We start from the raw sequence: 122967 nt of genomic DNA on the forward strand, positions 1-122967 counted from the left end.
ATAGTGGCTAATATTTAACATGATACAAAATTATAAGGGCATACAATTAAAGTTCTGAATAACGGCACGGCAATTTATAGCCTACTTCATTGTGAAAAGGGGGCTGCAATACATGTTGATAAGATTTACAGTTTGTTTCCATATGACTGGTTTCACATTAGTCTCCAGTGGTCATGTCACGCCCTGGCCATAGAGAGGCTTTTATTCTCTATTTTGGTTAGGCCAGGGTGTGACTAGGGTGGGCATTCTATGTTCTTTTTTCTATGTTTTTGTATTTCTTTGTTTTTGGCCGGGTATGGTTCTCAATCAGGGACAGCTGTCTATCATTGTCTCTGATTGGGAACCATACTTAGGTAGCTCTTTCCCACATGGGTTTTGTGGGTAGTTGTTTTCTGTATTGTTCGTTCCGTCACAGAACTGTTCGGTTTCCTCTTTGTTGTTTTTTCGTTCTAGTGTTCTGATTTGAATCAAATATCATGAACACGTCTCACGCTGCGCCTCGGTCCCAGTCATTCACAGAAAGAGGATCGTTACACGTCATAAGAAAAAAATCATCTAAAACAATTGCTATGTGTATTTACAATCCCCTTCCCCAAAGGGATTACTCATTTCCCTAGCTCTTATCAATAGCTAATATCACTTTCTAATATTACAGTGTATGGAGATGATATGGACAACAACAAATATGCTTTTCCCACTGTGGAATATGTTTTTTCCATGTGGTGCAATTGTTAGGGAATTGAGACGAGGTCAGAATATGGCTCATCTGTAGACACACCTCCGCCACACTTTAATTTCTTAACTCTCCACTTCAAACGAATAGCAGGTGAATCTATTCTCTTATGCTATTCTCATGCTTAAATTCAAGGTCAGAATTCGCATAGAGAGAAAAGGGCATAAAACATTTTTGGGTAAATTCCGTTGATGCTCCCTTTACTCTGGTCGGAATTCCACCCTTATGGACTTGGCTCTAGTGATAGCTACATTGTGCTCTTGGCATCTGAATATATTTCTCTAACATTTAGACCTAAAAAATATGTTAGGAGATGGTTGAGGGGGAGTTACCATTGCTCTAAATCAGATATACGAGTGTTTTCATGACATATGTTATTTACAATGGCAACAGAAGCCGTGCTGTTACTGCCTCAAACATCTTATTTCTCGATCTACATGTCTGCCTCTGACTGGGATCGGGACTGGGGTATGCATGGCTGGAACAGGGCTGACCCAAAACAGGCGAAAATTACACCAAAGCCACCGAGTCTGCCTCGCACCCCAGCTCATGCCCCACTCATTCCCCCTACCCCTTCATTCACTCCTCTGTTCACTACCCTTCCTTACTGCCACTGAAGCAGCCTGCACTGCACATGTGCATGATAAGGATCATCTAGGGCCGTGACCAACCCCTTGTCTGCTTATGTAAATCCTTAATGTGGCCCATTTAGACAAACTAATTGAGGTAAATTCACAAAGCCCATTTTGTATTTATGTGCTATTAGCATAATTCCTTTATAAAAAGGCAAAAAAAAGAAAGAAAGAAAGTAATGAAATTACTATTTGAATCGAGGTACGATTTAACCAGAGTCATGACGATGTGGTTTAGGTACAGTATTAAGTTTTAGAGCGTTTGATCGTCCTACAGTAGAAGGGTCTTCATTTGAATCAATTTGCTACAGCAGGAAAATAATGTGAATTATTGTGTGGATTATAATTATTGGGCGTTTTTGCAGGGGGTTATACATTTTTCATATAGGAAAATCAAGCCTGAAATTACAAAGTTCTCCTGCAACAGGGTGATCAAATTAAGATTCTGCATCTGCATAGAACCAGGTCTCAGCCTGCTCAATCAAACTGGGACAGGCTATCCCAGGTGAGACACATTCCTAGGTGCATGTCATCTCCAGGTGTCAGGTGCACATCAAGGAATACCTTTCTCATTGTCTCTCTTGCTCTTCTTAGATGGACTGGCCCAGAAACAAGTCCAAGTTCTTCTGGTGATGCCCGTTTGTGAAGGTGAGGGAAAGCTCCCTCTCGCTCAGTCAGTTCCCAGAGAAAGATCCGGTACCTCTGGAAAGTCCCCTGTCTACCTGACTGACAAGCCCTGTGTTTTTGATCCCTCCGGGGAAAAGTGAATTCCAAGGAGTTGATCCTGTAATTAGTGCAGATAGAGCAGGAAGTTTATTCAGGTGAGGCGGTGCTCTCCAATTGGGCCTACTTACAAGCAGGGGAGAGTCTGGTTACCATTGGGAGGGCAGGTAAAGTAGTGTAGGTTGGGGCAGAGCATCAGCAGCCAAACACCCTGGGATTGAGAGAGTCAGCGTGTCTGTGAAATCATGACCTCACAACATTAATTGTGCTGCTTATTTCTTCTTCTGTTTGATCCACAACATGTTGAAGTTCATGCTTTTTCCTCATGCTGTCACTACATTCAAAAAAAGCTACAGTACTTTGCCCCTTAGGGCCACTGTAATTACATCACCTAAATGCGGGATTTGTTTTTCTCCTGCTCCTCCGCACTTCTTTCAATACATATTCTTGTTTTGTAAATGGATGCATTGAGAACTGAGCTGTGAAGTAAATTGCTAGGAACAACCATGTGGTTTTAAACTACTTTTGTAATGCTCTATGTTTTCGCAATAGCTACCAGCTGGTGGCTAATAATAACACCACCCCATAACACCCAAGGTCGTCACTGCAGCATCGAAATGGGCCAAGACGCCGAATACCACTCAACCCACCAGCCGCCACCTCACAGTCACCACAAACACCCATGAACTCTGATGGACACACACACACACACACACACACACACACACACACACACACACACACACACACACACACACACACACACACACACACACACTGACACTGACACACTCATATACCTTGTAACCTTTCAAACTTCATTCAACAAACATCTAAAGTCGGTCCAGTTAATGTGACGAAATAAACATCTACTTCTCCCCTACTTCTGCAGGAATCAGTTTTTATTTATTTAAATGTTTGGTTTTAGAGGGTGTAAAACTAAGCAAAGCCCATCTGCCTTTACCCTTCGCACTGTGAGTAAATCGGTCTCTCCTGGCCTGTGTGTCGAGAGGCCTGTTGGGTAGAGAGGAGACTTGAGGCAAGGCAGCTTTATCTTATTAATTGCCCGTATGTCCTCTCTCCCAACCCCCATACACACCCTCTTCATCACACACACATAGATACCTCACTCACAGACACACATATCTCTGAAAGTCATCAATCCCACCTACCACCCTCACCGCAAACACACACTCTCTCTCTCGCTCTCTCTCATCCACAGAGAGTCTGAGTCTAGGCTGTCGCCGTGGACTAGAGCCAGACTAGGTGAAGAGTCAGCCAATCATCCGTCAGCTCCAGACAACACACACACACACACAAATACACACACACACACATGGCAGGTAAGTAGGCTGAGAGAGGACTTTCTCAGTGAGGAGGGAGAAAGTCCAGATTATTATCAAATCTCCACACCTACCGGGCAGAAACATGGTGTACTTTGGCTGGGCTCTTCTCGTGGCCAACAAAAACAACTGTATGACTAACTACAGGGTCTATACAGCCACAGACGGAGGACAAAATAGAGAGCAAGGGAGAAATAATCTGATAGAAAACGGAGCATTAAAAGAGAGACGGCATTCATTCTACCACATCATCAGACAATACAACCTCTGTCTTTACAGCTGTACGGTAGCGGTTGTGTTGTCCCGGTGCATTCTGTTTTGTTGTGTTGTTTTGTGTCTCCTAGTGATTGCTATGCTGTTTAGCCAGGCCGTGGACACCTGTGCTGCTGAGCGCACCTGTGTGGGGCATGGGGAGGAAGGTCCAGGCAATGGGCCGTCAGACAGTTGAGAGGGGGAGGATTTACAGGAGGAGGTGATGACAGGGCCAGAAGCTAATTTAAAGGGTCCAGGAAGAGCAGGGTTGTCAGAGAGAGCTAGGCCGATAGGCCGACGTGATACTGCAGCTGCAAGGGTCAGGGCATACACAGACACACAGGCTTACACACACACACACACACACGCACACACACACGGGTCATGCACACACACACAGGTCCTAATCTACCAGTGCTTCTAACCGGGCTCAGAGCAGACCAAGACAGAGAGAGGGAGGGACAGATGGAGATAAATCCCCCCCCCCCCCCCCCCCCCCCACACACACACACACACACAAAAAAAAAAACACCTGGAAAGCTCTGGGAGCAGTGGAGATGTCAGTCACCTGGCCTTATTAGTATTTAGTATTTTTAGCAGCCACCTGGCCTTATGAAGGGTAAATCATGCTGACAAGACATAACTCTGTAACAGTTATTCATTCTCTCTGGGGATCTCCCTTCACTGGGTCACCTACCTAGTACACTGGGAGAAAACACACAGCAAGGTGCTAGGTAGTACTATAAGCACATCACTTTCTTTTGACGTAACAGAGGTTTGAAACCATCACATGTTGGGATAATCTACCCACTCAGGAACTTGCATGAGGCTTTTCTACTGAGAGAGTGGGAGAAACGATGGGATGTGTGAGCATAGTCTGACCATGGTCTTTACCCTCGAATGGTGGGCCATGTTGTAGAGTGTCTGAGTAGATGTTATAGCAGGTGTAAAAAGCATGCATAATGCCATTACTGCAAAACACCAATATCCATACTGCATTTTGATTTACTGTAAGTTGCCAGGGTATTTAACTGTGTTTGTTGTAGGTAGACGGAAGATCTTAGGCCTTTAAATGTTGACTAAACATAATACCAGGCATAACCACAGTAAAGTTGGAGCTTGTTAGGAGAGGACCATAGTAATTGTACTATTGTTGGTGCCACTGTCCTACCCTCCAAGGTCCTTGCAGAGTGTTATATAGCATGGTCACTGGTCAACGCATTTCTGTTTTTGCATTTTTAACATCACCATGGTTTCCTGTTGGGCCCAGTTAAAGTATTATTTATGGGATAGAGTCTGCCTGAGCTATCTAGTTCTGCTTTCTTCTATTTCTCAGTCTACCCACTCATTGGGACCCTCTAGACCCAGACGCCCAATGAGAAGAGGAGAATACTCAACCCTGGCGATTATTTAGTCTGAACTCTATAAACATGCATAATCTCTATGTATATCTAGCATTTGTGTCTCTCGGACCAAGTGCTTTTAGTATTTAGACTAGATTTTGTTCTGAGCTCCAAGTCTGCCCACCCTACTCTTCCCACCCATACAAACTCTGCCTCCCTGCTCTTCTAAAAGCCAAATCACCATGCAACTCACTGATTGGCTTCCTCCAAAACAGTTTAATCGTGTTTTCTCTGCTGATTCGGAGGAATTACGCAGTATCCCTGTTTATTTAAAGGCTTCGTATCACTGCTCAGCAACCCACTTACTGACCTCACTCTCCCTCAGGGACCCTGGTGACATCATCATCCAGCGCCAACACGTCCTGATAACCCTTAACCCTGTGTCACTGTCAATTACATGCCGGCTGGACCCAGATGTTGTGTGTGTGTGTCAGAGGGTGGAGACGCCAACCGTTTAGACTGATAATCAGAAGACAAAAAATAGGTGGGTTGATATCGTAAACAGGAAATTCGTTTTGAGATACACCTACAAGCCTGCTTTTACTTACACCGCATTCAACTCGCTTAGCAAAGAACCATCCAGCTTTCACATAATATGCTGACCCTTTCAGTTTCCACAAAGTAATTTACACCTGTTTTTTCTGGGACAGAAAGGTTTGCGCTTTGTGGTTCTGGAACAGTTCACAAACTCCCTAAAATGCTCTCGCAATGATAGATGTTTTGGATTGATAGATGAAATATCATGTATCCTCGAGGTCAAAATTTAGTTTTCTCATTCAGACCATTTTGGTAGACTTTATAGCTGCGCTGTCATTTATATGCTCGTATATTTTCATACATTCATTCACAATATTTCTATCCAGATGTCTATTTTTCATATCTCAAAGAATCTTGTTTTTGTAGGCTTTATTGTGCATTAGGAAGTAACTAATTGCAGCAAAATATCTAAAATGTCTTAGGTCATAATGATACCTAAATGCCATTTGTCAATCATATTTTGCTAATATATATATATATATATGTATATATATATGTATATATATATATATATATATATATGTATATGGGTACAGTACCAGTCAAAAGTTTGAACACACCTACTCAAGCCAGGGCTTTTCTTTATTTTACCTATTTTCTACATTGTAGAATAATAGCGAAGACATCGAAACTATGAAATAAGACATATGGAATCATTTACTAACCCAAAAAATTGTTAAACAAATCTAAATATATTTTATATTTCAGATTCTTCAAAGTATACACCTTTTGCCTTGATGACAACTTTGCACACTCTTGACATTCTCTCAACCAGCTTCACGAGGCTGTCACCTGGAATGCATTTCAATTAACAGGCGTGCCTTGTTAAAAGTTAATTTGTGGAATTGAATGTGTTTGAGCCAATCAGTTGTGTTGTGACAAGGTAGTGGTGGTATACAGAAGATAGCCCTATTTGGTCAAAGACCAAGTCCATATTATGGCAAGAACAGCTCAAATAAGCAAAGAGAAACAATGATGGTTGACAAGTTTTCTCAATACTTTAAATAAACAGTTAGGATGAGTTTGATCTCCCCCTTTTAAAAAAGGATGAACTGTGGCTGCCTTCCAAGCAATGGAAACCTCCTCAGAAAGGAGAGACCGGTTAAACAAGTTGGAGATAGGCTTGGTGATGATAGGGGCAGCAACTTTAAAGAAGAAAGGGTCTAAACCATCTGACCCAGATGTTTTTTGGGGGTTAAGTTTAAGGAGCTCCTTTAGCACCTCAGACTCAGTGACTGCCTGCAGGGAGAAACTTTGTAGCGGGGAAGGAGAAAAAGAGGGAGAAGCATCGGAGATAGTCACATTAGAAGGGGTGGGAGATGAGGAAATGTTGGACGAGCAAGGAAGCATGGCTGAGTCAAATAGGAATCCTGACTTAATGAAGTGGTGATTAAAGAGCTCAGCCATGTGCTTCTTGTCAGTAACAACCACATCATCAACATTAAGGGACATGGGCAGCTGTGAGGAGGAGGGTGTATTCTCCAGGTTTTTGACCGTTTTCCAGAACTTATTGGTGTTAGACTCACAGAGAGAGAACTGCTCCTTAAAGTAACTAACTTTGGCCTTCCGATAGCCTGAGTGCACTTATTTCTCATTTGCCTGAACGATAACCAGTCAGCCTGAGTATGTGTGTGCCGAGCCTTTTGCCAAATGCAATTCTTGAGGAGTAACTCTGCAAGATTACGGTCGAACCAGGGGCTGAACCTGTTTTTAATGCATTTTCTTTATTGGGGGGTGTGTTTGTTAACATACCACTGAAAATATCAAAAAAGAAGGTCCAGGTGTCTTTGACAGGGGGGGATCAAGCTGATTCTATACCATTTTACAGCAGGGTGTTTGGGGTCTTACCTTGTGGGATTGGTGATAATCTGAGAAAGATTTAGGGAGTCCCATTGCTTTAGGACTTGGTCAGGTGGTTTAAGCACGTCCAAGTTTAGGTCACCTAGCAGGACAAATTCAGACTTAGTGTAAGGGGCCAGGAGAGAGCTTAGGGCAGGTAGGGTACAGGCCGGTGCTGATGGAGGACGATAGCACCCAGCAACAGTCAATAAAGAGCTATTTGAAAGTTTAATGCTTAAAACCAGCAAATCAAATTGTTTGGGGACAGACTTGGTGGAGGCAACCAAGCACTGAAGGTGGTCCTTCGTAAAGATTGCCACTCCCCCACCATTGGAAGATCTGTCTTGCCGAAAAAGGTTATAACCAGAAAGGTTAACATCAGTATTCAAAAAACTCTTTCTTAACCAAAACTTTCAATTGATCCATTTGAGGTAATAATTGATCCCTTTTAGGCCTCTAGTGTTAACGTGCAGAAAACCCAGGCGTTTACCGAGAGCAGAAATCAGTGAAGCAGATATCAGAGCAAGTCAGAATTGGGGCTAGCAACAGTAGATGGGCCAGGGTGTACATGCACATTTCCAGATATCGTCAACAGTAATACAATCAAGGCACGGCATAGCACAGGGAGAGCTCTGCAGTGCTGATTTATGAATTTATGAATGTGCTTCAGATGGCAACAGGATCATATTGTACAGCAATTTCATCAGGTAACATGAATAGAAAGCATGATACTGCCGTCTTAGCATGCTCTGCACTACATTTTGGGAGTTGAGACATGAAAAGTTTATCGTTATAAAGATTAAGTTCTCCTCCATTACAGTATAATAATGTCTCAATGTGTTTCGGTGTCCATATGACCGAAGATGTTAGACCAAACCTCAAATGCAAATAGCGAGTTGAAACTGCTTGTTGTCGGGGATGAAGTGGCAGAAGGAGGGGCTTGGTAAGTGGCTGGGGGAGGGGCTTGGTAAGTGGCTGGGGGAGGGGCTTGGTGTCTGTGTGCGAGAGGGAAGGTACACAGTGCACAGAAGGAGCGAAGGAGACGAGACCAAAAAGACAAAACACTCATAAAAAACAAAAACAATTCAATAATACTTGACTTTTGCAATACAAGCATTTGGAACATTGCGCTAGAACATGAATTTGAATTAATTCAATATATTTTGCCCAGCCCTAGTTTCCCTCGGGCCTCTTTGGGGTGATGACAATTCAGTTGTGTCAAGGAGGGCGAATCACTGGTTTGAGTCCGTTGTCACTCTGTTTGACATGCACTGAAGTACAGACTTCAACCCCAGAGTCCTGACACCTTGCCGAGGGTGTGACTGCAGCTGCAGACTCCTCTCCTGCTCCTTCACAAAAGTTGACGGTCTGTTTGGGGATTTGAAAAAGTGCACAGAGGGGATGAGAAAGGACTATGTTGATGGAAAGTGACACACATCATGGGAGATGTGCTCCTGTGGGATATCCAAAACAACTCTGCATTCTGGTAGTCCAGGTTTGAGCCAAAGTATGGAGAAAGTCATCCTTACAATGCAATCTTCAGGCATGTCAGTGTGATTCTGTGATAACCACTGTGCTTTCCAATAAACTATATGCGACAAAAGCGCAACTTGTGTGTTTCTTCTGAAACACTTCTCAGCTCGACAAAGCACAACGTGTGTATACCCAAGAAAACTCGGGGCTGTAATCGCTGCCAAAGGTGCTTCAACAAAGTACTGAGTAAAGGGTCTGAATACTCATATCGCTGCCAAAGGTGCTTCAACAAAGTACTGAGTAAAGGGTCTGAATACTCATATCGCTGCCAAAGGTGCTTCAACAAAGTACTGAGTAAAGGGTCTGAATACTCATATCGCTGCCAAAGGTGCTTCAACAAAGTACTGAGTAAAGGGTCTGAATACTCATATCACTGCCAAAGGTGCTTCAACAAAGTACTGAGTAAAGGGTCTGAATACTCATATCACTGCCAAAGGTGCTTCAACAAAGTACTGAGTAAAGGGTCTGAATACTCATGTAAATGTGATATTTCAGTTTTAAAAATGTCATACATTTGTTAAAAAAACTCTTAAAAGCTGTTTTTGCTTTGTAATTATGGGGTATTATGGGTAGAATGATGAGGTAAAAAAAAATTTTTGAATCAATTTTAGAATAAGGCTGTAAAGTAACAAAATGTGGAAATGGCAAGAGGTCTGAATACTTTCCGAATGCACTGTGTATTGTAACAATTGTCTCAACCAATGTTTTGAATAGTACTATGCAGGTGTGGGCAATTGTAATTATCAGGTGACATCTTTAAAAAATATATATAAAAAAATACATTTTGGATTAACTTTTACATTTCCCAATGTTCTTCAATTTGGGATTTCATTTTGTCGTCATTGTCATACATGGCAGAGTACCTAGCTAATAAGGCAAGATAGCGCACCTGTTACCCACTCCAGCAAGGCTTACTACTTCTCTTGAAAGCTAAAATGTTTCAAAATCAGTTGAATGTGTGGGTGCATATGGCAGCAGTGCCCATTCTCTTCAGCAAACTTTCACCAAACTTGGCATGTGTTTCAAAACATGCTTCCTACACACGGTCTTGCTCACGCGTGTGGTTACTCTCTCTTGTGGGCAGAGCAGTCTGCTAATCTTTTGATGATTTATTTTCCAGCCCAGCTGTCCATCGCACGAACGTGCGTGCACATTTGTCATAAAATGCATAGATCTATACCTGAATTAGTAGAGCAGCCATAGCGTATTACGATAAACGATGACCCTCACTGAACGAGTGCGGTAGAGTGAATGTCGATAAATATCTGAATAGGAATCCAGTGAATAAATATACAGAGGTTTGTACAAAAGTTGTGTTGACGCATAAAGAGGAGTAGCAGAGAGATAAAGACTGCGCAGAGGATAGGGAAGGGCTGGAGTACGGGAGGAAAAAGAAGCTACATGCTGAAGGCTGCTGAAGGTAAACATGAACAGAGAAATTGTCCTTGAAATACATTGTGGGCCAATAAAGTGTGTTTTTGCGCATGTCTGTGAGTACGTACGCATGCATGCACGTGTCTTTGCGCGCGCGTGTGTTTGCGGTTGGAGTATAATTAGCCAGGAGGCAGTCTGTCTGTAATTAGGAGTAAAACACCTTCACTCACACTCAGAGAGCAGCAGAGAGGGGTGGAGCACATATGTTGTCAATACGTTTTAATTACTTGTTCTAATTCTCCCTTTCCTGTGCTGGACGTGCTAAGACACACTTCCCTCCCGAAGATTTATTGCTGTGGAGTGGAGGTGGTCCTTAAGTGGAGCTATAGTCCCCCCATCAGGCTAGTTATGGAAATGCGCAAATCTCCAATTCTCCTCCATTAGAGGAAATGGCTGTGAGAAGTTGGTAAGTAACACTCGTCCTTAACAACTGAATGTAACCAACAAAGCTAGAAAGAAACTCTTTCTCGTCTCTCTAATCTGACTTATTCTACTTTAGAAAATATCCCCCAATTGGTTAGAAAATGTTACATCATCAATACTTGAACAGGCCAACAGAGCAATAATCCCAGAGATCGATTGTAGGTGATAATAATGGAATGAACCGGAAAACCCATTACCTTGGTGAATTTCACAACACCCTCATAGTCTGAAACCCTTTGACACTCTCGGGTGGCTGTGTTCTGTACATGGAACTCTATGTGAGTTTATTATGTGCTCTGTCTCTATTAAGCCCTATTCGTTTTACTGGGACAGAGGGGCATCATTAGGCCTAATGTCATCCCCTGCTTCCCTCTCCGAGTCCACAGGTCAGCGTGTAAGACGAGAGGGGAGCCTGTAAAAAAGGGGGGTCGACGTGCATTTTAAGAAAAGCCAAAGGACGGCTTTATGTGATCTGTGATCTGGGACAGCTTATTCTCCCTCTCTTTCATGAAGGTAGCCAAGACAAGAGCCGGCAGACTTGGGTCCTTGAGAATTTACAATGGCCACCGGGCCAAGTAAAAAAAGATGGGGGCTGGGAAGTTAGAGGTAAGATTGGTTGGGAGTCAGAAATATCAAAAGAGGAAGGAGGGAGAGAGATGGAGGGAGAGAGATGGAGAGAGAGAATGTGGGAGATGGAGGGAGAGAGAGAGGGGCCGAGATGGAGAAAGCGAGAGCGATGGGGGCGAAAGAGAGAGATGAGGCGCTGGCCGAAACACAGGATTTATATTTAAATCACATCCCCCAGCGTTAACCTGGTGTCTGGGCAGCTGTAGGTTCTCACAGCGTAAAGTATACTGCTCCGGCAGGGCCTATAACCAGCCTTCCTTCTGGCAGATGCACATCATAACGGCAGACGATCACGAAGAGGAGAGGAGGGAGACTTTTCCATAGGCTGCAAGCTGTAGTAGAGAAGACTGGCAGAGGTCAAAAGATGGTAGAGGATTTCCTGACCACCTCCAACTTTACACAGTTGTACATCACAGTTAGATAGACACAGGTGGCTGGCTTTCCGTAGTGTGTTAGGTGTCATCCAAACAAACCTGTTAAATTTACAGTATGTATTCATTTTTCAGGGGATAGATTTTTACAAGAAAAATAAAGACAGTTTGCTGAGCTGGGTTTATAATTGAGCTGAATGGGCATTCAGCTGGAGGACACACACACACACACTATGTACCCTATCCTCCTCAGTATGAACTGTGCTCTTCCATATTGGGTTACCCACTACTAATAGTCCATTTGATTGGTAAGCCCCATGCTCCAGGCATACAATATGGTCTTGTCTCATTACGGACAAATTGCTGCAGGGTGCTGTCTTGGGCCGGTCTATGGGGTGCTGCTGGACTCTAATACCAGAGTAATGATGGCTGCGGCCACCAGATTCCCCACTAATTGAGGTGAAGCTGGATTTTTGTGAGCTGGAATGTGGGTGAGTTGGAGTATTGCTACCAAACGAACGTGCACATTGGCTTCTGTTCCAAGGTGAAACACAGGTCACCTCACCAGTAAGTCCCTGAGCTCCTTATTGCTGCCATAATTTCATGCAACACCTAAAACACCAGTATTACAGTTGAATTGAATATTCCAGTTGAAGTATGACTTTTTACTGAAATACTACCTTCCAATCAGCATTCAGAAAATAACCGAAGGAATTCCTCTGACCAATGGAATCCATGCAGCCATCTCCTCACATACAGTATATTGACATGGAACAGGCACTCAAATACACACACACACGCAGGCGCACACACAATAGACATAGAATTCATCTCACTTCAGTAAACCTCCCTGTCTTTGCCCCTACTGTATGAGTTAGAGGATGTTCCTCCAGCTCAGCCAGTGTCTCTCGCAGCAGCAGTGTTGCTTTACTGTACTGTGTTGCCCCGACGAAGCAAGGGTCTGAACAAACCTCAGCCTCGCTGTGACAAATTGAGAAATGATTGCCTCAATGTGATTGTTTTAATAGTTTGGCTGCGATTGGAATAACAGACAGGGAAGAACGCCGTGTTTTAGTAACAGCAGGCAGGGGTGGTGCGTTTCTGTAACAACAGATTTTAAGATGTTTAACGAAGGCGGTACTCTTGAGCTTCCATCCAACTAGTTTTTTTTGTCTTCCTACTTTTTTATTTGCCAGACTAAGAATGTTATTGTTAGAATGATATGAAGCAAGTAGAAAGTTTATAATGACTATATTAGTAATTGTCGAAAGATTTGAATCTTTTAATAAAACTCAAATGTGTTTTACTGTGCTGTTTCCTTAAGATGGGGAGGAGGTTAGGTTATTTTACTCAGGCAGCTATTAGCCGGGTAGACAGTGTTTGTAATATATTTATTTTCTCTCTGAAGAGCTGAACAAAGAAAAAACAATGGCGGAATGTCCAGCCAGCTCTCATTTGCCAAGGAAAACTGAAGCAGATGTCCGAGAAAGGAGGAATTTCACTTGCTCTGCCAGTGCTCTTGGGAATTTCACCAAGTGAAGTAGACGGGTGGATCGGAGTAGAGAGAAAACCCACGCTCAGGACCCTGACCACGTGATGAACGCTCAGTCCACAGATGACAGTATGTCCTAGACGATGCCTTCATCTGATTAGCCCGTTTTTTTCTTTGATGCTGTTTTTCAGAAGACAAGCTCTGGAGTAGTCTGGTTAAAACAAACTGAATGTTGCACTCAACAAGTGGAACAATGATGAGCAGAGATTTCAGTCTGGTTTAATAACCAGGCTAGTTCAAATCAAAATCAAATCAAATTTATTTATATAGCCCTTCATACATCAGCTGATATCTCAAAGTGCTGTACAGAAACCCAGCCTAAAACCCCAAACAGCAAGCAATGCAGGTGTAGAAGCACGGTGGCTAGGAAAAACTCCCTAGAAAGGCCAAAACCTAGGAAGAAACCTAGAGAGGAACCAGGCTATGTGGGGTGGCCAGTCCTCTTCTGGCTGTGCCGGGTGGAGATTATAACAGAACATGGCCAAGATGTTCAAATGTTCATAAATGACCAGCATGGTCGTATAATAATAAGGCAGAACAGTTGAAACTGGAGCAGCAGCACGGTCAGATGGACTGGGGACAGCAACAGTAGTTAGTTCTGGTTATGGAGGTGGTAACATATGGAGGTGGTAACATGGAGGAATGTTGGAGGTGGTAACACATGAATTGTCGATGATGTGATGCTAGGCAGTGTGGTGTTGATAGTTTGTGTAGTCTGTTGGTGCTCATCTCGCAATCGGAGCCTCACCCCGTTGCAGGCTAAAAAAATACATTCTTCCAAGATTCTTATAATGCCTCATAAAACAACATCTAAAGTACTGGTATACTGACCCACAGTACTAAATTCACAGGCTCACGTAATACATTCAAATCCTTTCAACTGAGTCTCTACAAGCCACATATGTGATGATAGTGTGTTTAGAGAGAATGTATTGAAAAGATGAATGTATGAAAAATATATCTTGAAACAAAATTATAACACACAACTCTGGCCAAATAGTGTTGCAGCTTTGCCACAATTTTCGAAGCTCTCTCCCTCTTTCCCACCCGTGTGATGTAAATGAAACACTATGAAAAATAGCCTCAAACTGCCAACTTCAACAGCTTTCACAGACTTGTGATACTAATGATAAGTGTGTTGGGTTTTGAATAACATTGGTAATGTCTGTGATCTGCTCGTGAAAGTCTTAGCGTACACAAACAGTCAAACTAAATACTCTCTCACAAGATTGGCAGAGAAGGCTGTGAAACATGGCGCCCACCTAAAAAAGAGACCTATATCACCCAATGGCATGATCTGTCGCTGGTCATTGCCAAACCTCAAAAGGTTGGGATTGGAGGAAAGAGCTCCAATCAAGCATATCTGACCTCAGTGTCCCATGCTGCTATTGAAAACATTCTGTCACTTTCCTATTGGGTTGGGCAACTTGACTACTCTTGAGACAGTGCTGCCAATATGGAAGTGAGGTCACAGGGGGATAATACTGCTACTCCCAACGAAAGCTAACTTCTGGGCCTTGGTTTAGAGTGAGAGATAAGTGAGACGAAAGAGGAGAAATGGGGAGCAAGAGGGGGGGGGAGTGACCGCCCACCTCTTGCTCCAAACCTTCCATCCCTACCAGGAGTTCTCGAGGGCCCATTAAACTCATCCTAAAAGCAACAGCCTCGGTCCCAGATCCCCTGCTGTTCAATGGATTCTCCAATCACTCTAAATCACTCTGTAAACAAAGAGGCGGACAAGGAAAGCACAAAACCATGACCAGAAATTCGGAAAGGTCAACTCAGCGCCGGGGGCCTCATTTTTCTTATTCATTTCTGGATGCATTTTCCTCATCAACTGGCAACATCTCACTGGGCACACACTGTTTGAATCAACATTGTTTCAACAAACGTAATTTGTCAACGTATTGTGATGTGGGATCTACAGGGAAAATACATTGGATGTGCAAAAAGTCAACTGTTGTTTTGAAGGTAACATTTCTTTACCACATGATTATGTCATCATGTTTACCAATTTTCAACACGGACAAACACGCCTTGTATAAAATATGTTGAATTCGTGCCTTTGAAACTATATCAGATCTTTAAATTTATATCCACTATCAGAAGGAAAACAAGCTGAGCAGCATCTCCTACTGGAGAGTATGGTATCCATATGGTCTCCCATTTTAACTAAGGCCAGCCCTGCTTAACTTCAATATTTATCACGGAGTATTACCAATGTGCTATTATGTGAAGGGTTATTAAGACACCTCTTAATAGCTAAATAGATTCACTGCTATCCAAATCATTCCAAAGGGTATGTTTAACAGAGAAAATGAAATGTAACAATACTTTATAAGTCATGTATCATCAATGAGGCGGCAGGGTAGCCTAGTGGTTAGAGTGTTGGACTAGTAACCGAAAGGTTGCAAGTTAAAATCCCTGAGCTGACAAGGTACAAATCTGTTGTTCTGCCCCTGAACAAGGCAGTTAACCCACTGGTCGTCATAGAAAATAAGAAAAATATATAACATTTGCTATATAACAAAATAGACAACACATAGGCCTGGAGTTTCAAGCTTTGGTTGATTTAAAATGGTGTCTTCAAAAATCTATGTTAAAGAATAGGATCAAATCCAGTTTGATTTCGTTCTAACCTTTTACTGCAGTGGCTAAATCAGAGTCGCACAGAGTTCTTGGTAGTCTTAAACAAATCTACTCTGAAACAAAAGTACACACCTCACACACATGGTTATGGGATTACAAAAAAAGAAGACACCTGTACCATGTCAGATATAGAGTTGAAATGTATTCGGTTTTGAGTTTGCATCACATTATTACACTTTTTATACATCACAGAAGACCGAAGTATAACAAAACCCTTTGACATACTGTCATACGGCATTTAATAAATCATATTTATCCATGAAATCCCATGAGGTAACTAGGTAATTTGACTGCAGGAAAGGGCTACCTTATATTTTTAGTTGCGACAGAGATGTGAATCCAACATTTCAATTATTCATTTGTAGACAAAATGGATATTGAATTGTTTTTGGTTGTCAAGGCAACCGAATATCAACATTTGAAGGAGATGCTTGGATAGTGCCAGACAGTGTCTGGCTTTAATTCCAGTTTGTTTACAAATTAATAATTGATATGTTGGATTCACGTCTCCATCTCAATCAAAATTCTAAGTTAAAGAATACAACTAAATGAAATTCAAACTTTAAATGGACTTTAAATAAAGTTTGATTTGATTTAGTCCTATTCTTTAAATGATATTTGGTTGCCTTTCATCATTCCAAGATGAAGCAGTAGCAATTGGACGTGTGTTTTGTCCCGTGTAAATATAGTTTCCTCGTTTTGTTTTGTATATATTTCGTATACATTTTAATCTCACTTTCCATCTACAGACTGAATATACTCTCCTGCAACCCGCCTCACCCAATCTGGTACGGATCTGCTATTTTTATACTTTAGAACCGGAACCCCCATCAGCAGCTAGCCAGCTAACTAGCTAGTAGTCAGTTAGCCACTGCTAGCGGTCTTCACCTTTAACTCGGCCACCAGCCAGCTTCAGCTCGGTCAATACCTGCCAGTCTGCACAGCGCAATATCAACCCAGAGCATATCGGACTGCTTTTTCTCCGGATTCCTATTGCAAAATCTGAACTTTTAAAACGGATCCAAGTGGCTACTCCTAGCAAACGTCTCTGTCCTGAAGCAAGCACCAGTTAGACTTGAGCTAACCTCGAGCTAGGACCATCTCCCGGCATGCCAAAGAGGTCCACCAGCTAATTCTTGGGCTACAATGCCTATTTTTGTTGACTTTTGCACTCTCATTGGTTGACTTCAATAATCGTAAAAGCCTTGGTTTCATGCATGTTAACATCAGAAGCCTCATCCCTAAGTTTGTTTTATTCACTGCTTTAGCACACTCGGCCAACCCTGATGTCATAGCTGTGTCTAAATCCTGGTTTAGGAAGGCCACCAAAAATCCTGAAATTTCCATCCCCTACTACAATATTTTCTGACCAGATAGAACTGCCAAAGGGGGCAGAGTTGCAATCTACTGCAAAGATAGCTTGCAGAGTTCTGTCATACTATCCAGGTCTGTGCCCAAAAAAATTGAGCTTTTAAAATATCTTAAAATCCACCTTTCCAGAAACAAGTCTCTCACTATTGCCGCTCTTTATAAATCACCCTCAGCCCCCAGCTGTGCCCTGGACACCATATGTGAATTGATTGCCCCCCCCCCCCACCTATCTTCAGAGTTCATACTGTTAGGTGACCTAAACTGGGATATGCTTAACACCCCGGCCGTCCTACAATCTAAGCTAGATGCCCTCAATACACAAATTATCAAGGAACCTACCAGGTACAACCCTAAATCTGTAACCATGGGCATCCCGTTAAAACACCTCTGCCATCTTCAACCAGGATCACAGCGATCACTGCCTCATTGCCTGCGTCCGTAATGGGTCCGTGGTCAAACGACCACCCCTCATCACTGTCAAACGCTCCCATAAACACTTCAGCGAGCAGGCCTTTCTAATCATCCTGGCACGTGTATCCTAGAATGATATTAACCTCAACCCGTCAGCACACAAGTTCACCCCAGACTAGACTGCCCTTGACCAGCACAAAAACATCCTGTGGTGTTCTGCTTTAGCATCGAATAGCCCCCACGACATGCACCTTTTCAGGGAAGTCAGGAACCAATATACACAGTCATTTAGGAAAGCTAAGGCTAGCTTTTTCAAACAGAAATTTGCATCCTGAAGCACTGATTTAAAAATGTTTTGAGACACTGTAAAGTCCATGCATAATAAGAGGACCTCCTCCCAGCTGCCCACTGCACTGAGGCTAGGAAACACTGTCACCGCCGATAAATCTACGATAATCGATAATTTCAATAAGCATTTTTCTACGGATGGCCATGCTTTCCATCTGGCTTCCCCTATGGCCTACAGCTATGCACCTCCTGCAGCAACTTGCCCCCTCCCCACCCACTTCTTCTTCACCCAAATCCAGACAGTTGATGTTCTGAAATCTGGATCCCTACAAATCAGCTGGGCTAAACAATCTGGACCCTCTCTTTCTAAACTTTTCCACCAAAATTGTTGCAACCCCTATTACTAGCCTGTTCAACCTCTCTTTCGTAGAGTCTGAGATCCCTAAAGATTGGAACGCTACCGTGGTCATCCCTCTCTTCAAAGGGGGAGACACTCTAGACCCAAACTGTTCCAGACCTATATCCTGCCCTGTCTTTCTAAAATCTTCGAAAGCCAAGTGAACAAACAGGTCACCGACCATTTCGAATCCCACCATGCCTTCTCCACAATGCAATCTGGTTTCTGAGCTGGTCATGGGTGCACCTCAGCCACGCTCAAGGTCCTAAATTATATCATAACCGCCATCGATAAAAGACAGTACTGAGGCAGCCGTCTTCATCGACCTGGCCAAGGCTTTCGACTGTCAATCACCACAATCTTATTGGCAGACTCAACAGCCTTGGTTTCTCAAATGACTGCCTCGCCTGGTTCACCAACTACTTCTCAGATAGAGTTCAGTGTGTCAAATCGGAGGGCCTGTTGTCCAGACCTCTGGCAGTCTCTGTGGGGGTGTCACAGGGTACAATTCTCGGCCCGACTCTTTTCTCTCTATATATCAATGATGTTGCTCTTGCTGCTGGGGATTCTCTGATCCACCTCTACTTACGACACTATTCTGTATACATCTGGCTCTTCGTGTTAACAAACCTCCAAACGAGCTTCAATGCCATACAACACTCCTTCTGTGGCCTCCAACTGCTTTTAAATGCTAGTAAAACTAAATGCATGCTGTTCAACTGATTGCACACACTGTACATAAATTTTTCTATTGTGTTATTGACTGTACGTTTGTTTATATGTAACTCTGTTGTTTTTGGCGCACTGCTTTGCTTTATCTTGGCCAGGTCTCAGTTGTAAATGAGAACATGTTCTCAACTGGCCTACCTGGTTAAAAAAAGGTGAAATAATAATATATATATATAAAGGTCACATGTCTGCTACAATAATCTGTGCAGAATCTTGAACAGCATTGATCACTTGCACTATGTAATTTTAAAGTGAACTCAACTGCAATCCAGGTCATTTGGTTCTGTCACGATCATTTAGAGATTGATTTTTTTATTTTATTTTATTTTACCTTTATTTAACCAGGTAGGCAAGTTGAGAACAAGTTCTCATTTACAATTGCGACCTGGCCAAGATAAAGCAAAGCAGTTCGACAGATAAAACGACACAGAGTTACACATGGAGTAAAAACAAACATACAGTCAATAATGCAGTATAAACAAGTCTATATACAATGTGAGGTGAGAAGGGAGGTAAAGGCAAAAAAGGCCATGATGGCAAAGTAAATACAATATAGCAAGTAAAATACTGGAATGGTAGTTTTGCAATGGAAGAATGTGCAAAGTAGAAATAAAAAATAATGGGGTGCAAAGGAGCAAAATAAATAAATAAATTAAAATTAAATACAGTTGGGAAAGAGGTAGTTGTTTGGGCTAAATTATAGGTGGGCTATGTACAGGTGCAGTAATCTGTGAGCTGCTCTGACAGTTGGTGCTTAAAGCTAGTGAGGGAGATAAGTGTTTCCAGTTTCAGAGATTTTTGTAGTTCGTTCCAGTCATTGGCAGCAGAGAACTGGAAGGAGAGGCGGCCAAAGAAAGAATTGGTTTTGGGGGTGACTAGAGAGATATACCTGCTGGAGCGTGTGCTACAGGTGGGAGATGCTATGGTGACCAGCGAGCTGAGATAAGGGGGGACTTTACCAAGCAGGGTCTTGTAGATGACATGGAGCCAGTGGGTTTGGCGACGAGTATGAAGCGAGGGCCAGCCAACGAGAGCGTACAGGTCGCAATGGTGGGTAGTATATGGGGCTTTGGTGATAAAACGGATTGCACTGTGATAGACTGCATCCAATTTGTTGAGTAGGGTTTTGGAGGCTATTTTGTAAATGACATCGCCAAAGTCGAGGATTGGTAGGATGGTCAGTTTTACAAGGGTATGTTTGGCAGCATGAGTGAAGGATGCTTTGTTGCGAAATAGGAAGCCAATTCTAGATTTAACTTTGGATTGGAGATGTTTGATATGGGTCTGGAAGGAGAGTTTACAGTCTAACCAGACACCTAAGTATTTGTAGTTGTCCACGTATTCTAAGTCAGAGCCGTCCAGAGTAGTGATGTTGGACAGGCGGGTAGGTGCAGGTAGCGATCGGTTGAAGAGCATGCATTTAGTTTTACTTGTATTTAAGAGCAATTGGAGGCCATGGAAGGAGAGTTGTATGGCATTGAAGCTTGCCTGGAGGGTTGTTAACACAGTGTCCAAAGAAGGGCCGGAAGTATACAGAATGGTGTCGTCTGCGTAGAGGTGGATCAGGGACTCACCAGCAGCAAGAGCGACCTCATTGATGTATACAGAGAAGAGAGTCGGTCCAAGAATTGAACCCTGTGGCACCCCCATAGAGACTGCCAGAGGTCCGGACAGCAGACCCTCCGATTTGACACACTGAACTCTATCAGAGAAGTAGTTGGTGAACCAGGCGAGGCAATCATTTGAGAAACCAAGGCTGTCGAGTCTGCCGATGAGGATATGGTGATTGACAGAGTCGAAAGCCTTGGCCAGATCAATGAATACGGCTGCACAGTAATGTTTCTTATCGATGGCGGTTAAGATATCGTTTAGGACCTTGAGCGTGGCTGAGGTGCACCCATGACCAGCTCTGAAACCGGATTGCATAGCAGAGAAGGTATGGTGAGATTCGAAATGGTCGGTAATCTGTTTGTTGACTTGGCTTTCGAAGACCTTAGAAAGGCACGGTAGGATAGATATAGGTCTGTAGCAGTTTGGGTCAAGAGTGTCCCCCCCTTTGAAGAGGGGGATGACCGCAGCTGCTTTCCAATCTTTGGGAATCTCAGACGACACGAAAGAGAGGTTGAACAGGCTAGTAATAGGGGTGGCAACAATTTCGGCAGATAATTTTAGGAAGAAAGGGTCCAGATTGTCTAGCCCGGCTGATTTGTAGGGGTCCAGATTTTGCAGCTCTTTCAGAACATCAGCTGAATGGATTTGGGAGAAGGAGAAATGGGGAAGGCTTGGGCGAGTTGCTGTTGGGGGTGCAGTGCTGTTGTCCGGGGTAGGAGTAGCCAGGTGGAAAGCATGGCCAGCCGTAGAAAAATGCTTATTGAAATTCTCAATTATGGTGGATTTATCAGTGGTGACAGTGTTTCCTATCTTCAGTGCAGTGGGCAGCTGGGAGGAGGTGTTCTTATTCTCCATGGACTTTACAGTGTCCCAGAACTTTTTTGAGTTAGTGTTGCAGGAAGCAAATTTCTGCTTGAAAAAGCTAGCCTTGGCTTTTCTAACTGCCTGTGTATAATGATTTCTAGCTTCCCTGAACAGCTGCATATCACGGGGGCTGTTCGATGCTAATGCAGAACGCCATAGGATGTTTTTGTGTTGGTTAAGGGCAGTCAGGTCTGGGGAGAACCAAGGGCTATATCTGTTCCTGGTTCTAAATTTCTTAAATGGGGCATGTTTATTTAAGATTGTTAGGAAGGCATTTAAAAAAAATATCCAGGCATCCTCTACTGACGGGATGAGATCAATATCCTTCCAGGATACCCCGGCCAGGTCGATTAGAAAGGCCTGCTCGCAGAAGTGTTTCAGGGAGCGTTTTACAGTGATGAGTGGAGGTCGTTTGACCGCTGACCCGTTACGGATGCAGGCAATGAGGCAGTGATCGCTGAGATCTTGGTTGAAGACAGCAGAGGTGTATTTAGAGGGGAAGTTGGTTAGGATGATATCTATGAGGGTGCCCGTGTTTAAGGTTTTGGGGAGGTACCTGGTAGGTTCATTGATTATTTGTGTGAGATTGAGGGCATCAAGTTTAGATTGTAGGATGGCTGGGGTGTTAAGCATGTTCCAGTTTAGGTCGCCTAGCAGCACGAACTCTGAAGATAGATGGGGGGCAATCAGTTCACATATGGTGTCCAGAGCACAGCTGGGGGCAGAGGGTGGTCTATAGCAGGCGGCAACGGTGAGAGACTTGTTTTTAGAGAGGTGGATTTTTAAAAGTAGAAGTTCAAATTGTTTGGGTACAGACCTGGATAGTAGGACAGAACTCTGCAGGCTATCTTTGCAGTAGATTGCAACACCGCCCCCTTTGGCAGTTCTATCTTGTCTGAAAATGTTGTAGTTTGGAATTAAAATGTCTGAGTTTTTGGTGGTCTTCCTAAGCCAGGATTCAGACACAGCTAGAACATCCGGGTTGGCAGAGTGTGCTAAAGCAGTGAATAGAACAAACTTAGGGAGGAGGCTTCTAATGTTAACATGCATGAAACCCAGGCTATTACGGTTACAGAAGTCGTCAAAAGAGAGCGCCTGGGGAATAGGAGTGGAGCTAGGCACTGCAGGGCCTGGATTAGACCAAGGTGCAGCGTGGTAGGCATACATCTATTTTTTTATTTAAATGACACCAAAAAACAACTAAATACAAAACGAACATAACGCTACATGCAGTGCAGAAAGCAACTACACACAAACAAGATCCCACAAACTAAGGTGAGAAAAAAGGCTGCCTAAGTCTGATCCCCAATCAGAGACAACGATAGACAGCTGCCTCTGATTGGGAACCATACCCGGCCAACAAAGAAATAGAAAAACTAGAATGCCCACCCAAATCACACCCCACCCTAACCAAATAGAGAAATAAAAAGGCTCTCTAAGGTCAGGGCATGACAGGTTCTGCTTTTAGATGAAGCACAATGATAACACATTAATTTGTTTTATACATAAAACATATTTGACATTATATTCACATTTGAACTTTATTGTGCTTTTAGTTCATTGATGTGCAACTGGCAGCCCGCGCCCCCGTTTTTGAAGGACCCCAAAAATAAAATAGTAATAATAAATGTATTGTTGGGGATGTTACGAGTTAGAATAGTAGACTACACAAGGGGCAATTTTGATTGATTTTGTTAGTCTCACTCAGATATATTAAAAACTGCATTTCTCTGCATATCTCTTCACCCTAAGGCAAAATTTGTAGAATTGCAGGTATGGATGTAGGTACGCAGACCCGCGAGCAACTGTGGCCCCTCATGATGAATTCAGGTTTTTTTTGTGGCCCCCACCTCATCAAAGTTCCCCATTCCTGTTTTAAATGGTTGAAAGCGCTGTAGTAACACATTTAGATGACAACTAAAGCAGAAATCTGACATCATTTTTTCATTGGAATTTGGTTGCGCTTTCAGATGGTTGAAAACAGTGATAACAGATTGGGAATACAACAAACGTATGTCAGTCTGTGTGGGTGGATAAAGGTTGAAATCTCACTGATCGTTGTCACAACCAAATTCTACCCACATTTCCACGTTTAAATGACTTGGACTCCTTGGTTGTTTGCATGTATCATCATGGAATCCTTTTACCTCTATCTATTAGTTCTAAGTTGTAATACTGTACCCGTATCGGAGAAGGCTGGTGGGAGGAGCTTTAGGAGGGTGGGCTCATTGAAATGGCTGGATTGGAAAAAATGGAAATGACTCAGACATGTGGTTTCCACATGTTTGATAACATTCCATGTATTCCTTTCCAGCCAATACAATGAGCCTGTCCTCCTATAGCTTCTCCCACCAGCATCCACTGACCCGTGTGGCCAAGTTTGGATGGCATGCTAATGCAGTAGCTAGATGTCATTTGACAGGTATGGACAGCTGGGTTCTTTATAATCTTTGGAGAAGGATCAAATGTCCAGGGGGCCTAGTGTCACTCTCCCCTCAACTCCCAAAAGACCAGTGATGATGACAGCTTGTTGAATTCAGATGTTTCTGCTTCCCCAAATCTCCAGTGTACATCACGGAAGTACACATCTCTTGGCAGAGCTCACTATGTAGAAATAACTCATGTCGGATCTGTTGGCTATCAGCTTGGAGTTGAGCCCTTGGATGAAGCTCGACTGGCATCATGGCCATTCTTTTCGGGGGAAATGCGATCAATATGCATCATTTCTTCTGTCTTTGGTGACGCATCAAAAAACGATATGGGTTCAGAAACTGTTTCTCCCTAAATCTCCCCATGTTGTTTTGAAGTACATTACGCTCTGTGGCGAACATCTATGTACGTTTTTCCACTGTAGGCTACTGTTCATATAGAGAGCATAGTGCCATTCGTATCCATAAACATGTCACCGCCTCTCACCGTACTACCGCCATCCCTCCGCTATTCTATGAACGCATGCATAACCACATACCCTAAATACTGCCATAAACACAAGTGAAGTGGACGCTAAAATAACACGCCAGGCGTCTTCTCGCCACGACCGTGCCCGATGTCAAGCCCCGGACTCCTCTGTTTGTCTTGGATGGTCTACAGGAGCCGCAAAACAAATGGATGACCCTCTGAACTTACAGAACTTTAAGTCCAATAAGGTTTGGGCCTGAAGCTTCATCGGACTGCACAGAGGAAGGAAGGAAAGAAGGAGGGAGGGAACTCCTACAACAGGCAATGAGGTGGCCACTGTCATGCCTTACTAACCTTTACAGTTGGGTTTATAGGACTGGTGGAGACAGTGGGAGGGGGACATGACAGCTAGGCCTCTGGACAGGTATCCCAGGAGCCTTTGCTCTGACTCTGACTGGATGATATTGTTGAGTTAGTTGTTGGTTGGTTGGTGGCCACGGAGGACTGCAATGAGAGTTGAAGCATCGTTCGGAACAAGCGTGAAATCCAACCCGTGGGAGCTTGTAGAAGTCTAGGATGTGCTACAGTAAAACTATTCCCCCCCTCACCTCTGTATCGGTTCTCTCTTGTGGCTCTTTACCAACTGCAGGCAAAAACGTTTGCAAGTTCACATGTTTTGGTCTCTATGGAGACACTAACATCTAGAACGTTTACAAGATATTCAGTAGTGTTTTATCAACAAACCCGACCTATAAAATCTATAATTTACTGTCATTTTGCAGTCCGTTCCAAATATCCCCTCATAACACTACTCTTGGTGGTGTTTCGGTCTCGCCTCCATCCATCTCTCAGTTTTGCAGCTCCCACCCGTGAGTTGTTTTTCTTGTGGGGGTGATCTATCCCTGTGAGGTCATGCTTTGGATCGGGTAGTTCTGTGGGGGTGTGAATGGGAGGAGCCTGGAATCCACCTCAGAAGCCCAGCCTGGTCACTGATTGGTGGTAAAGTATTTTTCCATACCCACTAGTGGTCGTGAGGAGGGTTCTAAAATGCCCTTGGTAGTTCAGTGTGACAATATGTTTGCTATTAAAGAACTAAAAAATAGTCTCAGTGGATAAAGAGCGATGTATTGTATGGATGCTGAATTAAATCAGATGTATGTCATAGAATCCAAAAAGGCTTCTACCTGGAACCTACAATGGCTATTCTCCAATTGGGACAGCCGAAGATTCCTTTTTAGGTTCTAGGTAGCACTTTGCTTTCTAAGAGTGTAGAGGAGGGGTTCTTAAACTTTTTCAGCCTGGGACCCAAATTAGAAATGCTGGGACCAAAGCTTACAAAAACATGCAACTATACGTACATATCGGTACATTTCATTGCCCTTATGCCCATTAACAAATGCAACATAGACAAATAACAATTAAATGAAATACCCATATAAATAGCTATACATGTTTGTTTTTTCCCCCATTACAAACACTCTTACATATGTGTCTAGGTTGGAACTGTTGCTGTTAAAATACAATAAATCATTTTTATTCTGAACTGGAATAAACTGATTGTTCACACACAGTCCTAATGATAGGTGTGTGACTGGTTGAAGTTTTCAGCAAGCAGGTCTATTCTGGGCTCAGTTGTTGACAGTTGAGAACCCTGACTTGCGCAGGTATGTGGTGCCAAACTGGATCAGAACATCTACTGCTTTCTGAGTCAGTTTCTCAGCCTCAAAAGGCATCTTGCGTCAATCAGTGTATTCCAGTTCAGAATAAAAAATAAATTATTGCTTGTATTTCAACAGCAACAGTTTCTGTACTGTTACTTAGGGTTGCTAGCTAGCTATTGGCTGTGTTCAAGGGGATTTTTTGAAAGAGAAACTCACACCTTTTTATTAGTTATTTATTTAGCCTTTATTTAACTAGGCAGGTCAGTTAATAAGAACAAATTCTTATTTACAATGACGCCCTACAACAGCCAAACCCAGACGATGCTAGGCCAATTGTGCGCCGCCCTATGGGACTCCCAATCACAGCCGGATGTGACACAGCAACATCCACTACTATGAGAGATGGTACTCCCTCATTTCTGCTTAACATCACCTGTTATAAAATGACAACAATGCCTTGCTAGCGGATTTACTGTCGAAGCCCTGTTTTCTGAAGCACTGTTTTCTGAAGCCCTGTTTCCTGAAGCACTGTTTCCTGAAGCCCTGTTTCCTGAAGCCCTGTTTCCTGAAGCCCTGTTTCCTGAAGCCCTGTTTCCTGAAGCACTGTTTTCTGAAGCCCTGTTTCCTGAAGCACTGTTTTCTGAAGCTTTCTGCCCTGTCCTGAAAGAATTCTCTGGGTTTACCATCATGCTGTGGATGTTTGGTCAAGACGTGTCGTTTTCATTTGTTCGTTTTGAGAGACCCATTACTAAGCACGTCCCTGCACAAAACACATTGTGGGCACTCCTCGTTTTTTCTCAAAGTTAGTATTAAACCAAGAGAGAGAAACTCAAACTATTTGTGTTTCATGACAATTGAACTCAGTCAGAACTTGTGGCTAGCTTGAGTCCATTCGATGACAGCGGTGAGTGATGGCGAGTGGGAATTACAAGCCAGTGGCTGACAGCGCATCATCTACTGCTGAACAACAGCACTGCAGCGTGTGGGTCACGTAGTAATCTTCATGAAAACGAAAAAGAAAAAAAAAGATCTGGTAAACCTTGAAGCACTCAGATCTACCACACACTCGCGCAGCTGCCAAACTGAGCAGAGACACCGTTGCTAAGCAGAGAGCGCACTGAACAGAGAGTGCAGTTGCACTTGGCCAAAATCAATTACAGTCATTAATGAAATAATGATAAATGTACTCTGGCACCATTAACAGGTCTGCGACCCACTTTGAGAAAGGCTGGTGTAGAGAAGTGGAAGTGTCATGGACTTGAACTCGACCATCATCTCTAGTGAGATGGCTCCTTGACTCTGCATTTCCTCATACCCATTACAAACAGCAAAATACAGCCACCTTGTACAGTAGATATCAACTTCAAACTGGATTTGATGGGACTAACCACAAGAATAGAGCATTGGGGAGCTTCATACAAAGTATGAGCTAGTACGTACCATCATAAACATATGGAATGGTTTAATTATTTGATTGTATCACTTCGCAAAGGACTGCATCATTTTATGGAAGCCCGCACGGCTCGAAGCGATGATGAACTGTCAACAGACCATTTGCAAGTTTCTCTGATTACACAATTGGCCCGCTCCACCAGAGAGAGACTCTTGTTTGATATTTTATGACTATGGTAGGGGCTTTTGGCCACGGGCCCCCTTTTTAGTGAGTCTATGAAGAATAGCGTGTCACTGTCCATTCTGAGTGGTTTTATGTTCAGTTTGTCTTGGCCCGAGAGCGCATATCACTCCAATGACATTCTACAGATATTTCCAGATTTTATTTGCGCCACGTTCATCTGTCTCTCTCTTTTTCTGTCCTCTTCTGGCCGCATTCATATCTTCTCCTATCCTCGCTTTCTCTCCCTCCCGTCCTGTGACAATGCTCTGCTCTGGCACTTACAGCAATTCAGACCGCTCCTTTGCTACCACATTCCACAGATTTGTGACTTCCATGAATCTGTTCCTCCATCCTCCATTGCTTCGACCATTCCACCTCTCCCTCCATCGCTGAGAGACTGATAGGGATGGAGGGCTGGAGCAAGTCCTTGTCAAGTCTGGGAGTGTGTCAAACCGTTCCTCACGGTCTGCTTATCCTTACCCCCACTCCTCCCCTCCCCTGTACCCACTTGTAGGTAACCTGCTTGTCGAACATCTCTTTCCAGAATCATGGGTTACATGGAGTGTCCCGGTCCTTTCAGTATCACGAGCCAGTCACACTCACATCCTTTGATGTGTCACTGTTGTCTCTTTTGGTAATAGTGTAATAGTGATGGCGTTAGGCTACCATAGGTTGTGTAAGTAGCGGGGTTATTGTTGCTGGTAGCATTATCCATGTGTGTGCTGTCTCTGTGGGAGTGACAGTCCAAAGCGCAGCTCAGGCCTGTTTGAGTCAGCATTAAGTGATGCTATGTTATTTTTCTTGATTTCTGAGTTTGGTACAACGTGGCGGAAGATTTTATTCCCCACTGAAGGCCTAGGTCCAAAAGCCACGGTTCGCCACTGGTACCCACGGTCGGTCGGAGCAGTCCAACGAGCCCGTTGGGGCCCGCCGAGGCATGCTAAAGTCATCAGGACACATGATGTCATTCAGGAGTCAGACCACAACTCTTCCCCCCTCTCTCCACCCATTCAAAAGGGAAATGAGATACTTATGTTTTTGTTGTTTATTCTTCGTTGAACCTCGGTTTAAAGACACAAGGAAAAGTGAAAAGAGATCTATTCATTTCGATTCATTTTAGATTCCTTTTCAATGTAAAGTGCATGAAATTAGATTTTCATCCCCGGGTCTCTGTCAGTTGTCAAGTATTCCAGTTTTTGGGACATTTCTCTCTGTACATTGATTCAGTCTTGGATTATTTCGCTGAAATGTATCAAATGTTTCAATGTGTCATCTTGAACCATGGAGCCATCCAGCAATGTTTAAGAGAAGACTGCACAACGCAAGACAAAGACTTATTTCCTCAGAAAATGAAAGTCTTGGTGAAAACAAAATTATTCATCCCGTTTTGAAATGGTTGCAAGGCTCACCATGTACTGATCTGTGCATATACATTTTTGCTGAGGATATTGAATTTACAGGGAAAGAAACATTCTTCCAAACATTCCTAAGACACCCATTACACACACACACACTGATCTTTGCTCTGTGACCTGACTGACCCAGTGATAGCAGAGTTGCAATATGAGATCGAAGGAGAGGGTGGGTGAGGTGCTGGTGGATGAGGTGCTGGTGGTGGTGGTGGTATACTCACTATGAGGGACAATGTGTTTATTTGCAGAGTCTGATTTACAGGAGTGTTGACAGGTACAGATGGACTTCACGCCTAGTCCCACTACCCTATATCTATCAGCGGCCCTCCCATCATCCATCCTCCCTCCCCACGCCTGTTTATTAGGCCAGCTGGGGGTGTTGGAGGGGGCGAGCCTGCACCCCCACCGCGATGTTGGACCGGGACCCCCCGAACACACACAAAGCAACAGACTAAGGAACTGCGGGAAAAATCCGCTAAAACACTGTCATGGTTTGGTGTTGATAGCTCTATATCCCTTGTTCTCCTTGGAGTGAAACAGAGCAGACAAACCTACACATGGAAGAAGGGAGGGAAAGATAAACAAACCGATGGATTTTTCTCTTTCCTTCTCTCTTTTGCTCTGTCAAACACACTCTTAGATGGCCATTAGACGAGTTTTGATAATACTACAAGTGTTAGGGCTTTACTGACATTGGCATATCTGTCCTGGCAAATGTTCTCATGTGGGAGAAACAGACAGGGAGGACATAAATACAACTGATAAAGAAAGGAGGGAAGACAAACTGAAAGATAAAATGCAAGCCTGTTTCATGGTTAATTAAAGCCTATTTGTATAACCTCTATGAGAAACAGACTTACCAGATGTAGGATCTTAATTTGATGACACTTTTGTTGCTGAGAATTCAGGAGATGCAAACTTGTAGTGTTTTTTAGTTTTTTTTTTTAAAGGCTTCTTCTAATTTCCACTTTGAAATTTCAGACTTAATATGACTTAACAAAAAATGTATCAACCCCTACAAAAAAAATGGAATTAACTATAATACACGTAATAATTCACATTTCCTGATACTGTAGGATAATTTTCCTGCTGTAGCAAACTGGCTCAAATGAAGATCCTACATCTGTAGTTTCAGATGATATACAGGTAACTATTGTTTTTATCTTAAATTCTCAAGTACCAGTACAGGTAAATAAATGTAATAGCCACATGATTATCTAGCTCAGTGAGAAAAGGGTGGTCGCCGTGGTCCACCTAAGTAGATGGTTGTGGACATGAGCCTGTAACCCAGAGTACATGTATCACTGTCACTTGCTGTACTGTAAGTCATTAGTCCTATCGAGGAGTGATTCCTTAGCATGGTGCATGGCTAGAACCCCTCCCTTTGACCTCTCTGTGGTCTCTCCCCTTACAGGCTCATTGTGAGCTATAAGCTGTGGTAATGTTGTGTTGAGATCAGAATTGTGGGGGTTTTCTATTGCTTTTGGCACAACGCTAGCCCTCTATTTCATTGTAAGAAATCAAGCAAAACCTTCCTCATCTGACAAATTACAACTACTGTTTGTTTTCAGGCCAAGTAATCACAGGTATCAGGCTAAACGGCCCTGGGGAAAGGCAGGCTACTTCACGGAGAATTTACTCGATATTAGCTTTCACAAAACATTGCGGTGCTCTCAAAGAGGGTTACTATGTAAGCAAATAAACAGGATCATTTAAAAAAAAAAGGTGGAGTGAAGATAGTCGTGATCCAGCCAGCATCCGTTTTGGCAGCAAGCACGGGTATGTTCTCAGGGGAACTCAGAGAGAGTTCTAGTAAAGCATAATGGCAATGAACCTAGCTGTTATCGGCTTGCGCTTTAAACAGGTTCTGCAGTATGAAACTCAAGATGATCTTTTCAATTAGGCCAGCGCTGGTCAGCACACCGTTTTACAGTGCCTTCAGAAAGTATTCACTCACACTCATTTACTTTTTCCACATTTTGTTTTTACAGCCCAAATTGAACATGTATTACATTGAGATTTTCTGAAACTGGCCTACACACCATACCCCAAAATGTTGAAGTAGAATTCTGTTTTTACAAATTAATTACACATTAAAATCTGAAATGTCTTGAGTCAAAACATATTCAACCCCTTTGTTGTGGGTTTCCAGGGCTCCCCGCTCTGTGCTCATGGGTCAGAGCGACCCAGCCAGCCACTACACAGGTCCAGTCGTGCTCCGCTGTGTGCTAGAGATTAGCCAAGTGTTATTGTTGTGCTCTGTTATGCTTGCATAAATACATTTGGGAGTAAAGATTTGCTTAACAAATCACATAATAAGTTGCATGGACTCACTGTGTCCAATAATAGTATTTAACATGATTCTTGAAAGACTACTATGTAAGGTCCCTCAGTCGAGCAGTGAATTTCAAACAGTTTGAATCACAAAGGACCAGGGAGGTTGTCCACTGCCTCGCAAAAATATAAATAAAAAGCAGACATTGAATATCCCTTTAAGCAACGGTGAAGTTATTCATTACAATTTGTATGGTGAATCAATACACCCAGTCACTACAAAGTTGCAGACATCCTTCCTAACTTAGTTGCCAGAAAGGAAGGAAACCACTTAGGAATTTCACAATGAGGCCAATGGTGACTTAAAACAGTTACAGAGTTTTTAATGGCTGCGGATAGGAGAAAACTGAGGATGGATCAACAACATTGCACTTACTCCACAATATTAACCTAAATGACAGAGTGAAAAGAAGGAAGCTTGTACAGAATAAAAATATTCCCAAAAAATCTATCCTGATTGCAACAAGGCACTAAAGTAATACTGGGGGAAAAAATGGCAAAGCAATTAACTTTTGTCCTGAATAGAATGTGTTCTGTTTGGGTCAAATCCAATGCAACACATTACAGAGCACCACTGTCCATATTTTCAAGCATAGTGGTGGCTGCATCATGTTATGGGTATGCTTGTAATCGTTAAGGACTGGAGTTTTTCAGGGTAAAAAAATAAACAGAATGGAGCTAAGCATAGGCAAAATCCTAGATAAAAACCTGGTTCAGTCTGCTTTCCACCAGACAGGGAGGTGAATTCACCTTTCAGCAGGACAATATGTAAGCACATGGCAAAATCTACACCTTACCAAGAAGGCAGTGAATGTTTCTGAGTGTCCGAGCTACAGTTTTGACTTGAACCTATTTAAAAATGTATGGTAAGACCAGGAAATGGTTGTCTAGTAATGATCAACAATCAATTTGACAAATCTTGAAGAATTTTAAAAATAATAATATGGCAAATGTTGCACAATCCAGGTGTGGAAAGCTCTTAGAGACTTACCCAGAAAGACTCACAGCTGTAAGGTGCTTCTACAAAGTATTGACTCAGGGGTGTGAATAGTTATGTAAATGCAATAGTTCTGCATTTCATTTTCAAAATAACATTTCTCAAAACAAGTTTTCACTTTGTCATTATGGGGTATTGTGTGTAGAAGGGTGAGGAAAAAATCAATTGAATCCATTTTGAATTCAGACTGTTACACAACAAAATGTGGAAGTCGACGGGTATGAATACTCTCAGAAGGCACTGTATATAAACACTTTATAAATCCTCTGTATGAGGTAGTTGGTAGTGCTAGCTCAGGGACATTCAGGGCCAGTTTCTCTAGCCTGGAGAAACTCTCTCTCTCTCGCTGTCTCTCTGTCTCTGTGTGTGTGTGTGTGTGTGTGTGTGTGCGTGCGCGTGCGCATGGGCTTATTTAGAAATAGGGGCCTTCTCAGATGTTTCATGGGCTTTATAACAAACCACAATCCGCCAGAGCGAAAAGAGAAAAAAACCTTGGATCATGATCTTTTGATTTGCCTTTTGGAATTATTGCCTTTGTCTGCAGTAAGAAAAATATACATGTTTCATTTGGGGGGGAAATCAGAGACAGAGCCGAGGGGAGGCTGCCAGCAGCGAGAGGAGAGGCAGGGCTACGGAGAATCACGTCTCCGCTTGGCAGGAAATTACAAATCCACCCTTCAGACAACCGTGTCCTACCTGTACCTAACTGGGCCCCTCCAAATGGTCCGGCTGCCAGGCAGCATAACTGTAACCACCCCAAACACAACCCCTCTCTGTGTGTGCCACAGGTTATGGGGAAAAGGCTGGCCCAAGTCCCTCAGCAGGTCTCCATCTGTATTTCTCGCTCTTTCTATGTCTGCATCTCTCTCTCTCTGTCTCTGTCTCTGTCTCTCTGTGTGTGTGAAAAGAGTGCATCATTTATTCCTGGGAATCGCATTGTGTTGCAAAGTCATCATATGTCTATGAGCAATTGGATTAAATCCCTATGTAACATCGCTCAGAGATCTGCAAGAGTCACAAACTACAACCTTACAAGATGTTTTACCACCTTATTGGCATATTCAATTAAAAACATGATTCTTCTAACACGGAACCCAAACCGGCTGCGTGCGTGCATCATTTTGCGATCACGACACGCTGGTGAAAATATCAAAACAAACTCTGAACCAATTACATTAATTTAGGGACAGGTCGAAATTAATTAAACATTTATGGCAATTTAGCTAGCTAGCTTGCACTTGCTAGCAAATTTTTCCTATTTAGCTAGCTTGCTAATCTGTCCGGTGACATAAACATTGAGTTGTTATTTTACCTGAAAAGCACAAGGTCTTCTACTCCAACAATTAATCCACACATAAAACGGTCAACCGAATCGTTTCTAGTCATCTCTCCTCCTTCCAGGCTTTTTCTTCTTTGAACTTATATGGTGATTGGCATCTAAACTGTCATAGTATTACCACAACGACCAACAACACAGTTTGTCTTTCAATCACCCACGTGGGTATAACCAATGACGAGATGGCACGTGGGTATCTGCTTCTATAAACCAATGAGGAGATGGGAGAGGCAGGACTTGCAGCGCGATCTGCGTCACAAATAGAATTGACTTCTATTTTAGCCCTTGGCAACGCAGCCGCTCGCTGATGCGTGCGAGCAGTGTGGGTGCAATAAATTAATAATATAGATTTCTACATTTATGTTGCAACCCGAGCGGTGTGGCCGGGGTGTTAGATTCATGGTTACTGAGAAATCAAATTGTTGATTAATTCAAACATTTATCACATGCAAACACACGCTCATGCTCACACACACATACAATGTATGCATTACATCGCTCAATTCATAATAAACACACTCACACAAAGAATCAGGCCATAGATGTACAGCGATTGACTATCTGTCTCCTCACTCCTCATCCCATCTGAAGGTGGGACATTTTGATGAGGATCCAAGTGAACAGAACACATGGCGTATAAACTGCTGTCCAAATGACTGGGGCCCCATTAGGAAATCAGCACTACATCAGTGGGAGGAGAGGCTGGGAAGAGATGAGAAATTGAGGTTTATGGTGAACTGTATGTCTTCCATATGCCGGGGCGATTACCACTTGCCACAGGCTGTGAGCGATGAGCCCAGCTGGGGGATGCTGAGGGGGATGGTCCAGCGTGGCCATTGGTCAACAGCTGCTGATGTCATTATTGGGGGGGGTCCAATGTCTCTCTCCTATAGCTTGGCCCCTGACTGACGAGGTTATACATGACATTATATCTTATATCAAGGTTATATATACAGTGCTTTCTGAAACTATTCACACCCTTGATTCTTTTCCACATTTTGTTGTTTTACAGCCTAAATTTAAAATGGATTATTTTGAGAATTGTTGGTCATTGGCCTATACACATTACTCTGTAATGTCAAAGTGGAATAATGTTTTACAAATGTTTAAATAATTCATTACAAATTAAAAGCTGAAATGTTTTGAGTCAATAAGTAATCAACCTCTTTGTTATGGTAAGCCTAAATAAGTTCAGGAGTAAAATTTCACTCCCCCTCCCTGGTGCTCGAAGGTGCCAGGCTTCCCAGCATTATGCACTCCAGCCACCACCATTTCGCACACCTGCCTTCCCTCCGTCACGCGCATCAGTGATTATTGGACTCACCTGGACTCAATCACCTCTGTCATTTACCTGTGTGCTGATGTTTTGTTACCCATCTGTTCCTGAATAAATGTTGACTCTCCGTACCTGCTTCTCATCTCCAGCGTCGGTCCCTACAGAATGCTGAAGCCATCATACGAAGCATTGGGGAGTGCTGGTGTTCCGGTTGGTGGTGACGTCGGGTCCGGAGGCCGCCACCGATGGAACCGGGGGTGCCTAAGCCAGCTCGTCGGGCTGTCACGCCCTAGCTGGCTCGAGAGGTTCTTGCCCCGATTGGCTCGGAAGGCGCCCATCCCACGTCAGACCTCAGCCAAATTGTCAGGTTTTTACGCCCAGCTGGCTCGTCAGGCTGCTACGCCTGTACCTGCTTCACATCTCCAGCATCGGTCTCTACACAACAAGTCACATAATAAGTTGTGTGTACTCACTGTGTGCAATAATAGTGATAAGCATGATTTTTTTTATGACTAACTCGTCTCTGTACCCCACACATACAATTATCTGTAAGATCCCTCAATCGAGCAGGGAATTTCAAACACAGATTCAACCACAATGACCAGGGAGGTTGTCCAATGCCTCAGAAAGAAGGGCAGCTTTTGGTGGATGGGTGTAAAATAAAAAAAGCAGACATTGAATATCCCTTTGAGCATGGTGAGGTTATTAATTACACTTTGGATGGTGTATCATTACACCCAGTCACTACAAAGATACAGGCGTCCTTCTTAACTCAGTTGCCAGAGAGGAAGGAAACCACTCAGGGATTTCACCATGAGGCCAATGGTGACTTTAAAATAGTTACAGAGTTTAATGGCTATGATAGCAGAAAACTGAGAATGGATCAACAACATTGCAGTTACTCCACAATACTAACCTAATAGACAGAGTGAAAAGAAGGAGGCCTGTACAGAATACAAATATTCCTGTTTGCAACAATGGACTAAATTAATTCTGCAAAAAATGTGGTAAAGCAATGCAAATGTTGTCCTTAATACAAAGTGTTATGTTTGGACAAATCCAATTCAACACATTATTGAGTACCACTATCTCTATATATATATATATTTGGTGGGTGTGTCATGTTATGGGTATGCTTGTAATTGTTAAGGACTGGGGAGTTTTTCAGAATAAAAAAGAAACAGAATGTTAACTAAACAGTGCCCAAATCCTAGAGGAAAAGCTGGTTCAGTTTGCTTGCCACCAGACACTGAGATGATTTAACCTTTAAGCAGGACAATAACCTAAAAAAACAAGGCCAAATCTATACTGGAGTTGCTTATCAAAAAGGCAGTGAAAGTTCCTGAGTCGCTGAGTTACTATTTTGACTTAAATCTACTTGCAAATATATGGAAAGTGTTACGGTCGTTTAGAGATGGATACCAAGGCAAAGCGTTGTGAGCGTGCATCTTTCTTTTATTGATGACACCAAAAAAAAAAAGATAAACGAACTTCAAGTTCTGTAGTGCTGGAAAGCAACAGTACAAAAACAAGATCCCACAAACTCAGGTCCCCCCCGAAGGTGCGGACTCCGGCCGCAAACCTGAACCTATAGGGGAGGGTCCGGGTGGGCATTTCATCTCGGTGGAGGCTCCGGTACAGGACGCAGACCCCGCTCCGCTTGAGGCTCCCCCCACTTCGGTGGCGCCTCTTGTGCGTGGATCTACGCCTGAGGCTCCGGCCTGGGAACCGTCACTGGAGGCTCCTGACTGGGAGCCCTCGGTGGAGGCTCTCGACTGGGGACCGTCGCTGGAGGCTCCGGACTGGGGACCGTCGCTGTAGACTGGACTGCGGATCTTCACTGGAGGCTTCGGCCATGGATCACCACTGGAGGCTTCGGGCCATGGATCATCACTGGAGGCTTCGGGCCATGGATCATCGCTGGAGGCTTCGGGCCATGGATCATCGCTGGAGGCTTCGGGCCATGGATCATCGCTGGAGGCTTCGGGCCATGGATCATCGCTGGAGGCTTCGGGCCATGGATCATCGCTGGAGGCTTCGGGCATCACTACACACCCAGGTTTGATCCCAGGCTGTGTCACAACCGACTGAGACCGGCAGTCCCAGCATCGTCCGGGTTAGGAGAGGGTTGTCCGGCGGGGCTTTACTTGGCTCATCGTGCTCTAGCGACTCCTCGTGGCGGGCTGGACACCTACAGGCTGACACTGGTCGTCAGTTGAACAGTGTTTCCTCCGACTCATTGGTGTGGCTGGATTCTGGGTTAAGTGGGTGGGTGTTAAGGAGTGTGGTTTTCGCCTCTCCTGAGCCAGTTGGGGAGTTGCAGCGATGAGACAAGATCGTAATTGGAACGCAATTGGGGAGAAAAAGGGGGTATAAACAAATACGACATATTTGGAACCAATTTAACCAATTTAATTTGTTACTTTCCAACACTCCCTCCATACTGTGCCAATATCAGTTATTTTGAAGTCTTGGTTACAATTGTTTATTTTATTTTTCTAATAGATTATCAGTTGGATAGGCTCCTTGCAAGATTTTTGTATAGCTTGTCTGTCATATGAGTTTATTTTTCTGACTCAAATAGGATTCCCTCAACATTGCTCTGATGTCCAAATGTTCTCAGGTCGTGATATAAAACTTTTAAGTTGCATATCCAAATTATTTTCACTCTCTGATTTACCTCCTGCTCTCTCGGTTTTTCCCAGGTCTTTTCCACTCCAAGCTCATATAAGTTAGCTGTTCTTGTATATTGATGTTCTGAATTATGTCATATTTTACGATTTGTGTGGACCCCATGAAGAGTAGCTCCTGCTTTAGCAACAGCTATTGGGGATTCTAATCAAATTAAACAAAATGTACAACAAATACAGCTGCATTTGTTAACACGTGTAAGAAAGAAAAAGAAAAGACAAATAACGACAAATTAACGGTGAGATAGGCAAGGTTCCAACTTCTCAACAAAAGGCTCTCCTCACACCATTTGAACAAAACGTCATTCAAACCTCTGACCAGTTCATGTAAACAACCATTTAAAGTCTCACAAAAGGAGTAAGAGATTTCTTTCAGATAGCTTGTATAATTAAGGGATCTTTGATCAATGCATCGAGTGCCAGCTGAAGTACACACACACACACAGACAAGTAAGTACTGTGCCTCCATGCCTATAGTACATAAAAACAAGCAAACAAAACCAGTTAACTACTACACGTGTCTTGGAGGCCTAAAGCCAATGGAGCCACTGGACACACAAAGAATAATGAGGCTCCTTTAGTATATTTGCCCAAGTTCTCCTTAATCCACATCACCGCAGTGCTGCAGACCTAGAGCCACAGTGCTCTGTGGATGTTGGCACACCAGTCGCCTGTACCCTGACCACCCCACTGCTCCACCCCACGACTCTCCACGTTCACCCCGCCACCCTTCTTCCCTTGCTAAACCCTCTGTTCCAGCACTGGCACCAGTCTGAACCCACTGGCACACAGGCCTATACACACACATACTTTTTCTCAGTCCTCCAGTCAGTGTGCTGGGCATCGGCTGCTGTTGGCTGGCTAGAGTAATTACCAATGTAATTAGAAACAGGAAAATGTAAACTCCCCTGTTCTGCTGATATTGAAAACATAATAACAGAGCAGAAAATAATAACACTGCACATTTCAGCGATCGGGAAAATCATATAAACCGCAACAATTTCCCATATGAAGTAGCGTCTAGCCCTTCTAAAATGTTAAAAAAGGTGAGGCGGCTACGCCGAAGTTTGAGAAATGAGAACACATAGGAGAACAAAAAGTAAAGCACAGTCTCTCTCTCTCTCACACACACACACACACACAGCAGGAAAGCGTAATTAAAGAAACTAGGCGACAAGCTCGGGGCATTCGTTCAGGGGTTCCCTTCCCTTGGTTCTCATTTCTCACAGAGCACCGGTCAAATACACCGTCCTTGAACAGACTTATCCTGTATGTAGCACCGACGCTAACTAACCCACCTATTGGTTTTCTGCTTAAACAATGAAAAATAAAGTGTCAATTTAGAAATCTCAATCTGATCATTTTCATTGTGAATAGCCACATGAGGAACCTTCCCTGACATGCAAAGGCCTGGATCAAGATCCAGAGGAGGATCCATACTGAGATATCTGATATGACGTTTCTGTGTTTATGCAGGAGCTGGGACAGATGAGGGTCTGGAAGCTGTAAGGGGGACCAATCACATGCACACACACGTGCACACACTCATGCCCCTTCAACTTCCCTCCCTCCTTCTCGCCCCAGGTTTAAAATGCCTGTGACGGTCCAAGGGAGTGTGCTCACTAGTCAGTGACCTCTCACTAGCTTCTTTGTCCAATAAGCACAAAAGAGTAATAATATTTTGGTGAGGTAGAGGATGTAAGTTAATGAGGAACATCCAGGACAAAATAAAACACACAATTTCAAATTTTCTCTCTATTTTCTCCCTCTCTTACAAACTCTTTAGTATTTCTCTCTCACTCTTATCCCCTCTCTTACTGGCTGGCTTCCTTGTTCTAAAACGCCTAATTCTGCATTTATTTCTGTCATGCCAAGGTCAAATGTAACATATGTCCAGACTGGCTTTCTTTCTTTTCTCCCAAGAATATAACTCATCATATCTATTGAAGCTGATTACGATTTCCTGTGATATTCATGCTAAGGCTGCAGTGAGTATTACACTAATGCTCCTGTTGGAAGTCTGTCCATGGAGGATAAGGCACTGGGGCTTACATCTCTCCTTTGTCTGGGATGGCTGTCTCGGTCTAGGCATTAGATTAGTATCTATCCACCTGTTCAGTATTAAGCTTGGTTCTGTTACGAGGTAGTGTGGCAGAATAGGATACACAGCCAGACGCGTGTTATGACTAACAAGAATCATCCATACCGCCCAGCATGGGACAGTGTCAGTGGCGACCTGCCATTAAAGGCAGGTGGGGCAGTTCACCACCTGTTTTGCATGTTATTTTGGCATTAATACATGTCAGTTTATTGAAAGATAAAAATGTTTTTTTTTTTTTTTTAATCATGGTCTCTTTTTTGCTTTCTTGAGTAAGGCAGCTCCAAGATGCAGGTGTTTCAGCCTAGCTCAGTGCTTTCTGTGGTGGTGGGGCAGCCAGCGGAAAATACAGAGTGTAGGGGTTGGTAATGTTCTCTAGTTGTGCCGTGGTTGGCTCAGTGTTCTGTCACTCATGGGGACACTACGTCACCGCAAACTCTATGGGGAGAATTTGAAAATTGAAGCCCCTTGGGTGCTGCCATAGATTTACATTAGAAGTGTCCATCCAAGAAGGCTCAAAGTCATTGGCCACAGATAAAATGACATCAAATCAAGTTATATCTACCATAGCTTTGATTGGACTGATCATGTCAACATCATACTTTTAAAATCTTAGCTAGCAAGCTAGACAAGCATTCATCATCATGAATCATGTCGACAATCTACTAGCAAATCTATTTCAACCCTTGTCATATGAAGAGAAATTATAGATAAAACATATCGGTGCTGATCGGCCATTGAACATAAACATTACACAACAAGATGGAAATCGCAAATTCAACAATGAGTGGTTTGGAAGGAATCATTGGCTAACTGCAAGTGTTGCAAAGCAATCAGTAGCCTACTATTCAGTGGAGGGGCTGTGTGGTCCAAGTCTGGTTTTACAGTTTTTTTCTGAAACACTAACAGGGATCCTTGAAGCACTTTCTCTGAAACCATTAACACTTGTAGCCATTGCATTTACCAAGTGTGCCAAACAGAATGCGCGTTCTCTGCTTTACACTCAGTTTGTAATTTTATGACACACTTTTTGTAAGTGAACCCGTTATCTAAAAGTGTTTTCACATGTGTCAGTGTGGAAAGGCAATTGGTGAAATTGTGTAGCAATGTAGAGACCAATGTTTACAGTTTGCTAGAAGTGTGTTATTAAATTGCAAACTGAGTGTAGAGCAGTGAGTTGTGTTTACAGTTTTGTCAAATCAGAGCTTGAGCACTTAATAGGCCACAGGTAAACATTTGATTTTGACAACAATGAAGGCCAATACTGGACAGAGAGTAAGAGGGGTGGGAACTAGAGTAGGGCGAGGAGGACAAGGATGAGGAGGTGAAGAAGTAAGAGGAGCAGCAGGAGGAGGAGAAGGAAGAGGTGAAGTAAGACGGGGGAGAAGGAGAGGACGGGAAAGAGGAAGAGGAAGGGGAGCCAGGAACACAATAACTGATGAAATCAGAGCGACTGTGGTTGACCATGTCGTCAACCATGGGATGAGCATGAGGGAGGCTGGGCAATGGGTTCAACCAAATCTGAGCCGCTATACTATTGCAGGTATCTTCCGGATATTTAGAAATGAGAACCGGTAAGTAACCATAAGTGCTGCAGTCTTACTGGTACAATAATATGTACTCTACTTTTATAATGAGAAGGATCTATCACTAAAACCATTCAAATGTTTTTGCAGAATTGCAAGAAAACCAGTATCTGGTGGAAGAGGTTGACTGTTCACCCCAGAGCAGGAGAGCCACATTGTAAATATGATCATTGCAAATAACTGCATCAGACTCAGAGAACTGCAAGACCCACATAATGGTAGATAACACCATATTCCAAAACGTCAACTGAGTGAGTCTCTGCACTGCCTCGTCTACTGAAACACAATATAATTAGGACGAAGCAGCTGTACAGAGTCCCTTTCGAAAGAAACTCAGTCCGTGTAAAACAACTGAGATATGAATATGTGCAGGTAAGCTATACTATCCTATCATTGGTACTGGATCTGGAAGTGTATGGTGCTACATCAAATTGACTGATCCCTGTCTTTTCGTACTGTGCTACATTGCTTCGTCTTGTCTCTTTCAGAGAGTCATGGAGCTAGAAGCAGATGCAGTGCATCATGAGCTAATATATGTGGACGAGGGAGGTTTCAACCTTGCAAAAACAAGGGGCCTCGGCAGAAATATAATCGGACACCGTGCCATCATCAACGTCCCGGAACAACGTGGTGGCAACATAACAATGTGTGCGGCTATTAGACAAAACGCCGTCCTTCACCATCATGCAATCCTAGCACCATACAACACGGCACACATTATCACATTTCTGGACACCCTCCATAACAGACTAATCCCTGATGACCAGGGGCCAGAGCAGCCCAGGTACGTTATCATTTGGGACAATGTTAGTTTTCACCGGGCTGCTGTGGTCTGCAATTGGTTCACAGGTCACCCACTTTCATCTCACTCAATCTCAGCCCCACCAACGCATACCACTTACCCCATCTACAGGCAATGGAGGAGGCTTGTGGAGACATGGATCAGGGGTCATGCCAGGCCTGGATACGGCACTCCAGGCGATACTTCCCACGCTGCCTAGCTCAAGACAACATCGCATGTGATGTGGGTGAAGTCTTATGGCCAGACCCACAAAGAAGGCGAGATGTAGCCTAATTTTTTTTGGTTCTTTTTTTTCTAGCACAAATATCTTGGTTTTCTTCTACTGCGCTTTTGTTGTTTGAGGAGTGTTAGAACATTTTGTGAGAAAAAAAAAACTTTTCCCCCTTATTTGTATTGATAGTGTGTTATGTTCGGAATACACATCCATACTTTACACATTTGGATACCTGTATGTGTGTTTACTACATGTATGACAACACTTTACTGCAAACTGCTATACCCTGCACACAGAAAAAGCAGAAGGGTTTCTCATGTATACTATCAGTGGGTAGTTGGTGCTTCATGTGCTTATTCAAATTATGGTTTGTGTGTACTGTATTGATGCAAAGAAAAAAAGAAAAACGTTTGAAGAGTTCTCCAATATTTGTTTGCTTTTGCAAGAGATGTATAATGTTTTGATGGTTTGGTGTAAGGTATTGTGGTTAGTTCCTAAGCAATCAGAAAAAACTGTAATAATCCTCTTAAGGATCTGCCCCTTTTTTTTCACCAAAAATGACATACCCAAATCTAACTGCCTGTAACTCAGGACCTGAAGCATAAATATGCATATTCTTGATACCATTTGAAAGGAAACACTTGAAAATGTGAAATGTAAAATTTGAAATGTGAAATGAATGTAGAGAATAACACATTAGATCTGGTAAAAGATAATACAATGAAAAAATCATGCAATTTTTTGTATTTTTTTGTACCATCATCTTTGAAATGCAAGAGAAAGGCCATAATGTATTATTCCAGCCCAGGCACAATTTAGATTTTGGCCACTAGATGGCAGCAGTGTACGTGCAACGTTTTAGACTGATCCAATGAACCATTGCATTTCTGTTCAGAATGTTGCATCAAGACTGCCCAAATGTGCCTAATTGTTTAATTAATAACTTTTCAAGTTCAAGTGCACTCTCCTCAAACAATAGCATGGTATTATTTCTGTAATAGCTACTTTAAATCGGACAGTGCAGTTAGATTAACAAGAATTGAACCTTTCTGCAAATATCAGATATGTCTTTTTCCTGAGAAATGTTCTTGTTACTTACAACCTCATGCTAATCACATTAGCCTACGTTAACTCAACCATCTCGCAGGAGACCCAACAATCCTGTAGACGTTTGGTCTCTTTTCCAAGCTTAAAAGGATAAACATTCAACGCCATTGGCCAGAAAAGGTTGAATACATTGGCCATGCTGTCAATCCAGCATGACTTCTGCTGTGCTCAAAACAACTGGAAACTCGGAACTGGGAAACCTCAGACTTCAGTGAGTTCAAGACAACTGGGAACTCTGAAAAAAAACAAGCTCCGACTGGGAAAATACATTTTAAACGGTCATCCACCTCGGACTTTACCTCGGAATATTCAGACCCTTTATTCAGTACTTTGTTGAAGCACCTTTTGCAGTGATTACAGCCTTGAGTCTTCTTGGGTTCTCTGCAGATCCTCTCAATCTCTGTCAGGCTGGATGGGGAGCATTGCTGCTCAGCTATTTTCAGGTCTCTCCAGAGATGTTCGATCGGCTTCAAGTCCGGGATCTGGCTGGGCCACTAAAGGACATTCAGAGACTTGTCTCGAAGCCACTCCTGCGTTGTATTGGCTGTGTGCTTAGGGTCATTGTCCTGTTGGAAGGCGAACCATCGCCCCAGTCTGAGGTCCTGAGCGCTCTGGAGCAGGTTTTCATCAAGAATCTCTCTGGACTTCTTCTGGACTTCTCTACTCCGTTCATCTTTCCCTTGATCCTGACTAGTCTCCCAGTCCCTGCCGCTCAAAAACAACCCACAGCATGATGCTGCCACCACCATACTTCACTGTAGGTTTCCTTCAGACATGACGCTTGGCATTCAGGCCAAATTGTTTAATCATGATTTCATCAGACCAGATAATCTTGTTTCTTAGGACTTTAGGTGCCTTTTGACAAACTCCAAGCATGCTGTCATGTGACTTTTACTGAGTGGCTTCCGTCTGGCCACTCTACCATAAAGGCCTGATTGGTGGAGTGCTACAGAGATGGTTATCCTTCTGGAAGGTTCTCCCATCTCCACAGAAGAACTCTAGAGCTCTGTCAGTGTGACCATCGGGTTCTTGGTCACCTCCCTTCTCCCCTGAGTGCTCAGTTTGGCTAGGCATCCAGCATCCTGGTCCAAGAGTCCTGGTGGTTCCAAAACATATTCTGTTTAAGAATGATGAAGGCCACTGTGTTCTTGGGGACCTTCAATTCTGCAGAAATGTTTTGGTACGCTTTCCCAGATCTGTGCCTCAACACAATCCTGTCTCGGTGCTCTACGGACAATTCCTTCGACCTCATGGCTTGGTTTTGGCTCTGACATGCACTGTCAACCGTGGCACCTTATTTAGACAGGTGTGTGTGCCTTTCCAAATCATGTCCAATCAATTGAATTTACCACAAGTGGACTCCAATCAATTTGTAGAAATATCTCAAGGATGATCAATGGAAACAGGATGCACCTGAACTCAATTTCGAATCTCATGGCAAAAGGGTCTGAATACTTATGTAAATAAGGTATTTCTGTTTAAAAACCTGTTTTCACTTTGTCATATTGGGTATCCTGTGTAGATTGATGAGGACATTTTTTTATTTAATCAATTTTAGAATATGGCTGTAATGTAACAAAATGTGGAAATATTGAAGGGCTCTGAATACTTTGCACTGTAAAATGCACTAATATATGTAATATGGCAGGGGTATATGTATACTGCAGCTAAGAAAGTAACACTAAGTGTATGTTGTGTACTAAACTGTTAGTGGCCCATGTGCCTCACCCTAATCATTTGGTCCCTTTCCCTCTAATAACTTAGCCTACTGTTCTGACTTGGTGGTGCACATGTAGTCTATAGCCTGTTTTAGAGAAATGTAATCATTGAATATTGTAAGAGCTTTCATTGCCTGCTTACATGCCCCTTTATTTATCCTACGGTTCTGACTTGGTGTACAGGGACAACACTGTCAGAACGGCCCATGTTCTGAATTCTGTTGCGGTACATTTCAAAAGTGCTTAACAAATAGTTATATTGACTACTCCCATCTTAGCTCACTCATTAATTTAATCGAAATTTCCTCTTACACACTTATTGTTCCCTTATGCAATAGTTTGTACATCTCAATTGTCAGTAGAAACCACATTTGTTTAAGCAAGTCAGCCATATCAGCTATGTTTTTTAAAAGGCAGTAAATGAGGCTGAATGAACTGTGTCGCTGTCAGACAAGGCTCCGCTGATAGCCAGGTGTAGCAGTGGTAAGGAGTAACTGAAAATAGTTCTGCTGTTGGGAGCTTTATGTAGGTCTTAAAACTTGAACATCCGCTGAATTGCAGAGCGCCAAATTCTAATTAAATTACTAAAAATATGACATTTTCATGAAATCACAAGTGCAATATAGCAAAACACAGCTTAGCTTGTTGTTAATCCACCTGGCATGTCAGATTTCATAAAAGCTTTTTGGTGAAAGCATATCAAGCGTTTATGTAAGGACATCTCTCTCAGCAGACAAAACATTACAAACAGCTAGCAGCCATGTAGATTGGCCACGAAAGTCAGAAAAGCAATTAAATGAATCGCTTACCTTTGATGATCTTCGGATGTTTGCACTCACGAGACTCACAGTTACACAATAAATGTTCATTTTGTTCCATAAAGATAATTTTTATATCCAAAATACCTCCATTTGGTTGGCGCGTTATGTTCAGAAATCCACAGGCTCGAGTGGTCACGACCGGGCAGACGAAAATTCCAAATAGTATCCGTAAAGTTCATAGACACATGTCAAAAGTTTTTTATAATCAATCCTCAGGTTGTTTTTATGTAATATGTAATCGATAATATTTGAACCGGACTGTAGCTTCTTCAATAGAAGAGAGAGAGAAAATGTCTGCTCCAAGCTGTTGCGCATGCAAAATGCTGCTGGCACCCAGCCATCCAATGACGAGATGTGATCTTTCTCGCTCATTTTTTCAAAATAAAAGCCTGAAACTATGTCTAAAGACTGTTCACAACATGTGGAAGCCATAGGAAAATGAATCTGGTTGATATCCCTTTAAATGGAGCGAAGGCAGGCAATGGAACAGAGAGCTTTCAGGAAAAAACGCACTTCCGGGTTGGATTTTCCTCAGGTTTTCGCCTGCAATATCAGCTATGTTATACTCACAGACAATATTTTGACAGTTTTGGAAACTTTAGAGTGTTTTCATCCTAATCTGACAATTATATGCATATTCTAGATTCTGGGACCTGAGAAATAGGCAGATTCATTTGGGTACCTTTTTCATCCAAACATCAAAATACTGCCCCCTACACTCAACAGGTTAATAGTTATTGGGCACTGTTTGTTACCGTTATAGTGCAATTAATGTATTATTTAGTGTTGGCTTTGCTGGCATGCATGTAAAAAAAAATCTGGGGGAGTTTGCCCCACTAAGATTTACATGCAAAAATTGCCACTGGACAGTGTAGAAGCTGAAGAAGTGTCATCCACAACAACAAACAGTATTCAACATACAGATAAAATAGTCAATTTCCCTCCTTCCTGAATACACCAACAAACAGCACCCAGCACTTCTCCGTCAACATCGCTCAGGGTTGTTTGTTTACCATATGCCGACGTGTCTATCAGTGACCGGGTGGTCAGCAGCAAGTGTGTGTGGTTTTGTTTTGGGGGGTGGGGGGCTGCTCCTGTGCCAGGTACGAGGTGTTGAAAGGTGGGTCAGACAGAGAGATACCAGTGGGTCCACTCTAACCCACTGAAGCAGATGGTCTGTCGAAAGCAGAGGAACTATTCATTGCAGGGAGGTGGAGACGAGACAGCCACAACATTTTTTGAAGACTCTCTGACAGTCCACATTTGTCCCCTTCGATTAGTATAGGTGTGCAAGGGTTAACAGGGTTATAGGGGTTACTCCAGGGCTCTTCTGAAATGGAGATACTAGGTGCATACTGTCGCACTCTTAACCCACCATTCCACAGTCTCCCCTCTTTTCCATTTCCAGGCTGTTTAGACATAATAAATACTCCTAATCTCTATCTCATTAAAGTGTCAGTGGCTGGTCCCAGTCTTAAATATAGCCGTATTAGGTGGCAAGGCTGATCCCCATGGCTGTCCCAGAGTCTGCTGCTAAAGACAGACAGGAGAGAGGAGAGAGTAACTCTGTCTCAGTAGCCCTGTAAAAAAACGACAACCCCTCTCCACTTCTGTCTGCTTTCAGACACACCGTGTTCCTGCCTTTCCCTCTTCAATATAATCAAGATTAATGGGGACTAGACATTTTTGGGGATTAGGGATGATGTCTGGATCCAATGTCTCTTCTTCATTTATGTGGTGCAGTGTCGGGGTAAGACAGAGATATGCTTTCCCACTCAGTGAAACGAGGTTACCGAATGCCAGAAAGCCCCCACAGTACACCAAAATACAGCAGCACCCCTGCTAGCGCTGATATTTGGGGAATGCAGAGGGGGTTTTGGAGGCATCTCAAGTAGCCTATCATGTTACCATAACAGGGTAATTACATGTGCTTGACTTTGATTAGTCAGAGGTGTGGGGATGTGGTGTAGTAATGAATGTAAATAAATCATAAATCATAGACAATAGAGATGTTTACCTGGGGCTTGGCCACTTTCTGAAATTCAAATTAACTGATTTGGGTGATTGGAGGTGAGAATGCAAGTTGAAGTCTAGTCACTCCACCCCCGATATGCATTTATCCCTCTAAATAGTTTAATGCACGTCCCTGTTGCCTATTCATTTCCCCCTGCACGTTATGCATTGATCATTGTCGTTTTCCCAAATGCCAAACATTATTTACAGCCCTGTTTCATTTTAAGCTTGCTAACATTGGCAGTTTATTTTGTTGAGCAAACATTTTTCTTCTACTATTCTATGTCATTTGAATCTGCCTTTTTGATTATCCGAGTGGATGCGATGTTTAAAGTCTCAATAACATTCCCAAAAACTTAGCAGGGAGAGGTTTCCTTTATCTCATGTCATCGTCGATTGTTGCCAGCATGCTGGACCTGTAGGCCTACTCCACCGTGTCTGGAGCGCACGAGGATGAGTGCCAGTATTTGTGGCCAAAACGGGTGTGCGCCCCACTCTGTTTTGTTTGAAATTAAGCCTATGTGAAACTAATTTGTGTGATAAGAGTACTCTAAATGTATGATGAAAATGTGTTTACCCAGTGTATGGTCTAGACAACTTATTATGATAATTGTGTGTTATGGGATTGTGCTAGTTTGTATATTTTTAAATATGTAATTAGATTGTGGGACACATTGGTATAGTGGCTGGGTCCAAATATATATATACCTGTGTTTTGCTGTTATCTGGCCTTTACCAGTGTTGAAATAAGTTCCTCATGGGGAGGCTGGTCAGGTCCTGGTAGGCCCCACATGTATTGGCAGGAATGCCTATTTAGGCCTAATCCATAAAATTATTTTGTGTGTATTTTTTGTTTGTTTTGACTGTTGTTTTGAATATTTTCCAAAATAATTTTGCCAAGATTAATTTTGTATCACCTCATTTAACAAACCTACACCTGATTTTGCACGTTAACGTGCGCTAACCCCATTCTGTACAAATGTGCGCAACCGCGACATTCAAACAAGGCTGCAAAGAAAATTTATGGGACTGTAGCGACTGTGTTGACATCAAAATCTGGGGTGTGAACTACGTTTCTATCCAAGCGTTGATTGACATGGTAATGGCTCTATAGTATTGGAAAAAACGGACCCCTCCGACGCTGTCGTGACGTGCCATGGCATAACGTACAGCACGCATAAAGCAACTCATTCTGCCTTACAGCCTCTCTCCACCAGGTGGAGCACTTCTCTCACTGTTTAAAAACAATAAAGGGACAGGGACAGGGTAAGGTGGGGATACCTAGTCATTTTTTGTATCATCACTGCAAGCTATCATGACTCTCAAAAGCCGCTGTTTACTTCTGAAGATCACTTTAGCACCGCCCTAAAAATCTGATTAAAATTCGACACAAACCTTCATATAGGTATGTAATGACACATTATATAAACTCTTTATAGTGTTTTATTTACATTTTAAATGCGATAAGGTGATAAGTTGGACAGATCGAGTGAAAAAAGCCGTTTCCCCACACGACATCCCTCCTTCTCACTACACTAGGTTTTGCTTCCCCATCCGATGGAGCTTATTGCCTTCAAGAATCATGCAGAGATGGGGCATCATGAAGGGTCTCATCATTGATTTTGTTGGAAAGGGGAGAAATTGTGCTTTACAATGGTATTGATATTACAGTTGATCTGGAAGTATTACGTTTTTTGAGTGCTAATATAAGGTCAATTGTACGGACCAGCACAATGTACAAAAAGTTAGTTAGTTCACATGACCCTTTTTACACAGTCACAAATACAGTATGTCTATACTCATAGGAAACACCTTCATAAACATATAAACACATTTATATGATAAGAGGGAGACTAATCAAAGGAAAGTTGCTCAACTTGACAAACAAGGGGAAAACTGTGACTAAGAGCAATGAGGAAAAGGGTCTGTAGCTTCTGTAACCTAATGGGCTTCTCTCGCCGCATTGAACCACGTTTGACCTCTAGACCCCTGTCCTGCACTTACTTTTAGGTCACAGAGAATGGAGTCACTAAGAACACAAAACACCATGCCGTGAAGGTATGTTTCCACTTTAGCAACGATTGTATTTTCTACTCACATATCTAATAGAACAACATCAGCACTCACATTAGTTTTACAATTATTTCCATGTGTTTTTGGTTGGCCTACAGAAGTGTTTAACATAGAGGGGACAGAGCAGGTCATTAACACATGGATAGTGCTCTCAGATGTAGCCTCTAGCACCCTGCCCCAGTGCCCCTATTTTGGGGGGTTAGACCTTGCAGCCCTGTGGGAGACTCCTGACTGTTACAGGCCCACACCCTCACCTTGGACCTTGCCATAGGCAGGTTTGTAACTGTTGTACAATTTTCAATCTCATCTCTCCTTCAAGCTTGCTATCCAAATGTGCTAAAATATGCTAATTTCCAATAATAAAGTGTTAAGTTATTAACATGAATGATCATGAATTGACAGATCGGTTAATGAGGGAAATGTGCAATATTTTTACTAAGTTATTGCCCACTCCGTGACAAGGATCCCCTAATATGATTACGTCAGAGGCTCATGCAAAGTGAGTAACAAGCACCAATTTATGCTTTGGCCAATGGCGCCATCTACTGCATACATGAGACTACTGGCATTCAACCAAGAACCAAGGCAGAAATAAGGTCGCTATTATACGATCCGATGCAAAATAACGTGCTATGAGATGCCATCCACGTCATATGGCTTCTCTTCAAGTTTATCAGTAATAGGCACATGGTCAATCAAAACATTTCAGGTGTTCCACAAACTCAAGTTTATTGGTCACAGAGGAGGGTTCCATGTACCATGCGCTGTCGATTACACACATGCAGGGTCCCCTGTGCAACTGTCCACTTTCACTGCTGTTTATTAAACGTTTTTATACCCGTGTTGTGGGTGTCTGGCAAATATGCTTTTCGGTATTATGATCGATATGCATAATGGAAAATATGCATACGGTGAAATGTTTGATACATCCGATTCAATAAATTCGCATAGACATCATCTGCCCATGGACGGCCACGTGCGGCCCAAGTGCGTAATAACAAGGCCCGTGACTGATAATAATTGCCTCCAAATGAGGGGATCATCATTTTGTAGCAGATGACTTTGAATTGATGAAATACATTGTAAGTGGAAGCCCCATTGATCAGTGAGATGATTTTAAGAATTTGTTTTCTTCATCACCGTTGATTGAAGACAATCCACGAATCATTTAAAATGCGTATACACAGATCATTGGATTTGGTGACACCTCCATTCATTAGTACGTCATCCTGTGAGTCAATCAACAGACAACGCCCAAACGGAGAGTCCGGCGTAGGGACAAGTAAAACCTCCGTTTTCATTTACGTCATAGGTTTGTGTACTCTCGTTCATTTGAGGGCCAACTGGCCTCAATACAGATAACTGAAAACACACTACAGAAATCAGCGAGAATATACTGAGAAAAAAAGTTGTCTTCTAGTTCATGATGCGAGGACGTCATGTCATATTTTTGCTACTCGCAGCGTGAATAATCTAAACCATAGGATATCTTAAAATGAAGGTATAATGTGAGAGATCAACCGGCCTAGTTATTTACTTATCGCGTCGTGTCTTATCAAGTTTAGTTTTCAATTTCCATTCGATTTCATAACAATGTAATAATGTATCTTTTGTGAAAAGGGAAAGAGGTTGGGTCAGACGAATAGGTCAAATTACCCTCTTATTTGGGCCAACCTGCAATCTGTTGGTCAAATGATTAATTGTCTGTTTGGGGGGTGCTGCTTCAGTATTTAAATCCGTTATACATTCATTCATAGAGCTCCAATGGTCCAATCGTCCATCACACTCAGGACAGTGCCTACCAACAGCGGTGATAGCTTAATCACTGACCCATAACCATTCGGGCTCAGTAGGCTATCGCTTGAATAATATTACAAGCATTATGCGTCTGTCTCGTCCCCATCTTACAGCGTAGAACCGTGGCCATGTTTAACTATATCATTAGACGAAGAATCCAGCGAAACTGTTGGGAAAGACAACCGTTTGGATATAATAAAGTCGGCTAAGAAGATAGGACGAATTGATAAATCCTTCGGATTTGCCTCAGAGTTCTACAATGTCTCATTAAAAAGGCACCCCAGATCATGCTGGACTTGTTCAACGCAGTGGAACAGTGGAATCCCGGGAACCAGGAACATTTTGAGGGCAATGTGGTGCGGAGCTTCGAGGACAGAGGTGCGTTATCAACAAACGCATACTTACGCACGGCTGATGTTACTTTTGTGCCCAAGCATGTTTGAAAATAGTGAAGAAAAAAATACTTAAAATTATCTTAAAGGGGAAAACTTGCAGACTTGTTATTTTAACACAATTCATTATATTTATTTTTATGCATGTTGATGGAAGGTGTAATTCCTTAAATGTATTCTCATTTGGTAGAGATTAGAGCATGATCTATGTATAATTTCACTGGTTCAGGCAAAAACAACGACTTTTCCTTGGGAAGTCATATGGATCCCATTTCTACAAGGTTAGTTGGAAATATAGACTTTTAACCGTGTTGAAAAAACTCGATATAATTAGTGTACTGTTTAGCCTAATGCATGTTTTGCGCACAGGTAGACCTCTATGAGGTGTTAGACAGCAGAGCGAAACCTTGGAGATGGAATCTAATCACGCCAAGACTGTTGCCTTTATACACTCAGGGATGGAAAGTCTTCAACGTCACACAAACGGTAAGAATATCGCGTCACGTTTTATCTCAGCAAATCATATTTAAACTTGACTTTTTCAATATTTTAATCACATATTTTGTTTCCCCAATGACAGGTGTCCAAGTGGATTTGCAGGATTCGCAACAGCGAGGAGAATAATGGAATTCAGGTTGGTATTACACTGCCATCGGGTAAATGGATTGAGTCAGTCCTGCCGTCTTCTGAGAGACAGGGAGAATCACCCGAGGAGAATGCCTACCTACAGTAGTTATATTCTCAGGCGATGGAAGATGCTCGACCACTAATCGATCACTAACTCAAGGTAAACTAGCTGGTCAGAATTTCATTTTTTTTTTTTACATAAATTCAGACACAGAACAACTGTGGGGTACATAATTAATGACACCCTTGATAAAGATGAGCAACATAATACAAATACTGAGCTATATTGTATGCACCCCTTTGGCTAAAATGTCCTGGTACTTGGTGAAGAGTATCTAGTGTATGTTCATTATGGACCCCACTATGTGCAAAGCCTACAGACCTTCAACCTCACATCAATAGATTTAAAAAATAAAAATCTAAAAAAGATGAATAGTCATCATCCCTCCTCTCGTCCTTTGGACGTAGCCTGCTCGGTGTAGCTCATCCAGCTCTCCGTCTGGTAGTACATCTGAGTCGGCGCTTAGTTACAGGGCAGCCGCAGCAATACATAGTCAGCTGGGCGGGGTGCCGCTTCCACGTGCACCAGGGGTCTCAATCATGTCGTGGACATTGGGAGCTGCGCCAGTTGCCAGTGGCCACACCGGAGTCCAGCAGTTCCTTAATTGTCTTCTGGATGTCTTTATTAAGGCACTTTGCAAGGGTCTCTGAAGATACACTGGGTCCACTGCAGGTGGCAGTGTGACCTCAAAGCTCCAATCCTCAGGTCCGGTTCTCTTCTCCAAGTTGATGCAGTGGGTGTCCATGTCTGATGGATTTATGAAGACAATTCGCAATGGCGTACTTTTATAGGTTTTGGAGTCATTTGCACCATAATGGAACGCCAAATGACCTCATATTTTTCGACCACGTTAACTTTTGTAGCTGTCTTTCATTTTGTTCATTACATGTTTTATAATCTGGTGTGCAATTTAATAATGTGCCTATGACTATTTGCAGGTCTGAATGAAACAAACAGGGATAATTACATTTTGAAAATAAATGTTTCTCTGATTCTTAGCTATGAATTGGACTTAGTTCATCATAGAACGTTTAGCCCAGACATTTCTACAACCATATTGCTCGGCTGTCAATTATCAAATTATATTCTTAGAAATTTGGAAGTTTGCTGTTGTAACCGTCAAAGATTATTACAATTCTGATATTTATTTCTCATTTACATTTTTGTCGGACATTTCAGCCACGCCACAACACCTGACAGTCCGAAGGTATCGCCTCAAGACAGCAGGAGCAGGCGGAAATGCGCAGCACCAAGTTATCCCCGCTGCCGCCCCATGTCATGCCAGCGGATCCCCCTCTTTGTGGACTTCGAGGTAATCGGCTGGGCTGGCTGGATCATTTCTCCACGGGGTTACAATGCTTACTACTGCAAGAGCTCCTGTCCGTTCCACGAATGATCCGTGCCACGAATCACGCGACTGTGCAGTCTGTCATGCACGCTCTAAAGCTCTCCAATGAGGAGGAAAACGTGGTTCTGAAACAGTATGACGATATGGTTTCGTTTTGAACAGCTTTCAGAAATCTTGGTTGAATTGAAAATATTAACATTATGTCCAGTGATTCAGGTATAAATGTATGTTTTTGTAAGAAATAAAAGTTGGTTGTTGCAATTGAACATGTTTGTATTGATATTTGATAAGGCTTTGAGGCCGTACAATGGCAGTAGGCCTTAATGGAAGTCCCCGTGTCACCGACCAAGGTGCTGAAATTAAGCGTCCGGTTGGTTTATAATTGCCCTGAAAGATAAACCTTTTACAATTAGAGTTTATTGCTATATTACGAATGCTGGCCTTCTTTTCAAGCACGTGCATTATCAACATATTTTTGTGTCATGGTTGTCATAATGAGGGGGCGACCCAATGGGCTCACATTTTTGTTTCTGCCTTAGCACTACCGATGTAGGATCTTCATTTGATCACCCTGTCGCAGAATAACTTTCCTTTAAAATGTATAGATTTTAGAGGTTGACAAATGTATGAACCCCTGCAAAAATGTCCATTATAATCCACATAATAATTCACATTTCATGTTGCTGCAGGATTATTTTTCCTGCTGTTGCAAACTGGCTCAAATTAAGATGCTATATTTTTGTACACCCTTGATTCAAATCACAACAACTTGATGATGAGTTAATCATTTGAATCAGCTGTGTAGTGCTAGCCAAAAACACAAATGTAAAACAGGATTAAGAAACACTGTTATGGGATGGATATGTAACTATATGAAAGATCATATGAAAGACGGATGTCCTTGTAACTATATCGTGTAGGCCTACAAATGTGGTTTCATATTGTTGTTTGTTTGCTACATCATACACTAGGTTTGCGATTTCCATCTTCAATGTAATGAACAATACACACTAGATGGCGCCAGAGGGCTGAGTTTCACATTTAAAAAGCCAATCTTGCATTCACAGTAAAAGATCTCTCACCATAAATTGAGATGAACCAAAAATGGAAAAGCATTACAATGCGGTGTAATAAGTGTAGTGTAGGCCTGATCATCAACTCTTGCTACCTATGAAAAGGTAAGCCATTTTAAAATTGATAAAAATCACTTTTTGAAATGTAAGCTATATATATTTTTACAACATCAAGATTATGAAATTACAACAAAGGATAACCCTAGTTCTTCAGAGGTTCTTTTTATTGGAATGATTTATAAAAACAAAATGCAGCCCTGCTTTATCTAGTCATTAAATCCAAAACACTGCCAAACATATTTCCAAGTATCTCCGAGTATTTCCAATCATGTTACAATGATCAATTATTGGCACTTACAATAAATGTAAATACATTAATACATTTTATGATATAAGTATAAAACAGAATATGCGACTTTCAATATTCAGTTGCATGAAATATTTCAACTCGTGCATGTAAAACACAATGCATAATCTAATATACAATGCATGTATATTAGAGTGAAAATAACGAAATTGATATTGGTAATGACTACTGAAACGTAGATCAAAACATAATGTGTCCTTTTTGTTTAAATAAAAAATAAAAAAATCTGTCAAAAATTGTGTTATTTGTGAGGGCAAACAGCTTTGTGGGATAAAAAGTCTCAAAAAGCAAAACTTGACATCAATAAAACAATTACAACCATTCATGAAAAGAGGTGAAACACCACTTCAATTATATTCATAGAAATCCTCTCAAGATTTACAACCAAACTTCCTGTCTACGTGTGAAAATACTTATGTACATAGAACTTCCATGTTTTTTTCTTTATGCTGTCATTTTCCTTCAAAAAACATTTTATGAATCATATCTTAATCATACATAAATCCCTGTGGTCAGACACTCCCAAATGCCACTTATATATTAACTCTACAGTAGCTCGTATTAACCACAAATGCAAATTAACACTCCACTTCAAGACTGTTAAACTTTTCTCGCAAAGTTGATAAAAGCCCTATCAGTTCATACAGTCATAAAGGTCCTCAGTGCCTAAGAACTCCCCTAGCATGTGGTCTTGTGAGCCATACACTGGCTCTAGGTAGTGGTGGCCTTCGCCGTTGTGTTTATATCTCTGCCTTTCCCGCATCCCTTCAAAGTCTTCCTGGTCCAGCTGTGAGGGGTGGACAGTGGACTTCTGTGATGGGATGGATGAGACAGGCACTGGGACAAAGGAACCTTGGTAGAGCACCATTGGTGCGTTCATCACCTCCATGGTGGCGCCTTCTGGAGGTTGAATAGGTAGCTGCACGTAATTCCCAGTTTCTGGATCAAAGAAGGTCTTCGTCTTGACCTGGACAGGCATGTCGACTACGAAGTACTGCCCAGAGTCTGGGTCCTGCAATAACTTCCGTTGGGTCATTGGGAAGGAGGCATAACGGTGCTCGATGCTGGATTGACGGGAGAACTGGCTGGTGTAACTTGACTGGCGGGATAGATTAGGGTGAGGTGATGTCAAGTCTATAACGTCACTGGCATAGGAATCAACACTGTGGTTTCTGTGTTCTAGTTTCTCTCTGTTGGATCTCTCGCGGGCTCGGCCCCTCTGAGACAGCTCATCCCTAATGGACTTCTCAATACGCTGACTCCTCGGCTCCGGTCTTTCCCTAGGAGATGTCTCACTGCTACGAATTCTCTCTTCTGCTTTATTACCAATGTGTCTGTCCATACTCTGAGCTCTAAGGCGCTGTTGTCTCCCAGTCATGGATCTCTCACCGTTTGGACTTTTTTGCTCACTGACAGCTCTGTCACTGCTACGGAATCTCTGTTCTGGCTTGTCGCGGCTGTGTTTCTCACTCCTATGGCACTCTGATTCGCCACAGCGTTGTTTGTCACGGTTACGGCTTTGACGCTCGGATCCTCCATGTCTCTGATTGTCACTGCTGCATTCTTGACGCGTCGATTCCCCATGCCTGTGTTCCTCACTACCACGACTGCTGGGCTCTGTTCTTTCTTGCCTGGACTTCTCACTGCTATGGCTCTGATGTTCGGGTACACCATCGTGGTGCTTCTCACTGTTACGGGCCTGGCTCTCTGATTCATTGTGCCTGTGCTTTTCACGACTACGGCCTTGATGCTCTGATTCCCCACGGCTGTGCTTCTCGCTGCTACGGCTGCTGTGTTCTGTCCTCTCCTGATGTTGCTTCCCTCTAGTACGATGCTTCTCACTACTATCACTACTACTACTTTTCTGCTCCGATGATTTATCCCTCTTGTTTTTGTCACTTCTACTACTACAGCTCTTAGTACTGCTCTTTTGCGGTTGACTTTCCTTCTCTTCCTTTTGGATCCTCCTGGTGGTCAGCTTCATGGCTTTGAAGAGGGCCTTCTCGGACTTGGGAGGTACCACGGGGGGTCTGCCGGGGCCTTGGGTGTCGTTGGCGCGGCAGACAGAACCAGACCTCTCGCTGGGCACCTTGTAAACCTCTGGGGTGTCATCAGCTGTATCCATTGTGCTTGTCCTTTCTTCTGATGATGGGCTTAGCCTTGAATGTTTGTTATATTCCTGTGTGACTGTGAGGAAAGACCCGTATTGTTGGCCTCTTTGGCTGTTTTCGGGGGTCAGTTTTGAGGGAGACAGTGGGGTGAGTGGTGAGTGGTGAGATGCAGTCTCTCTTGGTGTGAGGTGTTTGTCTGTTGTGATGGTAGCAGCATGGAGTTCAGGGATTTCAAGATGGTCTTCCTCGCCCCTCTCAGAGCCACTTAAGCTCTCCCTGGGTGACCACGGCGCACGTTGGCCTTTCCGATTGTGCTCGGGGGTTAGTTTTGAGGGAGACAGCAGTGAGTGTGAAGAGTGGGGAGATGCCGTCTCTTTGGGTTTGAAGTGTTTGTCTGGTGTGGTGACGGCATTATCGGGTGACTGCACTTCAATGGATGTTTTTGGATGATCAAGATGCTCTTCCTCGCTTTTCTCAGAGCCACTCAAGCTCTCCCTGGGTGACCAGGGTGCACGCTGCGATGGGTCATGGTTTGTCTTGTCCAGAACCGGTTTCACTGTCTTGGTTACAGGCGAGACATGATAATTTAATATGTTGTCTTTCACTTTGAATAGAGCCGGTTTCCCCAGAACGGGCGAAGAGACGTTGGACTGAGATGTTGGCGTTTGATTGTTTGTGTTGTCCATCGGGCTCTGGAACCATCCTCTTTTGTCCATCTCTCTGGCTCTCGGCCCATTTTCCTCCTTCAGGGATGTTTCTCTGTCTCGCCTGGGACGGACTACTGGCTTGTCTTCAACGTCCTCATTTTCATGATCACTTACAGAGTAATACCCCACTTCTGTCCTCCTCTCCAAATCCCCTCTCACACGTTCTGGACCATCCTTTACTCCTTCCTCAACCTCCTCAAACTTTACAATCAAATTCTCCAAAGAATGATAGATGTTTGAGTCAGTTTCAAGGTTTCTTTGCAATGTATTTTCGACAAAGAAATATGATGACTTCGGGGACATACTGGTTTGATTCTGTTGACTTGGATTTATACTACTGCCATTTGACAACGGGGACACTAATGTTTCTCTAATATCTTGGTCAAGTACTTCATCAACATGTACAATATCTTCACAAACCCTAACTGATTTGTCCGACTCTTCAGTCGCTTGAATTTTTTTCATGCTATCTTTTTTCATAATTGATTCATCCTCAGTACTGGTGTTTACTTGGTTTGAAGGTTTTGAATGATCCTTGTCTGGTTTTAAAGGGGCCTTCCTTCTCACACACAGTTGTTCCTGTTGTTCACTATTGTGTTGTATTTTCTCTGCTTTGAGTTTCTTCCGAGGAAGTGTGTTAGTTTGCCTTTCATTTAATAGAGCCTTCATTTCTTTTTCCTTCTCCTCACTGGGGGAAAAACAGGTATTTGCCTCATGTGGATATTTTGAGTACTCTCCTCCTGGCAGACCAACGTGGTGTTTATTTTGTACAAAACGCTTCTCTTGCTCAGCTGTCTTCTCCGTTTCAAGTGCATCTGTTTGTTGATCAGCTTGTATCTTTGCATCGAGGGCCTCCTTACTTGAGACCTTGCCCCTTGCGTGTGTGTTCTCTTTTCGTAGAATGTTATCATTTTTACTATCCCTAATTGAAAAGTCCTTGTTCTTTGTGCCCTCCTCAATTATGTCCATTACATTTGCACATTCTTTCCCCTTCTCTGAGCTGTCCTCTTTTTTAATGCTCCCTTTCTTGCTCCTCGGTGGTACCTTTGGTTTGATAACTGGTGCGTCCGGTTGACTCTCCTCTGTGACGACCTCATCGTTTCTAGAGGTGTCATATCTTGTTTCAACTGATAGCTGTTTAGCTACGGTTCTATCACTCTCCTCTGCTGGGTATTTGCTGGATCTAATATTGTGTTTTTGTTTGTCACTGACATTATTGATTGTGTTTCCTTGCACTTGCTCCTCCCTGATATATCTTGTTGCCAGTTTATTTTGTTCAGTGTAGATTGTGGCACCGAATCTGTGATTTTCGCCAAGTTTTGTCTCGGTCTGGGAAAGAATTCCTTGTATCTGATGATGATCCTTCAGATCCCCTAGCCTCCCTCTGACCTCGTTTTGTTTCCCCTCTGTTGCTTTCCTGATATAATCCTGTCTAGCTGGTGTACTCTTTTGGACTCTAACATTATAACTATCATCAGGGTTCTCATCAGGGACTCTATTGTTTTCACATTCTTTATTACTAAATACTTGATTTTTACGTTTCTCTGCTCTATCCGATATGATTTCCTCGAGTGCCATTTTAGCCTTGTCGTAATTGTCATTGATCAAAGATTTGTTTACAACCACATTGTTGTCTATCTTTGAGAATACATCACGCCTAGCTTGCTCCTTCTCTTTATTCGCAAATGCCTCTTTTTTAGCGAACGTGTTTCCTCGCATAGAAAGAATACCCCTTTTAATGTTCCTAAGCTCCCTTGAAATTAAATCGTTTTTCGCTTTTGCCTCCCCATCTATCATTGGCTTGGGCTTCAAATTCTCACCGTCCTTGCTATGGCGTCCACCCAATCTGGCCTTCTCCAGCTCTTTAAGTGCATGTAAGTCGCTTATTATATTTTCACTATCTTTCATTTCTTTGTGCACTGACCTCTCTGCATCCTGTACTTCCTTATCCATGTCTTTCTTGTTATTCACCTCCATTTTAGGTTCTAAATCTTCCTCCTCCTGCTCTTCCTCACCATTCTCCATCAGTGCATATCTTTGGCTTTTAATATAGTTGTTCTGTCTCGCTGAAAATATATGCTTAAACCTGCCTTGCTCTTTAACAGGCTCCTTCTCTTTTTCTACCACCATACGTTCTTTCTCTTTTTCTGAACTTTCTATTAATCCGTTGGCGAGGATGTTTTCCATTGGATAAATGTCACCTGTTGCCTGTGGCTCTATCTGTCTGTAGCTTGGCCTTGGCACTGAAAATGAATAAAACAAATGTCTATCCTCTACTACAATTCCCTTTTCATCTTTCACTTGAGGGTCCTCTGTTTTGACAATGTTGGTCTTATTGGTTAACGCTTCAACAGCTTCTGCTCTATTGGGAGAGAATAGTTTGTTTCGGGTGGTAAATATTGCTTCCATACCGGCTCTCATAACCTCTTCAACACTGTCTTTGACATTTAACTCTATCATGTCCTTTGTTGACCTGTTGGTGTTGTACGTTCTATTTGAGGGCAGCAGTTCATTTTGAGCTGTTATCAATGTGTCCCTAGTTGCTGTGATGGCTTCTCTTGTACTTGCAGTCTGTTCATCATGATGTTTTTCCTTGAATTCCACTGTGTCTTTTGTTGGCTGTTTCGCATTGTCTGTTCTATTTGGGGATAACACTTTGTTTTGTGTTGTAGGTAATGCTTCCCTATTCGTTCTTGTATGTACAGGCTGGTCACCGACACCTTTCTCCTTTAGCACCGACATCTCTTTCACTGGCTTTTCTGATATATTCAGAGAAATCCTATCCTTTTGTGTAATAGGATGGTCTTTTGTGTTGTCCGACATATTCGGAGAAAGCCCTTTGTTTGGTGTGGTAATGGACAAAGTATCCTTATTCATTGACGGTGTGAAGTGTTTCATCTCTGGCTCTACAAGACTATTGTACAAGTTCAGAGTTGGGTACATTTGCTTCTTAGTCCGAGGGCTCTTGTTCACCTTTGGGTGTGAAAAGGGAGACCCGGGGCTCCTGCTAGCCGCAGCCTCTCTTTTGGTTTGCAATAAGTTGGATATCAAGTAATCGTCTGATATATCAGAATCTAGATATTTCCTAAGACCAGCATTGCTAGATTCCGAAACATCAGGGCTACAGATAGGCAGTCCATCTAATAGAATGGCAGGTGTACTGAAGCCAGAGGCTAGAATGGCAGGTGTACTGAAGCCAGAAGCTGTAACGTCAGAAGGAGCTTGTGCATATTTGAGTAGTCTCTGTTCCAGCAGCTTTGGAGACAGAGTACGCCGATCCGCCTGTTCGGTTTTGAACTTTGGCGGGCTGTACCTGCTCTTGACCCTCTTCCTGTTATCCTTGAGGTTGAACAACAAACTGGACGCGATGGATTTGTAGCTCTCTCGTTTGATGACCTCTGGGGTCGACCTTGATTTGACTGGCGACACATGCTCTAAGTCTAGGCGGGTGAGATCAAGGAGAGAGGGAGAGAGCACCGCTGACAGGATCTCTGAGGTGTCTGTGGCCTGTCTGGATGGTATTATGGGTGTCATCAGCTGAGAAATGCTGAATGGAGTAGAGGTCAAAGAGCACGGCTCCTCCACTTCTTTCACCTTTATCGACTTTACTTTCTTTTTATAAGGTATGTTACTCTCCTCCACCAGTTTGGGGGTTTCAGTGGGAGTGCAAAGTAGTCCTGGTTGGTTGACAGGCACAGCACTCTTGACTCTCACTCTGTTTCTTCTCCAGGGGGTGCTGGTTTCACCCTGGGAAGAGGTGTCTGATGCACACCTCTTCTCAGGGGCAGAGGGTTTTGGTAGAACCTTGGGTGGAGGACGAGGAGGAGGAGGGGGTTCAACTGGTTTCTGCCACTGCTGCTCCGTCTCCTCTGCACGCAAAGTCTCTATTCTATGTGCCTCAGTCAGCTCTTTGTATAAAGGGGAGTCATACCACTTAGGGAGGTTGTCCACCACATGGGGAATGGAGGTGATGTCTTCCTGGCCGAACGGAGAGTGGTTAAAATCCCTCCACGATTGGAATGGGCTGAACTCGCTGTGGAGAAAACAGTTTTTGATGTGCAGTTTCCGCAGCTTGAAGTTGGATATGCAGTTTTTTGTCTTAGAGAACTTTGCATCCTTGCCTGATTTCTTGGCTATGAGGTTGTTATAATCTGAGGAGAATTCCGATAGTTCCCTTTCGATGCTGAGGAGGGCCGACTTATCCCAAGAGTCTCCGTTAGTGTCCTTAAAATCCCAGTTTTTAATCAGCATGCCCTCACATTTCTCCTCTGTAGCACTGAATGCCTTGAGGAGGGTCAAACTAGACATGCTCTTCTGCTGCTTCCAGAGTTGAGTGCCAATGGTACCATTGATTTGGTGCTTTTTACCAGTGTCTTTAGTCCTTTTCAGGGGCTCCTCCACTAGGGGCTTGTGACAGCTGAAAGGGTATCCGTATGAGAACTCATCGTTGTAGGCGGCCTCGTCTCCGATGCACAGGCTCCGGAAGGCGCGGTCGGTGAGAGTGCTGACCTCTCGGTCCGTCTCGTCCATGAAGATCTCAGTGAAGCCGTTGGGGAAGCGGTGGTGGAGCATGGTGCTCCGGTGGCTCACGTGTTGACGCTTCTCCACACAGGTCATGGTGAAGGCTGATGGTTGACACCAATCACACCTCTGCAGTAGGTTGTAGATGGTGGAGTCTATATGGTCCCCAGTTTGGTCAGCTCGCCATCTGCCTGGGAAAGAGATACAGTGTCACAATCAAAGAGGAAGCCCTGGGCCTTCATAACGTCATTGCTTTACGCAGATTGTGTAGAGAAGAGTTTACATTTCATCAGCCTAATCATTTGAATACATTACCAGCTAGACATTGTGGTATTTATTTTATAATTCCTCCTAACGGTATAAAAAAAAGACTGTGTCCATTTTGATAGCACTTTAAATGGTTTGGCATACCATATATTTCGCTCTGACCTTTGTGTATATGACATGTGTGAACTCAACTATCTCGTAGCAATGTACACCCCAAACACACACCATACCGCAGGCTATTTTAAGGAAAGGAATATGTTTTTAGGGCCTTTACTAAACATCAGGCATGACAATGGCTATGAACAGCATGAGAATAAATACTGGGATTTTATAGGAGCTAATGCCCATTCTGCCCTGTATCTGACTACCTTCGCCTCTCCCGAGTCCGTACGGGAGTTGCAGCGATGGGTCAAGACTGTAACTACCAATTGGATACCACGAAATTGGGGAGAAAAGGAATGAAAAAATATATAATATCATTCAAAAACTAAAATACCCCAAAAAACTGGGACACTCCTAAAACTAGCTACAGCTGATTGAGATAAATATACACACAAACAGAGTGAGGGTACTGAATGTATAGAAGAAGCCTTAGAGTTGTATTCAATAAAACACCCTGAGTAAAACTTGATTCAAAAGCACAGAAGAGACATGATTCAGATTCATGTCCAAGTTCAAAGATCATGCCAAGATCAATAACAGTTATCCAGCCATTTATAGGCCTCTCTCTGCAGATGGTCATTACATCTACATGCTAGTCTTTATATATATATATATATGTGTGTATATATATATATGTATATATATATGTGTGTGTATATATACGTGTTATTATCGGAGAAGGCCATCAATTTGTAGTCACTGTTGTTGTTTGCACCATTCCTATAAATCAGCATTGGTTTGTATACAACCATGTGGGTATCATGTTGCTTTCGCATTAGTACGTTACATGTGGTGACCTTTACAATGGACATACAGTACTTTACTTATTATATATTTTCATATTGTGATTGATGGTCAAGCATATATAAGGAAATCACACAGCACAATGGTCTTTAAACATTTTAAATGGAGACTATGTCTACATCAGGCACCGACAATGCCCTTAAATCAAGACATCATTCACAGTACACTTTGCAGCAGCTGCTTAGCTTAGTTTAGCTATCTGGGTGAGTGCCTAGAATAGCTCATTAACTCATTTCGATATTCTGACCTGGGAGCTTAACAATTGGCATATTGGTCAACTTCACTGTTAATACAAAACTGGGGGAGGCCTCCTGAGTGGCACACTGGTCTAAAGAGAACCTGGTGCCACTAGAGGTCCTGGTTCGACTCCAGGCTCTTTCGAAGTTGGCCGCGACCGGGAGACCCCATGGGGTGGCGCACAATTGGCCCAGTGTCATCCAGGTTAGGGGAGGGTTTGGCCGGCCGGGATGTCCTTGTCCCATTGCGCTATAAAGACTTTTGTGGCGGGCCGGGCGCATGCACGCTGACACGGTCGCCAGGTGTACGGTGTTTCCTCCGACACATTGGTGCGGCTGGCTTCCAGGTTAAGCAGGAATCAAGAATCATTCCGGCTCTCGACCTTTGCCTCTCCCGAGTCCGTACGGGAGTTGCAGTGATGGGAAAATACTAACTACCAATTGGATACCACGAAATTGGGGAGAAAAGGGAGAAAAAATATATAATATAATTAAAAAACTAAAATACCCCAAAAAACTGGGACACTCCTTAAAACTAGCGACAGCTGATTGAGATAAATATACACACAAACAGAGTGAGGGTACTGAATGTATAGAAGAAGCCTTAGTGTTGTATTCAATAAAACACCCTGAGTAAAACTTGATTCAAAAGCACAGAAGAGACATGATTCAGATTCATGTCCAAGTTCAAAGATCATGCCAAGATCAATAACGGTTATCCAGCCATTTATAGGCCTCTCGCTGTGGACGGTAATTACAACTTAATGAAGGTGACACACATGCATTTTCAGTCCTTTTCCCTCAATATAAAACAATATACTGTATTAAGTCATTGTGACCACTATTCATGAGTTAAGGTGAAAGAATGCATCCACTTTTCAGAAGAATTTGGCTGGCAGGAAGCTATTTTCCAGTGCTTATAATTTGAAACCAGTTAGAGAGACGGTGATTTCCCAGCATCTGGTTGGTTTATTAATAGCATAGAAGGAACTACAGCACAGAGGCTATCTATCACACCCCAAGGTAAATATTCAGTAATATACAGTCAATGTACAGGAATATGCATTATGCGTACAGTAATAAGCAGTAAATGTAACATTACTGCCAGCAACATAACAAACATTGTCTTAAAAGTTCCGCCTCATAGCTCTCATAAAATGTCTGGACTTTCATTAAAAAAAACTTTAGTTGGTTTATTAAATTGATATATCTATTTGGATCACTGACTATGTGATCCAAACATAAAAATATATACACACACTGTTTTTTTGTCTATTTAACATTGATCAGAAATACAGTGTAGACATTGTTAATGTTGCAAATGACTATTGTTGCTGGAAACAGCAGATTTGTTATGCAATATCTACATAGGTGTACAGAGGCCCATTATCAGCAACCATCACTCCTGTGTTCCAATGGCACGTTGTGTTAGCTAATCCAAGTTTATCATTTTAAAAGGCTAATTGGTCATTAGAAAACCCTTTTGCAATTATGTTAGCACAGCTGAAAACTGTTGTGCTGATTAAAGATGTAATAAAACTGGCCTTCTTTAGACTTGTTGAGTATCTGGAGTGTCAGCATTTGTGGGTTCAATTACAGGCTCAAAATGGCCAGAAACAAAGACCTTTCTTCTGAAACTCGTCAGTTTATTCTTGTTCTGAAAAATTAAGGATATTCCATGCGAGAAATTGCCAAGAAACTGAATATCTCGTACAACGCTGTGTACTACTCCCTTCACAGAACAGCGCAAACTGTCTCTAACCAGAATAGAAAAAGGAGTGGGAGGCCCCGGTGCACAACTGAGCAAGAGGAAAAGTACATTAGAGTGTCTAGTTTGAGAAACAGACATCTCACAAGTCCATAAGTCCAAGTCCATTCCATAAAAAATCTGCTGTTTCCAGCTACAATAGTCATTTACAACATTAACAATATCTTCACTGTATTTCTGATCAATTTTATGTTATTTTAATGGACAACATTTTTTGATTTTCTTTCATTAACAAGGACATTTCTAAGTGACCACAAACTTTTGACTGTATATATATATATATATACACACACACAATACCAGTTGAACGTTTGGACACACCTACTCATTACAGGGTTTTCTTTATTTTTACTATTTTATACATTGTAGAATAATAGTGAAGACATCACAACTATGAAATAACACATAAGGACTTATGGACACTTAACCAGCATGGCTACCACAGCATTCTGCAGCGAAATGGCATCCCATCTGATTTGGGCTTAGTGGGACTATGATTTGCTTTTCAACAGGACAATGACTCAACACACCTCCAGGCTGTGAAAGGGCTATTTGACCAAGAAGGAGAGTGATTGAGTGCTGCATCAGATGACCTAGCCTCCACAATCACCCAACCTCAACCCAATTGAGATGGTTTGGGATGGGTTGGACCGCAGAGTGAAGGGAAATCAGCCAACGTGCTCAGCATATTTGGGAACTCCTTCAAGACTGCTGGAAATGCATTCCAGGTGAAGCTGGTTGAGAGAATGCCAAGAGTGTACAAAGCTCTTATCAAGGCAAACGGTGCCTTGTTTTGAAGAATCTAAAATCTAAAATATATTTTGATTTGTTTAACATTTTTTGGTTACTACATGATTCCATATGTGTTATTTCATAGTGTTGACGTCTTCACTATTATTCTACAATGTAGAAAATATAAAAAATAAAGAAAAACCCTTGAATGAGTAGGTGTGTCCAAACGTTTTACTGGTACGAAATATGCATATGATATCATAAAAATAAAAAGTATTGAATATTGACAGCAAAGGATAACATTATGTTTGTCATGTACCTGTGACATATGTGAGGTTTAGCTATTACTGTAGAAGGTCCACATTGTGAGCTCTTCACCCCAAACATTAAAAAAAGGATCCTGACGGTGTGATCCAAATATCCCCTCACATGTCCATGCATTTTACAGTTATTACCACATATGAAGATAAAATGCTGGTTTACCTTTTGATTGTGTATTCCATGTTTGGGGTAGAGAGATTAATCCACGGCCCCTGCTAAAAAAACATAGGCATGAGTAACAACAACTTCACAAGCAGGAAAAAAGTTTTGTTGTAATAAAGAAATAGCCAAAGAGAAGTCCTTGAACTTACTCAAGCCCTGAGATCCATGTGGTAAATGCAGTGAGGCAAAGGACACTCAAATTTGAGCACAGAAATGTGTCTGTACCGAAATAGACGCAGAAACCGGTGTGGCCACACTGACCAGTAACACAGGAAGCAGCTAGCTACCCCACATATTGGAGTAACCATGTTGGTGTCGAGTGGCAGCAGGCCCATGAAATGGAAACGCTCATTGGCTAATTTTAGTATCTAGGAGCATGGGCCCATAGCAGCCTGCTAGCTTTGCCTTTAAACATCTTCAAATACTAACAGTGGCTATTCATGTGAGGGGTTGAGTGGTGGAGACAGTCTATAGCTCCTGGTGAACTCATGGGGTTGTGGCTTAGTGCCTGGCTATCTTTTGGCCTGTGACTCACTTGTCTCTCCCATGGTCTCTCCATGCAAACAAGGTATCAAAAATAGCTAATTGCATCACCAACACAAGTGTCACACTCATTAAAGCGTAGAATGAGAGGCAAATGACATCTGATTACAATGATGGGTTAGTGCTGGTTTTCCAACACACACTGTTCATGATTTGTTTACTGTCTGGGATCAGCTATGTGGTCTGCCTTTGTCACTGAAGCTGCTGTATATGCTGAAATCCTGCAGACAGATTTAGATTATAATACTCCAATGACAATTATTGCGTTTTGTTTCTGTCATTGAGACATTTTTCGAGGTACTATTTACCATATACACTTTCGTTGAATTCGCTCCTTACTGTACCAATGTGCTCTATTTAAGCAGGTCTATTTTTGTCTATTTTCATACAGTAATGGCCTGTCTCTCGTTATGTCACACCTTCCATATCTCAACTAATCAGTCAAATGTCAGGCCAACACCTGTTACTGGCAGCAAGCAAGGTCCAGTGTGATTATAGGGTCTGGAGAAAGAGGCTTCAATGCCTTTGCTGACTTGACAGATACAGAGTAAAGGGTTGTTGCAGAAGTATCGAGAATTGTATCTTTCAAAAAGCAGTATGTAAAGGAAAATTGGAGACATGTTTGACTTTGAACTTTCTGTTTGCAAGCTAGTGACACAGACTTATCTAAATGTTAGACAATAAAATGTACATTTTAGTTTAACCTAGATGGTTTGAAAGAATATACTGGAAGTCCTTACATTGTTTTGGAGAGATTATTTTACTTCGCCATCAGCACTCATGGAAGGATTTAAAAGTAGAGTGCAATCCGAGTGCATTTCCCAATTACTATCTGTAGCCAGCCACTCACCTCACCCAGAATAAGGTCACATGGTGTCAGCAGGGGGGTCTCTCCACCTAGCAACCCAGCTTCCAACCCAGATCCAAACGGTCTCTTGTGTCAGTTCCTCCCGTCGCCCTTCTCCCTGCAGCCAGCCAACGCTATAATAGGAAATTGGAGTGGCGGGCTGCTTTCCCCTGGAGTGTGGCAGTTAGTCAGGCAGGGAATCATGCAGGGAGGCAGGGCCCATAGCCTATCTGATGGACATCCACACATGGGCCTGTGCTGGGCAGCAGTGGGGGGCTGGCTGGCTGGGTGAGTGGCTATTAGTCACAGCCATTGGGGACCATATAGGCAGGCACATGACTAACTGACAGATTGTCATGGCAGCCCAGTAAATTCTGGCTTTTCTGTTTGGCTGGTCGCAGTATGTGGACGAGGTGCAGGGCTGGTGGAATGACCCTCATTCCTGTCCGCTGATGCTGCTAGCACACCTGGGGTTAGCTAGCCTGTTAGCCTGTTCCTCTCGGATACATCAAGTTGGCACTCATACAGTTGGCCCATGGCTCCCTGGTTCATATACAGTGTTCTGAATCATTACACAGCCCAAACATTCAGAACCAACACCTCTGAGGTGAAATACATAGCACCTTTTGTTGTAAGAGTGTATCTAGAACCTAAAATGGTTATTTGGCTGTCCCCATGGGAGAACCCTTGTAGAACCCTACATGGAACCCAAAGAGTTCTGCCTGGAACCAAAAAGTGTTCTCCTATGGGAACAGCCGAAGAACCCTTTTGGAACCCTTGCTTCTAAGAGTGTATGACAAGCTGGGAATCAGGCCACCATTACTGTATAAAGCAAGTTGGATCTGGCCAGTGAAAGTATGACGATATAAACACATTTGTCTTACCTTTATAGAGACACTTTATATCAAAATAGATATGTTTGAATAGGGCAAACAAAATAAACCTCTGAATTTCAAACTACCTGCACTATCCATATCACGTTTCAAGGTAACACCCAGATGCAGATAACGTCGAAATTAACAACAGTTTATTAATCCAACATGGGCAGGCAAAAGACAGGTCAAGGGCAGGGGTCAGTAATCCAGATAAGTGGGGCAAAGGTACAGGACGGAAGGCAGGCTCAGGGTCAGGCCAGGCAGAAAAGGTAAAAACTAGAAAACAGGAACAATCGAAAAACTCTGGTAGGATTGACAAAACAAAATGAACTGGCAACAGACAAACAGAGAACACAGGTATAAATACACAGGGGATAATGGGGAAGATGGGCGACACCTGGAGGAGGCGGAGACAAAAACAGGAGACAAAGGGCTGTGGGTTTAACTCTGGACACATGAAAGGTGGGGTGTATACAAAGGGTACGGGGCTACAGAAGACGAACAGCAGAGGGGCTAATAATTTTAGAGATGGGAAACGGGCCGAGAAACGATGGGGAGAGTTTGCGGGATCCCACACGGAGGGGCAGATCACGGGTGGATAGCGGTACCTTCTGCTGAGACGATACCGAGGAACCGGGGTCCGATGGCGATCCGCTTGTCGTCAATACCTGGAGGGGGTCTTGAGGAGGGCCGACCGGGCTCTCCTCCAGGCACGACGACAGTAGGGGACAAACATCTGGGCAGAAGGAATGCAGACCTCTTTTTCCTGCTCAGGGAAGAGTGGGGGTTGATAACCCAGGGAACACTCAAATCGCGATAGGCCAGTGGCAGAGCAGGGAAGTGTGTTGCGAGTGTATTCCACCCACCCAAGCTGCTGGCTCCAGGAGTGGGGTTGGCGGAGACCAGGCAGCGCAGAGTAGTCTCGAGGTCCTGGTTGGCTCGCTCCGACTGGCCATTGGACTGGTGGTGGAACCCAAAGGACAGGCTGGCCTACGACCCAATAAGCGTGCAGTACGCCTTCCAGAACCGGGACGAGAACTGAGGAACCCGGTCAGAGTCCATGTCCACGGGCAGTCCATAGATCCGGAAGACGTGCTGCACCATGAGCTGGGCCATCTCCTTGGCCGAGGGTAGTTTGAGGAGAGGAATGAAGTGGGCGGCTTTGGAAAACCAGTCAACAACAGTCACCATGGCAGTGTTGCTCTTAGACAGGGGGAGATCTGTGACGAAATCCAGGGATATGTGGGACCAGGGACTGTGAGGGACGAAGAACCTTGTTCTGAGCACAGACCATGCAGGCTGCGACAAACGCGGCAGCATCTGGAACCATAGTATGTCACCAAAAGCGTTGTCACAGGAAGGGCAGTGTCTGACGGGAGTCCGGGTGGCAGGCAAGCCTGGAGGAATGGTCCCACTGCACAGGACCGTGGAGCGGACAGAGTCAGGCACAACCCCCCCCCCCCAAGGTTCGACTGGGACCGCTGCACCTTCTGGACCTGTTTCCCTATACCCCAGCTGAGTGCCGTCACCATACACGAGGTGGGAAGGATGGTCTCGGGCTTTGGGGTAGTAACTGTTTGGCTATAGAGGCGAGACAGGGCATCCGGCTTGACATTCTTGGACCCCGGCCGGTTGAAAGTGGGAAAAGTTCAACAGGAAAAACAGCAGGGCCCATCTCGCTTGCCTGGAGTTGAGGCGCATGGTGGTGTGGAGAAACTCCAGGTTTTTGTTCCACCCCTTCCAGCCAGTGCCTCCATTCCTCCAACGCCATCTTCACCGCGAGAAGCTCTTGATTTTCCACATCGTAGTTCCTCTCCGTGGCGTTGAGGCGGTGGGAGAAGAAGGCGCAGGGATGCAGCTCAAGGTCCAGGGCAGAATGTTGGGACAGGACAGCCCCCACTCCAAGATCCGAAGCATTCGGCCTCCACGTCGAACTGACGGGAAGGGTCAGAGGGAACCAAGATGGGAGCAGTGGTGAAGCGGTGTTTGAGGTCCTGGAATAACCCATACAGCAGGCAGAGATCCTCGTGAACGGAACCTTGGTAGAGGTGAGTGCAGACAGGGGGGAAGCGAGGGTGCTGTAACCCTGGATAAAGTGCCGATAAAAGTTGGTAAACCCCAGGAAACGTTCCAGCTGTACGTAGGTTGAGACCAATCCACCACCACTCTCACCTTCCCAGGATCCATCTGGACACTCCCAGCAGAGATGATGTAACCCTGAAAGGTGATGGTAGAGTGATGGAACTCGCACTTATCCGCCTTCACAAACAGCTGATTCTCCAGAAGGAGTTGAAGAACCTGACGGATGTGGAGCACGTGTTCTCGGGGAGAAGACAAGGATGTCATCAATGTAGACGAAGACGAACCAGTTCAACATGTCGCGGAGAACATAATTTACCAGACCCAGGAACACAGCAGGGGCGTTGGTGAGGCCTAAAGGCATGACCAGATACTCGTAGTGGCCGCTGGCCGTGTTGAAGGCCGTCTTCCCCTCTCGTATCCGCACCAGGTGGTAGGCGTTCCTTAGATCCAGCTTGGAAAACATAGTGGCCCCCTGGAGTGGCTCGAAGGCCGAGGAAACGAGTGGTAGCGGGTAACAGTTCTTAACAGTAATGTAATTGAGTCCCCGGTCTTGTCCTTTTTCTCAACAAAGAAGAACCATGCGCTGACTTCAGACAATGGGCGTGGCAGAGCGGACTCCAGCCCTTGATGGCACCTGTAGACCAATTGATGAGGGGATTGTGTCGCTCGAGCCGTTCCACTGGCGACACCCAGCTCTGCCTAGTTGCATAGGCTCAGGAAGAGGTAACTCGGCCGTCTTCGGCGACTCTCGGGGAAGATCGGGAAGCCTCGGGTTCTCTCGGCAACGGGACCGTCTGGGACTTCCGGGATGACTCGGAAGCCAGGTGGAATCCCTGGACGTGCGAGCAAAATAGAATTTCCTCCCCCTCTGTCGTTCCCATAATTGCCCATCGATGAGGATGGGAAATGCGATGAGGGAATCAAGATCCGTAGGTAACTCCCGAGCAGCAAGCTCGTCCTTGACCTTCTCCGAGATGCCTTGCAGGAACATATCAAACAGTGCTTCCTGGTTCCAAGCACTCTCCGCTGCCAACATGCCGAAATCTACCGCATAGTCCGCCACCCTGCGGGAGTTCTGCCGAAGCTGGATTAGCTTCGGGACAGCTTCGGGGCATCAGAAACCTTCTTCACCTCCCCCACGAACCCTTCCAGACTAACTCATATGGATGGCTGTTGTTCCCATGCAGCAGGTGAGAGCCCTCACGGACATCAGCGTGATGAGGTAGGCTATCTTGGAGCGATCTGAAGGAAAGGAGGAGGGCTGAAGCTCAAAGACGAGGGCACACTGAGCTATAAACGCCGGACAGGTGCTCGGCTCTCCATTGAAGCGTTTGGGGGAGGTAAACAGGGCTCCCTAGAAGGTGGAGTGACCGATGAGATGGCGCTGCTAGCAGCTGAGTTACTGAGGGGCTGTGGGGTTACCACCATGGTAGGCTGCCTCCCAGACAATCCGCGGAATTGCTCCAGCAAATGTCCAACGCCCGGGTCATGGTGTTTAGCCAACATGTGGACCCCCACAATAAGGCCACAAAGCAATTCCTCGTGCCTACCGATGGTGGCTCCTTTGGAGCAGATGGCGTTGCACAGCTGGCCCGGGTCTGCTGGATCAGTCATGGCCAGTTTGTAATATCACGTTTCAAGGTAAAACCCAGATACAGACAACGTCGAATTAACAGCAGTTCATTAATCCAACAGGGGCAGGCAAAGGACAAGTCAAGGGCAGGCAGGGGTCAGTAATCCTGATAAGTGGGGCAAAGGTACAGGACTGAAGGCAGGCTCAGGGTCAGGGTAGGCAGAGGTCAGTAATCCAGATAGGTGGGGCAAAGGTACAGAACAGAAGGCAGGCTCGGGGTCAGGGCAGGCAGAAAAGGTCAAAGCCGGGAAAACTAGAAAACAGGAACTATCGAGAGACAGGAACAGAGTGAAAAACTCTGGTAGGCTTGACGAAACAAAACTAACTGGCAACAGACAAACAGAGAACACGGGTATAAATACACAGGGGATAATGGGGGAAATGAGTGACACCTGGGAGGGGTGGAGACCATCAGAATGACAGGTGAAACAGATCAGGGTGTGACAATTCATAGAAACCATGATACCTTATTCATTCCTTTAGTTTCATGAATCAAGGTACTAAAATGCATGCTCAACTCAAACTAATTTATTATACGGTCTCACAAGAGTGTGTAGAGCAGTGGAGACAGTGCTCCAGTGAGACAGGGCTCCAGTGTGATACTGTGGCATGTGTCTCGGTCTCGACTCACACCGGAGACCATCATAATTCCTGGAAGATGCAACAGATACTGTATATACTGTACACTATGCCAGTGACACAAAGTCATAGTTTGAGGAAGCCCCATTGACCTCCATGGTTTAGGAGGGCCATGGCCTATAAAGTGGCATGTGGACATGGGAGCCAGGATTCACATGGGTAAAATAACATTTAATAGGTATTGACGTAGCCTCTTGCAGTGTCTGCCACCTCAGTGTAATTCATGGATTTATATGAGCAAAATAAAGCCCACATTTTGTATGCTGAAAATTGTGCTCTGTAAGACTCCATCATTGGCTGGGAAACATGATTGTAAACATTACATAATGACTTATTTATGGAATTACTCCCTAGAGATGTGGTTCCAAATCCTGGTCCTGAAGACCCAAAGAGGTGCACATTTTAGTTTTTGCCCTAGCACTGCACACCTGATCATTTTAATTAGCTGTGTAGTGCTGGGGCAAAACCAAAAATGTGCACCCGTTGTTCCCCAGGACCAGGATTGAGAACCAGTGCCCTAGAGCGTATGTTTATTCAATGCACGGCACACCTCTCTGTTTGTTCATTAATTATGGCTTCCAAAATCCCCCCTTGTACCCGCTAACAACCTACAAAGACCTAGATCATGTGTTAACGTTGTCTTCTCTCCTTATTTCCCACACCTCTCCAGTGTTGAGGTTGGTGTGCGTTGCTGGCTGGCAGGGGGAGTGGGGGTACTCTGAGCCCGTGCCAAGGCATGCTAGGCAGCTGAGTGCACAAAGCGACCACTGCCATTGTACATGTCTGCGGCTCTACAAAATGTACACAGCAGTTCCAAAATAATCATCAGGAGCCTGGTGATACGGGCTAGTCCGAGTGCTTTTAATGAAGCTGTAGATTGTGTTTTTACATGCCAAAGCTGGGGGAGTTTGAACATGGCTGCCAGCTATTAAACCCAACCATAATCTGAGCACTGAGAAGGGCCAAGCTCTCTTTGGAGCACCCTGAAGGGCCCTTGTTATGAACCTGACACCCCGGGCCTCTCCAGTGCCAGACTTCCAAGTCTCAGGGAGAAGGGAAGGGAAGGGGAGGGTTGAGAGGGGGCCTGGGTAAGGCTGTTATGTTATTGGGTTACTATTGGTGGGTTTTGAGAATATGAAATATACTATTCATGTCACTGATAGAGTGCTAAGGTTTAGAGGGTATACACCAGAAGTTAATGGTTATAGGAGGAAGGTATATAGTGTGTGCAACTAAGATTGGTTTATGTTGAGTGCAGGGAAGCGATTACATATGGTAGTGATGGAGGGGGGTTGAGGTCAGGTCAGGTCACCTTAAGGGAGAAATAGACATTTATGGCCCGTATCACTAGTGTCCTGCCTAGCAGTAAAGAACGATATTTGTACAGATGGGTACAGTGCCTTGCAAAAGTATTCATCCTCCTTGGCGTTTTTCCTATTTTGTTGCATTACAACCTGTAATTTAAATGGATTTTTATTTGGATTTCATGTAATGGACATACACAAAATAGTCCAAATTGGTGAAGTGAAATGAAAAAAATTACTTGTTTCAAACAATTCTAATAAATAAAAAATGGAAAAGTGGTGCGTGCATATGTATTCACCCCCTTTGCTATGAAGACGCTAAATAAGATCTGGTGCAACCAATTACCTTCAGAAGTCACATAATTAGTTAAATAAAGTCTACCTGTGTGCAATCTAAGATTCACTTGATCTGTCACATGATCTCAGTACATATACAATTGTTCTGACTGGGTCTGCCACACCACTAAGCAAGGAGCACCACCAAGCAAGAGGAACCATGAAGACCAAGGAGCTCTCCAAACAGGTCAAGGACAAGGTTGTGGAGAAGTACAGATCAGGGTTGGGTTATAAAAAAATATCTGAAACTTTGAACATCCCACAGAGCACCGTTAAATCCATTATTAGAAAATGGAAAGAAGGGGCCTCCCGGGTGGCGCAGTGGTTAAAAGGGCGCTGTAGCGATGAGTTGTAGCGATGAGACAAGATAGTAGCTACTAAACAATTGGATACCACGAAATTGGGGAGAAAAAGGGGTAAAATTCAAAAAGATAAATATATATATATTAAAAAATATGTTAAAAAAAACATGTAAAGAATATGGCGGCACCACAACAAAACTGCCAAGAGAGGGCCGTCTACCAAAATTCACGGACCAGGCAAGGAGAGCATTCATCAGAGGCAACAAAGAGACCAAAGATAATCCTGAAGGAGCTGCAAAAGCTCCACAGCGGAGATTGGAGTATCTGTCCATAGGACCACTTTAAGCCGTACACTCCACAGAGCTGGGCTTTACAGAAGAGTGGCCAGAAAAAAAGCCATTGCTTAAAGCAAGAAATAAGCAAACATGTTTGGTCTTCGCCAAAAGACATGTGGGAGACTCCCCAAACATATGGAAGAAGGTACTCTGGTCAGATGAGACTCAAATTGAGATTTTTGTCCATCAAGGAAAACAATATCTCTGGTGCAAACCCAACACCTCTCATCACCCCGACAACACCATCCAATGTTCTTCATCGACAGGGACTGGGAAACTGGTCAGAATTGAAGGAATGATGGATGGCACTAAATACAGGGAAATTCTTGAGGGAAACCTGTTTCAGTCTTCCAGAGATTTGAGACTGGGACAGAGGTTCACCTTCCAGCAGGACAATGACCCTAAGCATACTGCTAACACCCGAGTGGTTTAAGGGGAAACATTTAAATGTATTGGAATGGCCTAGTCAAAGCCCAGATCTCAATCCAATTGAGAATCTGTGGTATAACTTAAAGATTGCTGTACACCAGCGGACGTGAGCTACAACTCACTCGCAGGGCATTATTCTCTGAACTGTACATTGTGGCAATTGTCATTTTCCTTCACCATAAGGGCTCAAAAGGCTTTTGGCATAGAGCATCCAAAACAACTGGCAAGTCCCATGACGGGGCAAGCTGTTAATCGATATATTCAAATATTATTAGAGGGAGGAACAGGTACAGCTCTGACATGACTAACTCATTTCACAACCAAGCTAGCTGTATCCAAACAGTGACTAGTCTTTAGCAAGCTAGCCACCACCCTAGCTAGCTTCTGTGGTTTAACTTTGAAAATTAACGTTTTTTACTAACTACACAAGCTATCTTTTATAATCTGTCTTTTCCGAAATGGTAATCCAGCCATAACACAGATTGCCACCGTCAAGGATAACCCACTAATCGCTAGCTACCTGACTAGTCTACCACACTAGATTTTCTGACAGCTAAAAACATAGCATCCCAGCTATGGCGACAAAAGCATCTCCCACAGTGTCTGACAGTGAGAAGCTGAACACCCTGGATGCTGCGGTAGACCCAAAAGGCCTTTTAGGTCCCACCTTCGAGATGATACCAAAACAGTGTGGGGAGGAGAAGAGGGAGGGTGAAGCCCTCCAGCTCTTTGCCCAGGCTGCAGCAGGTCGACCCCTCTCAACATTTAAAATGCCCAGGCCCCCAGGCTGCGAGCCCAAGGAAGCAGAGAACCTCAGACCCTAAAGGCTCCTGGTCTAAGAAGCCTCCCTTCCCAGCCATGGTCCCAAGGAGCCATTCGGCCTCTAACCCCACCCAGGGGGTAAGGAGGAAGAAACTGATGGCCTAGCAGTGTCCCCATTGCCAGAGAGGCGAGAACGGCCTCCTCCGAGTGCCGTTCTATCTCTTCCGCCAATCCTGTTCCAGGGTGCAAGTTCCCAGGCACCTCAGTGTTCTGTTCTGCGTACTGAACCCAAGTCAGTGGTCACAGAGTACAGCCCAAAGAGGAGAAGAGACAATGTCAGTTCACATTAAAAATGATACCACAAGCAAAACCAGACATGTTGTTTCTCACAAAATCAAAACAAACAGGGTACCTACCTCCCTATATCTCCACCAGAGGAAGCTACCACTCCTTCTGGTGGTGATAGGCCACATAAGCACTCTTCCGGTGCGGGCCAGCCGCGAAGCCAGGTATATGCAGTGTCAAACTGGGTGCAGGGCACAATAGACATGGGATGCAGACTGCAATTCGTTGTCACCCCGCCTCGATTCAAGTGAATGTGATTTCCAGGAAGAAATCACATCGCTAATAGGGGAAAGGGGCAGTAAAGAAGCGTTTCTCCTGACCAATGCCATTGCGGTTTTTACTCTGCTTTTCCTGGTTCCAAAAAAGGGGGGCGGCATACGCCCGAATCCTAGATCTACGTGCTTTGAACAGGCACGTGAGAAAGTACACGTTCCGAATGTTGACACACACTGCTCTGTTACGCACCAAGGCAATTGGTTCGTATCCGTCGACCTGAGGAACGCTTACTTTCACATCTCAATATACCCTCCTAACAGGACATTTCTCAGATTCACTTTTCAAGGCCTTATTTCCCTTTCGGCGTCTCGCTGTCAATCAGGTTTTTACGAAGTGTACCGAGGCTGTGCGCTCAATCGAGACAGGATGTCTTAGAACACAGTCAGCTACTCTTGGAACACCTGTCATTTCTAGGTTTCAGAATTAACACAGTAAAGAGCATTCTGATTCCCAAGAAGACAATCTCTTTCCTAGGTCTAACCTTAGATTCAGTATCATTCAAAGCTCGCCTCTCAGTAGAACGAATTTAAGAACATTCCAGAATTGGCTAGCACTGTTTTCACAGAGGGAACCTGGTCTCTTTAAAAACATGCCTACAGCTGCTAGGTTTGATGGCACTGGCTTTAGTAGTCATTTCATTAGGACGCATGAACATGAGGGAGGGTTCCAACACTGGGTCTCTTCTCTAGCTCTGAGCCCAAAACGTCACAGACATCATTGTGTACAAATCTCCATAGATTGCATGGTAGCACTTCACTCACAGGGTCTCCAGATGGAAAAGTAGTCACAGCGGACGCATCTCTGTGGGAACCCCATCTCCGTTCTACTCACATGAACAGCCGTGAAAGGCTTGCAGTGTCCCTAGCATTAAAGTTGTTTCTCGTCATGTTCTAGTCAGATTAGACAATACCACTGTTGTGGCTCACATAAACAGACAAGGGGGACTGCGATCCCCTCACTTACACACACTGGCACACAGACTGATTGTGTAGAGCAGTGTGTATCCCCAGTTACTGAGAGCTAGTCATGTACCGGGAGTGCTGAATCTGGGGGTAGATTTACTCTTCAGGGGAAACCCTCTATATGGGTAGTGGAAGCTCCACCCAGAGTTACCCAATCAGGTTTGAATGCACGTCGGCATTCCAGCAGTGGATCTTTATGCATCGATGGAGAATAAACTGTGTCCACTGTTTATTTCCCTGAGGGTTTGGGATGCAACGATGGGAGTGGGCGTGTTGGCGTACTATTGGCCACGAGTCGTCCTTTATGCATCCCCACAACTGGCCCTGATATCCCCCACCCTATCCAGGGTGCAGGAGAAGGGTCTCTCTCATACTAATAGCGCCACATTGGCCAGAGAAACACTGGCTAGCTGAGATCATTCTACTACTATGCAGTCAACCATGGACCCTCCCTCTGGGTCTTAACCTACTGTGCCACCCACCCGGAACGGTTGGCACTCTGGCCTTGGCCCGTGAATGGTTCAAGTTGTACACTGCGGGGAATCCCCAAAATGTCATTTAGAATATTCAGAGTGCTAGAGCCTCATCCACCAGGTCAATTTATGATTGTAAATCACGTGTGTTTGAGGAATGGTGCACTAAGTCACAGGCAGTGTAATTCCGGTGCTCTGTCCCGATAATCCTGTTGTTTCTACAGGAAATATTAGACAAAGGAAAGGCCTTTTCTACTATTAAGGTGTATCTGGCAGCTATTTCGGCTTGTCATGTGGGTTTTGGGAGCACGACAGCACGGCAAACACCCCCTTGTCGCCTGTTTTGTGAAGGTGTACGTCTTTTGCGTCCGGTGTCCAAACAGCTTGCCCCGTCATGGCCCTTACCAGTTGTTTTGGATACTCTATGCCAAAAGCCTTTTGAGCCCTTGGATCAGGTGGATCTTAAGATGCTTTCATTTAAGACAGCGCCATTACTTGCAATGGCCTCTGCCAAGTGTGTAAGTGGCATTCACTCACTCTCACTGCACTCGCCATGTGCACAGTTAGGGTATCATTGCGGCCTAACCCTGCCTTTATCCCTAAGGTTATTAAGCCATCTTTGATGTGAGTTCCCCTTGAGCTGATAGCTTTTCATCCCCCACCATTTTTCTCTCTGGGAACATCAACAGTCGCATGTGTTTGTGTCCAATACGCACTCTGCATATCTAAATGGACAAGACTAAAGGGTTGAGATAATGTGTTCAATTGTTCGCCTGGGAAAAACCTTACACTGGTAAAGGTCTCACTGAACAATGCCTCTTCTGCTGGAAAGTGGGGGCTATCACTTTGCCCTACACAAGTCTCCTGCTGGCCTACAGGTTCATTCCACTAGAGGAATGGCTACGTCCTGGGCTTTATTTAAGGGCATAATCTATCCAAGATATTTGGTCAGCAGCGAGTTGGGCTTCTCACTGCAACGACCCCAGATCTTCTGAGGGGCAGCGCCCATTTGTGTGATAAATCGCACGGGGCAGTCAGTTGTCAGGATAAGCTTGCCTGGCAAAAAAAGGGGTCAGTATATCCCATAAGAGAAATACCGAAACTAATATTTGAAAGAGAACTTTAGGTTACCATCGTAACCCCGGTTCTCTGAAAGTATGAGTTAGTTATTTCACCACACCACCCTCCTTGCATTGAGCGAGGAAGAGGATGTGTTTGTTTTTTTATGACTCCCAGATGCTGCGTCTGACCTTTTATCGGGTAATAGGGATGTTTGATGAGCTGTGCGCTCTTGCTGCGCAACAGGTGGCATTCCGGCTCAAAATAGTCTCTTTAGGCCTATGCATGTGATAGATAAATTAGTGATGAACTAACCTACTAACAGACTAATTTGTGTTTATGACAGACCGTATCAGCTACAGTGGGTATCAACAGTATTCACCTACTTTGGACGTATCACATTGTGTTGCGTTACAACGTGGGATTAAAATAGATTTAATTGTGATTTTTCTTGTCGTTTGATCTACACAAAATTCTCCATAATGTCAAAGTGAAACGAAAATGATACAAATGTTTACAAATGAAATGAAATAACAAAAATATAGAGGTTGGCTAAGTATTCACCCCCGCTGCTTAGACAAGCCTAAATTTGTTCAGGAGTAAAATGTGGTTTAACAAATCACATAATAAGTTACATGGACTCACTCCATGTGACATCATTTTTGTATTTTTTTATGACTACCCCTTCCTCTGTCCCCCAGACCTACAAAACCTAACATCTGCAGTCCAAGGCACTGCATCTCAGTGCTAGAGGCCTCACTACAGACCCTGGTTCTATTCCAGGCTGTATCACAACCGGCCGTGATTGGGAGTCCCATAGGGCGTCACACAATTGGCCCAGTGTCGCCGGGGGTAGGCCGTCATTGTAAATAAGAATTTATTCTTAACTGACTTGCCTGTTTAAATAAAGTTGAAATAAATCAAATAAATACAAAGACCAGAGAGGTTTGGAAAGCCTCATAACGAAGGGCAGTGATTGGTAGATGGGTATCAATAACAAATCAGACATTAAATATGTCTAAGCGTGGTCAAGTTAATAATCATGCTGTGAATAATGTATTAAACCACCCAGACACATCAAAGATACAGTCCATCCTTCTGAACTGAGCTATAGGACATGAAGGAAACATTGACCTCACAATAATGACCTAAATGACAGAGTACAAAAATAATACAAATATACAGAAACATGAATCCTGTATGCAACAAGGCAGAGTAATACTGCAACAAAAACACTTGTAAGGAATATTTTGTTTTGGCCCAAATGCAAAGACTGACATACTGTTTGGGGCAAATCCAACGCAACACATCACTGAGTAATTGCATCCTTATTTTCAAGCATGGTGGTGGCGCCATCACGGTATGGGTGTGCTTGACGTTGGCAAAGACTGGGGAGGTCAGCACAGGCAAAATCCTAGAGGAACGTCTATTCCACGTCCTTTCAACGTAATTACTTTGAAACGACGTGGCGAATGTTACAGTTTTGACTAACATCTGCTTCAAAATCTATGGCAAGACTTGACCCAGCTCACGTCCTGACCAACACTAAAACACAAGAAAACACAAAAGAACTATGGTCAGAACGTGAGAAGAGCGAACAAAATGTGATCAAACACATGGGACACCATGATGTATTTGATACCATTCCACTCATTGTGCTGCAGCCATTTCCAAGAGCCCGTCTTCCCTAATTAAGGTGCCACCAACCTCCTGTGCACCACACGAGTATGAACCAACGTTATTTCACAACAGATGTCAAGGTGTAACTTGATGATCCGTTGGCCAACATGAATCTATGACCCTGCATTGACTGCTTTGTTACATAATAACATGCAGCTGGGAGCTCTGTCAAGGTCTTGCATCACACATTACATGCTAGCCAAGAATTACAAACAAGATCATCTCCTGTATTTTCATAATCATATGCAGCATCATATTTCAAAACAAACTTGCCATTATCGAGCATAAATTAAGTGAACCTCTGGGTCAAGCCTAATGCTTAGGCTACTGAAACTAATTGGGTTTCAGAGATGCACTGGCAGGTTCTTAGGTTAGTAGATCTCTGATAACAGTTCATTGACTCAAATGAATGCGCTGACCCAGAAATCCACTTCCCAGTTTTAATCACGTAACTGGTTGATGTGGAAAACTAGAGGGTGAGGGTTGATTTGAGCTTGTTTTGGAGACCCAGAAGGAGCTGTTCTCCATGCTCCCACCCTGCAGGTACCAGTGCATCAAGGCTCAGACAAACAGACCCCGAAACAGCTTCTATCCCCTGGCCATAAGACTGCTAACAACTACAGCCCCCCCCCCCCCCCCCTAAAAATGATTATTGATTAGATGCATTACTCCATTTCACTGCTGTCCATTGTTATTGATTTGCCAATGGTATTTATCTGTTTATCCTGCCATTGGTAATATCACCGTAAGCATTTATGTATTCCTGCTACCAGTTACTTTTTTTACCAGGGCGCCGATGATGTGGATGTCGATTAAGGCAGCCCCACGCACCTCTCTGATTCAGAGAGGGGTTAAATGCGGAAGACACATTTCAGTTGAATGCATTCGGTTGTACGACTGACTAAGATATCCCACTTTCCTTTTCTATGTTTGTGTGTCGTTACATTTTCTATTCTTAACCATATTATTCATATTATTACGATCACTGCATTGTTGGGAAAGAGTTCACAGGGTAAGAATTTTACTCTACTGTTTTAAACCTGTTGTATCCAGTGCTCGTGGTGAATAAACGTTGAAACTTGAAACCCCACCGTGCCTTGTTTGGAAAGAGAAAGACAAACAGAAACAGACTGCCATATCCTGACATTCAAACACCGGCTTACACTCAAATACTTAGTCCAAGTGATTATAATTGGTTGCGAAAAGATGTGCTGAGCTGCAGGCGTATTATCTCATCTCATCATCAACTACGTTCTGAGCCAGAAACAGGAAATGCTTATTTTTCAGTGTGACGGCGCCTTCCAAGCAGCTATCAGAATGAACAAGAGAAAATGGTAAAGAAAGACAATTGAGACGAAGATGCTTCCTAACGGTCGATGTTTGTCTGTCATCACACTTGTTTTTACAATTGGTGAGTCCTGTATATGACTCCTTTATATTTAAATACTGTAAGATTGTATTTCGAATCACTGAAAAAACATATTCTAAAAAAATGATATGATTCAAAAACTGGAAAACCGTATTTGCATAATTTATTAATAGCAAATAACTTTAATATGGGTGTCTTGAATATTTTTTGAGTAAATTAGCCTAAATGATCAAGGTTGGAGAGTGCTTTTAAAACAGCCTGGTTGTTGTTCTGTTCGATTTGCAACAGACACTTCTTGCATTGACTTGTCTTTTGAGCAGAGGGAATCAACTAACCACCACTCTCAGATTGATAGCAAATATCTTCATAATGCGATTGCCTTCCATAATTCATGAGCTGTGCATTGCCTGATCAAGCTCCGAGAGTGTTTTTAAACAAGGCTTTGTTGCCTTGTGGTAATGGTCGATCTACGACAGGCACTTTCCATGCGCGTTAAGTACCACTACTCTCAGCTACAGTGAGCATGTTATGTCAGAGGTCTTGGTCCTCTCATGGCTGCCAATAGAATGTGACCAAGGAGAGTCTGCTGTGTGCAATATTGACTATCCAGTCTCCCAGTGCTAGTGGTGTGACCGTGACAGCGTTGGGTCTGTGTTGGGTGGTGGGGTATTGTCATGTGCCCCATGTTGCCACATTATTGTTCACTCTATCTGGCAATCACAAGCTGTCAACAGATTCAGCCTCAACAAGGCTCTAAATTAGACATGTGAGCTCTGTTTATACATTTCCCTTCACTGGAAGGGGCCTAGTCTGAACCATGAAAAACACCCCCAGACCATTATTCCTCCTCCACCGAACTTTACAATTGGCACTATGCAGTCGGGCAAGTAGCGTGCTCCTGGAATCCGCTAAACCCAGTATCATCCATCAGACTGCTAGGTGGTGAAGCGTGATTAATCACTCCAGAGAACGCAATTCCACTGTTCCAGAGTCCAATGGTGGAGAGCTTTACACCACTCCAGCCGATGCTTGGCATTTCGCAGGGTGATCTTAGGCTTGTGAGCAGCTGCTCGGCCACGGAAACCCATTTCATGAAGCTCCCGACGTACAGTTATTGTGCTGATGTTGCTTCCAGAGGCAGTTTGGAACTCAGTAGTGAGTGTTGCAACCGAGGAAACACGATTTTTACGTTCTATGCGCTTCAGCACTCGGTGGTCCTTTTCTGTGAGCTTGTGTAGCCTACCACTCCGCGGCTGAGCCTTTGTTGCTCCTAGATGTTTCCACTTCATAATAACAGCACTTACAGTTGACCGGGGCAGCTCTAGAAAGGCATCATTTTTACGAACTGACTTGTTGGAAAGGTGGCATCCTATGACATCACTGAGTTCTTCAGTAAGGCCATTCTAATGCAAATGTTTGTCTATGGAGATTGCATGGCTGTGTGCTGTTATACACATGCCAGCAACGGGTGTGGATGAAAGCCAAATCCACTCATTTGAAGGTGTGTCCACATACTTTTCTATATATAGTGTATGTGTTGAGAGATCTTAAAGCAGTTAGCGGTTGATTATATATATTCATTATTTTTGTGATAAGAATTTGATCAAATATTGGAGTTAAATAACAGTTGAACTTTTAAGTGCCACCACTACTTAATTGTCATTTAGCAGATACTCTTATCCAGAGTAATTTGTGTTAAGAGCCTTGCTCAAGGGCACATCAACACATTTTTCACCTAGTTGGCTTTGGGATTCGAACCAGCGACATGTTGGTTACTGGACCAACACTTCTAACCTTCTAAGCTACCTACTACTACAGACATCATCATGTTCAAAATACAAAGACGCATGCAGTGCAAGCGTTTCTCTGCTCTGTTTCATCTCGGGCGCGAATTCACTGGTCTAATCTGTCTTGTCGACACGAGCGTCCTATTTTCAAAGATCAGTTTCATACTTGCAGGAAGTTGTGGTGACCGTCTAAGACAGATATTAGAGAAGTGCATTAACTTGTTCTATAACAAAGATGATCCCTGTGTTTCAGAGTGCATGTTGACACATGTGAGAGGAAATGACCTGGAAAGCAATGATGAACCAGGTAAAAAAAGGAAGTCGTTATGAAATATGTTGCTACCTCAAAATCCTCATACCTATTACGCTATTGAGTCCTTTGACTTTCCGTAGACTGTCAGTTGAGAAAATGTACTTAGGCTCCTTCTGTAAGTGACTGATGCAGCTCAAACACGGACATGTCAACCAAGCCACACACTTATTACAATCCAATTCCATTCCAAGCTTAACAAATGCAACTACAATATTTCAAGTCAACACAGATCCAGACAGAGACTGCCAACTGGGCACACACTGGTTCAATCAGCGCTGTTTCCACGTCATTTCAACAAAATGACATTAAACCACGTGCAATAGACGTTGAATTGACATCTGTGCCCAGTGGGTGGGGACATGACTGGACCTATTTTTCATCAGCCTGAGGAAGGAGTAAACACATTGCAACAGATTGCATCAAACAATTCTCACGTGTGAACTGGCCTATTGAGCAAAACAGGGAACTGGATATGTACTGTCAATTGCTGCTTTCACAACAGGTTGTCGGTGGCTCATTCTTTGTGTTTTGGTTTCTTAGATGCTACGTATGCTTTGATTGGAGCAGGAATTGGGCTATTCTTTGCCATATGCTTTATTGGCAGCAAGCTCTACATTATAAAAAAACACATGCTTGATATCGAAGCTTCAGGTAAGTGCACAAGCAGAGTAGCATACCTGTATACTTTTCCACGTTTCTACAATGAATATGAATTCATGATATTTGTGAAACTGAAAGTATTCATTTTTTTTCGCTTTCTTTTTTAGAGGAATCCGTAAAAAACCCATCTCATCAGTAAGTGGACTACTTGGAAATAAGTAGTCCTTCGGTGTTGTCGTAACAAACAAACAAATCGGACATGATTGTGGTATCGATATACAACAAATTTGTACTAAACTTACAATGTATGGTTTTGTTCCCTTTGCTAATAGAACTGCTTTTGTGGACATGAAGGACTTAAGAAGAGTAAGCGATGGATGAAGTGACAAGGATACCAAAGAATTCTGAAGATAAATGGAAATGTTTTGGGCATGGAAATGTAAAATAGCAATTGCATGATGTGTGGGTTGGAAGTGTCTATAAACATGTGAAAGTGGAGTCTAGACATTCGTGTTTGGTCTGCCTGTGGTCAAGGATAGCTATACAGTATACTGTATAGTCCAGGCCTGGGCAAAGGCCTGGACTACATGCGGCCCGTGGAATCATGCTTAGATCACATAAAGAATTTGCGATGGTAAAAAAAAAAAAAAAACATAGTTGTTATTCAAATTAAAAGTCCAGTGAATATTCGCCTTTGTATAATGCTTTAACTCCCACCGCTTGGGGGACATTTATTTTGAAGGCATGTAATAAATAACATCTGCATGAGGACAGACAGTGACTGACAGGCTCCCACACACACGTCACAGTTACAAATAGTAGCTAGCTAGAAATTTGCTCAAAAATGCATTTTTCAAAAATGTCAAAGAAAGGGAAAGTAGACCATGAGCGTAGGGTGTTCCAGCAAGAGTGGACATCTGTGTGCTTAGTGTGCAAAGACAGCACTTCCAGACGAAGCATGCAGAGAAATATAGGAATATGTCTTCTGAGCAGAAGGCAAGTGCATCGAAAGAGTTGCTTTCTCAGTTGCAAAAGCAGCAAGGACTTTTCACAAAACTGCATTCAGCAAACGCCGGAATTGCGAGAGCTAGCTATGTACTGTCCCACAAAATTGCTAAACATAGCAAGTCATTCGCCCCGGGGGCGAGTTCATTAAATCATTTTTAATTGACTCTGCAGCAATACTTTGCCCAGACAAGAAAGAGCTGTTTGAAAATGTTTCCCTGTCAAGACAAACATTGACAGGGTGTGTTGAGGACATCGCAGGGAATATGGGGACAACAGTTGAAATACAAGGTCAAGGATTTCACCTATTTCCCCGTGGCCCTGGATGAGAGCAGTGATGCACGTGACACGGGGCAGTTGTTGATATTCTCCCGAGGTTTAACCCCATACTTTGAAATTACAGAGGAGCCTGCTTCAGTGCAAACGCCGGGGAAAGATTTATTGGCGGAGGTTAATAAGTGTGTGGCAAAGCTGGGACTGAGTTTTGAAAAGTTCTCCAGCGTGACCACTGATGGGTGCCCAAACCTGACAGGAAAAAAACATTGGCCTTTTGAAAAGGATACAAGATCAAGTAGCTGAGCTGAACCCAGATCAGATAATTAATTTCCTGCATTGCATTATTCATCAGGAGGTGCTCTGGAAATGTGTTTTGAAAATGAGCCAAGTTGTGGATATTGTTACTAAAGTGGGAATGAGAGCAACATCTTTAAACCACAGGCAGTTTGTCTCACTGAGAAGGGTGTGGAACCTGAAGTCGGGGGATTGCTGAGTTTTTGCAAATGAAAGGAGGAACATATGTGGATTTCCCTCAACTGCAAGATAAAGAATGGTTGACTGATTTTGTCTTCACCGTGGACATCAGGGCCCCCATGAATGAATTGAATTCCAAACTACAAGGGAAGGGCCTTTTTGCACATCAGATGTACAGCCTTGTCAAAGCATTCAAGGGAAAATTACTCTTCCTGACCTGCCGAATGACATGCTGTTGGTTTCCTCTTCTTTCACTTTCAATGTGAATAACGCTCCCACTGACCTGCAACTTGAGCTTATCGATCTTCAGCCTGATGCAGTGATTGGAGAACTATTCAAAACAATGTCACTGACGAGGTTCTATGCATCTCTCGATGAACACAACTTTCAAAAGATTAGGAGTCAAGCTCAGAAGATGTTTGTACTGTTTTGGGTCAACCTATGTATGTGAACAGACATTTTCAGTGATGAAATATAACAAGTCAAGGCACAGATCATCTCTGACTGATTCTCACCTCTCAACAATCCTGCACATAGCGACGTCAGAAACTATACCTGACTTCACTGCTCTAGTCAATGCCCAACAGAAACTTCACTCCTCCTCACACTGATTGAGTAGTTTAAATGTAATGTTGAGCTCTCTCTCTCTCTCTTTCTTGTGTTCTTGTGCATACCCGTTAACAAGAGTTCTGTCCGTGGTGCTGAATACACAGTGTACTTTTCCCCTCATGTGGTTCATTGCATGTTTAATAATGAAAATACCTACCAAAAGGAGAACATAGATGTGGTTTATTTCTGTGCATGTCAAAAAGTTAAATAAGTATCAAAGCTGGATGTGATTTACAGTAGATATATCTAACAGCACAGTCATACACATGATATATATTCCTGTAATATGATTCTGGCCCACGATGGCAAAAATATATTCTAATGTGGCCCTCCATGGAAAATAATTGCCCAGGCCTGCTCTAGTCAATATTCAGGGCATAAGAAGAAATTCCCTTGACCACGCCCACAAATTGGGGAAACCAAACCATCTTCCCCATTGACCCCCATTGAAAAAGAGCCAACTACTTTGTAGATTTTTTGTTATATACAGATATTAAAAACTATGCCGAAAATCTGCTGTGTCATACAATGTACATCAAACCAGGTAAAGAAAAATCCCGATCTACGGTTTGCAATGCTCCCAAGTAGGGAAATAAAGCCTAGCTTCAGGCTATTACTAGGCGTAAGGAGGGTGGGAAATTGTGGGACCCGGTGTCCAAGTACACGTCTATGGAGAAAACATTTAATCCCAGATAAGACGTTTAACTTGTTTATTATAGTCTGTATGTTATTTCACTCACTACTTGTAGCTGTATAGTCCATTTGAGGTGTTGTTGGTCTTGGCGAGCTAGTTAGCACTCACTCGGTAGTTAGCGCCGTCATGGAAAACGACTGATATCGAAAAGATCTGTTCCCCAGCCACTGCCTACAATTATGTAAGGCCTGGATATATCAGGTAAGAGTAGATGTTGGGGTATATGAGACTTCTGGCCACTTGGTGGGGTCATTAGTCCAGATCGTTTCTGGCAGGTTGAAGGGGCATTAGGGAAGCCCTACTCTAGTATGAACACTCGGGAGCAGGCAATGTTGAAAAGTCTTCTTCATATATGTTGTACTTTTCTTACATTTTGTTTTGGAATTGACTAAAACAAACGGACAATAAGTACCATTACGTTTCAAAAAGGTCAAGTTTTTGCTGTGAGCCAATCAGGTAACCAAGCTAGTGTAACGGATGTGAAACGGCTAGCTAGTTAGCGATGGTGCGCGCTAAATAGCGTTTCAATCAGTGATGTCACTTGCTCTGAGACCTTGAAGTAGTGGTTCACCTTGCTCTGCAAGGGCCGCGGCTTTTGTGGAGCGATGGGTAACGATGCTTCGTGGGTGACTGTTGTTGATGTGTGCAGAGGGTCCCTGGTTCGCGCCCGGGTATGGGCGAGGGGACGGTCTAAAGTTATACTGTTACACTAACCACAGGTTGTTTTCCCCCAAGGTGGGCGGGGCCAATGTCAGCCAACACGTCTGTCAATATACTTCCCACAAGGGGGCAGTATTGATCACTCCATAACAAAGCAGCTTGCCTAAACTCTCACTCCACAACTCACTTCTCTGCGCTCCAAAGCCCCCCATGCATCTCTCGCATCTGAGCGCAAGAAGAATCTTGTTAACATGTTTACTTTAATTACCCTGCAACCACGTCAGTCTCAGACCTAACTGCCTTCCGTTGAACAGACATAGACTTAGATTTATAGGAACACTTGAACACTTAATTGCTGAGAGCCTAAAACCACTGTAAGAATTACAACCCCCCCCTAGTGAAAATAGAGAGAGTATGTGTGTAACAGAGAATACTACACCAACATCAGATGCATTTATAAGTATACTTCATAGACGTGCTTTAGCAGTGAATATACAGTAACTGTGCTCTATATGGTGTCTTCTCAGACTTGCAAAGTTTCTGGGGATGCTGCCAAGCTCAGCCTTTTCTATCAAACTCACAACTCAGATGATCGGATGAAGAAATAGCAATCCAAGCATGGATAGAATATGAGTCCAAATATTAGAAACTATTATGATGAATGCAGTCCTGTTTGATCTAAAGAAGATGGTGAATGTGTGAACAAAACTCTTGTGTGTCTATAAAGCCTTTCCCTAAGAGAGGAGTCGACTATCTTCCAAAACAGAGCTGCCCTCACAAAGTCCTGCACAAAGATTCTCTGTGGGCTCTAGTTACACAGACAGAGACAGCGCTGATCTATCCTCCTTCATTATCTAGCTCTCTGTGCGTGTGCGTGTGCGTGTGCGTGTGCGTGTGCGTGCGTGTGTGTGTGTGTGTGTATCAAAACTGGTCAGAGTAGTCTGCTCTGCTGTAGTCCACAGCTGGAAGTGTGATACGTCGGCGTCGAAAGTAAAGCACCCAACACACTCCCTCCTTCCTTCCTCCTGCACAGGAAATTCCATTTCCCACATTCTGCTAAGCAGAGGAGTAAAGTGGGGTGGGGTAGTGTGAAAGAGGGAGGGGCGAGGGGGGTGGTTCCAAGCTGAAACAGAAAAAGTCCTGTTTCATATTACACACAAATGGCGTAAAAAAGAAAAGAAAAGGGGAAGAGGGATCCTGAGCTGAGGCTCTGTTCTTTGGGAAACATTGAACTGCCTTTTATGGAGCCTGCTGGTCTGGAAAATGAAGATCTCTTCAGTGGTCATACTTCTCCTTACTAGAGTGTTCATTGCCGGTAAGCAACTTTCTATTTCTATTTAGGTGACTGGGCTATAGAGGAAAATTGTGATCTTAGGTCAGTATGTCATGATATGAAATTTGGCAATAACTTTGAAATGGTGAGAGAGAGAGAGAGAGAGAGAGAGAGAGAGAGAGAGAGAGAGAGAGAGAGAGAGAAACGCACTACGGTAACGACATAAAAATTGGAAAAACATTTGTTGAAGGGCTAGTCGACTTTTTATTAAATGAGTGAGTGTTCTGAAAAAAAAACAATCTACATGACATGCGTTTGAATAGAAATAATCAGTGGGAAGTGAAATAATAAGTTGTTATGACAGGACAATTGCAAGTGTAATATAGTCTTTATTTTTGTGCAATGTTGAAAAATAACTGTAAACTGAGATATTGGTGGTTTCCGTTATTTTTGTTGAAAACGAACATTGCAAGGTTTGTAGTTTGCATCTGACCCATTTATTGTGAGTTTGTGTGACTCTTTCAAAAGATGCAGCTTAATACTCTAGCTAAATAAATATATCTAACAAAATATAATTTTCGTCTAGAAATGAATAGTACTTTTTTATACCATGTTTTCATATGCTCACTGCTAGTGGAAAATTAGGATTATGAAATGACTCTCGGTTGAAAAAAACAGATGTTGCTTTTGTCATGGAATAAAAGAGGCCCTGAAGTATATTCCTTAATACTTCTTCCTCTTAAAATGGACATATACTTGCACTTAAGTCAAGCACCCACTTTCACATGACTCACCCACAGACATAAATACAGTAGGAAAGAGATACTGTGTATCTTACTGTTGATCAAAATCAGAACAACAGATAAGGATTATCTATGAATCTAGGTCAACATTTATTCTTCCAACTCCTTCAAGGTCTTCACACACCAGCCTAGGCTCTTGATGGCTCTTATACCCTTTGCACACAATGAACCAACCAAAACCCTACGGGGTTCAGCTCAAAAGGGTATTGATGTCACATCTATATCTTTATACATATTCTTCATGCGTGTGCTATATCTTTCAGAAGTGTGCCAGGCCATCAATGCCACCATCACCCCGTTCCCCTTCACGGTGGCCCAGGAGGGCGAGAACATCACCCTGACCTGCCAGGTGTCCCAGAGACGACGCTCCAGCAGCCTGCCTGTGGTTAAATGGACCTTCCGGCCCGAGTATTCTTCCAGCGACGAAGAGCTCCTCATCGCCAAGGTCAACATGAGAAAGGCCAGGTTCTATGGGAACTATACAAAGAGCTTCCCCTGGCCTAAGCTGAAACTGACAGTGGTCAAGCAGGGGAGGATTTTCGACCTGCTCATTATGAACATCTCAGCGGAGGACCGAGGACTCTACATATGCCGGGTGCAGGAGTTCAAGAGGCACCAGAGCCGATGGAAGGCGTCAACAAACTGCACGGCCGCCACCGAGCTCCGAGGTAACTATGGATTTCGGTGTAGCACTGTGTGCAGTAACAGACAACTGACCAAATATAGGATTCATCAGTCAGGAGATTGTGTCATGTGTAATGAGAGGTCCTGTTTTTTTTTATTGTGGAAGGGAGTTCAATAGTTTTGAACACGCTTGAGAAGAAGCAGTATTTCATAGCAATAAATTACATGGCAGCTAGTGGTTGCAGGGCTTTGTTATGCTGGACCGAGAAGATGGAGTATATTTTCGTCTCTGAAGACAATGTCTTCCCTTCAGTTTGGCCAGTTCGATGCACATAACATTCTGTGAAAGGATCTAAGCAGCATGCACAGTGGCGAGGCAGATGCAATTTCACTTTCTAAGCAATTACTACAGTGCTTTGAGTAAATTCGGATTGAACCACTTTTTCCTTTTTCCATGGAATAATTTGTGCCGGCTGTGACATTTGTCTGTTATAGCCAAGTCTGAGCCAGAGCAGACAGACTAGAGCAACACCAGAGGGAAGGGAACACCGGCACCATCACCACCAAACAGATACTGTCTTTGGCTACTGCCAGGAGTTTCCCTCCCCTAAGTATTGTACACATATACAATCGTGGCAGGAAGTGAGTGAATTCGAGAGTGATAGAACAAGAGATAGTTGTAGTATGAGGCTCCCCAACGTCAGAGCGTCTATGTTGTCGAAGGTTGTTGGTTGAATAGACAACTGTGTAGTAGTGCGGATGTAAGAGAGATAAGAACACGCCATAACCTCACTCCACGGCCAGTTTGAAATGTCGCCAATGGTGCTATCGAATTGGATCCTTTTCTATGGCTCAACAGGTTTGTATATTGTCAAGCAGACAGTCACATGTGTTGGCGAGGCAGGGGGCCCCAGGTTTTAGGTGGGGTAGGTCAGATGTACTCAGAGAGGGAGGAAGCTAATACTTCTAAGCTAGCACAATGATTGATTGATTTCACGTTGGCTCAATACCTGCCTTGATTCCTTTGGTCTTACGCCATACATCCTACTCTGCCCAAAAATCCAGGAATATGGTAGGCTATGGTATACAACGCAAAAGGTCATAGGGTTTGATGGTTTAGGGAAAACAAACTGAAAACAGCATGAAGTAAGGCCTCTTTCTGGTGTAAACCCCTATAAACCCTGAGATATTCGGACAACGTGTGCGTGGGCTGGGAGATGTTGTGCCTTTTTAAAAATGTACGTGGTGAAACAGATGTGGTTTGTGTTGAAGTGTAGGAGCATCAGGGTCCTCTATTACTCTGCGTCCTCCGTGGTCAGGGTTTAATATGGGCAAGTGTAAAAAAACAGAGCTCCAAGAATGAGGCCACCATTACATTTTCACGGGCCTCACAGTGAGAAAGAGGGTGGTGAACAGAGGACAAAGAGAAGTGAAGAAAGAGGACGTGAAAGTGAAGGAAGTTTTGAAGTTGTTTGTAATGACGATTGTATGAATTATCACTCCGTACTAGTATTCACTTATTCTTTTTTTTTCTCTCTAAATTTCATTAATACTCTGAAGTAGCCCAAAGTGACCCATTGAATTTGTCTATTGATTACGGAAGACGGTATTTATCACTTATTAAACAGAATACAAATCTGTCTTAGGGATGCTATTCATTCAATATGTGTTGCTCTGTGCTGTCAAAGTGGGGATACATACGAGAGACCTATCAAAAAGAAAGGGGGAGCACATGTGAATGGAATCAATTGAACAGCGAGTGAATTTGGTTGAATGTTTCCAAATGCCATTCAAAAAGAGCCATAAATGGATGACATTTTTAAAGACACTTCTTTGGCTACATGCAGTGCTAGAGCTTTATATTATTCCAGCATGTGCAGCTGGCCTCCTGGCACAGTGCTTAATGTCCTATTCAAGTCACACTGTCTGATTCATGGCAAAGAAGTCTTCTGCGCCACAACACTGTACGCTTCATTTTTGAACAACAACAAAAAAAGCATGGTCAAGAGTGGCTCTACCTGGAATGATACAGGAACGTGCTGAAAGAGTTTGTGACCTTTATTTACAGCAAGTACTGTACATACTTGGCAAACACAACAAGAGAAAATCCAGAGCCAAGTCTCCTCCTCTCATCAATGTCAGACTAATGTTTCCAAATAGTTGAATGTGGGACATACATATGGTTAGCCCAGTCTAAAGCAAGTGCTGGTGGTTTAGTGTTGAGGTAAATGCTCTAGAGGTAAGCCCTCTGGACAGGCAGACACTCAGCCGGGCTTCAGCCCACTAGCTCTGGCGGCTAGCTAAGCTAAGTATGGCTGCTGTGGGTGGGAGAGGCTAGCCTGGCTGTCGTCAGCTGCTTGCGGTTTGGGGTATTTCAGGATGGCTTGGTGGGTGTTAGCTACCACGAGCCAGTGATTCAAGAAGTGAATCTGGAGGAGAGGACAACATCGATACTGTCATCCTACGCCAACCCGCCTACAATTAGAGGTTTTTAAACTGTGTACACTGTATAATCAGGTGGAACGGTAGCCCCACTGATTACTATGGACGTTCTCTTGTTTCCTTCCAGTGCATGTCCTACCAGTGACCAAGGCCAAGGAGAGTCTGTGGAGTCTGTTTGAAGGTAAGAACATGACTCTGGTGCTCTGCATTGTTCTTGTACTAAAATAGCACAACCACAAGAAGCATGCCTAAATGGGTGGACATGGATATTTTAAGGGTATGTCAAAACAAGTGACTAACAACAGAAACACGGGTCTTCAGGGTAGCACGTCTTCTGACTTGAAGGATGACTCATCTGGTTGGTTTTGTGTGTTCCAGACATGTACCTGTGCGCTGCGCTGATCTGCTCTGTGGGACTGGTGTGCATGTGCATGTTCACCGTGGTGGTGACCTGCCAATATGTCCAGAGGAAGAGGTTAAAAGGTAAGTAAACACACCATCAAATAACTAGTCTGGGCCGCATTGACAGATCATTTAAAGTGAATGGACAAGGCAAGCCAAACTTTTTGACGACACGGCAGGATGTGTTTCCCCATCATGCGCCAACGTTTCGTCTCATTGTCTTACAGACAGCTACCATTTGGTCAAGAGCCCTCAGAACAGGTAGGCTTCTTTACAATCCAAATACAATCTGAGCTTTACTGTAGATAGTATGGTAGCCTACACACAGAATCTGATCTGGCCTAATTCTGCTATCAATATCTCTGTCTGCAGTTCAGGGGAGACGGTGACCAGTCTAGTCAGTGTGTCTCCTGCCCTGCCCAAAAAGCAGAGGAGGTACAGGAGGAAACGTAGCAAAGAGCAGTCCGAGATACCACCAGAGATACCAGCTAAAGGTAAACGGACAGCCTCTCTGGCACAGGACATCCCATCACATTTGTACCATATTTACACGCAGGGATGTTTTCTTAGGAATGTAGAAGCCTATCTTCATACCCACCCGTTGGGTATGTGGCCTGGGGGAGGGAATGGGGTTAAAGTGACCATCATAGAGGAGTTTACTTAACACTGTGTCTGATTCCTGATATTAGATTCCTGATATTGCTTCTACTTGCTACCATCAAGCTGTACCTTTTTTGAGTCTATATATGGTTCTACACTATACTGTACTGTATGTGCTGGCATAGAGAAACTGGCCAAAGAGCGAAGCAAGTTCTCAGTCTGTTTCCAGAAATAGTGCACTGTTTACGGTCAACGTATTATGCAAGACAGCAGATTCTAAGTAGCATTTGTTCCTGATGATAATATTTTGGTTCACCCTTGAGATGAATAGGTTTGGCAGAGTTTAAGGGATTCGTCTGTCTCACAAGCAGTTCAGGTCATGTCGTAGTAGTCTGAATGCCTATGCGTAAAGCATTGTATGTATGTTCAACTCTGCTTTGATGTCTGCTTCCATCACTAATCAATGACAGGAGAGGCTTGTAAACATTGTGGACGGAGACAATTGTGGTTCTGGGTTTTGGTTTGAGGGGGGGGGGGGGACATGTTTCTTGTTACACAGACAATGTGTTCCCTCTCTGCATAATGATCATTTCATTCCTCCACAGCACCCATTGCAGACAAAATCCGAAAAACCAAACTTTTAAAGGCGCAGCCGAGGAAAGTGGTCTTAGTAAGTTTCCTGCTTCTTACGTACAATGTGTTAGGCAACAGGTACATTATTTATGCAGAGGGCTGTCCATAAATCTAACATTCCTTCGAGTTGTTTTACTTTAAGTTGTACTTTATTTTATTGGTATGTGTATGTGACTACTATCCCAAGGTAATTTTGTCCCGAATCCTATTGTAATAGACACAACATGAATAACTCAATTTACGAGTCTGGTCTTCACAGGCTTCCTTTTCTTCTTGTCCCTCGCAGCCGAAGATTGCAGAGGAAAGCCTGACTTATGCAGAGCTGGAGCTGGTCAGGCCTCTGCCGGACAACAAAGCCTCGTGCACAGGCACGGTATATGCCGAGATCCTCTTTAAGGAGAGGCAAGTGTGAGAAACACACCACTAATATCTTTAGGCTGTAGCTCATGTACATGTTATATTTATGATCAGTATTATTGTTTCATATTGTGTATTTCAGTCAACGGTGGGAAGTCGCTTTTCTTTACAAAGCCCAAATTAGATGAGATACAAATGTGTTTTCTATTTTGAAAATGTTGAATTTTTATTTTACACGAGACATCTTATATTCTTCTATTTTTTTTATTTTTATGTTCAACCCAAATGCCTTATCCCCCAAAAACATCTGCATGATGTCTGTCATGTTCCGCTATGTAATTACCGCAGTACTTCAGCTGCAAAGCTGGAAGGCAACAATTAGCCACCTGCCCTCAGGAGATAAGTTTGTGCTATCACGCCAGCGCTTTCAACTGGTGCCAAAGTCAACGGGCTCTTGGGACACACTGTACCCAGAGCTGTGATCAGCTTGTGATGGAGCAATTTAACAGGCTGCAAACTAAAGGCCTTGTTTGGTTTACCCTTGTTAATATAGCACCAGAGAACACCTCTCACCTGAAGATTACATAGCACATCGTTAATGAGGGTTGTTTTGTTTGTAGTTTTTATAAGAACTACGCCAATGACCAAATGCCATATCGGTATCTCTCAACAGCTGAGATTTGTCTTCTGGTATTAACTTTTCAGTGAATATAAGTGTGTGTAAAAATGCTTAGTGAATTGTTTTCGCTGTTTAATGACCCCTTGGATTGAACCATGGAAAAGCGAGCAAAACACCCGGATTTTCTTTCTCCCCCCAGTGAACTTGAAACGCCAGACATCTAGGCACCATAACCATGCCCTCCCCCATCTTTCTCTCTCTATCATACATGCAGATCTATATATCTATAATCCCCAGAGTGGGATTGTGCATTGAGACGATTCCACACGCAGGAGAAACCAAATCCTTCCCACATACATTGACCACAGCGAACTCTAAATCTATCGATACAAATCTACACAATGACTCAAAGTAAACCTCCGGGGGTGAGAGAAACTTTAGAGAACCTTTTTTAAACTGTGAAAAAAAAATGAAAGTCTCCTCCAAACCACATTGGACTTAATGGGAGGCCACTGCATGCACCACTAACTAGAACCATGTGTGAACGCTGAACTCTGCACTTTTCCTCTGCCGTTTGTTTCAAGCAGAGAGTGCCGTCCTCCGCACTCATCAACATTCCGCTCCATTCCATTTGGAGCTCCCATGTTGTTGTTGTTGTTTTGCATTTGAATTGACATACGAGCGTTTGTGCATGTAATGTATCATGTGTGTATCATGTGCTGTATAAACATCGAGCGGATATGTACGGTCAGTGGTTATTAGTCACGTGTTTTCCTTGTGCTTTCTTTCAAACCTCCGTAGGATATCACATCAGTGAAAAGTCAATGACAATTCACAACATGCTGTGAGGAAAAACGGAAAATAAACAAGTAGGAGTAGAAGACAAATTAGAGATGTTGTGGTTTGACCATACGTCCATATTTGCTTAATTTGGGAAAATGGGAGGGAGGGAGGGATATATAGAGAGGGAAATATATACAGTGCCTTGCGAAAGTATTCGGCCCCCTTGAACTTTGCGACCTTTTGCCACATTTCAGGCTTCAAACATAAAGATATAAACTGTATTTTTTGTGAAGAATTGGGACACAATCATGAAGTGGAACGACATTTATTGGATATTTCAAACTTTTTTAACAAATCAAAAACGGAAAAATTGGGCGTGCAAAATTATTCAGCCCCCTTAAGTTAATCCTTTGTAGCGCCACCTTTTGCTGCGATTACAGCTGTAAGTCGCTCGGGGTATGTCTCTATCAGTTTTGCACATCGAGAGACTGATTTTTTTTCCCATTCCTCATTGCAAAACAGCTCGAGCTCAGTGAGGTTGGATGGAGAGCATTTGTGAACAGCAGTTTTCAGTTCTTTCCACAGATTCTCGATTTGATTCAGGTCTGGACTTGGCCATTCTAACACCTGGATATGTTTATTTTTGAACCATTCCATTGTAGATTTTGCTTTATGTTTTGGATCATTGTCTTGTTGGAAGACAAATCTCCGTCCCAGTCTCAGGTCTTTTGCAGACTCCATCAGGTTTTCTTCCAGAATGGTCCTGTATTTGGCTCCATCCATCTTCCCATCAATTTTAACCATGTTTGACAGTGGGGATGGTGTGTTCAGGGTGATGAGCTGTGTTGCTTTTACGCCAAACATAACGTTTTGCATTGTTGCCAAAAAGTTCAATTTTGGTTTCATCTGACCAGAGCACCTTCTTCCACATGTTTGGTGTGTCTCCCAGGTGGCTTGTGGCAAACTTTAAACAACACTTTTTATGGATATCTTTAAGAAATGGCTTTCTTCTTGCCACTCTTCCATAAAGGCCAGATTTGTGCAATATACGACAGATTTTTGTCCTATGGACAGAGTCTCCCACCTCAGCTGTAGATCTCTGCAGTTCATCCAGAGTGATCATGGGCCTCTTGGCTGCATCTCTGATCAGTCTTCTCCTTGTATGAGCTGAAAGTTTAGAGGGACGGCCAGGTCTTGGCAGATTTGCAGTGGTCTTCCATTTCAATATTGTCGCTTGCACAGTGCTCCTTGGGATGTTTAAAGCTTGGGAAATCTTTTTGTATCCAAATCCGGCTTTAAACTTCTTCACAACAGTATCTCGGACCTGCCTGGTGTGTTCCTTGTTCTTCATGACCTCTGAGACTATCACAGTGCAGGTGCATTTATACGGAGACTTGATTACACACAGGTGGATTGTATTTATCATCATTAGTCATTTAGGTCAACATTGGATCATTCAGAGATCCTCACTGAACTTCTGGAGAGACTGAAAGTAAAGGGGGGCTGAATAATTTTGCACGCCCAATTTTTCAGTTTTTGATTTGTTAAAAAAGTTTGAAATATCCAATAAATGTCGATCCACTTCATGATTGTGTCCCACTTGTTGTTGATTCTTCACAAAAAAATACAGTTTTATAACTTTATGTTTGAAGCCTGAAACGTGGCAAAAGGTTGCAAATTTCAAGGGGGCCGAATACTTTCGCAAGGCACTGTAGAGAGAGAGAGAGAGAATAGGTAGTGACTTTAAACTGTGCCTCCCTGGTCTGCACTCATTTTAAACTACTGAAGTCATCTAAAAAAAGAAAAACAAAACATGATCAGATGTCAAGTCTCCAGACATGATGACGTTTCTGAATTGCAGAGCACAGTAAACCGCGTGTAAATCAGGGGTCTACCAGTAGCTCGCAGCCCACCTATGAGTAGATCGCCAAACAATTCTGAAAGTACATGCAATTTGACAAGTATCAGACCCCGCAAGCTCCCAGCTATTATCTAATCAACGCAACATTGACATTATGCCACCCATGGTTAGCCACTATTGGCTCAAAAAGCCAAACCTAACACAATATCTGCCAATTAATTTACAGTAATACTGCCCCTGTCTGTCTTTTCTATCACTCTGTGTGTAGCCAGTTGATGTCATATCCATCTTGTGGGTTGACAGAAATACTTTCCCCAACACCTTCTCATTTAAATGTTAATGGCTTACCTGGCAGAAGTATATCATGTGTATCTATTATTTGTTATTTGTTAAGTTAACTTTGCCATGAAATGAGCAGCAGCAGCAGTACAGAACCATCGCTACACCGGCACATTAGAAGGCACATTCCTCACTTGCTAGATGCGCAACTAAAGGGAAAGTACTTTAGTCTAGTTCTCTTCCAGACAAAAATGGCCTTCTGATGTGATGTCATCTTTTACTGCAGTGTGCTAAATCTGGGTCAACACAGAGTGTTTCTTGGTAGTCTTAAACAAACCTGCTTTGAAACAGAAGTATACACCTCACACACATGGTTATGGTCTTAAAAACAGAAGACACCTGTACCATGTCAGATAAAGAGTTGAAATGTATTCAATTATGAGTTTGCATCCCAATATTACACTTCATATACATCACAGAAGACAGAAATATAAAAACACTGGATGTTTCAGGCAGGTTTTTTAAAATCATGTTAATTGATTATGAAATTATGACAAATATTAATAACATTCCACCCATGAGGCCACTAGAAGGAGATTTAGTCATTTGGTACCCATTGACATGGACTCAGAACATCCAGTTTCTGTCACGCCCTGATCTGCTTCACCTGTCCTTGTGCTTCTCCACCCCCCTCCAGGTGTCGCCCATCTTCCCCATTATCCCCTGTGTGTTTATACCTCTGTTCTCTGTTAATCTGTTGCCAGTTTGTCTTGTTTGTCAGGTCAACTTTTCCCCAGTCTCTCTTTTCTCACCCTCCTGGTTTTGACCCTTGCCTGTACTGACTCTGAGCCCACCTGCCGTCCTGCGCCTTTAACCCTACTCTGGATTATCGACCTCTGCCTGACCTGACCCGGGGCCTGCCTGCAGTCCTGTACCTTGGCCCCACTACTCTGGATTATCGACCCCTGCCTGCCTTGACCTGTCATTTGCCTGCCCCAGTTGTTGCAATAAACATTGTTACTTCAACACAGTCTGCACTTGGGTCTAATCTGAAACCTGATCCTTTCATTGTTTCTCTATGAACAATTGTAATTTTGAGAGTGAAAAATGTAATAAAAATCTGAAACCAGGAAAAATATAACGGAGAAAATATAATTTGGGAAAATATAAAACAGAAAACATAGTGCACTACTTTCTCTTGTACACTAAGGACACTAGTTGTAGGGGAGAAGAGAAGAAGAATATGCCTATTTGAAAGCTAGAAAAAAATGAGTAGCTCCCAACATTTTTAAGTAGCTCTCATGCTAGAAAATGTTGGAGACCCCTGGTGTAGACGTTATCTACGTAGTCGTTATCTACGTAGTGGTTAGATAAATTGGTACCGGCGAATGTCAAAGTATCAGTCTGACATCTGATAATAGAGCCGAATGGGATAGTTGCCATTTTACAGGCTCGTAACCAATTGTGCTATTCTGTGTGTTTTTCTTTTCTTTTTTCGTTGTTTGTAACTTTTTTTGTACATAATGTTTCTGCCACAGTCTCCAATGACCGCAAAGAGCTTCTGGACATCAGAACTTTGATTACTCACCACGGACTGGATGAAGTTTTACGGCTCCTCACGGACCAGGCCCAAATCCCCGTCATTCGCATGAAGAGGAGACCCAGATATAAGGGCCGCGATCCAGGTGCTTGGTGAGAATTTGTAGGCGAATGGATAATCTGCCTTTACCATCCGTCCTACCGGCGAACATACAATCACTTGAGAAAAAACTCTAGACCACCTTTACTAAACACACGTAAAAAGCTCTCCCTCGCCTTCCATATGGCAAATCTGACCATAATTCGATCTTCCTAAATAAATTTACAAGCAACAACTCAAGCAGGAAGTACCAGTGGATATGATCCGGTATTCATCCAATGGCATTGAGGAGTATACCACATCAGTTACGGACTTCATCCATAAGTGCATCAACGACATCGTCCACACAATTTAAGCACATATCCCAACCAGAAGCCATGGGTTACAGGCAACATCTGCACTGAGATAAAGGCTAGAGTTACTGCTTTCAAGGAGCGGGAAACTAATCTGGACGCTTATAAGAAATGCCGCTATACCCTCTGACAAACCATCAAACAGGCAAAGCATCAATACAGGACTAAGATTGAATCCTACTACACCGGCTCTGACACTCATCGGATGTGGCAAGGCTTGCAAACTATTACGGATTACAAATGGATACCCAGCCACGAGCTGCCCACTGACACGAGTCTAACAGACAAGCTAAATGCCTTCTATGCTCACTTTGAGGTATGGAAGTCTGAACCATACCTGAGAGCACCAGCTGTTCCGGACAACAGTGTCATAACACTCTCCGTAGCCGAAGTGAGTAAGACCTTTAAACAGGTCAATATTAACAATGCCACAGGGCGGATTACCACGACCAACTGGCAAGTGTTTTCACTGACATGTTCAACCATTCCCTGATCAAGTCTGTAAAACCTACATGTTTCAAGCAGACCACCATAGCCCCTGTGCCAAGAATGCCAAGGTTACCAGCCTAAATTACTAATGCCCCTTAGCACTCACGTCTGTAGCCATGAAGTGCTTTGAAAGGCTGGTCATGGCTCACATAAATACCATCATGCCAGAAACCCTAGACTCACTACAATTTGCATACTGACCAGATGCCCTTTCCCACCTGGACAAAAGGAACACCTATGTGAGAATGCTGTTTGTTGACTACAACTCAGTGTTCAACACCATAGTGCCCATAAAGCTCATCACTAAGCTAAGGACACTGGAACTGAACACCTCCCTCTGCAACTGGTTCCTAGACTTCCTTACGGGCCACCCCCAGGTGGTAAGGCTAGGCAACAACACATCTTCCACACTGATCCTCAACACGGGGGACCCTCAGAGGTGGGTGCTTAGTCTCCTCCTGTACTCCCTGTTCATACACAGCTGCGTGGCCACGCACGACTACAACACCATCATTAAGTTTTCCAATGACACAATGGTGGTAGGTCTGATCACCAACAACAATGAGACAGCCTATAGAGAGGAGGTCAGAGACCTGGCAGTGTGGTGCAAGAATACAAACCTCTCCCTCAACGTGAGCAAGACAAAGGATGTGATCATGGACAACAGGAAAAGGAGGGTCGAGCACGCCCCCATTCGCATTGACTGGGCTGTAGTGGAGCGGGTTGAGAGCTTCAAGTTCTTTGGTGTCCACAACACTATTTTATGTTTTTTATTTCACCTTTATTTAACTAGGTAGGCTAGTTGAGAACAAGTTCTCATTTACTGCGACCTGGCCAAGATAAAGCATAGCAGTGTGATACAAACAACAAAACAAAGTTACACATGGAATAAACAAACATACAGTCAATAATACAATAGAAAAAGTCTATATACAACAGAGTCAATAAATAGGCCATAGTGGCAAAATAATTACAATATAGCAATTAAACACTGGAGTGATGGAAGTGCAGAATATGAGTGTGCAAGTAGAAATACTGGGGTGCAAAGGAGCAAAATAAATAAAATAAATAACAGTATGGGGATGAGGTAGTTGGATGGGCTATTTACAGATGAGCTATGTACAGGTGCAGTGAACTGTGAGCTGCTCTGACAGCTGGTGCTTAAAGCTAGTGAGGGAGATATGAGTTTCCAGCTTCAGTGATTTTTGCAGTTTGTTCCAGCCATTGGCAGCAGAGAACTGAAAGGAAAGGTGGCCGAAGGAGGAATTGGCTTTGGGGTTGACCAGTGAAATATAACTGCTGGAGCGCGTGCTACGGGTGGGTGCTGCTATGGTGACCAGTGAGCTGAGATAAGGCGGGGCTTTACCTAGCAAAGACTTATAGATGACCTGGAGCCAGTGGTTTTGGCGAGGAATATGAAGCGAGGGCCAGCCTTTGGCTAATAGCAGTAATGCCAAATTGAGTGTTCCATCCAATAATTCTTTAAATAAAAAGCTAAATAATCATTGGTATGACCACCTTAAAACAAGTCCATGTTAGCTTAGAACCCCAATCCACAATCGCGTTGGTTAACAATAGCACAGTATACCCTTACGGAAAAAAACACATGAATGTGAACGTGAAAACGTGAAGTGTTCCAAAAACATCTTTCATGTGATCTTATGTGAAGTTAATGTAATAACATGTGACAACTACACATGTGAAAGCATGTGGTTTTTCTGTAAGGGTCCAACTTCTCTCACAACCAAGCCCTAACATTTTCCTCTAGTATCAAAGCACCAATAGACACATTATACTATTAACTTTCCCAACTAGAATTATTATTGATACTCAGTCAAGTACCTTTGAAGTAGTTCCAAGCAAACATTTGTACAATAAAGAGCTCTTTGAATTTCTGATCTTTAGACTGTATGACAGGGTTGTATTGAGTCAGAGGAGAACAAAACCACATCCATTCAAGACTTGAATAAACAGGATGACATATTTTTGCCCTCTCTTGCCAGTTTTCCTAAATGTGTCCAACAAACTATAACTCATCCGTTGAATAGGCTACATGGCTAATTTGGCTATCTTTGATATGAATGTCAATACTGAAACAAAACAGTTCCACAGTCAAAGACGGACAAGACTTGTGTAACGAACATCTTCTTCGTCTGATGAGGAGTAGGAAGGATCGGACCAAAATGCAGCGTGGTACATGTCCATGTTCAATTTATAAGATCAGAACACGAAAAATACAAAATAACAAAGTGAGGGAAAGAAATGAAAATCGAAGCAGTTCTGTATGGTGAAAACAAAGACACAGAAAACAACTACCCACAACCCATAGTGGGAAAACAGGCTGCCTAAGTATTATTCTCAATCAGAGACAATGATTGACAGCTGCCTCTGATTGGGAACCATACTAGGCCAAACATCTAGAAATATAACAAAACATAGAATGCCCACCCCAACTCACGCCCTGAACAAACTAAAAATAGAGACATAAAAAAGGAACTAACGTCAGGACGTGACAACTTGCCAAGAATAGAAACTAGATTTAATCTGAAATCCTCTGTTAGTGTCACAATATAATTTGATAATTATTCACTAGGGGCATTACGTAGTTTACACATAATGCCACCTACCTGGTGACCAAGCGGGGCAGTCATACAATAGCAATAGGAAGGAAACAGAGAGGCTGTAACAGACACTGTCAGCTGGGTTGGGGGTAGGAAAGCTGGACCAGACAGACCGGACGTCCTGCTAACAAGGTTGTGAACACAGATGTGACCAGCGATCCAGCCTCAGCACATGGCCAATGTGCCAGTATTGAAGCAGTGGATAGCCCAGTATGATTGATTACTGAGTGTTAGTGTTTGATGTTATCAACTACTGAATGGTTTTCATACTCCATGGAATTCTCCATCAATTAAACAATACGTTTAATCATACTGTAGCAATATAATAAACCCATAATAAAAAAAAAGGATTAGGTTAGTTAAAACACCAGTGAATGAAATTGAGATGTGTGTTTATACTGAGCTGGTTGTCTGGCTGATACAGAGAAATCATCACCCTCCAGTCGAGCAAAGCTCTTGTTACCAACATGCTCTCACAGTCTTCCGTCATAATTAGAAGTTCATCCATGTTTCTCAAACGTCAAATTTCAAAGTCGTTCCAAACATAATTTTTCTAAATGTTAAGGTTATTAAGTTTAGGCATGAACTCCTCATTTTTAAGGTAAGGGTTAAGGTTTGGGATAAGCTTAAAACAAAAATCTCAAAAACAACTCTCTATCGCTTGATTCAAACATGCAACCTTGGCTCAAGAGCTAGATGTTTACGCCCATCCGCCATCCCTGTCCACAACGCCCTTGCAAAACTGACACCTAGTTGAAGGTAACAGCGCTCATTGTGTCCCCTAGTGGCCAGTTTCCATGTCATCTACTGACGTCCTCAAACACGGATGGACGTTGAATACTGACTTGTATCACGGGTGACCTGGCTGCTTTTTACAGGGGAGGATGACAGACTGAACACAGGTAAACAAGAGGCTCTTGTGATGTCCTCCTGGGTACCAGAAACAGGATTCCATTGAAAGACAAACCTAGCTGGAGAAACGGTCTAGCTTGGTCTTTGTCTGTGGCCAACCCAATAAACTTGAACGCTTCCCTTTCTCTCTCTCTCTCTCTCTCTCTCTCTCTCTCTCTCTCTTTCAACCTCCCTCACCCCTCCCCTCTCTCTTTCTGTTTCTCAGATACAGTCCTCACATTGCAGATCATCAAGTGTAATCTATCCAGCCTATTCACAGGTCCCCAAGGGGCACTGGGCCATGCTCAATTAGGTCAGTATGTCTGTCTCTCTTCATTACATGCATATGGCTGCATATAGTCTATGTGTAATTCAGGCACTGGTGGGAAGTTGACTCTGTTTAATTGGCTAGACTAAACTATACCTTGTGTTTATTAACAACATATGCAGTTGTATTTAACAAATAAAATCTACATGGTAAATGACAAAGCTCAGCTTTGATGGAAAGGCATGCTTCATTAGGTACATTTAAGTTTTTGCAAGCACCAGAGACTTTATGACTTTTCATATCACTTGTCATACAGCTAGTCTTCCATCAGATTACATTTCTATCAACAATGACCTCAAAATATTTGATATACTGTACACTAATATAAGAATGACCATATATTTAGAATGTAGGGGAGAGTGGTGTAAGTCGAGCCATTTTTTACATTCAGCATCATCCCGTCAAGGGAAACATAGTATTCTTTGTAACAAAGATATCTACATATATCTCAGGATGTTATGTATCCCTGGAAATAATCAGATTACAGTTTTGAAAATATAGCACCTCCAAAAAAAGTATCTTGGCACAACTTACGTTGAGCCGCGGGACAGGGTAATTTATGCCGCCTACAAATTTCTGTGCTGAATGAAATATTACCCCAACTTAAAAAAAAAATCATATCTATATTTATTTCCCAAACTCAATTCAACACAATCGCTTTTTTGTTGTTGTCTTTTAAATCATTTTAAGCATCTTTTAACACAGGTGTAACACCTAACAAAACCTTTTTAACATAGGCTAGGCCCTGTTGTTACCTCATATCCCAGCCTCGCATTACGCCTGGGAAGAAAACCCTTACATTTTCTCAATTTAACATTGGCACATCCTTTGGCTCATCGTACCCTAAGGCACACATTTTGACTGTAAATGATAGAATAGAATAAGGTTTTATGATAGAAGCATCATAAAACCTTTAACAAGATAAATAAATTTTGACTTCGTGAAAAAAACATAGATATTTTTTTTACCTAACTTGCTTACCACTTTTTCTTCCTTCAGAGACTGCATGAAATGGTGACCTCTTCCTAAATACACTACATAACCAGAAGTATGTGGACACCTGCTCGTCGAACATCTCATTCCAAAATCATGGGCATTAATATGGTGTTGGCCCCCCCTTAGCTGTTATAACAGCCTCCACTCTTCTGGGAAGGCGTTCTACTAGATGTTGGAACATTGCTGCGGGGACATGCTTCCATTCAGCCACAAGAGCATTAGTGAGGTCGGGCACTGATGTTGGGCGATTAGGCCTGGCTCGCAGTCGGCGTTCCAATTCTTCCCAAAGACATTTGATGGGGTTGAGGTCAGGGCTCTGTGTAGGTCAGTCAAGTTCTTCAACACCGATCTTGACAAACCATTTCTGTATGGACCTCGTTTTGTGCACGGGGGCATTGTCATGCTCAAACAGGAAATCCCCAAAGTGTTGCCACAAAGTTGGAAGTACAGAATTGTCTAGAACGTCATTGTATGCTATAGCGTTAAGATTTCCCTTCACTTGAACAAAGGGGCCTTAGCCCGAACAGTGATAAACAGCCCTAGACCATTATTCCTCATCCACCAAACTTTACAGTGGGCACTTTGCGTTCGGGCAGGTAGTGTTCCCCTGGCATCCGCCAAACACAGAATCGTCCGTCGGTCTGCCAGATGGTGAAGCGTGATGTCCAACGGCGGCGAGCTTTACACCACTTTACACCACTCCAACCTTTTAAACGCTGCCTGGATCTGTAATTTAAAGACCCTCGCTCCCGTTGGTCTCAATGTAGACTTTGATCTGAAGCCGTGATTGTGATTCTGCTATTCATTGTAAATGTTTGATGGCCTACGTAGTCAATTTGTATCTTTGATCGTATGCTATCCATTCATGTTTCTTGTATGTTCTTTTTATATCTGAGAATTAACCAATGATATTAGGCCACACCCAGCCAGTACAGACACCTGTGTGTGTCCTTTGACACTATATAAACTAGTGACCCGCACTGTTTGTCATTCCACCCTGATGAAGACAGCTTGTCTGTCGAAACGTTGGTTATTAGGTTATTAAATTACTGCATCTAGGAGCTCCTGGAGTGTTTTTCCCCCAACTGTTCTAGTTTTTACTTGGACTATCTCTTTATGTTGAATGCCAATACTCTTGTACGGCTTCCAATAGCCAAAGATCTCTCTTTCTCTATCCAAGCATCCATTTTTATTCCTTTAGGATGAGGGCCCACTTCAGTAAACAAGGAGGTAAATGTTGCAGTAAATGACATCACTGTAAATGTGATAATCGTACATGAGAAAGATTTTCCACCATTTGTGTCTCAACATGACAGGCTTATTTGGTGTTTTGTTTATTTGCTCTGAGCTTCAACTGTATGCTAAATGTATACCGAATGTATACAGTAAGCAAGCAACAGCACAAACAGTGCAATAGCTTTTCCCCTGAAAAGCCTCAGACCTAGCCATAAACTACAAGGAACACATCATTCAGTTGCTTAGTAACAAGGAAAAACAAGAGAAGGCTAGCAGTACTCAGTTTATGCAGGCCAGGCTGACAGAAAATTTTAAAAACACAGGTCCTTAGCTGTATCCACTTAAAAATGACAGAGCAGTGCCCTTCCTGGTTTTTATTTACATGCCTCTTGGTGGCTCTTATGTATAATTCACAGCCAGGGAGATGGAAGGATCCTCGACAAACCTTGGGAGAGCGTTCCTGTGTCTTAGGTCTGGAGATTGCACCCTCTCCGTCTCTGCACTGATCTGGGTGGTGGACGAACTTCAATACGGGTAAGAAAACAAAACAGTTTTCTATAACCAAGTTCAGAATAAATTAAACTTGATTATTGCTAAGAAGTCATATAGTAGATTCAAGTTGTGATGTTAAAGTGTTTTAAAAGGTTAGGTTGAATAGGGTGAATGTGTTAATAGGTCAAACTGTTTTACGATTGGTATTTTAAAGTTATACAGTAAAACAATGACTATTCACTCTTTTCTTCATCTAAAGGTGGGATTGAGAGTTGTTATGGTCAAGGTACATGTTCATTCTCTGCTACAATGGCAAACAGTTGGCTGTCTCATGTCCTTTGTTGTAATATAATGAGTTATACAGTGAGACAAGTATTGTCATTTACACTAGGGACTATGACATGTAACACTATCTATTACATCATGTTCTAGTTCTACTGCCTACTTCATGTATAATGGAGAAACGAACTAATGAATAATTTATTGATGGAACAGGTTAAATCTTAACCAAGGAAACAACATTTAATCAAACTCATAACATGTTGAACAATAAACTCATAAACCTTTTATTTTTTTAAAGCATGATGGCCAAGGGCAAGAAGCAGTCAAGCGAGCCCAAAGGCCGGAAGATCACCCTAAAGATGGCTAAACTGGCCCTGAAGCTGACCGTGGATGGCAAGCGTCGGCTGGACCTCAGCAACATGGAGATCACCACCTTTCCCAAGTGCATCCTGAAGCTTTGCGATGTGGACGAGCTGGACCTGAGCCGCAACCTGCTCAAGAAGATCCCAGACTCTATCGCCAAGTTTGTCAACCTCTGCTTTTTGGACCTCCACAGCAACCAGCTGGATCAGGTTCCGGAAGCTATCGGGCGCCTCCGTAACCTATACAGCCTCAACCTGTGTAACAACTGTCTGAGCACTGTAGGACTCCCCAACGAGATCGGTCTCCTGCGAAAGCTGAGGAGCCTCAACCTGGGCATGAACGTCCTGGAGAGCATCCCATCCTCTATTGCAGCCCTCAAGGAGCTGCGTCACCTTGGCCTGTTCAACAACCAACTGACCCGGGTACCTGAGTGCCTCCGCAACCTGCCCTACCTGGAGACCGTCAACCTGAAGTGCAATCCTATCCCCTTGGAGGATGACAAAGGCATTGACCCCATACAGAGGGTGGAGTGCCTGTACCTGGTGAGGGAGAGCTCCCTGTGTGCCTGCTGCCTCCAGAAAGTCAAAGATAACAGGCAGAGGGTGAACAGCAGGCTGAGCAGAGGCCCCACCCTCAGGAAGTCCATCTTTGCCGGCCTGAACACACCCAACTCAGTGGTGCAGGAATACCAAGCCATCTGGAGGTGATGGAGGAACCAGGTCCTCAATAGGTCATCAAGGACATATTATTTAGGATAAGAACAGTCCAGGTGCTCTATTGCAATAGCTACTTATTACTTGACAATGTATATTAGGCATATCAGGAATTCTGGAAGAAGAAACATTACAGGTGTTGCAGTCACACATAACCAGCCTTCTATAAGCTGCTCGGTCTGTGGTTTGTTGTACTCTATCGCCCTCTAGAGTCCTGTAATGTTCTCCAACAGACACTGCACTGGAAATCTATCTTAGCTTTACTAATACTACTTTCATTTGCATACGTGTTTGCATATCAAAATGTTTCTGATGATAAAATAAGCTTTCATTCTCATTGTTATGATTATTTGTCTCCTCTATTCCAGTGTCAGCAATCACACTAGGACAAAGGGACCAGGTTAGACGATTTAGCGAGGTAACTTTGGTAAACTGAGTTTAACTCAGGGTAACCGGTCACCTTTTAGCCAGGTAAATTTCTATGGCAACAAATCCTCCAGAACTGACCTAGAAAACAAGACCTTGATAACTAGAGAAATGGAAAACACACCGGTAAGACCTGACAAAACAAGATGAACTGGCAACAGAAAAACAGAAAGCATGGGTATAAATACACATGGGGATAATGGGGAAAAATAGGAGACAGGAGACAAAGGGCTGTAAGACAAATGTTTGATCCTAGACAGATGGAAAGTGGGATGTATACGGAGGGTGCGGGGCAAAAGAAGATGAACTGCAGTGGGGCTAAGGATTTTAGAGATGGGGAAAGGGCCGATAAAGGGGGGCTAAAATTCCGGGACTCAAATCGGAAGGGCAGATCCTGAGTGGAGAGCCATACCCTCTGCCCGAGACGATAGTGGTGAGCCGGGGGCTGGTGGCAGTCTGCCTGTCGCCGATTCCTGAAAGTGGTCTTAAGAGTGGACCGAGCTCTCTTCCAGGTAAGCCGACAGTGATGGACAAACATCTAGGCCAAGGGTATGCTGAATTCTTCCTCTTGCTCAGGGAAGAGCGGAGGCTGGTAACCCAAGGACAGGAACCATGGTCAGGAACCATGGTAGGGCACCAAAATCATTGTCGGAGGAAAGCCAGTGTCCAGAGGGAGCCAGGATGGCAGGTGAGGTTAGAGGAATGAGCCCATTCTAAGACCGGGGACCCGGCAAAATCTGGGACAAACAAATGGTTAGCCAGCTGGGGAATGCTGTGTCTTGAAGACAAGGCTCTCGATACTCCAGATGAGTGTTAGGTTACTGTGGTGGTTTGTTGCCTAGGAGATAGTCCGCAGAATTGTTCCAACAATGCATTGAAGGCATGGTCAATGGTATTCTCCAAGGTATGGAGTCCCTCCACAAGGTTCTGCAGTAACTCCTCATGGCTTCCAATGGTGTCTCCTTGGAGGGACACTGTGTTGCAGAGCTGGTCTGAGTCTGCTTAGTCAGTCATGGACAGTTGGTACTATCACGACTCAGGATATGACCCAAATACAGACACAGGAGGCGGATAGTTTGGTTCTCAGAATATTTAATATAACAAAGGGGCAGGAAAAGGGCAGGTCGAGGGCAGGCAGAGGTTCGTAATCCAAGGCAGAGTCAATCAGGGAAAGAACATCAGGCAGGCTCAAGGTCAGGACAGGTAGAAAGAACAGAACTAGGAAGACTAGAAGACAAGATCTTGAGAACTGAATAAACGGGAAACAAGCTGGTAAAACCTGACAAGACGAACTGGCAACAGACAAACAGAAGAAGCAGGTATAAATACACAGGGGATAATGGGGAAAAGGTTGGAGACATCTGGTGGGGGGTGGAGACAAGCACAAGAAAGATGATACAGATCAGGGTTTGACAGCCTGCTGAATTTGCAAGATAACTTTTCTTTCAATTTGATTATTACGGCACAAATGAAATTGTGGACGTTTCAGCATTGTCTCAAGGAAGAGTTGGCGTTTGACTACTCATTTGCACCATTTACGCGTAGTTACAAGCCTAATAGAGTTAGCGGGCAGGCAGACGAGCAATATCCACCTTTGCAACAGGGATGAAGCCTGAGCTGGAATGTGAGCTAACTGAAACTGGTTAGCTTTAGAAAATCTGATAGATATAGCGTACATACATCGTCGTAATACAGATGAAGCACGAGCTGGAATGGGAAGCTAACAAACAGGTTAGCTTTAGAAAACCCTGAATGATCTAGCGTATATGCACCGTTGTAAATTGGACGAAGCCTGAGCTGGAACGGGAAGCTAACTGAAGATGGTTAGCTTTAAAAAGTTTTGGGAGACTAGTCAAGATTGAGGAAAAGATGAACGGAGCAAAGTACAGTTAGATCCTTGAAGAAAACCTGCTCCAGAGTATTCAGGACCTCAGACTGGGGCGAAGCTTCACCTTCCAACAGGACAGCGACCCTAAGCACACAGACAAGACAACACAGGAGTGGCTTTGGGACTCTGAATGGCCCTGAATGGTCCAGCCAGAAATTATAATATATTTGCACAAACATTTTTTAAATCGTTTTTGCTGTCATTATGTGGTATTGTGGGTAGATTCAATCAATTTTAGTATAAGGTTGTAACATAACAAAAATGTAGAAATAGGGAAGGGGTCTGAATACTTTCCAAATGCACTGTATATAACATGATTGGCACAACCATAATAATCATGAAACGGCCTTGGAAGTGTAATGAACACGAGGGGATACAAGAGAGCTGGTTTCAAGCGCAGGGCGCAGCCGGTGTTTATTGCAGAGGACCACAGGAGGAGGCAGGTAGCTGGGTCCAGGTGCAGGCAGGAGGTCATACACAGGGAGTCCAAAAGGGCAACAGTACAGACAAGGAAAAGGCTGGTAACATAGTCCGGGAGAGCAGGCAATATGTAGATAACAGGAAATCCTATTCCGGCAGGGAATAGGCAAAAGGCGTCGTTGGTGAGGCAGGCAGAAACTATCATACACAGCTCTCTGTGTCACGTGTGTCACAAAACAAACAATACCTCTCAGGGATGCGGTGCAAAGAACTGAACTAATGAGTGTGTGATAATAACATACAAGTCTGTGAACAGGTGAATAGAATTCAGGTGATTGGGATCTGGAGAGTGTGCTGCGTTCAGGGGATCTAGGTGTTTGAGAGTGTGAGCTCTAAAGTGGGCTGGAAAGTGAGCTGCGTTCGGGGGATCTACGTGTTTGAGGGTGTGAGTTGGAAGCAGACGTTACAGGAAGTGCCATAATCATTTCACATTAACCTGTTTAATTTAGTTGATATGGCTTAATTGATCATAGTCCAGACGTGTTACAGTTGCAAATACCATGCAGTTGCACCCGGGGAATTTAAACAAAACAGATTTTTTTGGGGCAGGTGTTCTGTTTCCCCACATTTAATGAGTAATTCATTTCCCATCATGAAAATGTGTCACTATACCCCAATCAAATACATTCATCGACACCACAAAAAAACAGACAAATACAACTTTTTACTCCAATCTGGCAACCTTCATAAAATCTGACATAGCACCAGTATCCCAAAGCATTAAGCGGAAACAAGCATAGAAATCAGAATTAGATTTTTTTTTAAATACAAATATAAGGCTCGTATTATATTATAAGTAGTTTGGTGATAACCAGCCATCTGTAAATAGCCCACCCAACTTCCTCATCCCCATATTGTTGTTTATTTTTTTGCTGCTTTGATCCCCAGTATCTCTACTTGCACATTCATCTTCTGCACATCTATCACTCCAGTGTTTAATTGCTAAATTGTAATTATTTCGCCACTATGGCCTATTTATTGCCTTACCTCCCTAATCTTACTACATTTGCACACTCTGTATGTAGATTTTTCTATTGTGTTATTGACTGTACATTTGTTTATCCCATGTGTAACTCTGTGTTGTTTGTGTCGCACTGCTTTGCTTTATATTGGCCAGGTCACAGTTGTAAACTGGCCTAGCTGGTTAAATAAAGGTGAAATATTTTTATTTTAAATAACCTGGTTGATTAACAATATTGGGTTGTTAACATGTTTTATTCTTTCTAAATAGATGTGGGACTCAATAAAAGGCATTGTAGAACACCATTGCCCAAAATGCATTGCGCCAATAACTTTCAAAAGATTGTTCTGAAGTTTACCCCCCAAAAATGTATTTTCCTATGAAGTCGCACAAAAATTGATGTATTTTCACACGGATTAAGCCACACAAAAACGCACAAAATCTGCTGAAATACTTTTTGTACATATTTGCACGATTTCAGAGTGAGATTGTGTTGCCAACAATACACAGTATTTTTTTCTCCAAACCACTACCTGGGGCTGATACTGACCAGAGAAGTGCTGAATCAACAAGAAGATGAAGACGCTAAATCAATAGATTCATTAGTAAGCTAACAGAAACAACACTGTATTGACCTGACCATTATTAGATCCGATCACTATCCATGATGTTATGAGAAGGAATCTTGCTAGAATTCTGAGTCTCTTAATTAAAGCTTGCGGCTCCACTGATCAATTCCTTATCAATCCTCCTATCCGTGTTGTGTCTAAAATAGCTTCCCCATGCAGCATCGTCACAGGTGACCAGTCTAACACGCTCTACTTTACACACTGCTCACCGCTGTGTCAGTGCTATAGGAAATCAATGCACCAGTGCACACACACACACACACACTCCTCAGGCAGGCAGGCAGAATGCGGCGGAGCAGAAGCTGTAGTAGTCCTAAAAGCACTATCTAGAGCAGGGATGGATCAATGAAAACAAAATGTTTTTTTGGAACTCAGTCGGGGTCTCAAGATTATAATTAGTTGATTCGTTTTAATGAATTGTGTTGAGGCTTGACTGGAGGAAAATTGGTATACTGTTGGCTCTCTAGGAACGGTTAGCCAAACATTTCAAGTTAGATTTAGTAGGTCCCAGTTTATGCTAGCTACATTGTTTGTTTATATAGCATTTATACAAGGCAGAAACATTGTTTCCTTGTTGAAAAATATACAGAATGCCAGTTTCAGAGAGATGCATAGCAACATCAGGGCAACTTTGTAACAGCTGACCCCATTTTTCTAAAGCCAAACCCACCCATTAGCCACTGTCTGCCTGTTATTAAGATGCCAAAATATGAAATATTTTCAGTACTTGTTTTCAGTATCCTTATGTTGTTTTTGTTTTGTGTTTGGATTGTTTCAGTGCATGCATTTAACACGTTTTGGACGGACTTCAACAGGGCCACCATCTCCAAAGTTCTGAACTGGGTTTGATTGACTTTTTGTAGTTTTTATTGTTTCAATTGTACATTAAATGCATATGGTGTATTTTTTTTGCTGGATCTTTGTAGACTTTTTACACACTTTGAGTCAAACAAAACCATGTGTTCTCTTCTCTGACAATTAATCCACAGATCAAAGGAGAAACCTAGTTCGTTTTTAGTTCATTGTTGATGAATCCCAGAAATGTTCCACATACACAAAAGATGTTTTATTTCTCTCTAATATGGTGCACAAATGTGTTAACATCCCCGTTAGTGAGCACTCCTTTGCCAAGATAATCCATCCACCTGACATGTGTGGCATATCAGGATCTGATTAAACAGCATGATCATTACAGAGGTGCACCTTGTGCTGGGGACAACAAAAGGCCACTCTGAAATGGGCAGTTTTGTCACACAATGTCACAGATATCTCAAGTTTTGAGGGAGCGTGCAATCGGCATGCTGACTGCAGGAATGTCCACCAGAGCTGTTGCCAGATAATGTCATATTCATTTCTCTACCATAAGCATCCGCCAAAGTCGTTTTAGAGAATTTGGCAGTATGTCCAACCAACCTCACAACCGCAGACCATGTGTAACCATGCCAGCCTAGGACCTCCACATCTTGCTTCTTCACCTGTGGGATCGTCTGAGACCAGCCAACCGAACAGCTGATGAAACTGAGGAGATTTCTGTCTGTAATAAAGCCCTTTTGCGTGGAAAAACACATTCTGATTGGCTGGGCCTGGCTCCCCAGTGAGTGGGCCTGGCTCCCAAGTGGATGGGCCTATGCCCACCCATGGCTGCGCCCCTACCCAGTCATGCGAAATCCATAGATTAGGCCCTAATGAATTCATTTAAATTGACTGATTTCCTTATATGAACTCAGTATAATTGTTGCATGTTGCGTTTATATTTTTGTTCAGTACAGATACAACATTTCAATGTGGTTAATACACAACGTAACCAGGATGGCAGGTAGCAAAGTGGTTAAGAGTGCTGGGCAAGTAACCGAAAGGTTGCTGGTTCTAATCCCTGAGTGAAAAATCTGTTGATGTGCCCCCTGAGCGAGGACCTTACAGTGCCTTCATAAAGTATTCATACCCCTTGACTTATTCCACATTCTGTTGTGTTACAGCCTGAACTCCACATTTATGAAAACCCCCTAAGGTCGATGTCTGCGAGCCTGCGTCAATCGAAGTAGCGTAATTTTAAAAAATTACCATCACAATCCATACGTTTCAGCTAGAAATATCTGTTTTCTTGCATGGTTTGCATCTCAATCCACTGCATCCTCTTACGTCAGCCTTCCGCATCTGGAAGGTGGCCGTGCTACAGCAGTCTTTGTCAGACCATGAGACATCCTAAAAATCTGTCTGTAGTGTCCAAACCATTTGAGCTAAGAAATTTGACCCCACTGTGGAAAGAGGAGACTTTCACGAATATGATGGGGTTCTCCGGGACTCGTCTGAATGTACACCTTACAAATGAATTGAAGTATGGAGGTAGTTTTGTGCCTACAAAAATAAGGGGTTGATGATGTGTCCAAAAATATATATACAGTGGGGAGAAGTATTTCATAAACTGCCGATTTTGCAGGTTTTCCTACTTACAAAGCATGTAGAGGTCTGTAATTTTTTTTATCATAGGTACACTTCAACTGTGAGAGACGGAATCTAAAACAAAAATCCAGAAAATCACATTGTATGATTTTTAAGTATTTGATTACATAAGTATTTGATACATCAGAGAAGCAGAACTTAATATTTGGTACAGAAACCTTTGTTTGCAATTACAGAGATCATACGTTTCCTGTAGTTCTTGACCAGGTTTGCACACACTGCAGCAGGGATTTTGGCCCACTCCTCCATACAGACCTTCTCCAGATCCTTCAGGTTTCGGGGCTGTCGCTGGGCAATATGGACTTTCAGCTCCCTCCAAAGATGTTCTATTGGGTTCAGGTCTGGAGACTGGCTAGGCCACTCCAGGACCTGGAGATGCTTCTTACGGAGCCACTCCTTAGTTGCCCTGGCTGTGTGTTTCGGGTCGTTGTCATGCTGGAAGACCCAGCCACGACCCATCTTCAATTCTCTTACTGAGGGAAGGAGGTTGTTGGCCAAGATCTCGCGATACATGGCCACATCCATCCTCCCCTCAATACGGTGCAGTCGTCCTGTCCCCTTTGCAGAAAAGCATCCCCAAAGAATGATGTTTCCACCTCCATGCTTCATGGTTGGGTGGTGATCTTGGGGTTGTACTCATCCTTCTTCTTTCTCCAAACACGGCGAGTGGAGTTTATACCAAAAAAATATATTTTTGTCTTATCAGACCACATGACCTTCTTCCATTCCTCCTCTGGATCATCCAGATGGTCATTGGCAAACTTCAGACGGGCCTGGACACGCACTGGCTTGAGCAGGGTGACCGTAGTGTGTTACTAATGGTTTTCTTTGAGACTGTGGTCCCAGCTCTCTTCGGGTCAATGACCAGGTCCTGCCATGTAGTTCTGGGCTGATCCCTCACCTTCCTCATGATCATTGATGCCCCACGAGGTGAGATCTTGCATGGAGCCCCAGACCGAGGGTGATTGACCGTCATCTTGAACTTCTTCCATTTTCTAATAATTGCACCAACAGTTTTTGCCTTCTCAACAAGCTGCTTGCCTATTGTCCTGTAGCCCATCCCAGCCTTGTGCATGTCTACAATTTTATCTCTGATGTCCTTACACAGCTCTCTGGTCTTGGCCATTGTGGAGAGGTTGGAGTCTGTTTGATTGAGTGGGTGGACAGGTGTCTTTTATACAGGTAACGAGTTCAAACAGGTGCAGTTAATACAGGTAATGAGTGAAGAACAGGAGGGCTTCTTAAAGAAAAACTAACAGGTCTGTGAGAGCCAGAATTCTTACTGGTTGGTAGGTGATCAAATACTAATGTCATGCAATAAAATGCAAATTAATTACTTAAAAATCATACAATGTGATTTTCTGGATTTTTGTTTTAGATTCTGTCTCTCACAGTTGAGGTGTACCTATGATAAAAATGACGGACCTCTACATGCTTTGTAAGTAGGAAAACCTGCAAAATCGGCAGTGTATCAAATACTTGTTCCCCCCCCACTGTATTTCCTGAGCTTTCTTATATCTCCTAGATATAGGACAGACACTTCAACATGTTAATCCTTATGATTTATTTTTTTACTGTCTTTTTTTTGCCATTTATGAATGTTTTATTCAATGTGTTATTGATGGGCTATAGTAGTAAAGGTAAAATTCTATATTTTAGCAAATCATTTTCAAATATATATATTTTTTGTACCAAAAAAAATGAAAATCAATCAGCTAAATGATCCATGATATGACCATCTTAAAACAATTCCATATGTTAGCTTAGTACCCCACCAACCCCCCAACAGATTAGACTTTTAGAGATGAAGTCAAAATTGTAACTCAAGAACATTCTTCTTGGTAAGCAACTCCAGTGTAGATTTGGCCTTGTGTTCTAGGTTATTGTCCTGTTGAAAGGTGAATACATCTCCCAGTGTCTGGTGGAAATCAGACTGAACCAGGTTTTCATTGGGGATTATGCCTCAAGTTAATTTGAGTAAATGTTTTATCCTGAAAATGGTTAACGATTACAAGCATAGCCATAACATGATGCAGTCACAACTATGCTTGAAAATATGGAGAGTTGTACTCTGCAATGTATTATATTGTATTTGCCCTGAACAACACTTTTGTATTCAGGACATGAAGTTAATTTCTTTTAATTTGCCACATTTCTTTGCAGTTTTACTTTATTACCTTATTGCAAACAGGATGCATGTTTTCGATTTGTTAAATTTGATTTCACTCTGTCAATTAGGTTAGTATTGTGAAGTAGCTACAATGTTGTTGATCCATCTTCAGTTTTCTGCTATCACAGCTATTAAACTCTGTAACTGTTTTAAAGTCAGCTTCCTCTTCCTCTCCGACAACTGAGTTAGGAAAGACATCTGTATCTTTGTAGTGACTGGGTGTATTGAAAGACCATCCAAAGTGCAATTATTAACTTCACCATACTCAAAGGGCTATTCGATGTCTGCCCTTCTTTGCGAGGCATTGGAAAACCTCCCTGGTCTTTGTGGTTGAATCTGTGTTTGAAATTCACTGCTCGACTGAGGGACCTTACAGATGATTGTATTAGTGGGGTACAGAGATAAGGTAGTCATTCAAAAATCATGTTAAACACTGTTATTGCACAGATAGTGAGTCCATGCAACTTATTATGTGACTTGCTATGCACATTTTTACTCCTGAACTTATTTGGGCTTGCCATAACAAAGGGGTTGAATACTTACTGAGTCAAAGCATTTCAGCTTTTAGTTTTTTATTGATTTGTAAAAATGTCATAAAACATAATAACACTTTGATGTTATGGGTTATTGTGTCTAGGCCAGTGACACAACAATCCTTACTGTAGAAACAAATTATGTAGATTTGCAACAACTACTACACCTATCAACAACTACCACACCTATCCATTCTAAAAATGTACTTGAGTCACTATTAATATTTAACAAGAGAGCAAAGCTCTGGATTCCCAATTCTAGACAGTCAGCAGTAGCACTTGTCACATATTCCAATTCAGTACAATGACATGCATTGACCGAAGAAAAGAGGCCACAAGCGCTGTTTTGAAGCAATGCCTGCAGGTTTTTCACACAGATGGTGCTAAACCATGATTTTCCCAATTTGAAACAATCCATCCTAAAACACAAAACAACAACACAACATATAATACACCTCAGAAATGTACATAGGAGCCAATATTTCATGGTGTATGTGTGTTAGCATTGCAAAGGGAGGGTATATTACTGCAAGCTTCGAAGTTTACCAGTAAACTACCATCATTTTGGTATCTTTCAAGTTATTGGGGGGAATTTATGAAATGTCATCTAGTGGCCTTTTTGGGTACTTCAGATTATCACAGCTGTCTGTAATTATCTCTGGCCTTCTGTGTGGATTTACTACATATAAAACACATACAGTTATGAAATAACATGATTTAAAAATGTAAAAAATGGAATGACAAAGCTGTAAAACATTGTTCTAAATATAAACCATAGAGTTAGTGAATACCATTGGTGTTTAATGTGAGGGTTTCAGCATGAAATACCCTTTACATTTGACTGTTTATTTATTTTACTCTGTCAATATGTATTTGTTGTAAATGTAAATGTAAATTTGTTGTAATTGTACATTTTGTCGCCAAACTGGTGGCAGTTGTGAAAAAAGTAAATATTTGGAAGAGTTACTGTCACGACTTCCACCGAAGTCGGTCCCTCTCCTTGTTCGGGCGGTGTTCAGCGGTCGACATCACCGACCTTCTAACCATCAGTGATCCATTTTTCATTTTCCATTGGTTTTGTCTTGTCTTCCGTCACACCTGGTTACAATCCCATCAATTACACGTTGTGTATTTATCCCTCTGTTTCCCCTCATGTCCTTGTCGGAGAATGTTTTATTGTATGTTATGTGCAAGTCTTGTGTCAGTGTGCGACGGGTTTTGTACCCACCTACATAACTTTATGTATATTTTAGTTTTTGGAGTTTTATGAGCACTTATTAAACGACTCCGTCTATACCAAGTTCGTTTTCCTGCGCCTAACTTCCCTACCACCGACACGCACCCATTACAGAATCTCCGACCATTATGGAGTCAGCAGGAGAAGGTACCCCGGCCATTGAGGTGGAGGAGCGCATCCAGGAGCATGCAGTTATGCTCTACCATCTTGGCACCTCCATGGATCACGTTGTCCAGAAAATGGACCGCTGGGAGAGACAAGGAGTTCTTCCAGAGCCTCCACCAGCACAACCGGGGTCTCCCCTGAGCGCCCCTTTCCCGCCTGAACCCAGTGGGATCCGTCTCTCCTTGCCCCGGGAGTACGATGGGAGGGCTGCGAACTGCCAGGGCTTCTTGTTGCAGTTAGACCTCTATCTGGCCACTGTGCACCCAGTTCCATCGGACCGTGAGAGGGTGTCCGCCCTCGTCTCGTGCCTCACCGGGAGAGCCCTGGAGTGGGCCAACGCCGTGTGGAGAGAGGGAGATGTGGCGTTGAACCAGTTTGAGGAGTTCACCCGCCATTTCCGGGCAGTCTTCGACCACCTGCCTGAGGGTTCCACCTCTACCA

General features: G+C 43.2%; 3 protein-coding genes and 3 long non-coding RNA genes across 7 annotated transcripts; 5 read left to right on the plus strand and 1 right to left on the minus strand.

Moving 5' to 3' along the window:
- Positions 1-10589: 10589 nt before the first annotated feature.
- LOC116357484 (uncharacterized) lies at positions 10590-35931 on the plus strand. The gene is made up of 2 exons (XR_004205490.1): positions 10590-10835; positions 35401-35931. It is a non-coding gene; the product is annotated as an uncharacterized LOC116357484 (long non-coding RNA).
- Positions 35932-53566: 17635 nt separating this feature from the next.
- Positions 53567-54864, plus strand: LOC116357487 (uncharacterized). Its single transcript, XR_004205495.1, has 2 exons — positions 53567-53955; positions 54430-54864. It is a non-coding gene; the product is annotated as an uncharacterized LOC116357487 (long non-coding RNA).
- Positions 54865-55877: 1013 nt separating this feature from the next.
- On the minus strand, positions 55878-68087 carry LOC109870204 (uncharacterized). The gene is made up of 3 exons (XM_031805108.1): positions 67979-68087; positions 67830-67882; positions 55878-63568 (listed from the first exon to the last, which is right to left on the minus strand). The coding sequence occupies exon 3, from the start codon at positions 63471-63473 to the stop codon at positions 56673-56675; it is 6801 nt and encodes a 2266-aa protein (XP_031660968.1). The 5' UTR covers positions 63474-63568; positions 67830-67882; positions 67979-68087; the 3' UTR covers positions 55878-56672.
- A 15816-nt stretch (positions 68088-83903) lies between these two features.
- Positions 83904-89656, plus strand: LOC116357495 (uncharacterized). Its single transcript, XR_004205521.1, has 5 exons — positions 83904-84122; positions 86121-86174; positions 86721-86831; positions 86948-86975; positions 87113-89656. It is a non-coding gene; the product is annotated as an uncharacterized LOC116357495 (long non-coding RNA).
- Positions 89657-91449: 1793 nt separating this feature from the next.
- Positions 91450-99012, plus strand: LOC109870447 (V-set and transmembrane domain-containing protein 4-like). Of its 2 annotated transcripts, none has more exons than XM_020460961.2 (8): positions 91450-91813; positions 92838-93242; positions 95768-95821; positions 96019-96123; positions 96270-96303; positions 96415-96536; positions 97248-97312; positions 97562-99012. In XM_020460961.2, exons 1-8 carry the CDS (start codon positions 91762-91764, stop codon positions 97685-97687), a joined length of 963 nt encoding a protein of 320 aa, XP_020316550.1. In that variant the 5' UTR covers positions 91450-91761; the 3' UTR covers positions 97688-99012. The 2 variants fall into 2 exon arrangements, with proteins under 2 accessions (XP_020316550.1, XP_020316551.1); XM_020460962.2 differs by having other exon boundaries at positions 91503-91813; positions 92841-93242.
- A 10151-nt stretch (positions 99013-109163) lies between these two features.
- On the plus strand, positions 109164-111912 carry LOC109870141 (leucine-rich repeat-containing protein 18-like). The gene is made up of 2 exons (XM_020460503.2): positions 109164-110261; positions 110800-111912. Exons 1-2 carry the CDS (start codon positions 110152-110154, stop codon positions 111569-111571), a joined length of 882 nt encoding a protein of 293 aa, XP_020316092.2. The 5' UTR covers positions 109164-110151; the 3' UTR covers positions 111572-111912.
- The last annotated feature ends 11055 nt before the right edge of the window (positions 111913-122967 follow it).

This window comes from Oncorhynchus kisutch, linkage group LG25 (genome assembly GCF_002021735.2).
Source record: "Oncorhynchus kisutch isolate 150728-3 linkage group LG25, Okis_V2, whole genome shotgun sequence".
Taxonomy (NCBI): Eukaryota; Metazoa; Chordata; class Actinopteri; order Salmoniformes; family Salmonidae; genus Oncorhynchus; species Oncorhynchus kisutch.

Excerpts from the sequence above, each read along its gene's own strand:
- LOC109870204 (XM_031805108.1), bottom strand. The coding sequence starts at position 63,473 with ATGACCTGTGTGGAGAAGCGTCAACACGTGAGCCACCGGAGCACCATG.
- LOC109870447 (XM_020460961.2), top strand. The coding sequence starts at position 91,762 with ATGAAGATCTCTTCAGTGGTCATACTTCTCCTTACTAGAGTGTTCATT. Across the intron at positions 93,243-95,767 it reads GGCCGCCACCGAGCTCCGAG|TGCATGTCCTACCAGTGACC; the intron begins GTAACTATGGAT and ends GTTTCCTTCCAG. Across the intron at positions 96,537-97,247 it reads ACCAGAGATACCAGCTAAAG|CACCCATTGCAGACAAAATC; the intron begins GTAAACGGACAG and ends ATTCCTCCACAG.
- LOC109870141 (XM_020460503.2), top strand. The coding sequence starts at position 110,152 with ATGGAAGGATCCTCGACAAACCTTGGGAGAGCGTTCCTGTGTCTTAGG. Across the intron at positions 110,262-110,799 it reads GTGGACGAACTTCAATACGG|CATGATGGCCAAGGGCAAGA; the intron begins GTAAGAAAACAA and ends ATTTTTTTAAAG.